Here is a 139231-nt window from a genome sequence, read left to right as displayed (position 1 = left end):
GGCACGACCTCGGCTCACTGCAAGCTCCGCCTCCCGGGTTCAAACGATTCTCCTGCCTCAGCCTCCCTAGCAGCTGGGATTACAGGCGCGCGCCACTATGCCCGGCTAATTTTTGTATTTTTAGTAGAGACTGGGTTTCACCATGTTGGCCAGGCTGGTCTCCATCTCCTGACCTCGTGATCCGCCCGCCTCCGCCTCCCAAAGTGCTGGGATTACAGGCGTGAGCCACCGCGCCCAACCGGCAACATTTTTAAAGCACGGATTGCCCCACCCACCGGTGAAGAGTCTGATTTCCTGGGCCTGGAGGGTGGCCCCAGACTTGGGGTGTTTAAAGCTCAGGTGACTGGATAGTAAAGCAGCCAGGAAGCTCAAATTCCAGCCCCTCAGCCTGGCCTTCCTGCTGCCCCTGGGCAGCCATGCTGCCCTGGTCCCCACTCCACCCCAAGTGCCCTGGACTCCTTCAGGGGCCCCCAGCTTCTGCACCTCTGCTTCCTTGGCCTGCAATGTGGACTCACCTTTTCAAGTGGTTGAGTCTCATCCACTTGATTATAATTCTGGGTAGTCATCACCATCCATTCATTCATTCATCACCATCATCATTCATTCAGCTGTTCATTGAAAATTTATTTATTCAACACTTTTATATGCCAGCCTTTATGTACCAGAGTAATATACAAAGATAAAAACAAAAAGAGAGAGTCCTTGGCCTCCAGAAGCCCGTGGAACAGCTGGGCCACAGTCTCCCCTGGCCTCTGCTGTGCCCCACGCAGAGCAGGGGTCTCAAGCCCAAATGTCCCCTGGGGTCTGGCGAGGCGCTGGGTGACTGAAGAGGGCAGCCGGGCCTTCTAAACGGGGCTGCCCCCCAGGTTTGCCTTGTGGAAGCCCTCCCGGTGTCGACTGCCCGTTTTTCAGGAGAAGCCAGCAGTCCAAGTATTTCCACGAACCCTGGCTTTTTAATGTGACTGGTTTTCTTTAAATCCACCCTCCCTGGGGGCCACACGGAGCTTTTCTGCCTGGACCCTCTGCTGCCGGGTCCCCAGTCTCCAATCCTCGCGGATCCCAAAGGCGGAGCTCAGGCCCCGTGGCGCCGGAGCCACCCGGGTGGGCGAGGCCCTGACCGGATGCCTTCCCCCGGGACCCGGCTCGCTCCCCTCGCCCTGCAGCTCGGCTGAGACGCCTCCCTGAGACACCGCCCCGCGCCCGGGAGCCGGCCCAGGGTGGGTGCCTTTCTCCGACAGCGGCGGCTCCCGGGAGGCGCACTCCACGCCGCTGGTTCTGCGGCCTCCAGTAATAAATTGCAGCGGAGGCGAGAGTTGAGCTGCAGGGCGGGAGGTGCGGGGTGAGGCTGGAGGCTGCGACTCGAACCCCGAGAGGGGACAGCGAAGTGAAGCGGGGCGGATGGACGGACAGGCTGCGGGGTGCGGGGTACGGGGTGCGGGGCGGGCAGGGAGCTGGACCCCAGTCCCATCCTCTGAGCTGCGGGGAGGCGGTAAGGCCGGAGCAGAGCCGCACTGCAGCCTGCAGGGGTCTAAACAGGGATCCCCTAGGTCCTCCAGGGATTAAACAAGATGAAGCCTGAGCCTGGCCTCTCTCTTCCTCCGCACACCCAGTCATGTCCCCAGACCCTTAGCAGGACGAGCCTTGCTCACTCACGCCTGCCGTCCGAGATGCCTCGGATATGTCCTCCTCCCGGTGTTGACAGCCTCCTGCCTGGTAGCTGGCAGAGCCCCAGGGTGACAGGGAGAGGAGCTAGCCTGGCCCTGTAAGGAGTCTGGGGATCCCAGGCAGGGGGATGTTCGGAGGGGAGCAGTGGGGCCCACGGAGACACCCACTCATCAGGTCACCAGCCACCAAGACAGCCCCTCCTAACTCCTGTGAGAGGGGCCTGGACAGAATGGATGGGGGCAGCTTAGAGTCCCCATGTGCCCCACTGAGGCAGAATGTATGTTTTGAAGCAGAGGGGTCACCAGATTGGTCCTGGGACGTGACGGGGGACCCTGGTGGCCTAAGAGGGGCATGCGGCAGGGATGGATCCTGTACCAGGCAGGACGGAGGACTATGTGGAGCCAGTGTGGAAGGCAGAGACCCCTGGGTTGTGGGTGCAGCGTGGAGGTCACACAGATGTCTGGGGAGTTTGGCCCCACTCGAGGCCTTGACCCTTCCTGGGTCCCTCCTCCACCTGAGTGCAACCACAAATGGACCAAGAACACCCCAAAATGGGCCAAATTTATCCTGAATTTACTCTAATGGGGACTCAAGACAGAAATTAAGTTTTGTTTTAGAAAACCTTAGCAGGGATTTTGCACCCCCGAGATGCGTTTGTGACCTTGGAGACTCTGCCCCACACCAGGCACAGAGTTCTCAGTAGCATTCAGTGTCCAGGCAGGGACTGCTGAGCCTCTGCTCTGTGCTGGGCCCTGGCTTGGGAAGGAGAGCAGCAAGGTCCCTGCTCTTGGCGGCTGATATCAGAGGAGGAGATGGTCAGTTAAAGTAGCTCAGGAGCTCATCTCGGACGGTGGTGAGTGCTGGGAAAAAACGCAGACATAGGGAAGGCCCTGGGACAGGACTGGGGACTGCTTTAAAGGGAGCCAAGTTGGCCTCTCTGAGTAGGGCCACTGGGCTGAGCCTCAGATGAGAGGAGCTGAAGGTGAAGGTCAGAGGAGAAGGCACCCCAGGGAAGTGAGCAGCAGGTACAAAGGGCCTGGCAGGGGCCTGGGCCCAGCTTGGGGAGATCAGCAAGGAGGGGCCCACGGGCGCTCACTGCTCAGCCCAGCCATCTTGGCAGACAGCCAGCTTCCCTCGGCCAACAGTTCCAACAAGGGTGCAAGAATATAGCCCCATTGGCCAGGCCTGAAGCCAGAGGCCAGGGTCAGCACTGCCTAAACTACTGGGAGATGAAGGTTTCCCAAGTGAGAACCAGGAAGGAGAAAGATGTGGGCCAGGCAGACATGTGGAGCCCACCATGTTTGGGGTGAGGACCGGAGGCTCCGATTGCTTAGGGAATATGCCCAGGAACCCGAAGTGGATTCTGGCTCCTAAGTCTGCTGACCACCGCCCAGTGCCTCCTCTGAGCCTTCCTCTGTCCCAGCCTCCTCCAGGCCTCTCCCTCTCCTCTGGCCACCAGGTCACCCAGGCACCTGGGACTGCCTCTTTCCTTCCTAGTCATCACTACCTGCCCTCCCAGCTCTTGCCTGCTCCTGGCAACATCCTCACCAAAGGGGGACTTGGGGAGCAGGAAGATAGATGGCTGTGTTCACCACTCACCCAGCCCTCTCTGTTCCCCTGACACCTACCCCCAGGAGGGAGAGCGAGGAGGAAATGCTCAGTACACACCAGTGCCCATCACATGACCAGGGACGGGGAGGAAGAGCCACCCCACCAAAGGCTGCATTCACTGTCTCGCATTCAGCCCTGGATTGTGGGTGTGAATGTTCAGGCCACTCACGCAGGTGTGCCAAAACCACCACCTTACTTTCCTACTATCTGCATTCTTCCTTTCCAACCTTCGTTTTCTACTGAGTAGCAGAAAAGTTTTGAGTTCAGTTCAGCTCTGTCAGCTTCAACTCAGAAGATTCAGGGCCCCCTCCCCCATCTCTTGGACCCCACAGATCCCAGCAAATATGGGTGACATCATAAACATCAGGGGAGGTGGCAGATGGGTCATCGGTCGATGTCATCCCTGCTGGCACCCCCAAGACATACACTGGGACATGTGGTTCTTGGCTGTCATCTCTGTTCCGAGTTGGCAGCCGATGAGCTGTCTGCATCCCCATCTGGTCTCTGCTTGTAAGGGCCAAGCAAGTTTTGGCTGTGGCCTCCTCTTGTCACAACTGGGACGCCCTTCCAGGCCCTCCTTGAGAACTTGGCCGCTCCCTACAGGGCTCTGGGGCTGGGGAGCTCGCTGGGCTGTCACAGGCCCTCTGTTGAGCCACCACTGCTCACTCCCTGTCTAGAGTCTCCTGGCCTTCTCAGGGCCCAGGGCACCTGGGGACCTTGCCCCTCCCAGGAAATGAGGTTCAGCCCCACCAATCCCGAGATCAGAGCTGCAGCTGCCCCTGGGGGCTTATCCTTCCCCAGGCGTACCCCCACCCAGCCCAGGAGAGCCCTCTCCCTTAGTTCCTTTTACTCTTCTGTCCTCCCCAGACAGACAATGTTTAACCTCAACTGTCCATGCCGAGGGGGAGACACGTGCTGTGCAGAGAGCATTCCAAATGTACTGCATGTGGTAGGACCTGGACTTTGGAAGCTCCACAGCTAAGGTTTCCCTTCTCTTGTTTCTCTGCTTCTCTGTGCAGCCTGCGTCCCTCAAGGATGGGGCCTAGTTGTTGTGGTAGTGGGGAGTGTGACAGGAACAAAACGGCCCTCACTAGGGGTGACATCACAGTGCTACCCCCTGGAAAACTGGAAGTGGGGGCAGCCCTGGGGGGATGGGTACTACAGAACTGGGTGCCCCTCTCTGGGGCAGGTCCATGAAATCAGTGAGATGCCTGGTTGGGGACCCCCTGGCAGGGGCCAGGGAAAGCTGCCCTGTCGCCCAGCAGCAAGTAGACATGGAAATCAGGACCTCTGACCCAGCAGTTGGTGAACAAGACCCCGGGGCTGAATTTGGGGTGGAGGAGCCGTGCGGGGCTGGGTCTGAGCCTCTGGAGTCCTCTGTTAGGTCCCTGCTGCTCTCCTGGGCATTCAGGAAGGCTTTGTTAAGCCCCAGCAGTAACAAAACTGTGTTCAGGGACCCAAGAAAAAGGCTGTTCATATCAGAGGCAGGATGTATAAAGGGGTAGAGTTTGTCACAGGCCCCTCAGGGATGGTTGGCATCATCATCACACCCCGGGGGGGAGAGTGAAACTCAGAAAGCACTGGTATAGGTTTAATGCAAGCAGGAGTCCCTCGAAGGGCTCCCAGCTCAACGGAGGGGCTTGCAGATTCCAGGTGATGGGCTCATTGGTCTGGTCAGGCCAGGAAGTGTGACCTGGGCCCTGGCAGCCTCCCAGACTCTGAACCACTCAGGAGGACCAATGGGATCAGTCAAGTGTCTTTAGGTTCCAAGTGACCAAAGCTCCCGTGGGACCGTCTTAATCATGAGAGGAAATTGCTGACTCACAACTGACTGTCAAGAGGAGGCCACTCTGAGTCCCCCTGGGGCTTTGCAGGAACCACTGGGAGGGGGACTCCAAATTCCAAGATGAGACCAGGAAGTGGCTGAAGCTGCTCGTGTGGCCGGGGTCTGACTGAGATGAAGCCAACGCAGACTCCCGACAGTCCTGGAGCCCAGGGGTGCACCAAGCTAGCTCTGCCACCTGCTTTTTTTTTTCTTTTTCTTTTTTTTCCTTGAGACAGGGTCTGGCTCTATCGCCCAGGCTGGAGTGCTGTAGCGCGATCATGGCTTACTGCAACCTCAAAGTCCTGGGCTTAAGTGATCCTCCTGCCTCAGCCTCCCAAGCAGTTGGGACTACAGGCACATGTCACCATGCCCAACTAATTTTTTAATTTTTTGTAGCGACAGGGGTCTCGCTATGTTGCCCAGGCTGGCCTCGAACTCCAGGGCTCAAGCGATCCTCCGACTTTGGCCTTCCAAAGTGCTGGGATCACAGGTGTGAGGCACCTCACCTAGCCCCACCTGCTTTTGAAGTTTCCTCAAAAAGCAACTCCTCCCACTAGGATGACTAGAATTTAAAAGTCAGATAATGTGTGTTGGTGAGAAGTGTGAAGTCAGAACCCTCACGCCCTGCTGGTGGGAATGTGAAGTGGCTGCGGCCCTGTGGAAAACAGTCTGGCAGTTCCTGAAACAGAGCCACCAAATGGCCCAGCAATTCCACCCGTAGGTACACACACCCAAAAGAAATGAAAACATATGTCCACGTTGAAACGTGTACACGAATGTTTATAGCAACGTTATTCATAGTACAAATGCTCCTCCACTTACAATAAACCCATTCTAAGTTGGAAATAATCATAAGTTGAAGATGCATTTAAGACATCGAACGTTCTGAATATCATAGCTCACCCTAGCCTATCTTAAACGTGCTCAGAGCATTGACATGAGTTGGGCAAGATCATCTAACACAAAGCCTTTTTTATTTTTATTATTTTTTATTGTGTTTTTATTTTTGTTATATATTTTTTCGATTATTATTATTATTATTATTTTTTGAGATGGAGTCTCACTCTGTTGCTCAGGCTGGAGCACAATGGTGCGATCTGGGCTCACTGCAAACTCCGCCTCCTGGGTTCAAGTCATTCTCCTGCCTCAGCCTCCCGAGTAGCTGGGACTACAGGCACGTGCCACCACATCCGGCTGTTTTTTGTATTTTTAATAGAGACAGGGTTTCGCCATGTTGGCCAGACTGGTCTCGAACTCCTTACCTCAGGTGATCCGCCCACCTTGGCCTCCCAGAGTGCTGGGATTACAGGCATGAGCCACCGCGCCCGGCCCCACAAAACCTTTTTTATAATAAAGCGTTGAACATCTCATGGCAGAATGCTCGCATGGGTGCTCGGAGTACAGTTTCTCCTGAATGGATGTGGCTTTCACACCACTGTAAGGTCAAAAACCATGAAGTCAAACCATCGTAAGTCAGGGGCCATCCAAAGTCAAAAAAAGGTGAGAATAACCTAAGTGTTCATCGACTGATGAATGAATGAACAAAATGTGGTGCATCGTTCGGCCTCAGAAGGAAGGAAGTGCTGGTTATAGGCCCCAGCGTGCACGATCCCTGCAAACGTGGTGCTGAATGGAGGGAGCCCGGTGCAGAAGACCACACACCCTGCGCGTGCTCTCCTGTGAGATGCCCAGACCAGGAAAACCTATAGCAACAGCGCGGAGATTTGTGATCGTGGAGATAGGGTGATAGCTAAAGGGTTTCTTTTGGAGGTGATGAAAATGTTCTAAATTGACCGTGATCAAGGTGGCACATATCTGTGAATATACTAAAAACCACTGAATTGTATACTTTAAGGGGGCAAATTGTATGGTATGTGGATTACATCTCAATAACACTGTTTTTTTTGTTTTGTTTGGTTTGGTTTGGTTTTTTTGTTTGTTTGTTTGTTTAAGAAACTCCTTCTAAGTCTTGCAACTGGACTCTTGAGAGGGTTCCGGAACCTAAGAGTCTCCCAGGATAGAGAGCCCAGTTCCCACCAGGCCACCCGCCTCCTTCTCCCACCTGCTCCCATCACATCTCTGAGGGCTGGGACCAAGTGCCATCCCATGGTGGGGGATGGGGGGCCTGAGCAGGGAGCCTCAGCCCCATACCTGGTAGGCCTTGAGTTGTCTCCCACGCTCGGAGGGAACCCCCTCCCTGTCTCTGTGCTGCTGTCAGGGAGCCAGGGCCCCTGGAGGACTCTCTATGCCCATGCTCTGCACACCCCTGCCCTGTGCTGGCACCACCCAGAGACCTGAGTTTTGCCTTTACCCTGCCCCCTTGGCTGTGCTGGCGGGCTACCCTGCCAGCCACACCAAGTGCTGCTGGTTCTCACCCAGCCCGAGCCTGCAGCCAGCCTTCACATCCCGGGTCTTGCCCGTTTTCCCTTTGCGTGCCTCCCAGGAACCTCACCCACCCCCACCCAGTGGGGTTGCACCTGGAGCTCCAGGGGTCCCCTGGAGCTCTGTGGGTCCCGCCTTCCCACTTCTGCTCTGACACCCTGTCCAGCCAGGGCTTTGCTGTTCCCCTCTCTGCCACCAACTTGCTGCCCAAGACGACCTCACGGGGAACCTTCGTGCAAGAACAGCTGCGCACTTCCCCTCGCGGTGGCCAGCTGGCTGCAGCCCCACCACAGACGCTTCGGACAGCAATGGGACAGTGTCTCCTCCAGCTGAAAATGCACCCCTCCCCACCGGAGAGTTCACTGCTCACCTGCCCTCAAGAAAGCCTTGCCCAGACCCCTCAAAGCATTCTTTGTCATTGTGAAAAGCTGGAAGCCACCCAAGGGTTCATCGGGGGGCACCAGGGGGCTACAGCACAGGACAATCACAGACAGGAGCACCCCGGACAGCTCCAGGAGTGACCCAGACCCACACAAGGCTCAAAAATATGTCCAATGAGAAAAGCCAAGGAGCTGATGAGACAGCATGACACCTTTTAAGAAAGGGGTAAAGGGCCAGGTGGGGTGGCTCATGCTTGTAATCCCAGCACTTTGGGAAGATGGCTTGAATGCAGGAATTCAAGACCAGCCTGGGTTGTGAATACAGGGAGACCCCGCCTCTACTAAAAATGAAATTAGCCGGTGTGGTGGTGCACACCTGTAGTCCCAGCTACTCTGGAGGCTGAAGCAGGAGGATCACTTCAGCCCAGGAGGTCAAGGCTGCAGTGAACTGAGAGCACACCACCGCACTCCAGCCTGGGCCACAGAGTGAGACCTTGTCCCCCCCAAAAAAAAAAAAAAAAAAAAAGGGAGGGGGATGGTGGGGTGGGAATTCACAAAAGAGTATTACCTCTTTTAAGACATCTTTATATATTTGTAAAATCAAGAGGAAAAAATCTTAACAGTTGTTACTTCTGGGAAGGGTGGAGGGCGCTGGGATTGGGGCTGATGGTCACAGGGTCTTTACCTGTGATGTTCTAGTGTTTTCAAAAGGAGAACGGATCCTTGTATGACATGTGTAATTTATCATAACCCAAGAAAGACAAAGAATTCCAACAGCTGGACCACATGCCCCTTGTGCCAGCCTCATTGCTGTTTCCCTCAAGGACCCTCCTGGCTCCCTGAAGCCCCCCCGCCCCATGCCCCGCCACACTCCCTGTCTCGCCGCCCACCCCTCACGCCTCCCTCAGTCCTCTGCCTCTCAATGGACCTAGAGCTGGAGGCTGTTAGATCTTCCATTTAAAACTCCTCTCTGTGCCCGCACTGGGGAGTTTCTTATTCCCTTTCAGATGTAACTGTCTGTCACCAATAATAGTCTTTTTCGATTTCATTTCCTTCAGCTCCTGCCAGCCACTCTGAGAGCCTCCTTCCCATCCCTGCTGCTCCCCCAGCCCCAAGTCAAGGGAAAAAAATACATTTTTGCCTTTACTATGATGTATGCGATCCCATAAAATAGTGAAACAGATATGAAAGGTTGAGAGAAGGTAGATAAATGGCTCCTATTATTCTACCAATCAAATGAAATACCTCTCCACGTCCTCATTTGAATGATAATAAAACTCGGAGAGGCTGCTGGTTCGCTGTTGTCGTTGCTGCCAGCAGCCTTGAGCGGTGGAGCCACAGGCCAAGGTAACCTTGGGGTGTCCTCTGCAGGACCTGCAGGGGCCTGCATACCCCCCACCCCATCTCCTCGCCTCCCCACTGCCTGCCCCGCACAACAGCTCTTCCCCAACCCCACCCTCCCCTTCCTGCCGCACCCCCAGGTCACCTCTGTTTGCCCAGGCCCCTGCTCCCTCCAAGGTCCACAGGGTAGAGCCAGGGCCCAAGAATCAAAACCCAGGGTCTCTCCCCCCAGGAATGCCCTCCTTTCTGCCACAGCCTTGGCCCTACACTGCTCAGCCTTCCTGGCCTCCTTTGAAAGCCCCTGCCTGCCGTCCAGGTGGGTCGCCTCTTCGGGCATTCCCCAGCCCTTGCCACACACCTCAGTGACTGGACGGTAGCCTTGTGTGTGCCAGGTCTCTGCAGCTCTCTTCTAAATTCCTAGCAGGTGGGGCCAGGTGGGACTGCCAAGGCCCGTGTGCTGGGCTTCATTCGTCCCACGTAAACTTCACAAGTGTCTCCCGTGTGGAGACGCTGGATCAGAGAACAGGTGGGAAGTCCTTCCCTGGGCTGGCCACTGGGTAGGTGCCGGCCACTTCTGAGGCTCACAGTGCCGAAGCCTTCTGCTGTTTCTGCCCCTTGGAGTTCACAGTTCTGTTTCGCATGCATTTGAGTGCTTCCGGCAAGCCTCACCTGACACCACTCTCCCACTCCACCCAACCAGGGGACACTTAGGACTTTTTCCTTCCCTGCATTTCCCCCACATTTTGGGGAGCCCACTGCAGGCCAGCTTGGCAGCCTGCCAGTCATGAGACCCACCCTCCACCCTGGTGGGTACTCACCCTTCTGTGCAATTTTGAATCTCAGCAGAATTTCTTATCTGAGTGGCCACACCCTAAAGAGACTTTCCTTCAGTTCTCACCACCCAGCTCCCCAGCGTGGCCCTGACTTCTGCCCTTTCCTTCCAATTAACTCCCCCTTGCATTAAGGCAGTCAAAGTCAGGCCAGGCACCGTGGCTCACACCTGTAATCCCAACACTTTGGGAGGCTGAAGCAGGTGGATTATTTGAGGTTAGGAGTTCAAGACCAACCTGGTCAACATAGTGAAACTCCGTCTCTACTAAAAATACAAAAAAAAAAAAAAAAAAAAAAAAAAATTAACCAGGTGTGGTGGCAGGTGCCTGTAATCCCAGCTGCTTGGGAGGCTGAAGCAGGAGAATCACCTGAACCTGGGAGGCAGTTGCAGTGAGCCAAGATTGCACCAGTGCACTGCAGCTTGGGCAACAGAGAGAGACTCTGTCAAAAAAAAAAAAAAAATAGTAGTCAAAGTCAGTTTTTGGTACCAGGACTGGCCAAAACATGGACAATGCCCCAAGTTGGTCCCCAGAGCATTGGGACTTCCTCTGTCATCTCCAAGATCTGCAACAATGCATCTGCCTTGTTGCATTGTTACAATGCAGGGGCCTGTCTGGGCCCCTCTCCTCCCCTGATTTCCAGCCTCAGGGACAGTGCCGGGACCCACAGGAGATGGGGTCAATGACAATGAATGAAACTGTGGAAATGGTACCCATTTTAGAGATGAGGAAGATGAGCCCCAGAGGACAAGCAACAACTCAGCACCCAGATCTTTGTCCTCGTTCCCCGGACCTGGGGCTCTTCCCTCTGCATCAGTTGCTGTCAAGTACCAGGCTGTCCCCAATCCAGGGCTTCCTTGAGCCAACAGATGGGCAGGAGGTGGAGTCCAGGGGAAGAGCCTGCTAAGAGACAAGCTGGTGCTGAGGCCTCAGGGGCTCGAGGGAGGGGAGTATCCACTGTGGCATGCAGGGATCGCTGAGCGCAAGCAACGGAAAGCTTCCGCGAGGCTTTGGGAGGTTGTCAGGCAGCTCGCTGGATGTCTGGGACACAGAAACCTGGAAAGGGTGCAGAGCAAAGGCTGCCTAGAGCCTGCTCTGGCCATTTCTCAGTCCCTGTGTCAGTTCTCTGCACAGGGATCAAAGCCCCACCATAGAGAAGGGCCAGACAAACCAGGCCCTCAGCATGTGGAGCTCCTCCAGAGAGTGTAAGGCCTTGGTGGCAGCTCATCCCCTGCAAATGCTAGAGGAGGATGAGCCCCCAAAGCAAAAGCCGGTGGTGTCACCTCCAGCAGGGGAATGTATTCAGGGCAGCTGAAGCCCTAGAAGCCAGCCAGCCAGCCCACCCAGCCTGTCAGTCTTGGCTGTAGCCCTGCTCAGCCTGTGAAGGGCTGCAGTGGGGCTGGGGTGCAGCCCGCTGCTGTGGCTCAGGCCCCATAATCACAGGCTTGGAGCTCAGGGATCTCAGGGGGGACTGAATCTGCACTTTGCAGCTGAGGACCTCTAGGCCCCTGGAGAGGCAATGACAGAGCCAAGGCCTTCCCACCCACCATGGGGCCACTCTGAATAGGGACCCCCAGGCCTCCCCCAGGGAAGAGACTGTGCGCCAGTGGCAGTTGCTGTGAGCCATGTGATATTCAGCAGGCCACCATAGCTCTGCTCCGAGCCCAGCTCCTTATGCATAAAATGAGGCTGCTTTGCAGGGCTACTGCAAGCATTAAGCAAGTAATAAATGTATGTGCTCCTAAGCTGACACTTAGAATGGAAATGAAAACATATGTCCACACATGGATTTGTACACGAAAGTTCACAGCAGCTTTGTTCATAATCACCAAAAACTGGAAAGAACCCAAATGCTCCATCAACTGCTGAGTGAATGGAGAAGCTGGCGTAGCCCCACAATGGAATACTCCTCAGCAACAAAAAGAACAACAGGGATGAATCTCAGCAGCGTCATGCTAAGTGACAGAAACCGGACTCAAAAGGTGGCATCTGTATGACTGCATATATGACCGGCCGGCTGTCATGCCTGGCAGTAATGTTCTGTGACATTCCCGGGAACACTGAATTCACCGGTATGGAAGCATTGCTCCCAGGGAAATGCAGAGTTAGGTTCCTGCGATCCTCTGCTCACAAGATTTTGGTCACCTGACCAATGCATACATTTGTGGCATGTGTTCTTATGTTTAAAGACACCTTATTTAATATAGAGGCTGTTGATCTGTGAGCATGAACTCATGGCCACAGAACTATAACTCATGACTGAGCAAAGCTCATCCAACACATGCATTTTCTCTGTAAGACACATCGCAGCCTTCTAGCATCAAGGAGCACCAGCCAGGGCCTCACTCCGATGCTTGAGGGCCATTTTCAACAGCGAAACCCCCAACAAAAAGTACAAAAATGCGGGAAAGGTGGCCCTGAGTAGACGGGGGAAAGTCGCTCGTTGAGTTTGACCTCCGCAGGAAATGTGTGCATCCACAAACGAAACTTCTCAGTGCTCTGCTGATGTCCAGGAATGATCACAAAAGTGCCACGAGGATTGATCTGGGGGTTACAAATAAATTTTTGCAAGTCATCAACTTCACAAATATGGAATCCGTGAATACTGAGGATTGACTATATGCAAAACTTTAGAGAAAAAAATAGAAATCTAACCCGCAGTGACAGAAAGCAGCTCAATGTTTGTTTGGCAGCAGGGTAGGAGCAGAGATTGACATAGAAGGACCACAGGGCACCTTCTGGGTGATGGAAATGTTCTCTATCTTGGTGGTTACACAGGGGAATAAATTTGTAAAACTCACTGAAATATGCACCTAAAGTGTGGAGACTTCGATGTGTGTAAATTAGACTCAATAAATTGACTTTACAAAAACTCCTTAGCATGATGCCTGATCATTCCTCCACTCCTCTAGGGATCTCGGGATCAGCTCCCTTGGGAGGGGCGCTATGGGACAGAGGAAGAAGCTTGTGCTCCATCTGGAAGTGGTTTGCATCTCGCCCCCACCCCCGAGACAGGGCATGTCTGACCCAGGCCTTCAGCTTCTCCCTTCTTTCCCACTATGTCCATCAGGACTTTCAGTTGAAGATGACAGAAACCCAGCTCGGACCCCCTTAGACAAAACAATGGCTCTGCCATAAGATATGGCTACACCTACAGCTCAAGTGCCATCACCAAGCCAAGGTTGCTCACCTTCTCTGGACTCTATGTTTCTCTGTCAGCCTCACTCTGGGACCACAGGCAGGAAGGTGGTCACCAACAGCTTTTAGAACTCCAAGGGAGGGAGCAGAGCCTCTCTGTCCCAGTGAGGACCCAGGAGCAGGCATCCTTTGTGCCTCTCCACAGCCAAGGCCATGGAATGTGCTGATGTCAGGCTTGGGCCCTATGCCACTCCCTTTGGAGAACAGGAATCAAGGAGGGAGGGATTCTCCCCAAAGGAAAATCTAGGTGCCGCCACCAGAAGCTGGGGGAGAGATGGGGACCAGGCAGATGCAGTAGGTGCCCGACACACAGCTTGCCCTGAGCCGGGGCTACCTTTCCTGAGTGTGTCATAGACACATCAAGAACCCAAACCTGGCAGGGAATAAACGAGAAGTGGGAATTAAACTCAATACTCTAGAACCCCATGGAAAACAGCAGCATATTCTGACGTTCAGTATCCCAGGGCAAAGAGTGAAAAGACTTCCTCTTCTCCCTGCAGCTCCCCCTGGCTGGAAGACACTGCCTGGCTTGTTCCCCCAGCCCCGTGCTCCCACTTCAGAATCCAGGGGCCATTGAGTCCTCTGCCACAGAGACCCCACCGACCCAAACATCATGCCCCTGATTTTGGATCGACACCAATTATTTTGAAAACAATTTTCCTGGCATCCCAAGGGCTCTCTCATTCTTTTCTGGTCTTATCGTGCTTCTATCTTTTTGGCAGGTCCATGACCAATGGAACTTCTTGACGACCGCTGAATATTTCAGACTCTAGCTACTAAAGGATCCATTCTGCTCTGTTACCTTCAAGAACCTTCTTTAAGGATACAATGAATTTTCCTCCAATTTAATAAAATTTATTAGGTATCTGCTTAATTGGAAACAAGAGGACAGAGATGGTTCCTGCCCTTGTCTCCTCCCTGCTAATTTTTATCCTTCTTATTTATTTTCTTGTGTTACTGCATTGGCTAGGACTCTATGACGGTGCTGAATTGTAGCACTGAGTCAGCATCCTTGTCTTGTTCCTGCTGCTAATGTTTCAACATGAAGTATAAAGTTTCTTCCATATGTCTGATATGTGCCCTTTATCAGGTGAAAGAAATTCCCTTTTATTTCTAGTTGCTAAGAAATTGTGATTTTTCTTTTTTTTTAGACAGAGTTTCGCTCTAGTCTCCCAGGCTGGAGTGCAATAGTGTGATCTCGGCTCACTGCAACCTCCGCCTCCCAGGTTCAAGCGATTCTCCTGCCTCAGCCTCCTGAGTAGCTGGGGATTACAGGCATGCGCAATCACGCCCAGCTAATTTTTTTTTTTAAATAGAGGCAGGGTTTCATCATGTTGGCCAGGCTGGTCTTGAACTCCTGACCTCAGGTGATCTACCTGCCTCAGCCTTCCAAAGTGCTGGGATTACAGGCATGAGCCACCACACCTGGCGATTTTTTTTAAATTATAAATTCCTGCTGTAATTTATCAAATGTTTTTTCAAGATCATATTTTACTAGTATCTGTAATCCAAACACCATTCTATTTCTTTCCTCTGTCGAAGGGATGAGTCTGCTGTGGTCCTTTCATGTGAGACCCTCCCCTGGTTTGCCAGCGCCTGTCCCGTGAGAGTCCAGGGCACGCCTCAGCCCACAGGATCTGTGGCAGCAACATCCAACTTGGGTATTTGATAGTGAGGTCAGCACCTATGACAAAAATCAAAAGAACAGTCAAGATCACCCTTGAAAATTGCTTAAATTGCCCATAAAAAACATACGTGGGTTTTAGGTCTCAAGCCCTGAAAGAATTCTAGAGCGTCCCTGCCTGCTGGGCTGGCTGCCTCCTGCTTCAGTACTGAGCTTTATTGTATAACTTTAAGCTCAGGCCGGGCGCCGTGGCTCACGCCTGTAATCCCAGCACTTTGGAAGGCCAAGGTGGGAGGATCGCTGGAGTCCAGCAGTTCGAAATAAGCCTGGGCAACATAGTGAGACCCCATCTCTACTAAAAAAAAAATGAGTCAGGCGTGGTGGCACCTGCTTGTGGTCCCAGCTACTCGAGAGCCTGAGGTGGGAGGATCACTTGAGCCCAGGAGTTTGAGGTTGCAGCGAGCCATGCTCTCACCACTGCACTCAAGCCTGGGCAACAGAGCAAGATCCTGTTGCAAAAAACCAAAAACAAAAACTTTAACACTCATGAATAGGTTTCTTATTTGCTGGGAGCTGGGTTCTCAAGTCAGCCAGAAGTGGGACGAGACAGGTCACTGAGCCATGCATGCAGCAGGGGCCGGATAGCCTCTCCTAGAGTGGCCAGGAAGGCCTCTTTGTGTCCTCTGCATCTGGCCAAGGATGGCCCAGACTCCCAGGGCCTCCCCACTCCCATTTGCAGGCACAGTGATCAGGCAGTGATGGAGTCTTCCCAAGCCTGGCTTCCCTTGGGTCCTCAGGCCGAGTTGAGCCAGACAGGACCTCACTCTCAGCTTTTGTGTATGGTCCACACCACTTAGGAAGGGGGTCCTGCCCACTGACCCCTTAGACCTGGCTCTGGCCTTGACTGTGACTTTCCTTGCTTTAATGCCACCCATTTCTCAGCTCATCTCTTCCTCACAGGCCACACTGCAGCCGCAATGGCCCCTTCTTTTTCCTGAAATGCCCGAGCCCATTCCTACCTCAGGACCTTTGCACTGCCTGTTCCCTTTGCCTGGAATGATTTTTTTCCTCACCACACAGGTTTTAGCCCACATGCTGCCTCCTCAGACAGACGTCCCTGGAAATCTTCTTCAACTAGCACCTCTGTTCCATCACCCTGTCACATAACCGTGTTTACTTTCTTCTGAGCATGTATCATCATCTATGCCCCCCATCCATGGAAGAAGATCTTGACTGTCTTGGCCACTTCATATGGGTACCAGTCCTTGGCACAGTGCCTGGTGCATAGTAAGCACTTGGTGTTTGTTGACTGACTAAACAATGGCATCCTGCCTGCCCCATGCTGCCAGGTTCAGCTCTGGAGTGTCTCCCTCCCTCCCCGACACTGACTCCCCTCCAACACTGCCTGCTTAACCTTGGGGTCCCAATGCTCATAGCCTTCCTGGATGCCACCCCAGAACTCCAGTTCCACTTCCTAGACTGGGCCCTATCCCCACAGCCTACTCCCACCCCCATGAGCAGCTGAATTCCAGAGCTCCCCGCCTCCGCGCCGCATCCCCCTGTCTGATCATCCTGCCCCAGGACCCAGGTTGGCCAGCGGTCGAGGCAGCTGCAGGCGTCCCAGCTGCATGCGGGGCCTGGCTCTGCACATCTCCATCTGCCCACCTCTCCGCCCTGTGTGGGCCACCGGACGACCGTCCCTCGGCGGCACCTCCCGCCCCATTCATCCCCATTAGCCGCTGTCCACACTGGGCCTGAGGGAGATCAATTCCCAGCGCCAGCCACTGAGCCGTGTTAATGAGGATGTAAGCGCCCCTGCAGCTGGGGTGGGTGGGAGGGGCAGGAGGAGCCCAGGACATGGAGCGGGCCATGGGGGATTCCTCATTGAATGCTGGGGGTCAGGCTTCCTCTGGGGATGCTGGAAGATGCCCCCTGTAGGGCGGAGACCTTCTCCCAGCCCTCCCCCAGGAACTGCAGTTTAGCTCAAGCAGAGAAAGAGAGCAGAGGAAGAAACCTGGCTGGGGCTTAGGGACCAAAGGAGCAGGAGCCATGTGGCTTACTGTTGAGCAGAGGGGCCAGGCCAGGTCCTCCTGCCTCCCACCCCTCTGAGCATTTCCTCAGGCCGGTCCCTCCACCAGGAGCACCCTCCTTGCCTCTACCCAACACACCACCGACCTGCAAGACTCCCAGACCACCAGCTCCCTTACCTCACACAGAACCACTCCAGCCCGGGGGCTCCCCCACCCCTTGGAGCTCACTCTGGTAATTCTGACTATGCCAAATCGTACTGATCTGCATGAACACATGCTCAACCTCTCTCATAAGAGCCGTGCAAAGGAGAACCACAAAGAGAAACCATTTTCTTCCAACAGATTGACAAAGATGAACCGGGTGGGTGAATGCAGGGTGGGCTCCGGCTGCTGCCAGCGGGAGGGCAAGGGTTCTGCCCAACGGTATCTGTGGCACCGTAAATCAGTATGACCTCTTCCGAGGGCAATTTGGCAACAGCTATGTGAATTAGAAATGCACCTGCCCTTTAACCTCGCAATTCACTTCCAAACATTTATCCCACAGAGATACAAGTGCCCAGAGATAGAATCCAAGGGTGTTCGCTGCCTAGAAACCTCCTGCATGCCCAAGACGGTGGGCTGAGTCAGTCGGGCAGTGTCCACCCAATGGGGCACTCCTGGCTTCCTCGCCTGTGCAACAAGACCAGCAGGTGCCTGTCCCTTGAATTCTTAGGAGTAGATCAGTTAATATAAATAAAGTGCTCCAAGAAGCATCCAGAACATCGCAAGTATAAATTCTTGCTAACATCGCAAGTATAAATTCTTGCTATTATTATCACTTTGCTGTTGTTGAAAATAACTGAGTAGATCTATACGTACTGACACATCATTATCTCCCAGAAATGCTGGTCAGTGAGAAACACAGACAGGGTGTACGGAGGCCTCCGGTGGGCCATGCGGGTCTGCGGATGTGGCTCTGGCCTGCTTTGTTTCTTAAGGAGCTCGGCTTTCTAAGGCATAGCCCATGTCCAGGGTGGCACAGACAGCACTGGCCACAGTCACTGTCCCTGGGAGGGGAAGGGGACCACAGGACAGGGGAGAGAGGGGATTTGCACTTATCTTTCCATGCAGTGTGTGGTTTTTAGCCACCTGCCTATACTACCTATTTGAACAAATCAATAACTTCTTTTGTTTGTTTGTTTGTTTGTTTTTGAGACAGAGTCTCACTCTGTCGCCCAGGCTGGAGTGCATGATCTCGGCTCACTGCAAGCTCCGCCTCCCAGGTTCACGCCATTCTCCTGCCTCAGCCTCCTGGGTAGCTGGGACTACAGGCACCCGCCACCACGCCTGGCTAATTTTTTCGTATTTTTAGTAGAGATGGGGTTTCACCGTGTTAGCCAGGATGGTCTCGATCTCCTGACCTCATGATCCACCCGCCTCAGCCTCCCAAAGTGCTCGGATTACAGGTGTGAGCCACCGCACCCAGCAAATCAATCACTTTTAAAGCCTGGTGATGTACCTATCTGTGTCTCCCCCGGAAGGTGAGGCCCTGGGGCGCAGGGACTGTGTTGGAGTCACTAATGAATTCCAGGTGCCCAGCACTACCCGGGGCACAATGTTACTTGGTGAACACTGGCTGATGGCAAGCTGGCTGGATTCCACATGGTCCTGCTGGAGGGGACTGCACCCACCCTAAGCATGATTCCAGGGAGGTTCCCACAGATTGAGAGTGGGACAGACTGGAGCAGCCTGGGAAGGGGCTGGTGGAGGAAAGCAGCTCTCTGGCGAGAAGGCAGACCTAGAGAGCTAATTCCCAGACAGGATGATCCCAGGAAGCAGGACCCAGGTGTGCAGGTGCAGCCAGGCCTCCAGCACCCAAGGCAGCCTCTAGTCAAAGGCTGGATGCTTGGGCCAGAGCAGAGGCCCCTCTCTTTGCAGGGTACTGACGTCCCTATCTCTCCACATAGCTGCCAAGGGGGCCAGGGAGGCATTACTGTGGCAACAGCCTAGGCAGGGCTGGGGGTTCCTTTGTGACTTTCCCACCTCTGATGGGCTAACGCCCAGACCCACCAGACCTGTGGTAATGCTGCCCATCAAGCCAACGCCTGGGCTGAGGAGCAAAAATCAGGCCCCTAGGCCTGAGCAGGGACCTGCCAGGGCTACCTCCATCATCAGCCCTGATTTGAGGCTACCCTCCCATGTCCCTCGTCCTCCTGCCCAGTGAAGCAGGAGGTCTTGGCCATGCCTTGTACCAATATGCCTTAGCGTGGGAAGGGCCCCAAAGTGGGCACAGCCTGACAGTCCTCATGCATCGGGTAGAAAGGAAAAGCATGGCTCGCCCCTGCTGGGAGGTACCCCTGCAGTCATGACACGAACCGGCTGAATGCACAGGCTTTTTTTTTTTTTTTTTTGAGATGGAGTCTTGCTCTGTCGCCCAGGCTGGAGTGCCATGGTGTGATCTTGGCTCACTGCAACCTTCACCTCCCAGGCTCAAGCGATTCTCCTGCCTCAGCCTCCAGAATAGCTGCGGTTACAGCCGCCCATCACCACGCCTGGCTAATTTTTTTTTTTTTTTTTTTTTTTTTGTATTTTTAGTAGAGATAGGGTTTCACCATATCTCTATGGTGAGACCATGGTCTCGAACTCCTGACCTCAGGTGATCCACCTGCCTCAGCCTCCCAAAGTGCTGGGATTACAGGCGTGAGCCACTGTGCCCAGCCAATTTTCTAAGTAGAATGGGTTCCTATTTTACTTGTGCTGTCAAAAATGTGTTACAGTTAAAATGAAAGGTCTTTGCTCCATCTGGCATTCACAGCAAGGCCCGCTCTGACTGCCCCATTTAGTGCCAGGCCTGCCCCTGCCTCACCCCTGCTTGGTCCGCTGTGTCCCCACTCGCAGCAGGGCAGGCTCACGCGATGATGTTCACTGTGTACCGTCTCCTTCCTTCCTTCCTGGACCCAGGTCTGCAAACTCCAGCCGCGAGGTGGATCCCACCCGCTAGTTGTGTTTATAGAGCTCAAGAGCCAAAAATGCTTTTCTGTTGTTTAATAGCTGAAAATCAAAAGGAGGATGATATTCACGACCCATGAAAATCACACGAGGTTCGCCGTCAGCGTCCACAAGTACGATGTGATGGGGACACCCCACACGCGACTGCTTAGCCCCACCCGGAGCTGCTTTCCACCATGAAGGCAGAGTCAAGGGGAGCACGGCCCAACAGCCTAGCGGATTTAAGTAGGTTGATGCAAAAGTAGTTGAGGTTTTTGCCATTATATTTGACCTTTGGCAGACAAAGCCGACTGCTTCCTGGCCTGGGCTGTGAGTTCCACGAGGTGGGGCCTTTGTTTTGTCCCTCACGTAAGTGCCCGCGGCAGTGCCTGGCAGCGACGGGGTGCTCCGCTGCCCTGGCTGAATGAGTGAATGGAGGTGTAGGTTGTGGAGCACATTGCGTCATCCTCCTAGAGAGAGTGACGCTCACCCCTTTCTCCAGCTCTATCGGGCGGACACCACCACCCACCCAGCCCAGCAAGTGGGCTTGGGCCCTGTAAGCACTGAGAGAGGCACCCGTGGGCAGGCAGCATCATTTGCTCCACTCCCCAGAGAAGACAGGGCAGAGGGTGGTAAGGCCTGGATTTGGCACCAGCGGGGTGGGCCCAGGGTCTCGGAACGATGGCATGGGCTTGCTTGGCCCTAGGGGTCGCCCCAATGACTCTACACAGAGCTCCTTCCGCGAGCTGAGCCGGCTGAGCTGCGTGGGCGGCACTTTGGCGCCCTCTGGTGGTAACTGGGAGTGGCTACTACCAAGGCATCTGTGGCCTTAGCCTCCCCAGAAGGAGCTCCTGCCCGTCCTCTCCAGCCCATATGACCACCTCACCCAGAGATAAAGGAGCTCGCCAGCCTGGGTGCTCTCTGTCCCTCCAGCTCTCTCTGTAGGGTATCTTGGTGTCACAAGATGTCCTCCCACCAAGCTGACCAGGGAGCTGCTGGCAGCCTCTCCTGTGGTTAGACAGGGGACTCCCAGGCTGCCAGTGTGCACCTGTCTCTACCAGTATGCACCTGTCTCTACCAGTGTGCATCTCATCCTAACAGACGGTGGAAAGTGACCTTGGTCCCAAGGCCCAGGGACCCTCCTAGAGGGATGGACAGTCTTACAAGCTCCCTTGTGTTTTTGCATATCTGAAGAAGCTGCATCATCTGTGGGTAAGAGCCCCTTGGTGCAAAGAACTGCTCTAAGTTCTACTAGGGGGACAGGAAACGTGTCTGTAGCCAGCCCAAGACCCCACTTAGCAGTGATCATCACGTCCTTGTCACCACGTATACATTGCACATTAGCAACTCTTCCTTGTCTGCCTCCAACAAGATACTGGGCTCCGGGAAGGCAGGGGCAGGTCTGAGCTGCCTCAGTAACCCCAGCCTCTAGCTAGGGCCTACCTAAGTGAATGGCAGTGGATAGCTGAGTGACTCGATGGAGGATGAAGATGGATGGATGGATGGAGGGATGGGTGGGTGGATGAGTGAATGGATGGAGGAAGGGTGGGTGGGTGACTGGATGAATGGATGGGTGGGTGGGTGGATGAATGGATGGATGAAGAGTGGGTGGATGGATAGATAAGTGAATGTGTGGATGCATGGGTAGGTGGGAGGGTGGGTGAGTGGATGGATGAGTGAATAGATGGATAGATGAGTGAACATGTGAATGAATGGGCGAGTAGGTGGATACGTGGATGGATGGATGGATGGATGGATGGATGGATGGATGGATGGATGGATGGACATGTAAATGAATGGGCAGGTGGGTGGAGGGTGGGTGAGTGGATGATTGATGGATGGATGAGTGAACGTGTGGATGGATGGGTGGGTGGGTGAGCGGATGGATGGATAGATGGTGAATGTGGGTGGATGGATGAAAGAATGGATATCCAGTAGCAGAACTGAGCTTTGGAGAACTCCATGTTCCCAGCCAGGGCCTCAACCACTCCTACTCATCACTCCCATCCCATCTCTTCAATCTTGTTTCCAAACATATCTTGGTTACACCACTTCCTTGTGCTTATGCCGTTTGCCCCTCCCCACTCCCACCTCTCCAGCCACCCCAGGCTCCCTCACATGGAGCCCACGCTGGCTTCCAGGCCTCTACAGAAGCTGGTACCAAAACCTAGAACATCGTTCCCCCAGAGCAGCCCAGAGATGGTGCCCCTCCACTCGCCTTCTCCCAGGCCCCCCTGCAGTCACTCCTGCTTTCTTCATAGTATGTATTACTAACAAAAATGCTGGCCAGCTTGCTTTCCATGTCTTCCCCACAAGAATGCAGCACACAGGCAAGACCTTGCCCTTCTCTGTATCTCCACCCCTGAGTTGATGTTCAACTCACACTTGGGGGATGAATGTACCGCCCTTATTTTGAGTACAGAGGTTTTACCCAAATATATCAGACACACAGGACAGGTGTGGTGCAAAACTCCAGCAAGAGGGTCAGATTGGTGTGCCTCCTCCCAGCTGTGCGCTCCAGGCAACCTCCCTCCCCTCTCGGAGTCCATTTCCTCATCAGGAAAAGAAATTCCACCGCACAGGGTGTTCTGTGGTTTGAGGGATAAAATGAAAGCGAAAATGCAAGACACATGCACAATGCTGCCAGCTGCATTTATTGTAGCATGTACAAACCACTCACAGCCAGCGCCTGTCAGGGGCCCAGGACACTGGCCAGCGGGGCCAAGGAGCCACATTGCTGGGCACATGCCCCATACCCTGGCCACCCGGCAGCAGTGCCCAGCATCCCTCAATGACAGAGCAGCCAGGACTCCAGCGGTGACTGTCCCAGAGGGACCTACAGGGGCATGGGGCCAAAGCTGGGTCCTGCACCTTGTTTGGCCTGCAGACTTGATTTCTGAATTAATTTCTGCCAACAACTTAAAAAATCAGGACATCTCACATACAAATCTGTATTTCTTGCTTCTCCAGATTTCTGTCATTAGGCCTGCATTCCCACACCAGAGCAATTAGCTACACCTGAATATGGCAGCGGCCACTGTCAGACGGGGACCCGTGCTCTGCCCCCCATCCCCACCGCACTCTCTTGGTCTCAAGGAAAGTGGCTGTTACCGACTAGATTGTGCGAACTTTCTCTCATCACGATGTCTTTGTCTCCAGCAACAGTGGGAAAGTCAAAGTGAAGCAGGCTCCCAACTCAAGGGCCTGTTTCATCCATTTATACAACATACGTGGCCCCAGGGGCATCGGAGTTTGAGATCTCTGGACGAGCCCAGGGAGGGGGCGGCAGGATCACTCCACACACACCCCTTCACATAGCTGATGAGGCGGAGCCGAGGGCAGCAGCCAGCCTTCCCAAGCCTGAGCCAGTTGGCTCTGAGAAATTCCCAAACTCTCCGAACCCCAGAGCGCTAGTAGGCAGGCACAGGCTCTACTAGAGTGAGGTTGCGGGAGGAAGCCAGACCCAGGGAGTGTGGGGCTGGCGTGCCCTCTAGTGCCCATCAGGCAGCTCTGCAGCCACGGCGAAGATGACTCCTAGGAGTCAACCATCCAGATCCCCCAAACAGGCTCCCGCCAGTCCCATGGCTTCCAGCTACTTCTTTTGCAAAATTGTCCTGACCCCCATCCCACCCCTCAGACCCTCTCCTGGGCACTCTACTCCCACCGCAGTCCCCAGCAAGGCCGCCCTTCCCAGGCTGCACCCTCTTCAAAGCGGGGTCCAGCCTCCCCATCCTTCAGGTCCCCGTGTTTCACTCCAGATTGGCCCGCAGCGGCCTCGAGGTGCAGGGAATAACCCTGCAGAGGTGGGAGGCCAGCTCCTAGTGTACAAGGGTCAGGCGGCACTTAGGTGAGTAGAACGGGCCAGCTGGGGCCCTTGGTGACTGGGGAGGCAGTGTCCCAGGTAATGTTGCCACTGAAGAGCCGGCGTAGCCAGGTGGTCATTCTTCAAGAGAAGCTGTGGATCTGGACTTTTATGTGAAATCTACCAATTTTTAAAGGTTGGCTCAGGGTATAAACCACCCAGGCCAAAGAAAACATGTCGGCTGGGTGGGGCTGGGCCAGGGGCCCCAATCAGAGAGTTCTGCTGAGGCCCCGCCGTGGACAGGACCTCGGAAATGGTGGGCGTAAGCCAGTGGTTTTCAAAGTCATCATTCCATTTGCTCCTGAGAGGCAAGCAAGAGAAAGAAAATTCTTGGACCCATTTCAGAGTCTGGGACACTGAGGCTGAGGTGGGTTCCTGGCAGGCTCAAAGTTACAGCTCATAGAAAAGAGTGCTCTGAAGCTGTGTGAGGCAGTGGCTCAGGCAACGCGCCCCATACAGCTACGCACAGAAAAGTGCGTCCCAGCATTGGGGGGCAGGGAACGGGGGGGGACCCTCCACACAGCACCTCCCACCCCACTTGGCCTGGACCCTCTGAGCTGCGCCCTTCCTAGTCCCCTGGAGAGCCCACCACCCCAAATGTAGCCGAGACGGTGGCTCCCTGTGCACACGTGTGCCTGCATGTGTGTGTACACACGCATACGGGACAAGAGGCCCAGGCGGAGGCACAGCAACTTTCTCCGTGGGTGGACAGCACAGCGGTTCAGGCGAACCCCTCAAGGCTCAGTCCCAGCAGGAACGTCTCCTGCAGCCTTGCCCGTCACGAGTATAGTAGGAGGGTCCTGGGGGGCCCCCCAGAGGCCTGGGTAGGCCAGGCATGTGGCCATGGCCTCTGGCGGCCTCACCAGTTGGCTTTCACTGCCTTGATGTCACTCACGAGGTTCTGGGCCAGGCAGATGCCAAAGATCTGTAAGACAGAGGACAGGTGAGGGGAGAGTGAGGGCGGCCCCGGCAAGGGGAGGGGCACGTGGGGCCACAAGGGTACCTGGAGGAGGGCGATGCCCATGAAGACTCCCGCCACCACAATCAGGTTGTCCTGCAGCCACTTCTCAAACTGGCCCACGCAGCCTTTGGTGTGGATGAAGCCCTGCTGCTCCAGCTCCTGGGGACATGCAGGCACCAGGCTCAGCCTACCTGCCCTTCAGGCCGGCTCCCACCCTCCCAGCCTGCCAAGCTCACGCCCACCCCAGGGTCTAAACCTGCAGCACCTGCTCCCCACAGTCCCTCCACAAAGCCGGATCCTTCTCATGGGGTCTCAGCACAGATGCACGCCCCCTCCTGCCTGCCCAGCTTCTCTCCTATCACCTCCCTTATTTTCTTCCAAGCTCTCAGCTGAGACTGTCACATGGCTGTTCATATTGCTTTCTCTAAGGGCTTACCGTCTTTCTCCCTCCACTCCTCCAGAGCCGACTGTCTCATGAGCACCAAATCTCTGGCCTCTAGGGCAAAGCCGGGCACCCCAAGGGTGCTCCACAGAGCAGAACTGAGCAAACCCACATCTGCCCAGGCCCAGGGGTCTACTCCCCCTCCGCTGCCTGGGTGTCTGGCTGGTTCCTGGGACTCAGCACCCTCTCCCCAAAGAATCCCTGAGGCCTTCCAGAGGAGGTTATAGACACTCTCATTCCCACCCCAGTACCCCCACCTGCCCCAGCCCGGTTCCTACCCCTCTCACCAGTTTGAGCCGGACGTCGTAGCCACACTGGGTGTTGAGGACATCCTCCTGAGGGGAGACAGGCCAGTTAGTGACTTGGTGAGGACGCATCCCATGGGGTCCACGGTACCTGGGCAGTGCGGTGGCTTTTCCTTCTCAGAGGACGCAGACGGGCCCATGGATTCTGCCGTGTCCACCAGTCTTAAGTGAGCCTCTCTGAGGCCCATGTGCTTTTTTTTTTTTTTTTTTTTTTTGAGACAGGGTCTCACTCCATTGCCCAGGCTGGAGTGCAGTGGCACGATCATAGCTCACTGCAGCTTCGACCTCCTGGCCTCAAGTGATCCTCCCACCTCAGCCTCGCCAGTAGCTAGGACCACAGGAGTGTACCACCATGCCCGTCTAATTTTTTTTTTTTTTTTGTAGACACGAGGTCTCACTGTGCCGCCCCAGCTGGTCTCAAACTCTTGGACTCAAATGATCCTCCCATGAGCCACCACACCTGGCCCCACGTGCCTCTTTCCCAGACGCTGGAATGCGTGGCTGCAATCGCCAACCTGGACCTGCCTCCGTTCAGGAATCCTGCCTGCTGGTGTGTTATAAGAATGGGGAGAAACCTGGCCCTTGGCATCCCAGATGGACTATGACTGAAGAAACATCATCAGGAGAGGTTTCTGCCCTGAAGAAAGTCGTAAAGGGACAGAGGTCCCCACTCCCTGCTACCCTGCAACGGTGGCCCAGTGGGGTGCTGGCTGGCAATGACCCAGGCAACCCCCGTCACATACAACCATAACTGAGAGTGACAGCCTGGCCAACCTTCAAGCTGGCCAGGAGCAGACAATGGCTGCGGCTGTGTTTATGTAGATGTATAGGGTGCAGGGAGGCCTCCAGGCCAGTCCCCATCCCTGTGCCCCAGGGTCCTGCTGTTTCCATCTCACTACGATAAAAAAGACAGGTCTTGCCGCGCCCCAACAGGCCTCAGTGCCACCCATGTAAAATGACGTCCCCCAGCATCCACGCCCCCAGAGCGGGGCAGAGCGGAGCGGGGCCCTGTGGGAGGTTTCTCCAGAGTCTGTGCACTGGAAAGTCCCTTACCTCTCCTCCCCCAGCCCCACTCACCGCAGGGTCCCTGACGCAGCAGGAGAAGGGCACCCCGCAGCGCTCCCGGCTGGGGTTCAAGTCAGTGCAGTTGAAGTAGATATTGAGGTTCCAGTCATTGGGGCCTCGGGCTCCACAGCAAGACCACTGTGGGGGCAGGGGAGAGCCCCAGGTGAGCCAGACCCACCCCAGGAGCCTCACCCTGTTTGGGAACAAGCCCAGGCTGCAGGAATACAGGGCTGTCTGGGACAGGGCTGGGACAGCCAAGTGGGTGGCCACCTCCCCACCCCCACAGGCCTGGGCCCAACCTCCAGGCTGGTGGAGGCAGAGGGGTGCAAGGGAGGGGACACTGAGCTCCCCGTTCCCCGACCCAAGAGAGGCTAGAAAAAGGGAGGGAGTGGGACAAGGATACTGGTTCAACGACTGTGGCCTCCTCCAGACTACCTGAGAGGCAGGCGCTGGGCCAAGCCCTGTGGCAGCAGAGACCGCTGGGCCCCATGTCTGCAGCAGGCCTCCCACAGTTGCCCCAGAGGTTCTACAAAGCCCTCCTCTCTTCAGTGCAGGGACAGGAGGCGAATCCTGCCACCCCCATAGCCATCCCACCCCATTTCCTCCATGCCGGCTGGCATCATCCCACACCCCATCACCCCCACCCAGAACACCCTAAGCTGTCCCCTAGGCAGGAGCAATGGCGAGTTTGGGATCTGCCGTGAACCATGGTCTTGTGGGGCACACGGGTGCACACAGCCCTCACTGAGCAGCAGCACAGGGGCTGGAGAGTAGCCCATAGGGCTGGGGGAGCTCAAGCTCAGCAGCAGACACAGGCAGGCCCCATGGCCGAGCCAGAGAACTGGAGGAGTCAGGCCTGCCACATGCCCTGCATGTGCTGGTCCCAGGGCAGGGCTCAGCCTCCACCTGCCTCCTGGCACCTGCTCAGCGCCAGCTGCTCCTGCTACAGAACACTCTCCCTTCTCTTCCTTCTCCTCCTTTGGGAGGCTTCAAGCTCTCCACGCAGAGGCCTTCCCATTCTCCACCCTTCATTTTGACTCTTACCACAATGTACAATTTTGCATACACACGTATGTACATGCACACATTTGTTTGTTCTGCTTGTTCACCATCTGTCTCTTCCCGACTGCCAGCCCTGAGAGGACAGGTCCTCTCAGACAGCTTTCTTCCCCGCCGAATCCCCAGGGCCTGGCTCTGGGTCCGGCATATGGTAGGCCCTTAACAATCCTGTGCTGAATGAATGAATGAACGGCATCATAACTGCCTGGCTATGTCTGCCTCTGCCCTGGGTTGAGAGCTGCTTGAAGCAGGCACCAGCTCTGCTTCACCTCTGGATCCAGAGCTGACTCTTGGTGGTGAATGGTGCCAAGGGCCTGTCGCCGTGTGTGGGTGTGATCGGGTGTGACTCATGTGTGACTGTGGGACCATGTGTAGGTGTAGGTGTGATCAAGTGTGCCTGCGAGTGTGTGACTGGGTGTGGGTGTGACTGTGGGTGACAGTGTGTGACTGTGTGTTTGTGGTTAGGGGTGAGTGGGTGAGATGGTGCAGGTGGGAGGCAGATAGGGTTTCGGGAACTCTTCTCTGGCTGCTCTTCACTGGGGTTAAGTTTGCAAGTTTGAGGGCAGACCTTCCATCAGGGGTCTAAACTCTAATATGCACAGAGGCCAAACATAGTATAAATGAGAGATAAGGGCTGACAGATATAATAAAATACAGAGTGTTGGGAACAATGGCAAACAGAGAGCCTCTGTACCAGTGAAGGGGCGGCAGCAACATAGCTGCAGCCGATACCGTGGGCCCAAGGTTTAGCAGAAGTAGAAATCTATATTTTATGTCACATTTCCTCCGTTCTCCCGTGTGTCGTAGGCCCTGGCCTGGGAGCTGCTAGTGTGGAGCCCGTGCCCTCTGTTTCCCAAGGCCGTGGCCCTATGGCACTAGGCAAATGGGGACCCATAAGGATCAGCAGGGGCTGGCTCTCCTCGGACGAGGACACTCCTGGGTCTCTCTCCTGGGGCCCGCTAGCCCAGGTGGGTAAGGAGATGGTCCCATCACAGGGAACTTGTTCCCTCATTTGTCTGCCAGGAAGGCGCCTCCTACAGGTGTCCCAGGCTGGACACTGGACTCACGTATTCCTGAGCAAAGTCAATGAGGTTCTGGAGGTCAATGTCGTCCCGGTAGGCCTTGACGTTGTTGTTGATGAAGAGGTTGAGCTGGTCTCGAATCCAGTCCTTGAAGACAAAGGCCAGGATCCCTGTTGCCAGCTCCAGGAAGAAGATGAGACCGAGGAACACGGAGAACTGGGGTTGGGCATACAGACAGTAGGGGTTGGAAACGCAGGGCTCTGGTGACCTCCCAGAGCTTGGGTGTGCCACAGGGAAGGGCTCCATCCCTACCTCCACCAAGACCCAGAGGCGCCCAGAGCCCCCATCTTCTATTATTTTAGTATTGTTATATGATGGTAAAAGGCATCTGTTGTTACCTACCCATCCAATTCCCTTTGTCTGGTAATCACACCCTGCTGTCTCTGAAAAACCATCCTCCATGCAAACCTTTAGTTTCCAAGGTTCGGATGGAGACACCTCCCCAAACCCACCAGTCCCAGATACAGGACTGGCAAGTGCCTAAAGTCCACCAATCAGAGCACTGCCTCCCTCGGCCTCCAGGGATTGGTCCAGAGGCAGCCAATCAGAGCCAAGGAAATGCAATTAAAGCACTTTGGGAAAACGGTTGGGAAGAGAGCTCTCAGCCTCCAGCAGGAGTTCCTGGGAGGGCATGGGGAAGCCGGCTCTGTTCCTGAGCCTCCTGCCACCTGGGAATGGAGCCAAACGGGGGGAGCCCGAGAAACAGGGAGAAACCAGGCCAAGTGAAACTGTGGCAGCCCCTGGATCAAAATGCACCGGCAGCCAGCACACCCCTGGACTTTTCTTATTTGAGTCAATAAATATTTTATGCTTGGGCCACCACGTCTCGGTCACTTACCATACCACAGAAAGGATCCTAGTAAATATAGACAACATGAATCTAACGATGACGATTATAGCATAATAATAAAGCTACCCATCATTAAGCTCCAACTGTATTGCAAGAACTGGATGGGAGGAGATGGGGGTTCCCAGGGGATCTTGAGGGCAGCACTCACAAACTTGAGCAGGAAGGTGTTCTCCCGGAGGGCCCCGATGCAGCCAGCAAAGCCCAGCACCGACATGACGCCTCCAACTACCACAAACAGCCACACGGGGTCAAGGCCTCCCAGATCTGTCAGCGCTGAGATGTTGGAGAGAACACCCTGTGCCGGGCAGCAGAGGCAGGTGTGGGGAGCTGACCTTCCCACCACCTCGTCCCACACCAGCTCCACGCCCGCCCGCTGCCTTACCTTCTCACCCCAGGCCCAGAGGCCGATAGCCAGGAACAGGGCTCCCAGCACCTGCAAGGGCAGCAACAAAGAGCTCAGGGCTGGGAGCAGCCCCAGGACCCTCCCCCGTCATCCTTCCCCGGTAGCCAGGGCCTTTCCAGCAGAGAGAGGAAGAGGCACAAGGGCTATGAACGGGATCCGGGGTCCTTTCCATCTTCCCAAGAACACATCCCAGTGCTTCTTCCCCACAGGACACAGCCTGGAGGACTGAACCCTCTCCTAGCCTTGGGATGGACATCAGGGGCCCCTTCCTGGAACTCCAAACTGGAGCAGACGGTGGCCGAGACACTCCTGCCAAGCAGCAATAGCAGCTGTGTCAGCGGGGGTAGTGACGGTGCCAGTATACTGAGCCTCTACACCTGACCGAAGCTGGTGCTGGGGTTCCAGGCTCCTAGCCTCCTTTCTGCACCCTGCCAAGTCCAGCTCTCCTGCTGCCCTAAAGCCGTGTGACTGCGGCCCCACCCTCAACACTCCTCCCCAGCCCAGCCCCATCCTACCCCTTTAACCTCCGCCTGCCAGACTCAGTTTCCATGGTTCACGACCAGACACCCCTGAATGACAGGAATCTCAATCATCCCTAGCAGGATCCACCTAGGATCTGGCCTGTGCCAGTGGCTTTGCCCCATGGCCACAGCTCTGCCTGGGCCTTCAGAACACCAGCTAGACTCCCCACCGGGGCAGTCCAAGTGCCTCTCCTCCATCCTCAGCTTTCCCACCTTCCTGCCTCAATTCGCTACTGGGAAGAGCCCTGGATGTCCAGGCTGGTCACTCTCACACCTGACCCTGGGCAGGTCCCTGGGCGTGCAGTCTCAGAGGGGGAAAGGCTGTCATACCCAAGCCCAGGGCCATGACCCCACCTCCTGCGACCTCCCCACCCACCTGCTTTATCTGCAGGCTCCTTCCCCTCAGCACATAGCCACGGCCAAGGCCTTTATCACCTTCCCTTCCCTGACCGTGGGCTCCCCACACTGCTCTATTCTTTCTCTGGAAACATCTTCCCTTCCCTCCTGCCTGCTGGGTCTGCTGATGTGAAACCAAACATCACTTCTCCTGCCTCCTCCCACTTGGCCTGCCCTTGGCCTTCAGACAGGGGACTGAGTGCCACTTTCTCCTTCCTGAACCCCACCTCAGTTAACTCAACCCCATTCCTCCCGGAGCTCCTTCCCAAGATGCTCCGCCTTCACCTGCCCCGGGGATTGGTCCAGAGGCAGCCAATCAGAGCCAAGGAAATACAATTAAAGCACTTTGGGGAAACAGCTGGGAAGTGAGCTCTCAGCCTCCAGCAGGAGTTCCTGGAGGGCTGTGTTCCTGGAGGGACCACCTGTGGCTGGTCCCACGGCCTCCAGCCTCAGCCTTCTGCCGTTCTTCCTCCTCACGCTCGTCTTCCATCCCATCATGACGCTGGCATCTCCCGATCCCCACCCAGACCTCATGCTGGTCCCGCACCCCTACGTCCACCCGCCTGCAGCAAACACCTCCACGACCCACCGGCACTGATCCCCGCCATGCCGGGGTTTCGCTGGTGAATAGGACAGACTCGACCCTCACGGAGCTTACACTCCAGCAGGGGAGATGGACAGTGAGTGAGCAGACAAGGAAACTTCAGATGCAAACAGACCCCTTGACAAATATCGAGCGGGGCGACGAGATGGGGGATGCTGGGGTTGGAAGCCAGCTTTAGAGAGGGCAGAAGGGAGGGTGGGGGCATTTCAGCTGAGGTTTGAATGATGAAAAGAGCAAGAGGGAAAAGCCTATTCCAGGAGGAGGGTAGGGCACAGGCAGAGGCCCTGACACAAGACCACGTCTAGTTCTAGGAACAAACTGAAGGGCGGACAGCCCGGCCCCGCGGGGCCCTGAAGGCCGACAGTACTCTAGGAGCAGTAAGAAACCACGAGCAGGATGGCCGGGCGTGGTGGCTCACGCCTGTAATCCCAGCACTTTGGGAGGCCAAGGCAGGTGGATCACCTGAGGTCAGGAGTTTGAGACCAGCCTGACCAACATGAAGAAACCCCATCTCTACTAAAAATACAAAATTAGCCAGGCGTGGTGGCACACACCTATAGTCCCAGCTACTTGGGAGGCTGAGGCAGGAGAATCGCTTGAACCTGGGAGATGGAGGTTGCAGTGAACCGAGATCGTGCCATTGCACTCCAGCCTGGGCAATAAGAGCAAAACTCTGCCTCAAAAAAAAAAAAAAAAGAAAAAAGGAAACCACAAGCAGTTTCCAAGCAGAACAACACCAGGGTCTGCCTGACATTAAACATGAAAACCTCTGTGCCTGTTTCACAAGCAGCCTCCCTTAGGCCACCTTAACCCAAACCTGAAATCCTCCCTCCAGCTCCCAAGTGACCCAGCCCAGTCAATTCAGCCTCTTGACTTTCCCAGCAGCCTTCCTCACCTTTCCCACCTCACCATCCCAGCTTTGCCCCAGCCCTGCCCCCGTTCCAAACCTCCAGGCCCTGCCCCTCATCCACCCTCCACACAGCAGCCAGGCAAGTGGTCTCCAGAACAGAAGCCAGATCAGACCCATCACCGGAAGCCCTCGCTTCTCCATGCCACCTTAACATAACACCCCACGCTCCGCCCCAGCAACAAACCCGGGTCTCTCACGCCTGCTCCCCCTCGGTATTCGAGGTTACTTCTGCTCACAGCTCTGCCTCACCTCCACCCTCTGCCCACTAAGCCGTCACCTTGGCTCTGTACTTTCTGGCTGTGTGACCCTAGGTAAGTGACTTAATTTCTCTGTGTCTATTCCTTCAGTTTCCCCATCTGTAAAATGTAGATAATAAGGCAGTTGTGAGAATACAACAAATTGAACTCATTGTATCTGCCTAACAGCCCTCACAGGCAGATTCTTTATCGTCGTCTCCCAGGCAGGCAAGCTGAGGCCTGGAGAGGAGAGGTGACTTGCCCAAGGTGTCCCAGCCAGGCCCTCTGACTTCCTTGCCAGTGCTCCCACACACTGCCCACACCCTCAAGAGCCTAGTGCTGCAGTGCAAGGACACCCACCACACCAGTGAGCTCGGTGACACGTGGGTAGGGGGCAGTGCCACTGAGTCTTGCTGAACACAAGGGAAAGGGCCTGGCATCTTGACCCAAGGCCTCAGGAGCAGAGACTGCAGAGGGCCACGGCTTTGGAGAGATGGGAAAAATGACCTGGCAGGGCCCAGGGGGACAGATGCCACCCTGGGAGGGGCACTAGTAGCTCCCTTCCCCGGTAGGGGCAGCCCCACCCAGGAGCCTCAGCTTGTCAGCTGTGGAATGTTGAATTCTGTTCCCCAAGGCCAGCTCCCAGGCTCTCAACTGGGGAGATCCCCTCCCAGCCGCCAAGGACTCGCCATTGTCCCTCCCTGCCCCTCCTGGCAGGTCAGCCTCCTTGTGCGGGACTGGGGTGGGGAGAAGACTGTGACCCACCCCACTTTGCAGGAGCCTAAGGTGAGGCACCTGACCCAGGTACTACTGGAAGGGAAAGGAGGCCAGGGAAGGGGCCTGGCGGCTCCCTTCACGCCAGAATCTCCTTATCGGCTAAACCAGGGGTGGGGCTTGGCGTGCATCCCACATCCCAGGGTAGGAAGGAGGGCTGCGCGAGAGGGGCAACCTGCACCTAGCACGCCCCTGGGGTCTTCAAGGAAACACCTTCCCTTTCTCCACCAGGCCTCGGGATTACTCAGGGAGACTCCCTACCCCAACCCCGACCCCACGCTGTCGCTAGGACCCGCCCCCAGCAATCCGGGCCTCTGTAGCTACCTCGGGTGGTCCTGGAAGTGGGCGTGGGTGTGGCAGAAATGGGGGGATGGTCCCGAGCTCCAAACTCTTGGGGCAGGGAGTAGTCTCCCCATGCAAAAGACTGAATCTCCCTCTCCCACCACCCCCCAGCACAGGGCAAGGCGCAGACCCCGCGCTCACCCAGAAGACAATGTTGAAGCCAAACAGGAAGTATTTCCCGCAGCAGCCGACCTCGGGTTCCTGGAAATGCTGGTGCTTGCCGGGCATGGTGAGCGGCCACCCGCCGGCCCGGAAACCGGAGCCGGGAGCCAGGCCCAGCGCCCCGCGGGCCGCCCTGGGCTAGAGCCGCCCGGGGCCTAGCCGGGCGGCTGCGGCTTCATGGCCTCGGCCACACAGAGCGCCGGTCGGGCCCCGCCCGCCCCTCAGGGACCGCCCTCAGCATCCAGACCTCCTTGCCCGAAGCCCTGCTGTCCCCGCCTCTGGACCTGTCCCCGCCTCTGGACCGGGCCCCGCCTCTGGACCGGGCCCCGCCTCTGGACAGGGCCCCGCCTCTGGACCGGGCCCCGCCCCCACAGCCCTCAGTCCCTTTGGAGTCCCGCCTCCTGACCTGGCTCCGCCCCCATAGCCCAACTCAGTCCCGCCTGAGCCCCGCCTCTGGACCTGGCTCCGCTTCCCGAGCTCCGCCCCCACAGCCTGATTCGGACCTCCTCGCAGCCCCGCCTTCGGCCAGGCCCCGCCCCCGCGCAGGCCGCCGCCGCGTTTCCCAGCGTCCTGCAGACGCGCCTGGGACGCCGGCTGATGGCGCCGGAGGCCGCCGGGGTGTAGAAGCCTTGCTTCCCCTGCTGGGTACCAGCGCCATCCCAATCCCCAGCCTGCTGTTGGAGCCCATCCCAGGGGAAGGTTAACTGCTGCTCTGGCAGGCGAATGGGGAAGCTGGTCCGGATTGAGTTTTTAACACGTGCAGGACGTTTTGTCATTGTGGAGTCGCATCAGGCTCACCTTCACCCAGCGGAAATCCAGCTCTACTTATCCTGGCTCAAACTCAGGCCAAACGAGGGCCTGGGCCTTGGTACCACACCGGCTGCGCCCTGCCAGGGGCATATGCCCCGGAACCTGGCTCAAGCCCCCTTGGTGGCTGAGTTTCCCCAGCCACACCCCCTGTCCTCCATACTGGCCAGGGTCCCGGTCAGGCTCCTTGGTACCCAGTGATCTCACATGAGCCCCTGTAAGACAGGACAGAGGCAGATCAAAGTTTGGGGGAACCTGAATCTTACTCCAGTTTGAAGCCCTCTTAAAAATAATTCCAACTTTGTTCAGAAGTATTTATTTAAAACAGGAACAGAAAGATGCTTAAGCTTTTATTATCAAGTTTATCCACTTCCACCACTTCTACCAGAACCTTGGTGAGGCCTAGCCCAGCATCCCTCCACCTCCACTTCAGTCTGGCCCTGAGGCAGGCAAGGCCCAGACAGCCATGGTCACAGCTGGGGAGAAGGGGAGCGGCCTTGCAAGGCTCTCTCAGTCCTCAGCAACCCACGTATCCCTCTGTACAAATGATGGCGTTCACCCTCCAGCGTGTCTGTGCCCTTGAGCCCACCACCCATGGAAGAGTCTGTCTCTCAGGCCACCTCACCTCCTTCCTGGGTGGAAACAGTAAACACTGGACTATGGGCTTCTCCGCCTACCATAGAGCCCTCCTTCCCCGCCATGACTCACCCCACCCCCAGGAGTTTTTTCCACCCTGCTGCTGTCCTGTGGCCCCAGGACAAGCTAGGTCCTCAGACTGCCACCACTACCCCCATCTAGCCCCTAAGGCTCAGGCCCCAACTCATGTTAAAGAATGTTTGCATTCCTGTTCACTTGAGGACAGGTAAGAACTAGGCTGTCTGATCCCCAGTCCCGCCCCATCCCCCAAAGTAATGAGGCTCAGTGGTGGCTGTCCCATTACATAGGAGGGGTGCCAAGGCCCCCCTCACACCACAAACTTGTTCTTGGCTAGGGAGTTGCTCTTGGTGGCTGTGTCTGCATGGGCCTGGTACCCAATGATGGTCTTTGGGGAGAGGCCCAGGCGCTCTTTGTATACACGCCTGCAGGTGCGGGGGACACAGAGGAAAAGAGACACAGGTAGTCATCAGAGGGTCCTAGAGATAACTTAGGCCACCAGACTCCTACCCTCATTCTGGCCACGGCCACACCTGTTGTGTCTTACCCATGTGGAAACCCAAAATATGACCCCCTTAATGCAAAAGGAGAGCTGCACTGCCGTAAGAGAAAGTTAGAAATCTGAACGCCAGACCCTTCCATACAGGTGGGCAAGGCAGAAGGGAGGGAGGCTATGGAGACTTTCAGAGGTCTCCCATGCAGGCCAAGCCCCCTCCACCCACCTTCCCTCTAGAAGAGACCCAAGCCCCCACCCTGTGCCAGAGACCCTCCTCACCCAATGTGCAGCACGCCCGCCTGGTTTTCCGCCTCCCTCGTCCACACAGCGATCTTGTCCCCCTTGGTGCGGATGTTGACGACGGCCCCACATACCTCTCTGCTGTGTTCCTCAAAGCTCTCCCCGATCAGACACAGCAGCTGGACCCGAAGTAGGGGGTTGTGAGATCACCGGCTAGGACATAGGGACTGGCCTGCCATCCTTGAGACCAGTGCCACTATGAGACCCACACAGCCCGTCTCTTCCCCTGAGGACCCTCCTCCTCCAACTCACCGTCTCCAGCCACAGCCGGTCCAGCTCAATGTGGCGCTGCTGCTTGGCCAGGCTGACCAGCCAGCGGCCACCCCGCTTATTCCTGCTGTCCTCCCACATGGGCTCGATGCCATCCTGCAAGGCAGATGGCAAGTCAACTGCCTCCCTGTGTTCAAAGGGAAATGGGGACCCACCCACCATCCTGGCCTTATCCGCTCTCTGCTGAGGCCCTAAGTAGGCCAGATTCTCTTATCCTCCCTTCCCTCAGTGCAAGCAGGTTCCACCCCCAGCCACTCAGCTCCCCCCGACAGACAGCACTGGTCACCTTGTATAGCCTTGTATATGTGCATGTCTCATTTTACTGAGTTCCTTAAGACAAGCATTCAAATCGGGGTGGATTAAGGAAGCCTCAGGGGCAGACCCCAATGCAGGCAAGGGGGACATCCCAGGCTTGGCTGCCTGGTTCCCAGGCAGGGCAGAAGTCACTGGGGAGATCTCTAAACACAATGTCAGCCCTCCAGGGATGGGTGTGGCATCAATGAGTGTCCTCAAGCAATTCTGATGCCCTTCCCTAGTTAAGGAGCCAGGCCAGAAATCTCTCCCTCTCCCTCTTCCCGCCTCTTAAGGTCCTCCAAGGTGCGGCTTGGGCCTGACCTACTCTGTCCGGGCTCCTGTAGAGCATTTCCTCCAGTCAGAAACTCTGCTGAGAGGTGGCCCATAGCTCCCCACCCCCACCCCTCTGAGGGATTAACGCAGTGGAATCCGGGAGGGATCAACCCCTTGTCCCTTTGCGGGAGGGAAAGAGGAGAGCAGAGCTTACCTTGAAGAGGGCATAGTCACAGCCAGAGGAGAGCTTGCTGGCCAGCTGGATGTGACTGTATAGCCTGGACAGAGCCCCCCACCCCATGCCAAAAGTCAAGGCTTTTTAGGGCCTGGTTCCAACTGGGTTCAGCCCTCCCAGCTCCTCATCCAACCCCATGGCCTCCAAGCCTTTGCTTACACTGGCCTGCCACCTGGGATTCCACCCCCGTTTATCCAAACTCTCAAGACCCACCTTTTCCACAGAGCCTTCCCAGTGAAGGCTGAGCCAATCCCTGGGGAGGGTTTTGGACCCCCTGGTGCTCCCCCCTCCAGCTACAGCCGAGGCCTTCTCACCCTCCCTAGGGCTTGTGCAGCCCTTTTCAGACCCACTCCCGTGAGCACCCGGACACTGAGGCAGCCGAGTCCTCTCTTTGCAGCTGAGACAGGTTCAGAGAGGGGAAGGAACTTGCCCAGGTCACAAAGCCCTGGAGTGGCCGAGTCAGGGTCAGCTTCCTGCTTCTCCTGCTCCCCAGGCTCTCTCCCTGAGCCCGAAGAAGGTGGTGGGGTGGGGGGTGGTTGTGCCCTACACCCCCTGGGCAGAACCCACAAAGCCCCAGCCCTCACCAAGGCTGAAAGGCCCTAGGGAGGGCTGGCTCAACCCGGAGAGAGGGAGCCCAGAGCTCAGAGCCCCCCACCTCTAGCCCCACTGGGGACAGACACTCACGCCCAGAAGTCCTCCACAGTGTCCACCTTGGTGACCAGGTGCAGGTTGTCCTGCCAGGCCCGGCTGCGGTCATTCTTGAAGAACCACAGAGCCCACCTGGTAGGGGAAGGGGGAGGCAGCCAGGAGGAAGCAGAGAGCCAAGTCCACCCCCGGGACACCTGGACTGACAGGGAGGACCCTCCCCTTCAAGGGCGAATTGGGAGATGAGATTTGGGGCACAGCATTCCCCTCTCAGGTGAATGAAATCAGTTGTCCTGAACGGCAGGGGAGGAGTGGGGGTGTTTGACCCACAGTCTCTGCGGGGTTAGGTCTGGAAGGGCCAACAGGGCCCAAGGCTTAGGTCAGCCCTGGCCTCCCACGGATGAAGAGCTAGGGCCAAGAGAGGAGGGGTTGCCCAAGGCCACGCTGCCAGCGCAGAGGCTGGCCTGAAAGCAAGGGGCTGTGTTCCACTCTCAGGCTCCTGCCTACCTGTTCTGCAAGGGGTGCAGCTCCAGCTTGACTTCCATGCGGCCCCCCGTCCAGGCCTTCCCTCTCAGAGACAGCAAAGTCCCGGGAGAGTTTGGAGACTTTTCTCCCGTGGGTGTCCTCTCTGCTGCCTCCTCCTCCTTCTCCTCCTCCTCCCACTCTCGGATTCCACCCTCAGCTTCACTCACCTGAGCCAAAAAAAGGAGTCAGGATGGGTTGTGAGCTCTGGCCCTGGCTGTCCCTGTGCCCACCCTGCCCATCCCCTGCTCCAGGAGGGGAAGGCAAGGGACTCACAAGGCCTTCAGTAGCCATGCCCAGCTCAAACTCCATGGAGGACCCAGCATCTGAAAAGCCCCCAGCTACCAGCTTTTAACCAACCAGCACCTGCCCCGCCCACCTGGGGCTGGGGGGGGGGAGAGGGCGGGGCCATGGTGCACTGAGGGTAGAGAGGCCAGGCTGATTACCTCAACAGCAAGCATTTAGTGAGTGCCTTCTTCATGCAGGCCTGGGGCTGGGGAAGCAGCTGTGACCAAGCCCCACACCATGGGGGCCAAGACCTGAAGGTAAGCGTCAATATTTGGAACCTGCCCGAAGGGAAAGCAAGGTCTGCATCCCGTGGAGGGTGACCCCAGAATGTGAGGTGGACGGCCCTGCAGATGGCAGAAGCAGAGACACTGACATGGCCGTGGGGCCTTCTGGCACCATCCCCAACCTCACATCAGAGCAGGTATTCATCTGGTCTCTGGAAGCACCTGAGTTTTTTTGTTTGTTTGTTTTTAAATAAAATATTCTTTTGACTAGAGATGAAGGAATCTCACTATGTTGCCCAGGCAACTCCTGGGCTCAAGTGATCTCCCATTTCAGCCTCCCAAAGTGCTGGGATTACAGGCATGAGCCACCATACCCAGTGGCATCTGAGTTTTTTAAAAGTTTAATCATCTGCCAACGTTTAGACATAGGGGGGTTTTATGCTAAGATTCACACTTTTGGTTTCTCTTGAGGATTTGGAAAGTTCCTCCCGGACCCACTGCCTCACAGGCCCCCAGTCCCTTTGGAGACACATGAGGCTCCCCACAGCCCCCACCTTACCTCCTGCCCCACCTGAGTGTTCTCTGCCTGACATGGATGGTGAGGGTCAGGGCCGCAGCCATACAGCCTGGGTTCCAGTCCTGATTCTACCCTGACCGCGGCCAGGCCTGAGCTTCATGGAGTCAGTTTCCCCATCTGTAAAATGAAAATGTTAATCATACACAACTCAGAAGATTGTTGAGGGTATTAAATGATATAGAACACCTAGAACCCATAGAACAAGGCCTGGCTCGTGCTCATCAGAAGTCAGCTGAGGGTTCTCCCAGGTTGGGGAGGGTGGGGACTGGGATGGGGAAGGAAGGCAGGGAAGCTTTGGACACCCTTTATCAGCCTTCTGAACAACCCCTTTTCTGTGGAGGCTGAAGGCTCCCCAAGTCCTTTAAAGTTTTGCCTCCTCCCCTTGGGCACTTTTAGGGTCCCAGACGTATAAAAGGCCCTGCTCCTCCCCCACACTTGGGGGGCTCGTGACCATCTGGAGGCTGAGTATTTGCTCAACCCACATCCTTAAGCCCTGGTACGTGCTAGGCACAGGGTTAGGTGCTGCTACGGTGATGAGCGAAAAACAAGCGGGCCCTGTGCTCAGGTTTATGAGATTATGCATCCCTCAGACAATCTGTGTCATCACAAACACAACCCACTGAAGGAAAGGGATTCGGGGATGGGAGAACCTAAAAAGTCCACGATCCAAGCTGGGGCTTCAGAGCGGCAGTTCTTAGGTGCGTGTATCAGAATCACCTGCACGGCTTGCTCATCACACGCTGCTGGGCCCTGTCTCAGAACTTCTGACTCCTTAGTTCTGGGCTTGGGCTTGAGGATGTTTCCATTTTATTTATTTATTTATATTGTTTTGAGGCAAGGTCTCACTCCAGCTGCCCAGGCGGGAGTGCAGTGGTGCCATCTTGGCTCACTGCCGTCTTGACTTCTCAGCTCAGGTGATTCCCCCACCTCAGCCTCCCGAGTAGCTGGGACTACAGGCATGCACCACCACGCCCAGCTAGTTTTTTTTGTTTTGTTTTGTTTTGTTTTGTTTTGTTTTATTTTGTAGAGGTAGGGTTTTGCCATGTTGCCCAGGCTGGTCTTGAATGCCTAGACTCAAGCAATCTGCCCACCTTGGCCTCCCAAGTGCTGGGATTACAGGCGTGAGCCAAAGCGCCAGGCCCAGGATGTTTGTATTTCTAACAAGTTCCCAGATGCTGCTGGCCAGGGACCCCGTTTTAAGAACAACTGAGAAGAAGGTCGCTGAGAGGTGGTATTTGAGCGAAGACCTAAAGCATAAACAAGAAATAATAGGAAATAATTAACTGGGTCGGGGAGGGCATCTCTGGGAGTGGGAACAGTATGTGCAAATGCCCTGGGGCAAAGGGAATGTGGAATACCAGAGGACGAGAAGACAGGCCAGTGTGGGCGAAGCTAAAAGGGGAAAGAAATGGGTAAGCCTGATCCTAGGGGCAGTGGGGAGCCACTGAGCATTTTGAGCATGTACAGACTAGCTGGGGAGGCAATCAGATATGCTTTTCAGCAGGTTCTCTGGATTGCTGTGTAGGAAACAGAACCCTGTGGCTGCAAGAAGGTGTGGGGAAACACTGACTAGGATGCTAATGTAGTCGTCCAGGTGACAGATGGGGCGGCAGAGAAGATGGAGAGATGATAATAGACTCAAGGGGTATGTAGAAGGAAAACTCAGTGATATTTAGTGATAGATAGGCCCTGGAGGGGTGAAGCCCTGTGTCCCACTTATCTATTGCTGCACAACAAACCACCCCAAACTCAGTGGCTTAAAACAATCATCATCATTTATTATGCTCACAAGCGTGCAACGTGGGCAGTGCTCAGTAGGACAGCCCAGCTCTCCTTCAAAGGGAGGTCAGCTAGGGTGGCTTACAGGTTGGGGCTGGAGTCATCTGCTCACTCACACGTGGGGCAGCTGATGCCAGCTGTCAGCTGGAGCCTCAGCTGGGGGTGCTGGCCAGGATGGCACTGCGTGGCCTCTCCATGTGGCTGCTTGGCTTCCTCCCGGCGTGGTGGCTGGGTTCCCAGAGCAAGCATCCCAAGAGACAGGAAGCAGAAGCTGCCAGTTTCTTAAGGCCTGGGCCTGAAACCCGGCACCACATCAGACCCACTCTATTCTACTAGAGTCACAGGCCCAGATTCAAGGGAGGGGACATACTGCCACCTCTCAGTGGGAGGAGCATTGAAGAAATTTGGACAGAGGGAGCACTGGAAGAGGACCAGGCTGGGAAGAGCTCACGAATCTAGATTTTGTTGTTGTTGTTTTGAGACAGTGTCTTGCTCTGTTGCCCAAGCTGGAGTGTAGTGGCATGACCATAGCTCACTGCAGCCTCAAACTCCTTGGCTCATTCTCCCTCCTCAGCCTCCCGAGGAACTGGGACTACAGGTGCACACCACCATGTCTGGCTAATTTTCAATTAAAAAAAATAGAGATGAGGTCTCAATATGTGGCTTAGACTGGTCTCAAATCAGCCTGGGAGGGTTCAAGTGATTCTCCTGCCTTTGCTTCCCAAAGTGTTGGGATTACGAGTGTGAGCCACTGTGCCGGCCAGGAATCTAGATCTGATGAAGAAAAAGGAAGGAAGGGCTCCCCCCAGTACCGGGCATGGTCTTAGCTACCTTACAGCTGTGGCCCAGAGCCCAGCTCGGAATGACCCTCCCAGCCACAGCACCCCTTCCCACCACCTCCCACAGCTTCCAGCCTGGGGAAGCTCCTGGAGTCTTCGATTGAGGTGACTAAGGAGAGACCTTAAGAGCAACCCCCCTGGCGCTACAGGCATCCTGGCCCCTCCCTGAGGCCCTTCCAAGTCTGTCTATGGGGGACATCTTCATGCTGGGATTGAACCAGCAGGGGCTCTTAAATCCCAGCCCTACCATCCTGTTCCTAAAATATCTTGAATCTGCCCATTCCTCTCCCTCCCAACTCCCCTGACTCCAGGGAAGCTGGTTCTGACCTTGGCTGCTGCGTGAGTATTTCCTGACACTCCACTTGCTTCCACTCCTGCTTTCCTACAGAAAGTTCTCCAGGTTCCTCGGGGGGATCATTTAGAATATTAATCTGGTCACGTAACTTCTTTGTTTAAAACCCAGGCCAGCTGTGGTGGCTCACGCCTGTAATCCCAGCACTTTGGGAGGCCGAGGCCAGTGGATCACCTGAGGTCAGGAGTTCGAGAGTAGCCTGGCCAACATGGTAAAACCCTTTCTCTACTAAAAATAAAACAAACAAACAACAACAACAACAAAACTAGTTGGGCATGGTGGCAGGCACCTGTAATCCCAGCTACTCGGGAGGCTGAGGCAGGAGAATCGCTTGAATTGGGGAGGTAGAGGTTGCAGTGAGCCGAGATCGCACCATTGCACTCCAGCCTGGGTAACAAGAGTGAAACTGCGTTTAAAAAAACAAACAAACAAAAAAACCTCCAGGACACCCAGGATGTGATCCAAAGTCCAGGTCCTGGGCTTGCAAGGTTCTTAGGCGATCCAGCCTCCCATGCCCTGAGCACATGGAGCCTCCAAAAGGCTAGATTTTTTCCTGCCTCAGGGCCTTTGCACTTGCAGTTTCCTCTGCAACTTTTTACAGAACTTCTCCTTGTCCTTCTGGGCTTGGTTCAAATGTCACCTTCTCAAAGAGGCCTTCCCTGACTGCTACCCTATCTAGAGAAGAACACTCTCCCCCATGCCCTCTAACTCATCACTCTGTTCTATTTCCTTCTTAGCGCTTAACACTACTTATTCGTTTATTCATTCAACAAATAATGACCTACCAATTACTTTGTGCCAGACACCATTTTAGGCTCTGGGGAGCACAGCTGTGAACAAAATGGATGGTTTCTCCTCTTTGCATCAGAAGGCCCTAGGACTAAGCCCTGGGACCTCTTGTCTGTTCTGTCAGTACTTGCTGTTTCATGCCCTTATCCAGTAATGGGCATTAAATGTCATTTAGAGAGTGACATGCTTAGCCGCCACCAGAAATCCAGAAGAGTATATCCAACTGCCCGCCTGACAGCTCCATCTGGGTATCTACTGTGCATCTCAGAGCTACCATGTCCAAAGATGAATTCCTGACACCTCCTCTGCCCCGCTCCAGACTTGTTCTTCCAACCATCTTCTCCACCCTTCCAACTGCTCAGCCGAAAACGTTGGAATGGTCCTGGGGCTCTGTCTTTCTCACCTGTTAGCACATGCCATGACCAGTTCTCTCTTCAAAACATCCAGGACCCAACCACTTCTCTTGGTCTCCATTGCCACCGTCCCAGCCCAAGTGACAGTCATCCTGCCTGTGTGATAGTGATGGCCTCTGAACTGGTCCTCAGCTTTCACCCTTGCCCAAGAATAGTCCCCTCCCTACTCCCTACACAGCAGCCGTTAAAATGAAATCTGGATCACTCCCTCCTCTGCTCACAGTGCAGGAGCCCACAAGGCCCTCCTCCCTCCAGCCCTCCTTTCCCTCCCTCTGCTGCAGCCACAGTGGCCTTCAGTCATGCAGATCTTCAGATGTGCCAGCCACCTCCTGCCTTAGGACTTCCAGAGGCTGTCCCCTCACTTCCTAACCTCTCTCAGGGTAGGCGATCCCTGCCCATCGTATGTGACTGTCCAACCCCCCTCAGCCCAGTGCAGCAATTCCTCTGCTTCTCCTCCCTCACTGCCCCCAGCATTTGTCACCTCCTGACACACCATACATTTTACTGATTTATTTTACTCATCACTTGCCTTCCTCAAGGTCCCCAAGGCCTTTTTATTTTTGAGACGGAGTCTTGCTCTGTTGTCCAGGCTGGAGTACAGTGGCGCGATCTCAGCCCACTGTAACCTCTGCCTCCTGGGTTCAAAGGATTCTCCTGCCTCAGCCTCCCAAGTAGCTGGAATTACAGGAGCACATCACCACACCTGGATAATTTTTGTGTTTTTAATAGAGACAGAGTTTCACCATGTTGGCCAGTCTGGTCTCGAACTCCTGACCACAGGTGATCTGCCCACCTCGGCCTCCCAAAGTGCTGGGCTTACAGGGGTGAGCCACCGCGCCCAGCCCCCAAGGCCTCTCTTGTTCACAGCTGTGTCCCCAGGGCCTACAACAGCGTCTGGCTTATGGGAAGTACTCAGAAGTCAGAGGGAGCAGGGAGGATTGGTCAATAGATTTAGCAAAGTGAGTGTCGCTGACGACTTTTACAAGAGCGGCACAGTGGAAGCGTCTTTTGTGGTTTCTAGTTGTGAATTGTCTGCCCCATCCCACTCGAATGCTGAGTTCCAGAGGGGCAAGGGCTTCATTGGTCTTATTTCCTGCTGCATCTCCTGTACCTGGAATGATATCGGCACCCAGTAGGCACTCAGGGAAAACTGATTGAAAAGAACAAAGGCCAGTGACTTTCCCTCTCTGGGTATCAATTCCCTTATCTGTAAAATGGGAATGAAAATGCCTGCTTTGAAGGATTGCCATGAGGACGTCGTGACGTAATGGACGGAGTACTTGGCGCATTGCAGATGTTCAGTAAATGTCCCCGGTTCCCCTCCCTGTTCTCAGCTTCCCGTCCTGCCTGCCCTGCAGGACTCTGAGGCCTCTGGACAGCAGGAATGCTGCTAAATGTTTAATCTGCCAGGCGCCACACACAGAGTTACAAAGGCACATCTGGATTTTTGCAGAACCCAGGCGGGGCTGGAATCTCCAGGATCCGCTTAAGAGAACTCTCTGTTCCAGCTGCTCCGACCAGGATCTTCTCTAAAACCCTTTCCCACCTTTTGCCATGTTCCCTTCCCAGAAGCTTCCAGAGTCATCGTCCTTAGTACATTCCTAGGAAGGGGAGAGGAAGAAAAGAATGGAAAGGCCCATTTCCTGGGGAAAGAGAGAACAGAAACAGTGAGAGTTCCTGAGGCTCGCAGGTTTAGGGACTGGCCACTGGAGGCCCACGAGCCCGAGCTTTGCCACCCCATGCTCTAAAGGGTGGTAGGGGTATGTGGCGGGGGAAAGGAGCCATCCTGCTAGAGAGTGGTGACCCAGTATCCGTGCCCCCTTCTGAGGGAAGCACATACGGAGCAAGAGAGAAAAATGTAGCAAATGCTAATAATTGGTGAATCTAGCTGGGAACAGTGGCTCATGCCTGTAATCCTAGCACTTTGGGAGGCTGAGGCGGGCAGATCATCTGAGGTCAGGAGTTCGAGACCAGCCTAGCCAACATGGTGAAACCCCGTCTCTACTAAAAATACAAAAATTATCCGGGCATGGTGGCATGTGCCTGTGGTTCCAGCTACTCAGGAGGCTGAGGCAAGAGAATAGCTTGAACCCGGGAGGCAGAGGTTGCAGTGAGCCGAGATTACACCATTGTACTCAGGCCTGGGCAACAGAGCTAGACTCCATCTCAAAAAAAAAAAAAAAAAAGAAAGAAAGAAAAAGACAGACAACTGGCAGATATTCTTTTTACCCTACCTCCCCTCTTCCTGCTGTCTGCATCAACATGATGGCAGGAGCTGCAGCAGCCATCTTGGGCCATGAGGATGAAATTCATGTACTAAGAATGGTACACCAGAAAGGTAGGAGTCTGGGATCCTGATGACTGTGAAGTCATCACACCACCTGTGGACTGCCCACCACTGGACTTGTTTAAGTGAAAGAATAAATGCCTGCTTTGCATAAGTTTCTGTGCTAGCAGCCAAACGAACTTCCTGCCTGACTCAGAATTTAACCTATTTTCTGTTACCTCGACTCTCTGGACTGTCCCACCTGCTAGATCCCTTGCTGGGAATGCTCACCACCACTTGTAAGGTCCTTCTCATCTTTCAAAACCCAGCTCGAATGTCACTTTCTCCTGGAGGCTGTCCCCTGCTGCCCCTTCCCTCTTTGCGCTCACTGCTATTCAGCTCCCCAACCACCCACTTGCTGCCCATCCGTCGCAGACTCTCCACTGCTGGTCTCCTTTGGCCTCCCTGTAGCATTTGTCTAGTCGACCTCTATCCCCAAGGTGTCTGTGCGCTCTCTTCAGCTTGTCCTTCTTTCTCACTGCCAGAGACTTCTGTCTTTCTCCAGGTTCCTCTGCTTCTGGCCACCCCAAAGTTTGCGGCACCTCAGGAGTCTGTTCTGGGCACTCTCTTCTTTTCACTTTCCATGCACCCCCGGTGGATCACACTCAGCCCTATGGCTCCAGCCACCACCTCTATGCTAATGACTCCAATCCCAGTGGGGCACTGATCTCACCTGGCTCACAAGAACAATTGTTAAAACTTCAGGAATCTGGCTGGGCGTGGTGGCTCATGCCTGTAATCCCAGCACTTTGGGAGGCTGAGGTGGGCGGATCACGAGGTCAGGAGATCGAGACCAGCCTGGCCAACATGGTGAAACCCCGTCTCTACTAAAAATACAAAAATTAGCCAGGTGTGGTGGCGGGCGCCTGTAATCCCAGCTACTCAGGAGGCTGAGGCAGGAGAATCCTTTGAACCCAGGAGGCAGAGGTTGCAGTGAGCCGACATCACGCCACTGCAGTCTAGCCTGGGTATCACAGCAAGACTCCGTCTCAAAAAAAAAAAAAAGAAAAAAAAAAACTTCAGGAATTGTGTGAGCCAGTTGTTAAAGCCATTACATTGTTAAAAATTAAATTATATAAAGTTATAGTTACATTATGTTTAAAAAACATAGCTAATACTCAAAACACATAACTTCCTAGTTATTTTACTATTATCTGTGCTCTTAAGGTTATTTTTATCTACGTTATCTGTCTCATGAAAATTCTAGATAACTGAACCAATTTTCTGTTCAATGACATCACACTGACAGCTTGGAATCAACTGTGGTGGGAGTATTTTACCCCAAGGACATTGGCAAACTACAAATCTAGGTGTTCCTTCCCGCCTACCCTTTTCCCGCCCCAACCTTGGAGAGCCATTTGTGCCATTTGTTAAAGAATTCTGAGTACACCGTGGCTCAAATCTGCATCTGAAGCCAGCCTGGAGTGCTTTCCTGAGCTCTGGGCTCAGATACCCTAGTGTCTGCTGGACACCTCCTCCAGCTTGTCTGTCATTCCCCCAGACAAGCTCATCATCATCCCCCCACCAAGCTGCTCCACCCCCTCAATGCCTATTTCATTTTGCAGCAACATCACTCACCCCATTGTCCAAACCAGAAACCTGGGAATCTTCCTCGACTTGTCCTTCTCCCTCTCCCATAACACCTAATAAGTTACTCCCAAGTGATGTTCACGTCTCTCCTTCCAGCCCTGCTCCAGCGTCACCCTGGCTTCTGTAGTTCAGGCGTCCTTGTCCCTCCTCTGGAGTCTGCCCCAGCCTCCTACTGATCTTTCTACAGCCAGCCTTATCCTCCTCCAACCCACCTCCGTTTGGCCCCATAAAATGCAAATCTCATTAGGTCTCTTGTGCTTAAAATCCTTCAGTGACTTCTTGTTTCCTGTGATCTGAAGTTCAGACACGCTTCATTTCATCTTCTTTCTCTCTTCCTCCTTCTCCCCGCTCCTCCATCCTCCTTCATCTTTCTTTATCTTGTACTCTGGCATCAGGAGTTCTTAATCCCAAGCCACAGAAATCACTTCTGGGTGATTTAAGCAAATAAGGAGTTTATTAAATACTGGGCAGCTCATGGGCCAGGTACAATAGCTCATACCTGTAATCCCAGCACTTTGGTAGGCTGAGGTGGGAGGATCATTTGAGGCCAGGAGTTCAAGACCAGCCTGGGCCACCTAGTGAGACCCCCGTCTCAACAAAAAATAAATAAGTAAATCACAAACAAATACCCCGTCTCTACGAAAAATAAATAAGTAAATCACAAACAAATAATAAATATTTTTTAAATTAGCCTGGCATGGTGGCACGCACCTGTAGTCTCATCTACTGAAAGGGCTGAGATGGGAGAATCGCTTGAGACCAGGAGTTCGAGGCTGCAGTAAGCTATGATTGACTGTGCCACTGCACTCCAGCCTGGGTGATGCAGTGAAACCTTATCTCTTAAAAAAACAAAAAACAAAAAAAAAACTGGACAGCTCAAATAATCTCCAGGATAGCTAGAAAATCCACACTGGAGACCACACAGCCTGAAATGATGCCCCAAATCCCACTACCAGGCAGACCTATGAAGAATCCCGATGCCATGGCTGGGCATGGACAGTGCAGCTTGTCCTGTTGGTGTTGGACACTCCCACAGTGAGTGTCACTGCTGCCAATGGTCCTTGGCAGGAGCTGCCACCACCACTTTTCCACACCAGAACACAGCCCTCCCCCCACCCCACCCTCCGCTTCCCTGCTGCTTCCTGGGACTAGCTTCAGGTCCCAAGTCTGGAGCTGCACCTGTCAGTCACATGTCCTGGCTGCAAGGAAGACTGAGAAAGCAATTATCTGGCATAGTCATCTCTCAGAGGGGAAGGTGGGTTCTGCCTCAGAAGGTGGGGGACCCCTCTAAACATGGGAAGGGGGCAATTTTAATGCTGAGAGACCAAAAATAATTGCAGGTACCCTCCATGCTAGTTCTTAAAATAACACAAGTAAAATACTATCCAAGGGAAAATAATCAAACAGCACCAGTAAGGAAGGCAATGGAATGTGAAACTTCCTTCCCTGAACCCTCTCAGTCCCATTTCCTAGGTGCAACTCCCTTTAACAGTTTTCTCAGAAATTATTACAGAGGTGTGGCCAGGTGAGGTGGCTCATGCCTATAACACCAGCACTTTGGGAGGCCTAGGTGGGCGGATCACTTGTGGTCAGGAGTTCGAGACCAGCCTGGCCAACATGGTAAAAACCTGTCTCTACTAAAAATACAAAAATTAGCTGGGTGTGGTGGCACATGCCTGTACTCCCAGCTACTTGGGAGGCTGAGGCAGGAGAATTGCTTGAACCCTGGAGGTGGAGGTTGCAGTAACCCAAGATTGCACCACTGCACTCCAGCCTGGGCGACAGAGGGAGACTCCATCTCAAAAAAACAAGAAAGAAAAAAGAATTGTATATCTAGCCATAAATATGTGTATGTTTGTATATAAGGTGTCTGTGTATAACGTATATAGTATGTGATAAGTATGTATATGTTAGTATAAAATATATATTTGACACATAGAAAATTATAAATACTTATACATAAAATATAATTCCCTTTGTATCAAAATTGGCTCATTCCACACATTCCAGTTTGGCACCTTGCTTCTCACACTTACCACCACATCTTGGCACACTCCCATGTCAGCACACATGGGTCTAGCTCATCTTTGCCAACCACAGTGTGGCATTGCACTGGGTGGGCGTGCCACAGTTAGCTAGCCAGTCCTGTATAGATGATCATTTTCAGTTTTTCGCTACAAAAAAACATGCTACAGTGAACATCCTTGCACAGATATCTTTGTGTGCATGTATGACTAGAGTCGCATGAGATCAATTCCTGGAAGGGGAGCTGTTGGCTCCAAAGGCGCATGCATTTATGCTTTTGGTAAACACTGCCAGATTGCCTTCCAAAATGTCTGCGCCAATTTGCAGTTCTACCAGCGGCCTGTGAATGTTTTTTGTTTGGTTGGTTGGTTGGTTGGGTTTTTTCTTTTTTTTTTTTTTTTTGCAGTCTGGCTGCTGGTGGCCCCCTCACCTAATTACCTGTCACTTACACACCCTGCATTTCTGGCCACAGTGCCTTTGCCCATGCTGTACCCACAGCCTACAATTCTCTTTCTCCCTAGCCTGCTCGATGAAATATTCCCCTTCCTGTCAGGCCACAGTTCAGGTGTCACCTCTTTTTTATGTCCTTTCCTGACTCCCCTAAGTTGTCAGAGTCCCTTTCCTCTGGGATACTACAGCTTCTTGGGCATAATTCTATCATAGAACCAACTGAGGGCCTACTGTGTGCCTGGCATTCTGTGATCATTTTGACAGTCCCCACCGTAAGCACACAAAAAAGTGGTTTTGTTCTCCACCTGCGCTGTCTTTTGTCAGCACAGCCCTGCCTTGGAGCCTTTGCACTTGCACTCTCTATGGATCTTGTCCTCACCCATCGTGGTGTCATGGTGCCTCTCTGGAGTCTCTGCTACAATTCACCTGCTGGTAGAGGCCTTCCCTGAGCACGCTGTCTCAAGCACGCCTCCTCTAGTCCCCGTGTTACATCACCGTTACCTTCACAACTTACAAGCTGTAATGACCTTGTTGCTTTGGATGTTGATCCGTTTATTTTCTGTCCTGTCTTCCACCACTGAGCGCACGAACACACACGCGTACAGACACCCCCATGGTAAGCTTCCCGAGACCAGGAACCTTGTTTTCCTTTTCCGCTGCCTCCAGCCTTAAACCTGCACCACTGGTCTAAGCGCTCAGTAAACATTCGTTGAATTAACCATTCCTGTTTTACAGAGGAGGAAACTGTCATTCAGAAAGGAGAGCCGAGTAGCTCAAGGTCCCACGGTTAATAAAAAGCACAGCTGAGATTCGAGCCCAGCAGAACTCCAAATCCAGTCGCGTGATTTCTTCCCCACTCTTCACACGCCGCATTGTCCCCCTCCCCCAACTCCCAACAGACTACGCGAGTCTTACGGCCGGGGCTCCCAGGGGCGCGTCCCGGGCCCGCCCCGGGAGGCTCATCGGCTACGCGCTGTCACCCTCCCCGCCCACTGTCAGTCAGGCCGAAGGGGCGGCGCGGCCGCCAGGGGGGGCGCTGAGCTCAGAGCTGCCGCAGCGCCGGAGCCGGAGCCGGAGCGCGCGAGCTCGCAGGGCGCGAGGAACGAGCGGTGGCTGGCTACAAACCCGAGACCCGGGCACTGCTGCGCTCCTGCTCAGGACCCGCGACCCGAGCGCCTGACCCCGGCCCTATCCCCCCTCCGGCCCCTAGTCCACCCCGGCCTGGCCTAGCGGAGCCCCCGCGTCCGCCCGCCGCAGCCGCCGCTCCATCCCCAGCCCCGGCCCCGCATCCAGGTGAGGCGGCCGCGCGCCGGGGATGGGGAACGGGATGAGGATGGAGAGGGGACTGGGGCGGCAGGAGGGAGCTGGGGAAGGGGATGGAAAATGGAGGGGGATCCGGGGGATGCGCGGCAATGTGCACCGCGGAGTATGTGAGTATGCTCCGGTGTTTGCAGCTGCCCGGGCGGCTGTGGGGACGTGTGTCCGCGCCCGTGTGGGTCGGGGTATTCGTGCGCGTTGGAGCGTCTGCGTGTCCTGTGTGTGCACGTGAGCTTGTCCGTGGTGTATGTTTGTGTGCATGACCGTGTGACTGTGCCGTGCGTGTACAGGCGGGTCCTGGATCTTCGCGCCGAACCCAGCACTCCGGTTCGACGGGGCTGCAGGTTGCAGGGCCCGGATAACCGAGGCAGTGGCCCCTCCCGCGTCCCCGGGTTTCAAGGACGCTAGGACTCTCCGCGGCCCTGAGGCTTCGCACTGGGGAGTGGGGTGGGATGAGGGGAAAGCGGGAGGGGGCTCAGGGTCCAGAAGGGCGCCGCGGTCTCGGGAGTAGGGGGTCACCTGCGTCTCGCTTGAGGGGCTGGGGTGAGAGTGCGGGGTCAGTGCACCGGTGCCCGTGTATCGCCCTCCCCAGGCCGCCAGGATGGACGTGTTCATGAAGGGCCTGTCCATGGCCAAGGAGGGCGTTGTGGCAGCCGCGGAGAAAACCAAGCAGGGGGTCACCGAGGCGGCGGAGAAGACCAAGGAGGGCGTCCTCTACGTCGGTGGGCGAGGGGCGGGGTTTCTGGGGCTGCAGGGCTGGGGGTCCCCCAAGAGTGTGGAGCTGGGGCCGGGTCCCGGGGAGAGGGGTTCTGGGCAGGAGAATATGAGTCAGCAGATGGGGCGAGGTCAGCAGGGGTCACAGGGGACATAGCCAGCCCATAGAAGCCTGGGTCTGTATCCGGAAATGGGGACACGGGGCGGGCTGATGAGGTGGGGGGCTCCAGCTGAAAGGCCGGGGACCGGTGCAGTGATGAAAGCAGACAGCCTCCATTTCTTATAATGGTTATTAATAATAACCATTATTAATAGTTATCTGGTGTTGAACACTTTCTGTATGCCAAGTACTGGGTAAAATGTCATAATATCCATTTCCTCATGTAATGCTCCGGCCCATTCTACAGATAAGGGAAACTGGGCTTCCCAGAGATCTAAGTACCTTGCCCAAGGTCAGCAGCTGGTAAATGCTGAAGCTGGAGTTTGAACGGAGCTTTATAGATTCTGAAGCCCCACCCCTCCCCTTGTGGCGCCTCCCTCCAGCACCTCCAAGGCCGAGTTGAGTTTCGTTCCAGGTCCACCTGCATCACGACTCTTGTGGTTTTACATTTGCCAGCTCTCTTCCCCATCCACTTTCCTTGCAACCACCGGCTGGTATCAGAAGAAAGGCCAGGGTTGGATAACTTGCCCAGGGTCGTGGCATATTTGGATTGTGGCCATTTGAAAAATATTTTGTGTCCACTTACTATGTGCCAGGCATCCTGCGGATGCTGGGGTTTCACAGTGAACAGGAAAGAATGGTTCCTGATCTCCTGATGGTGATACAGAGCATTTCAGCAGTGCGAGTTGACATCCAGTGGCTCTCCGAAGAGAATGCCTCATCCCTGAGTAATAAGAGGGGGGCAGGGCTGCAGAAAAGCCAGGTGCAAAGGCCCTGGGGTGAGCTGGGGGCAGGGCAGGAAGTAGTGGTAGGAGGTGAGGTCAGAGCGATGGGCAGGAGACAGTTCACGAGGGCCCTTTGCAGGCCAGGGCAAAACGTTGTTATGATGGCCACGAGAGATTGTAAGCAAAGGACTGCCATGATGTGATTAGTTTAGAATGGTCACTTGGGCCTCTGGGGACAGAACAACTGCAGGGAGGCCTGATGAGGCCACAGGATGAGGGTGGCAGGGGCGAGGGCGGTGGCAATGGAGACCGGGAGAAGGCTAAAGTGCACGGCTGCTTGATCCCAGCTCTGGCCTCCCTCCTGCCTCCTCCCCAAGGTCTTTCATTCCTGCTGGCCTCTGGCTCTCTGACACTCTCTCTCTGATAACAGACTTGGCCCCTCCAAGCCATGCTGCTCTTACCCTTAGATTGGCACTTCCTGCTCCTGCCTCTGCCTGGGAGCCCCTGATGGACCCCAGTTCCTACAAGTTAAAGCCTCGGCTCCCTGTACCCTGGCATTCAGTGCCTTTCATGGTCCTGCCTCAGTCTACGTTTCCCACCACACCCATGGCTCCTGGCACATGGACTGTCCTGAAAGCACATTGCTCTGCCTTGTCTGTGTGGGTCCCTGGGCCTGGGATACCCTCTGCAATCTCCTTTCTGATGTCCATCTGTTCCCCATTTCTCAAGGCCCAGGCAGTGTCCCTTCCCTCCTCACATAGTCAGTCCTTGGAGGCTGGAAGTCCTCTCCCCACTACTTGAGGTCCAGGAACTGAATCTGTTCTTCTCTTACCCACTTCAGACAGTGAGCGATTGGCCCAGGGCCTGGCACAGAGTAGGTGGAAACTGATGTTTTGTGGGAGGAGTGAAAGGGGAGCATGCAGCCTGCCCCTCCTGTCTCTGGGTGCTGGTTGGCCTTCGCCCTGAGAACCCTGTCTTCCCACACCAGCCTCTCCCCCACCCCCCTGCTGGGCTCAGTCTGCCTAGACACCCAGTTCTGGCTCCATCACTGTTGTCTGTGTTGCCAAATTGTCAGACGGGATACTCCCCACCCCGTTTCCGGCTCTCATCCTCCAGCCCAGATCAGGCCCTCTGGCCTTCCCAGCGGCCCCCAGCCATTTTGAAGTTATCAAGTTGCTACCCTCCGAGGAAGGCCCAGCCCATGCCACGGGTGCCAGTTACAATCTGCACATCACCTTTAGACCCACCCTGAGCCTGACACCTCCTACTTTGGCCAGAAGAAGGGGTTTGCACCCTCGTTAGGAGAAGAGAATCTTTAGAGGAAATGGAGTGGGGCAGTGGGCTATGGGCAGTGGTGCATGGGGCACGAGGGGAACCTTTCAAAATACATGGCTTTGTGGCCTCCCAGCTCCACCCCTACTCCCACCCCCACCTGCCTCCTATCCTGGGCTACATGCTGTTAGAGTGGTTGGTAGCTGAAGTTTTAGGGTCAGAAAGGCCTGAACTTGAATGTCAGTTCAGCCACTTCCTAGTGGTGGAACCCACACTGAGCTTCCATCCTTGAAACGGGGACAATAACAGCACCCGCCTCCCAGGGCTGGGGAAAAGTGAAGTGCAGCGGGGCAGGCAGAGGACTTGACACAGCACTGGCCCTCAGCCAACATCCACTAGAGGGGTGGGGTATCGCATCAGGTGGGAGAGAACTGCAACCCTTGCAGACAGAGGTGTGGGGCCCAGTGCAGTGATAAGACGGGGGTTAACATGGGGGTGCAGGTTGTAGGATGTGGGGACCCAAGGAGGCAGTGATGGGGCCGGGATGCCCACTCTGTAATCACCATGCTGTGCTGGAGTTTCTGTTCCCTCAGCACAGAGTCCTTAAATGTGCCGCTTTTTCTCCCTGCAGGAAGCAAGACCCGAGAAGGTGTGGTACAAGGTGTGGCTTCAGGTACCAGCCCAGCCCTGGCACCAGCCCCTTCTCTCACTTAGGCGGATGATCTGGCCGGGAACCAGAGGGCGGGGGCGGGGGAGACTCCCAAGGCTTCCGCGGGAATGCGCCGTGGGGAGGGCAGGCCCTGGGATACTACAAGGCGGGGCATCAGTGGTTCCCCCTGGCTCCCAAACCCCTTCCTCAACCCCCTCCCTGCTCCAGTGGCTGAAAAAACCAAGGAACAGGCCTCACATCTGGGAGGAGCTGTGTTCTCTGGGGCAGGGAACATCGCAGCAGCCACAGGACTGGTGAAGAGGGAGGAATTCCCTACTGATCTGAAGGTAAGCGATCCTCCTGACCCGCACATGCACGCAAACATACACACACACACACACACACACACCAGGCACACAAATAAACCTGTCACCATCCCCGCCCCCCTAATCCTGCCACCAGCTTGGAACACAAGCCACTTTGCCTCCCATCCTGCAGGCCCGTGCTAGACTCAGCTCAGAATGTAACTGAATAAAGGCGTGCATGGGTGTAATGCTCCCGGTGATGGGGACCCAGACCTGGCTGTCTGCGTGTATCCTGCTTGCCAGCGTGACCCAGATGACTTCTGGCCACGTCTGCATGTGTCAATGATTGTTCATTCATTTCTTTTCATTCAACAAATATCCATGCCAGAGAGGAACTGTTGTAGAGGCTGCCGCAGTGAATAGGTTCCTACGTTCCTGCAGCTGACATTGTAGTGGGAGAAGATAGTAAAACGCAAGCCAGCAGGCAGGATGCTTTCCGCGGGGATAAGTGCTACAGAGAAAAGACAGAGAGGGCGATGGGACAGACAGGCAAGGGGTGAGAGGGCTACTTTGGCTGGGAAGACTTCTCTGAGGAAGAACCATTTGAGCTGACACCCAAGGGATGAGAGAGGCAGCCTTGAGATGTGTGGGAAGCGAATTTCAGGCTGTAGGAACAGCGAGTACCAAGGCCCTGAGGCAGGTTGGAGCAGGTGGGAGCTGTGCTGGGGTGGGTGTGATCTGTGCAGTTGTGTTTCCCCAGGGGAGCCCTGGGAACCACTCATGTGTGCATGGAGACAGATCCCCCTACTAGGACCCCCTGATAAGAGGGGGTTAAGAGTTGTGAGCTCTGAACCCACCTACCCCCAACCTCAGCTGGGTTTGAATCCTAACTCCACTACTTCCTGGCTGTGTGACCCTGGGCAGTTCCCACCATGTCTCTGAACTTGATAGTTGACTTGTAAAATGCGAGTGAACACAATAGGAATCTCATGCAGATTGGAGATAATATAGATTAGATATTCTCAAAGCTTGAGTGTGTATCAATCACCAAGAGGCCAGGTTAAAATACAGATTGTTGGCCCCATCGTTAGAATTTCTGATTCAGTAGGTCTGAGGTGGGGCTGGAGGATTTGCATTTCTAACAAGTACCCGGGTGAGGTTGATGCCGCAGTTCCAGGGAGCATACTATGAGAACCATGGATATAAAGAGCTGGGTTTGCATACAGTGAATGCCCCGCAAGAGATTGTGGCCACATGATCACGCAAGCAGTCTGGGTCTGCCTGCAGGGGATCCTGTGACCACAGGTGTGCCTGGAAGTGGACCCCCCATGACATGTGTGTGCAGGCATTCGCTGTGAATGCTCTGTGTCTGTCCATGGACACGTGCAGACCCTGCCTCCATGGGGATGGGGGCTCCTTCTGCAGCGTCTGGTTTGGGTGATCAGTGTACGTTCAGCATGAGTGCATCCACCAGGCTGTGGGAGACCCCACGCTGCCCTCCACTCCTGTCATTTTGCACAGTTGGTTCCTTCCACTGTTGGAAGTCAGGATCTTGACTCAGAAGTTCTAGTTCAAGCCCTGTCTCTGCATTTTACTATCTGTATGACTTCCCATTTGTTTTTGTTGTTTTTTTTTTTTTTTGAGATGGAGTTTTGCTCTTGTTGCCCAGGCTGGAGTGCAATGGCACGATCTTGGCTCACTGCAACCTCTGCCTCCTGGATTCTAGCAATTCTCCTGCCTCAGTCTCCCAAGTTGCTGGGATTACAGGCACCCGCTACCACACCCGGCTAATTTTTTGTATTTTTAGTAGAGACGGGGTTTCACCATGTTGGCCAGGCTGGTCTCGATCTCCTGACCTCAGGTGATCCACCTGCCTCAGTCTCCCAGAGTGCTGGGATTACAGGCATGAGCCACTGCACCTGGCCATGACTTCCCATTTCTTATAATCATGTTACCAATAATCACTTCCATTCACTGATCTCTTTCATGAGCAGGCACTGTCCTAGATGTTTGACTCTAGATGAACTAACTCATTGACTCTTCCCAATGTGGCACCATAACCAGCCCGTTTTACAGATGAAGAGACTGAGGTTTAGAGAAGTGAAGTCACTTGCCCAAGACCCCAGTTCCTGCCTGCCTCCCTTATAAGGTGGTCAGGAGGATAAGCTCAGGCCATGTCACTGGGGTCGCTTGGTGATGGCACAGGGCCAGTCCTAGTGCTGCGAGCTGGGGTGCAAAAGAGAGGCAGGTTCAGCCTGTTAGCCCCAGGCTGTGATGGGTGTTTGCACAGAATCATTTCTCTCTGGTCACCTTTCTCCTACTGGTGCTTGTTGACGCCTCAAGGCTACCCTCCCAAGGGAGCCCAAGATCATAGAGTTATAACACAGACAACAGTCCCTTGGGCCACCAGCGGCATGGGGGACTCATGCAGGCCCATGGTCTGCATTTCTGAGACTCTCTGCTTCGAGCATGCTTTCCATCCATCATCATGGAATCCTCACCAGCCTCGTTTCCCATGCAAGGCTGCTGAGATTAGAAGCAAAATGACTTGCCTGATGCCAGGTAGCTACCAGGTGGCCAGGCTGGGATTGTTTGTTTGTTTTCTGAGATGGGGTCCTGCTATGTTGCCCAGGCTGATCTTGAACTCCTGGGCTCAAGCAATCCTCCTGCCTCAGCCCTCCAAGTATCTGGGATTACAGGCTATGGGTTTTTTTTTAAGTGAACTTTTTATTGAAGTACAATGTACATGCGGAAAACTGGCAGCTCCATGAAATGTTCACAAAGGGAACTCCCCTTGTAACCAGTAGCCAGCTCGAGACAGAACACTACCCCCCAGGACCCCACCTTGTGACCCCTTCCAGTTCCTATCCCCAGGGCCAGGACTAGGGGGAGACAAAAGAGGTGTCTGGGGCACTCACTCATGGAGTCTCACTTGCATGGCCAGGAGACGGAGGCCAGGCCTCCCTAACATCTACACTCCAGGAGCCTCACCCACCTCCCCTCAGTCCTGGCCCTGCCTATCACCCTCCAAGGGGAACTGCTTTCTGACTTTTTTTTTAGACGGAGTCTCGCTCTGTTGCCCAGGCTGGAGTGCAGTGCCACAATCTCAGCTCACTGAAACCTTCACCTCCTGGGTTCAAGCAGTGCTCTTGCCTCAGCCTCCTGAGTAACTGAGACTACAGGCATGCACCACCACGCCCAGCTAATTTTTGTATATTTAGTAGAGATGGGTTTCACCATGTTGGCCAGGCTAGTCTCAAACTCCTGACCTCAAGTGATCTGCCCACCTTGACCTCCCAAAATGCTGGGAGTGGTAACGGGCGTGAGCCACTATGCCTGGCCTTGCTTCCTGGCTTCTATCAGCACAACACTAGTTGGGTGTTTTTTGACTTCTTGTAAATGTTATCATGAGGCTGGGCACAGTGGCTCATGCCTGTAATCCCAGGCATGAGGCCGAGGTGGGCAGATCACCTGAGGTCAGGAGTTTGAGAACAGCCTGACCAACATGGCGAAACCCTATCTCTACTAAAAATGCAAAAATTAGCCAGATGCAGTGGCACATGCCTGTAATCCCAGCTACTTGGGAGGCTGAGGCAGGAGAATCGCTGGAACCCAGGAGGCTGAGGTTGCGGTGAGCCGAGATCACACCACCGCGTGCCAGCCTGGGCCACAGAGTGAGACTGTCTCAAAAAAAAAAAAAAAAAAAAAAGTCATCATGAAGGCCATGCTCTTCTGTTCTGTATCTGGCTTCCTCCATTCATCAGGAAGCTTGTGAGACTCAGCCCTGCTCTTGTATGCATTGTTGTTCTTCATTCTTGTTGTGTAGTATTCCATTGTGTCGTTAGGTCACAAGGCACACATCCATTCTACTGATGTTGGACATTTGGGTTGTTTCCAAACAATGTGCTCAAGCTGGCTTGTTTTGTTTTGTTTTGTTTTGTTGAGATGGAGTCTCACTCTGTTACCTAGGCTGGAGTGCAGTGGCGCGATCTTGGCTCACTGCAACCTCCGCCTCCCGGGTTCAAGTGATTCTCCTGCCTCAGCCTCCCAAGTAGCTGGGACTACAGGCACGCACCACAGCGCCCAGCTATCAAGCTGGCATTTTTAGCACTACATTCCATCCCTGGGTTCTGGTCATAGCTGGGTGACTTGGGGGCAAACTAACATTTCCCCACCTCCTGGGCCTTGGCATACCCATCTGTGCAGTGGGGAAATGAGCCAGGTCAGGAGCTGGAAACTCATGTGCCCACAGGGCCCACTTAGACAGGTAATGTGAAGGAGCTGACGCTGCCTGGATGGAGCTGGGACACCCAGGGTGCAGATGTGGTCAGGGCAGGCTTTCCCCAGCACCAATGCTCCGGGATCCCAGGTGTGTGCCAGCCCCACATGAGGCACTGCACAGGCTGTGCATGGATCCTAAGCTATCGCGTGTGCTTGTGTGTGTAGCCAGCTCAGTCCCGTGTTTGTTCACATATATGTGGTCACCTGCAGGTGGCTGGCCATGTGTCTGGCAGCCCGCCCACATGCATGCCCGCTGGTCTGCGCCTGTCTGGGCAGCAGACGCAGCGGGGAGGGGAGAGTCTTAGCTCACACATCCAAGCAACACCACGAGCTGTGGCTTCCAGCTTATCTTAAAATAGCAACAGCTGAAGAAACGAGGCCACACAGGGCCCGGGGGAGGGATGAGTGGAAGGTGGCGGGGGAATGGCTCAGAGCCCCTGCCCAGCCCTGTCCCTGAGCCTCCAGCTCCCTTCAGCCCAGGGGAGCCTGAGGGTTATCTCTGGGGTCCCGATGCCCAGCACAGAGCCTGACACAAAGGATGAGGCATAAGCTGGTGACTGAGTACCCAAATGGTGGAAGTGCGGAGGCTGCCAGGCATTGGGGGAGCGGTGTGGAGAGCCAGCTCCCACTCCATGCTGCCACTTCAACTGTGATTCGGGGGAATTTCCCCCTTCACCTCCATCCCACTTCCAAGGCACTCCAAATAAATAACTGAATTAGAAATTATCCTTGCTCTGCCAACCCACCCTAGCCTTCCCCACTCCAACCCACCCAAAGCTTACCAGTGTGGGAATTTGGGGGGCATCCTGGCTGTCCTCACGAGTCCTGACCTTTTCTGCCCACAGCCAGAGGAAGTGGCCCAGGAAGCTGCTGAGGAGCCACTGATTGAGCCCCTGATGGAGCCAGAAGGGGAGAGTTATGAGGACCCACCCCAGGTGAGGGGGCAGCAGGGCTGGGCGGGACTTTGGGAATCCAGGATGATTGCTGCCGTCCCTAGCTGGGGTGGGACATCCCTGGCATGACATGGTTGGGCCAGGGAGCTTGACATCCCTCTTCTAGAACCCAGGCCCCAGGAGGTGGGAGCAGGGAGGAGAGGGCAGATAGGGTCTAGCGCTGGGCCCCAGGCACACCTGCCCAAGAATTCTCTGTTGTCCCCAACTTCCAGGCTCCTCCTCTGCCCAGGAAAAGGGGAATGTGCTATTCCTCCTTGAGGGAGAGGGTTCTTGGGCCAGGGCTTGGCCACTTGGTCTCAAACTCCTCCTCCTTTTTGCTCTTCTCTACTCCACCCCCATCCCGGTGATGCAGGAGGAATATCAGGAGTATGAGCCAGAGGCGTAGGGGCCCAGGAGAGCCCCCACCAGCAGCACAATTCTGTCCCTGTCCCTGCCCCGCCCCCCAGAGCCAGGGCTGTCCTTTGACTCCTTCTCCCCAATCACGAGATCTTCCTTCCGCTCTGAGGCAACTCCCTCGGAGCCTGTGTTAGTGTCTGTCCATCTGTCTGTCCTACCCGCCCGCGTCCAACCCCGGGGCGTGGACAGGGCCAGGGTTGCGGCCGCGGCTGGGAGCCTCGCCCCTCCAGTGTTGCCTCCTCCCATCCAGCGTCTGCGCGGATGTAGCATGTTCTATGTGTTTTTAAACGAAGATCCGAGCGACGGCTCCTCCCCGATCCCCGACAGTGGCTCTCCAAGCGGCCCCCGGGCAGCCCCAGAGCACCCCTCCCGACTCCCATTAACCTCGAGAACCTTTTTTTTTTAACCAAAACCAGGAGCCAGGCTGTGCCATGTCCCCCGCCCCCCATCCCAGCCGGCCCGGTCCGAACGCGGGCGTCGTGTGTTGTGATTGTGGCATGGAGAGTCCCCATCCCCCCCATGTGAGCGTGTCCCGGGCGGGTGGGCCCGGCCGCCCCCCGAGAGTCCATGAATAAAGCTAATCTGTCTGTAGCCAGAGCCGCACCGGCAGGGCTGGGCTGGGCGCCGGGTGGGGGCGACACGTGGCGGCGGGTCTTCCAGGTCCCAGCCTACCCCTCTGTGCTCTTTGGGGTCTGGCACACACAGCCCAGGTACAAGACTGGCCACCTCTGGCTTCGCGTCTCCATCTCCCACTCTGTCCCCCGGATGGCAGGTCGGGGAGGGTGCCCCCGGGGCTGGGACACGCAGTTGGCTGGGAGGCGGGAAGGTGGCCTCGGGCGCCTCCTGCTAGTCCCTAAAGTGCCAGCTGGGAGTGCAGGATCTAGGGAAGCCCCATGCCGTCGCAGCGTTGGGGCGGAAGGGCTCACAACTGGCCGCACAGGTAGCGCAGGCGCGCCGATGCCCACTCACGTGCGGACCCGCTGCCTGTCCGTGGGTCCATATGCGCGAACCCGAGTGTGCACACTCTGGCCGCGCGAGCGTGCAAACACGCGTGCATGCACGCTGGCCAACACGTGCAGACCAGCGCGCTCCCATTCGAGCGCTGAAAGACCTCTCCCACTCCAGAACGTGGACACGCACAAAGCCCCGCGCGCACCTGCCCAAAGCAGAAAAACTTGTCTAAAGGGAAGGGAAGTGGGCAACTGCCCCTGCAGCCAGCAGAGCCCTGGCCTCCGGTGCTCCACCCTCCCACCCCCACGAAGGCGCCGGAATGTTTGAGGCCGAAAGTTTGAGGTGGGCGAGGGCCCGCAGAGGTCTGGGATGCCGCCCGGGAGCCTTGAGCGGATCAGGATCAGCACTAGGGGGCCCCCAACACCGCCTCAGAGTGAGAAAGATGGGGGCGGAGATACTGCTGGCTCCGCGCAGAAGCACCGCCCCCCATGCGCTGCCTTTATTGGCATAGGCAGTCCCTGCGCGAGGCCCCGCCCCTGCCCTCTTGCCGCAGAGGCCCTCTCCCCGCGCTTGCACCGAGGCCCCGCCCCGTCCCGCAGAGGCCCCGCCCCCACCCGGACTGGATCTTGGCGTGGCTATGCCGCAGAGGCCCCCAAACTCGCCTGCGCAAGACCCTGCCCTATTCTAAACCTCGGTGCGACCTCAATTCGTGCCGCAAGACTGCCTCGCCGCCCTCCAGCCTCTAGCTGGAAGAAGGTTGCTCTATTCAGTTAGCCCCCGAGTGTTAGCGCCTCCTCTTTCCCTGAGTTGTTGGGGGTGCCAAGCTGGGAAGAAGGCCTTGAACGCTGCGGGAGACCGTTCTGCTCAGGTCACCTTGGCCCGCAGGGTAGGGACCTTTATTTCCGGAAGTAGGAGGCAGCTGGCAGACGTGAGGCGTGTGGGGTGGCGGGGGGGGGGCGGGGAACAAACCGGTGGGCTTGGATTCTCTGAGTCACTTACATGAGGATGCCAGGAACTCCAGATCCCTTTTGGTTGAATTAAGATGCTACTCACAACCCACAATCCGTGGGGATTGCAAACTCGTGGCCCTCAGGCTGAATTTGGCCTGTAGATATGTTTGATTTGCGAGCACAAGGTTTTAAAATTGTAAAATTTGAATGCCTTTAGGCTGGACACACTTCCAGTTGGTCACAGTCCCTTCCCCTCCTTTTGTATCACACCCATCCACTTCACTCATTTTCATGCACTGCGTGGCCCCTAAAGACTGAGTTTGCCGCCTCCAATCCAGCTACCAGCACCTGATCCCCATTTTTAAACGCCAAAACCAGGTTTGCCATCTGGCTTGTGGGGAGATTCATTCCTGCTTCCTGGGTGCCAACCCTCACACCTGGTCCCACTGAGAATGGTTCTGCTCAGAGACCAGTGTTCTCATCTGCCAGGGTCAATGCATTCCAGGCACAGGCCTAGAAGTGTTAGCCAAGATACCAGCCTCGTGTCAGAAGCCTTGACCGTGTGCATGTGAGAGCCCACGCATCTCATGGACTCTCTCTGGTGACAGGGACCAAGCCATTTCCCAAGTGCCCAGTATATCCATGAAACGCTTATCTCCAGTAATTTCACTGGAAACTGCTCTCAAGTCTTTCTTGTTTTTTACCCCCAATTTATGGATGAAGGAATGAAGGCTGGAGAGGCAGTTACCTGCCCACTGTCACCATTGCTAGGAAGTGGCAAAGGCCACATTTGGCCCCAAGCCTGTCTCCAAAGCCCAACTCCTTTGGAATTTCCAAAAGGGGCCTGCTTTGCCTCTGAGGGGAGATAAACAAAAGACACAGGAAAATGTGGAGGTAGCAGCATGGAGATTACGGACACTTGTGCAATTTCATGGAGCCAGGGAGCGAGGTTGTGTATGTGGGTGGGTTTGAGCTGTGTGTGCACACTTACAAAGGTGGTGTGGGCATGAAGTGTGCTGTGTCTGCATCAGTGTTCACGCATGTACCCGTGTTGCGGGTTCGTTTAGTCCGACAGTGTGCGTGGCACAGATGCTCTGTCCTTAGATGGAGGAGGGGCTGCAGGGAACAGCCCTCAGGTCACTGCTCCGACTAGAGCTCACCTAGTGATCACAAAATGGTCAACAAATACATGGAACAAGATAATCTTGAGTTTTACGAAGAACAAAGCAGAGTGGTGTGATAGAATGTGACGAAGAGGAGGTGGTGAGCAACCTTAAAATAAGGCGGCCAGGGGCCGGAGACGGTGGCTCACGCCTGTAATCCCAGCACTTTGGGAGGCCCAGGCGGGCGGATGAGGTCAGGAGATCGAGACCATCCTGGCTAACATGGTGAAACCCTGTCTCTACTAAAAATACAAAAAATTAGCCGGGCGTGGTGGCAGGTGCCTGTAGTCCCAGCTACTCGGGAGGCTGAGGCAGGAGAATGGCGTGAACTCGGGAGGCGGAGTTTGCAGTGAGCGGAGATGGAGCCACTGCGCTCCAGCCTGGGTGACAGAGCGAGACTCCGTCTAAAAAAAAAAAAGAAGAAGAAAGAAAGAAAAGAAGGCTGCCAGGTCAGTTGTCTGAGTTGTCTGAGGAGGGGAGGTTGGAGCTGAAACCTGATGGAGAAGAGGGTGGTAGGGGAAGACCTGGGGGGCGGCAAGTGTCGCAGATGGAGGAAAAGCCCACCTCGCTGTGTCTGTGTGTCCCCAGCAGTGTGGCCATCAGGCTGAGCCCAGCCAGGCCTCCTGAGATCCGTGGATCCAACCCCACCTTACCTGGCCCATGGTTTCCCTTTGTCTGCCTGCCTCCTCCTCCATCCAGACAGCGGCCGTCACCTCTGCCTGCCGCAACCCTCCCTCTTCTGAGCTTTTGTTAGTCCTCTGACTGGAAGTGATTTCTCCTCCTCACCCCCATCCTGCTTTGCTGTGCACACAGAGACTGCCTTCCCATCCATGTCAGCACCCTGAGGACCCTTGCTGGGTGGCTAACCTGAAAACTGCCCTCTCCCACTGATGGAGGGCTGGGGGACTGTCCCCCGTCCCCGCTGTTCGTCGGTCTCCCCACCCCCACCCCCAGCAATGCAGCTCCACAGCTTTCTCTGGAACTTTATTTTTGTTTTCTCCCTTCCCTATTTATAGCTCTCTCCCCTTCAAACCATCCCTGCATCCATCCTGTTGCCTGGAAACAGGCTCTGGGCTGAGGGTGGGGGAAGGCCAGGCCGAGCCCAGGCAGGGGAAGGAAGAGCTGTCACCCACTCCCCTCTTAGTACCACCCCCAGGCTCCTAGAAGCCCAGCCCTCCCTCTGCCCAGCACCCATCATGTTTTTTAAAAAGAGAAAACAAAATGTGACAAGCAGCAGCCTTTGGGAAGTCCTTCCTGGCTCCTCAAGGGCACCATGATTTCACTTGCACCTCTCAATAGCCTACCTGCCCGAAACTTGGACCGATTTTTTCAGATGAGGAAATAGAGGTTTCAAGAAGCAAAAGTCTTGCAGCCCAGTGGAAGCTCCATGCTGTGGGGTTGAGAGCCTTGGGATATCGGCCTGACACACTGAAAAGAAAGCTTGAAAGCATAAATCCTTCTGTAATTCTTTACTTACAGAAGGATAGAGAGAAAAAGTTTACAACAAACCTGCCACACAGCAAGCCACTGGCCATGCATCTGCCATGCCCTCTGCCATGCACCCTACCATGCCCCTGCAGTCCCCCCACCTACCTCCTACTGTGTGCCCACCACACCCAACTGCAGCTTGACTTCTGGCCCTAGTGCTTCCTCCACAGATTGGACCAGGCTTGCTTCCTGACTCTGTCACGCCACCAACTGTGGCAGTGGAAGTTCACATAACCTCTCTGAGCCTTGGTTTCCTGAGCCCCAAAATGAGGATGCTAATTTCCACCCCATAGGACTAGTAGGAGATTTAATGCAATACTGATGAGAAAGTGCTTCGTAAATTATAGGGTGCTGTAAATTGGGAGTGATCACTTAGAATAGTTAATATTGTTTATTGTTATTGTCATTGTTAGGACCAAGAGGTAGGGCAGGGGAGCCAAAATCGGCCCTGAGATTAGAGAGGGAGCCCCTGGCCAGGGTCCAGGCGGAAGGACTCCTTTCCCTGGCAGAATGAGGGACATGGGTGGGGGCTGCCTGGGCGCACCTGCAGGATATCAGGGAGTGGGGGAGGGCACAGAGGTCTTCTCGTGCCCAGTTTCTCCCTCTCAAGTGCTCCATCCCTTATTGTCTACCACCAACTCACTGTCCCCTGCCCTAAGATCCAACTTGGCTTTCCAAATAGGCTCTCTGGGATAACTTGAGCCCAGGAGTTCAAAATCAGCCTGGGCAACATAGCAAGACCCTGTCTACAAAAAATACTAAAAATTAGCTGGGTGCAGTTGCTCACACCTGTAGTCCCAGCTACTTGGGAAACTGAGGTGGGAGGATTGCTTGGGCTCAGGTATTGGAGGCTGCAGTGAGCTGTGATCATGACACTGCACTCCATCCTAGGCAAAGCAAGACCCTGTCTCAAAAAAGAAAAAGGAAAAAAAAAAAGGCTCTCGGGCAGAATGGGAGAGAGGGCTGCCAAGGAGCAGCTGGGCCATGATTCAGCCTGAGTCACCCATCCGAATCCTGGGGCCTCCCTCATCCAGGCCGGGCCGCAGCTGCTGGGGGTGAGGGGGGTGCAGCGAGGGGGGAGGGGGCCTGTGTGAGCAGCAGGCTGTGTGCCTGTGTGCCCAGGTTGGGGCTCTCATGACCATCAGTGCAGCACTGTGAGGGCCCGGGGGTAGTGCATGTGAGGAGATCAGGGTGGGGAAGGCGACCTGATGTGCATCAGTTATCTGGGCTGACTGAGGAGGTAGGGTTTCCTCATGTGTGTGCATATGTGTATGTGTGTAGCATGTGCACATGTATGAGGGCGTTGTGTGGGTGTCTGAGTAGGGCTGGAGTTTGACTCCCAACTTTATTACTTTCTAGTTGTGCAACCCTGGCAAGTTACTTAATGTCTCTGAACTTTTTAGTTTCCTCACCTATGAAATGGGAATAATTGTATTGTCTCAGATGGTTTTCTTTAGCATTAAATAGAATGAGGTGATGACTGTAAAACACTAATGTACAGTAAGTGGTATACTACCATCGTTATCATCATCTGGGGGGTGCTGAGTTATACACAGCACACAGGAGGATGGGTGTGGATCCGAGTATTCAGAGGGTGCAGGTGTGTGGGGTCTGGGTAAGTATTTTTTATTTTTATTTTTAAATAAAAAAAATTAAAAAAAATTCTTCAATCTTCATAGCCAACTACAACTACAGGTAAGTATTTCTTGAAGGAGTGTGTGCTTGTATGTGGTGTGTGCATCCCTGAAGCAAACACAAGAACTTTACAGAAAGTTGGGTTTATATGGCACTGCCTGCCCTCCCCCCTCCCCCCCCCCACACACAGAGCACACACCTTCTCTAGTGGCTTCAATTTGCTGAAATATGGCCTAGACCAGTGCCAGTATCCAGGCAACGAGTTCAGGAACTGTGGATGCTGTTGTGTTGGGAGTCTCAGACCTTCTCAAAAGTTTTAGCCTCAAACAAAGCTAGAATGGGAGTAGCTGCCTGGGTGTGAGAAGGGGATTGTGCTTTATGGAGGAGATATGAACATGATATGAACGTGAAAGAGGGGGGAAAGAGGGCAAGATACATATTTTGTGTGTGTGTGTGTGTGTGTGTGCGCGCGCAGGGGTGGCTTTGGGGGGTGGCTGCTGTCTCTGCTCTGGTACAGTCTGCTTGTCTCCATGGTGCCTGTTGCCACACACGCTTGCTTTTCAGAAAGTCACTGGGATTGTTTATTCCACCCCCGGCCTGGGCGCCAGCCAAGGAGCTGCAGGCACTTGTTTATCTTCTGGTGCGTACGAGTGTGTGTGGCTCCCCAGCGGCAGAGCAACCCAAGATACATACACACACTCACACGGGTGTGGGTGACCATGTCGTTTGTCACAGGGTGAGCCTGAACCCTAGGATGAATCACAACCTGGGACCAGATGGATTCTCTCCACACGGGGACAAAGATGACCCCCAGCAATTCCAGGTGTATGCAACACCGATTCAGCAAGGCCCAAAATTCCAGGAGAGTATGAGAAGCAGGTGGCTTTGGTTCCGTGCTCCATCCCTGACTCCCCCTCCCCCCAGAACAAATCAGTGACCTGGGTCACTGCCCACCCTAGAGCTGGCACTGGGATCCATCCCATCCCACCACATGGGCTGGGGTGGGGAGGTGGTCTCCCAAGGAAAATGGAGGTGCCGTGGTCAGAAAAGGGTGTGCGGTGCTGGGCTTGCCATAACACTGCTGTCCACAGCAAAGGCACTTGGTGTATTTTTCCTCCCTACATCTTCCTTAGGGCTCTGAGAGCTAAGCATTGTATATGATGATATCAAGGCTAAGAGAGACCTCAACCAAGGCCATACAGCTAGTAACTGGCAAAGCCAGGACTGAACCCACATCAACTGCCTCCGTACCTGTTTTGAGCTCCTCCTCTGCGTTAGCAAGTGCTTTGTTTTGTTGTCTGGAAATTTTCATTTTAAAAATGTTTTTATCAACAAGTCCCTATGGAACACGAGTGGTTGCAGAGCATGGCAGAGGACCCAGATTTTAAAGAGGCTCCAGTGTCCACATAGCAGGCACTGCCAGAACTCTGACCACATCCCTTTGGGTGCCCTTATCATTTTTGTGCCCACCAGCAGGACTCCCAGCAGTACCTGCATCTTTGTCAGAGAGATGCTCTCAGGCTGCTGGGACCCACTTTGCCCACATTCATTGTGGGCCAGGAATGCCTGGGAATTAACATACAGCCCATGCAACACATTCCAGGGATGGCCCTTAACCAACACATTCCAGGGATGGCCCTTAACCAACATCTGCTGGTGTTGGGATATAAATAACCCACCTCCCTTGCCTTCAGCCAGGAGAATTCCAAAATGTGTATTTACCCCATTTTCCAAGAGTTCCCTGCAGGATTAAGCTTCACTCACTGTGGTAGCCGACTGAATAATAACCTCATACTGGCTGCCTTCCCTTCCTGGGTCAGCTTCCCACTCCCCTGCTGGTGTCCTTGCACCTCACAAATAAACCACATGCTTTTGATCTTTATCTCCAGGTCTGGGAGCTGCCCTGGGGTTCTGGATCCCATCCCCGCCTTCCACCTGAGCATCCAGGCCCAGCCCTGGTCCTCTCTTTTGCTGACACCTTGCCCTTTCCCTCTGTACTGGGCCCCTCCCATCAGAATTTAAATGCCTTCAAGTGTCCTTCATCTCAACCTCCCATCCCTCTGGAGAGACTGTCATTCCTGTTTTCTCTCTCAAAGCCCAGACTTTCTGAGGAAGTTGTCTACTTGCCCACTCCATTTCCTTACTCCTATTTCCTCATCAACCTACCCCCCACCATGGCTGTCTTCCACCCCGCTTCTCCACTGACTGCATGTCATCAACTTTCAAAGTCCAGAGGACACCTTTCAGGCCATATCTTGTCTTCTTGATGTGGTGACTCTCCTGCCTTCTGGAACACTCTCTCCCTTGGCTTCTGAGACATAACACGCTCCTGGGCTGCTTCTGGCTTCTCAGATGACTGCTTCTCATTCTTTGCTGCAGCCTCCTTTTCCCAGCCAGTCCCTTCATGTTGGCGTGCCTCAGGGTTGGCCTAGGGCCCTTGTGTCTCCCTACCTGGTGTGTACCTGATGTGTACGTCCTCCCATGTGCCGACACCCCTCCCATGACCTCTGGCACCAGCTGGAGGTGGATGGGCTCCCTTGTCTGCCTTCAGCTTTGGCCACTACAGAACTCAGTTCTGGACTCAAATGTATCAGCACGGCCATCCTATAAACCCCCCTTTCCCCCCAGAGCTCATAAGTTATCTGTCCTTCATCCACCTGGCTCCCCAAGGCAGAATCTCAGAGAGACAGCAGAGTTCTCTCTCCCCTCCACCCACATCCACCTCATGGTCAAGGCCTATTGATTTTACCCCTAGATAGGTATCCAATCTGACCCTTCCTCTCCGTCCCTACAAATGCCGCCGTGGTTCAGGCATCATCATCGCTCACCTGAACACCTGCCATAGCCTCCTCACTCCTGCCTAGTCTCTGCTCCTGTCCACCCTTGTCCTGTGCCAGGGGGACCTTTTTCGATCACAGGTTGGTTCTTGCCACTTTTCACATCTGTGAACTTCTCCAAGCCTTAATTTCATCTGTGTCATGGAGCCAGTAATGTTTACTTTGAAGGGCTGTAGGGAGAAAAAAATGAAATGATGAATGTGGAATCAGGGTTTGTAAGCTCTGAAGCGAAATGGCCTTGTGGGCAGTGAATGAGCAATTTTCAGGACCGGAAATGTGAGGAAGCAGCTCTGGTGTGGTGCTGTCCGTGGTGCTGAAACCGGTCCGACACGCTGAGGTTTTCTCCTTGCCTGGCGTGCTGCCTGGAGACGTCAGTCCCACGGATTTTCTTCATTTATCACCTAGAATTTTAAATATATATATATATATTTTTAAAGGATCACGGTGACTTATGGTTCACCAAGTAAGAGAGGGGAGTAAAATGTAAGAATAAGACGTGAGGTTTCAGGAGTTAGACTGCATGGGTTTGTAATCCCAGCTCCACTACTAACTAGATGTGTGACCACAAACAAGTTACTTATCTGCTTCTGTTTTCTTATCTGAAAAATGGAGATATAATACATTAATATTAACTTGCTCCTAAGCGATTGGAAATTGAAATTAGATAAAACCTGTAAACAGAATCTTAGCGCCGTGTCTGGCCCTACATAAGCATCATTGCCAATAGTTGTTACCATTGATTAATAGATGGTGGTGGCTTCATAGGACCGGTGCGAGAGGGTTTTGTCACATCTAGGGCAATTACGGAATTATTTTTTCTCCTCTGGGAAGTCAAGGGGAAGGGAACTCCTTCTCTGCAGGGAAATGTGGAGGGGGTGGGCAGCGAGTCTCTGTGTCCTTGGTGATTCAGATACCACTGGAAGCCCCTGAACACCTACTTTGCCCTTCCAAGACCACCGTGAGGTGCATAATGTTAGTCCCGTTTTACAGATCGAGAAACTGAAGTGCAGAGAGGTGAAATGATTTGCTCGAGGGTATCCAGGGGGAGGGGGGCGGGCGGGCCCCCGGGGAGGCCGCAGCCAGGGACTGGAAGGCATCTCTCCCGCACCACTACCTCCGGCGTCCCCGCCACTCGCTGGAGCGTGGGCAGCGGCGAGACAAAGGGCCGGGGGCGGGGAAGAGGAGGCCGGAAGTGCGGCCGGGGGTGGCGGGGGGGCGGAGGCGGGAAATTTCCTCGCTGGCGGAGCCGGGAGATCGCGCCGACCTGGGTCCCCATCCAGGCGTCTCGAGTCCTCAGGCCGGCGACTGCCCCCTCTGAGCCCCAGTTCCCTCCTTCGTCAAGCCAGGCGAGGGCTTTCGAGGGGCTGGTCTAAGATCTGCTAGACGGCGCGCCCCGCCCTCAGCAAGCTCGCAGCAAAGGGGCAGCCTCTCCGGCCCTCAGTCTCCCTGTCTGTGAAGTGGGAACCCGCTCGAGGACGGCGCGGAACCCGGGAGCCCAGCGGCCGCAGTTAGGGTTGGCCAGCGAGGGGCGCCCCTCCCTCGCTCCCTCCGGCCGCGGTTTCCCCGCGGTCACCGCCCCCTCGCGGTTCCGAGGCGGCCGGGCGGCTACTGCGCATGCCCGGGGCGGGGCGCGGGGCGGGAGCGCGGAGCCGGCGCTGGGGACGGCGGCGCCGGGTCTGCGGGTCCTCCCGCCAGCCCGGCCGGAGGCAGCCGAGGCCGCTCGGGCGGCGGCGGCGGCGGGAGCCGGAGCGCATCTCGCCCAGGAGCCGGAGCAGCGGCACTGCCTGGTAAGCGCCGCGCCCACACCCGCTGTCTTTCCGGGCGGGCGGCGGCAGCCCCTTCATCCGCTCGCTGCCGCCCCGGAGCCGCTGTCCAGGGTCCTCGAAGCCCCCCGGCGGCGGGGCTCGGACACCTCGCGAGGCATGAGCCCGGGTGTGTGCGCGCGGCTGGGGGCGGTGGGTGTCTGTTTCCAGGCTCCTCGCCGGGGCGGGGCGGGGCGGGGGCGGGTCCCGCAGCCCCGGGCCGAACATCCGAGGGGCCCGGCGGGCCAGGCTGCCCTGGCTGTGGGGTCGGCCCCGCGCCCGGCCTTGCCGCCGCCCGCTGGCTTTGTTCGGCACGGCCGCGCGGGAGGGGGTGCTTCCCGCCACTGGGGGGAGGGCGCCCTCCCGCGTTGATTCATCTTCCCCGGAGCGAGCTGAACGCTCCACTGGCTCCACTCGCACTACTGAGCACACTCGCCGTCACACACCCAGTGTGGCACACACTCTGGGGCGCGATCACACAACACCGCGTTCACGCACGGGCGCCTCATTTCCTCGAGTGAGGCCACAGGTCTACCGCACACACACAATGGCTGTTGGTCATTCCGTTAGACTCATACACACGGCCACCTGTCACCCAGGGTACTGGGTGGGAGCCTTGCGTACACACCCAGGCACAGCTACGCACTCAAACCAGCCATCGCGGATCACAGCATGGACATCAACTCAACAATACTCCCTGATCACCACACACTCGGGGCCACCCTGCCCTGGCCTGCTCACCCCTGCTCATGGGGTCCCTTGTGTACCCAGATACCCTGGAGTAGACTGCCACCCTTGTGCACACACTCCCTCTTACACACACACTCTGTCTCTTAGCGTGCTGCCCACTCCCACCCACACTGGCCCACGTTTGCATGTCCATGAACGTCCATTCTTGCCCTCCTATGTATGTATGTATGCATGGTCTGAGGGCCGTTTCTGGAAGCAGGTCTGGCTAACACCTTTAGATTCCTTCTCCCCCCACATCCCCGAGCAGGAGACTTCACTGCTCTGAGGGCACTACGAGAGAAGGGGACGAGGGGCAGCAGACTGAGATTCTCAGACACACTCAGATGCCTGACGAAGTCCCTCAAGCCTTTGTTGGTCTTGTCAGCACAGAAGAGGTATCTGCAGGTGCTTGGCAGTTCTGGCCCTGTTTATGGGTGTAAGGATAGCTCCATGCTGGAAAGAAATCCTAGAGGGAAAGGAATGGCTGGCCAGGTCTCTGTGACCTGAATGGGCAGCCACAGGGGCTGCTGCTCTCCCTGGGAGCAGGACACAGGCACCTGTGCAACACCCAGATAAGCTCTCCTAGGAGTGAGATACCCACAGGGTCCAAGTAGCCCCCACGAGGCACAAACACACAGGCCATTCTGCGCATGCAGGGTGTACATACGCACAACAAGCTCTTCTTGAGCAGAACACAGGAGCCAGGTCCTGGCCCCAGAGTGGCCCAAGCTGGTACATACATCCACAAGCAGTCTGCTCACTCCTTTGCATGCCAGGTGAGCCCGCCTACATACCTAGCAGACATTTCTGCCTTCTGCCTCAGTCAGGCCACACTCAACCTGTTTGTGCCCAAGTGTACAGGCTCATCTGCTCATAGGGTGTGTGTGTTCCCACAGGTGGGGGAATGTATGCAGGGGCAGGGGAGCTCTTGCTTCTTCTACTGCATGCTCCTTGGCACTGTTGCTTGGGAGGAACCTTGGCCTGACCTCAAAAACCAGAAAGGGGGTTTTAAGAACCAAGTGTCAGGCCAGGTGCAGTGGCTCATACCTGTAATCCCAATACTTTGAGAAGCCCAGGCAGGAGGATTGCTTGAGGCCAGGAATTTGAGACAAGCTTGGGCAACATACCAAGACCCCCATCTCTACAAAAATTTAAAGATGAGCTGGGTGTGATGGCACATGCCTATAGCTACTTAGGAGGCTGATGAGGGAAGATTGCTTGAGCTGAGGAGTTGGAGGCTACAGGGAGGTATGATTGTGTCACTGCACTCCAGCCTGGGTAACAGAGTGAGTCCCTGTCTTCAGAAAAAAAAAAAAAAAAAAAAAAAAAAAGCCAAGTGTCAGTGTCCACGATCTTAGAAAGAGCTCAGGTTTTGTGCTTGGGCACCACTGGCTTTGAGCTACAGCCTTCCCTCCCGCCCCAGTTGTGTGCCTTTGGTCAAGTCTTCTCCCTCTGACTTCAGTGGCCTCATCTGTGAAATGGGATGATAATGCCCCCCTCATGAGATTGTTGTGGGATCCAGATGATAAAAAGAGACTGAGACCAGGTGCAGTGGCTCATGCCTGTAATCCCAACACTTTGAGAGGCCGAGGTGGGTGGATCACTTGAGGCCAGGAGTTCAAGACCAGCCTAAACAACATGGTGAAACCCTGTCTCTACAAAAAATACAAAAATTAGCCAGGTGTCGTGGCACATGCCTGTAATCCCAGCTACTCGGGAGGCTGAGGCAGGAGAATCACTTGAACCTGGAAGGTGGAGATTGCAGTGAGCCGAGATCATGCCACTGCACTCCGGCCTAGGCAACAAAGCAAGACTCGGTCTCAAAAAAAGAAAGACAGTGAGCGTGCTGGGCCCAGGTAATGGAGCTGGGTTCTAGTGGGATAGTTGCGGGGAGAGAATGTGGGGCCTCAGGCCTGGGCTGCCTCTCAGAGAAGCAGCTGGAGGATCCTCAGGCCTCCCCAAGATCCAGGAAGGGCCCAGCAGAACTGTGAGCAGTAGAGCCTCTGGGAGTGGTCTTGGGGCAGTTCTGAAACCCAGGACTGGCCTATCTCTTCCAGATGTAACTACATCCCCTCTCCCATTTCACAGATTGGAAAACTGAGACCCACAGAGTAGAAAAACTCACTCAGAGTCATAGAGGATGTCAATGACTAAGCTGGGGCTTGACCTCACATCTTTCTACCTCCCTGACCAGGCTCTTTGTCCCTACCCTGGACTTTATCCCATCTCAGAGGCTGGAAAATACAAGTTGGGGACGGGAAGCCTGGGGACTTTCAAAAGGGGCATGTTATCAGCTGAGCCAAGCTTGCCTCTTAGAACCTGTTTCTTCCTCTGGAAAACAGGACTACAACAGCTGCCTGGCAGGTGGGTGGGATTTGCACATAGTAAGGGCTTGATTTGTACAAGGTCACCTCTGCCTTTCATGGCATTGTGCTCCAGGGTCCACACTCAGGTGGCTACAGGCCAGGAGGGTAACATACATGAAGGGCCGGCTGTGAGAAAAACGACAGTGAGAATTCCATGATTGATGGCAGCAGACAGTCAGCCTCAGTGTCTAGGACACCATGGGGAAGAGAGAGGATTGTGGCTGATTGGAGAGTACACCCCCATCTAAGGAGGCTGTCCCTTTGGGGCTCCAGCTGAATGTTGTCAGGCAGGAAGCACGCTCAGATTGCCAAATTTTAGTTTTCCAAGAGAAGCTGGAAATCTTACTGTCACATGAAATCTTCTAATGTTTAGAAGTTGATCAGTTAATTCCTTTTTAAAACTGATTTTAAAATGTGTTTAGCTCTGTGGGTCAAACAAGCCTGTCTGAGGGTCAGGTTTTGCTGGTTTGTGTCTCTGCTGCAGGCCCTTTCCTCCCCTGCCCCCTCCTGGGAGCACAGCTGGGCTCTGACAGGCTGAGCAGATAAAAACAGGCCTTCCACAGACACAGTCCAGCCCTAAAGTGAGCAGAGTCAGGCACACCCCTCATTTTCTTTAATTCTCACTATAGCCCTGGGGGAGCAGGAGGTGGGTTCTTCAGGGTCCCCAAGGAGGAGAAGGGCGTTGCTTGAAGTCACAGAGCTGATAAGCGGTGGGCTGGCCTGACTTTCTGCCCGGGCTGCACCCAGGGAGAGGAGCTTATTGGCTGGGCTGGTGTGTGAGGACCCCAGGGCTGGGCTTCTAGGGCTGAAATGAGGGGTAGTGAGGGCCCAGAGCACCCTTCCTATATCCTTTGCTGACTCTTTCCAGCTCCAGCTAAACTCCCTGTACACCAGCCAGGCAGCTGTTGAATTCCTATTTTCCAGAGAAGGAAACAGGCAGGCATGGTAGGCAGATCCTGGCCCTCACTGGAACCTGGGCCCTTTCTCTCTCTCCCTGTCTCTGTTTTAAAGACAGTTTCTTGTTCTGTTACCCAGGCTGATCATAGCTCACTGCAGCCTCAAACTCCTGGACTCAAGAGATCCTCCTGCCTCGGCCTCTGGAGCAGGCAGGACTATAAGTACATGCCACCACACCTGGCTAATTTCTTTTTTTTTTTTTATTTTAATTTAAAGTTTTTGTAGAGACGGGATCTTGCTGTGTTGCCCATGCTGATCTGGAACTCCTGGCCTCAAGCAGTCATCCCACCTTGACTTCCCAAAGCACTGGGATTACAGCCGCGGAACTCCGCCCCAGGGCCCTTTCCCTTGACCATCTTCCCGGTCACCCTGGCTTATAACGTCCTTTTCCATAGCCCAAGGGCCAGATGGATCAGAGGTTGCAAGCTGGTGACCTAGGGGTCAAAGTTGGCTCATGAAAGTGTTTTGGCCGGGCATGGTGGACCATACCTGTAATCGCAGCACTTTGGGAGGCCAAGGCAGCCAGTCACTTGAGGCCAGAAGTTCGAGACCACCCTGGCCAACACGGTGAAACTCTGTCTCTAGTAAAAATTTAAAAAATTAGCTGGGCGTGGTGATGTGCGCCTGTAGCCCCAGCTACTTGGGTGGCTGGGGTATGAGAATTGCTTGAACCCGGGAGGCAGAGGTTGCAGTGAGCTGAGATTGTACCACTGCACTCCAGCCTGGGTGACAGAGTAAGACTCTGTCTCAAAAAAAAAAAAAAAAAAGTGTTTTGTTTAGCCTGTATGATATTTTTTAAATTAGCCAATATTTAAAATATGGATATCCAGACTAGGCGCGGTAGCTCATGCCTGTAATCCCAGCATTTTGGGAGGCCAAGGTAGGCAAATCACCTGAGGTCAGGAGTTCGAGACCAGCCTGACCAACATGGAGAAACCCTGTCTTTACTAAAAATACAAAATTAGCTGGGCATGGTGGCGCATGCCTGTAATCCCAGCTACTTGGGAGGCTGAGGCAGGAGAATCACTTGAACCTGGGAGGCAGAGGTTGCAATGAGCCGAGATAGCACCATTGCACTCCAGCCTGGACAACAAGAGTAAAACTCTGTCTCAATAAATAAATAAATAAAATACAGATATCCAGATTTATGACTTAGCTAAAAAAAAATTTAGGAAACCTGGAGGCACAGCGGCCACATTCACTTCCCTGCTTAAATACTTCCAAGGGGCGGGACACAGTGGCTCACTAGGTGCTAGGTATAATCCTGTTGTAGACACGAGATCCTGCTGTATTGCCCATGCTGGTCTGGAACTCTTGGCCTCAAGAGATCAAGGTATAATCCTATTACTTTGAGAGGCTGGGGTGGGAGGATCACTTGAGCCTAGGAGTTTGGCTCTTAGACCAGCCTGGGCAACATGGCGAAACCTCATCTCTACAAAAGAGACAAAAATTAACCCAGCATGGTGGCACACATCTGTAATCCCAGCTGCTTAGGAGGCTGAGGTGGAAGGATCATTTGAGCCCAGGAGGTCAAGGCTGCAGTGAGCCGAGATCGCGCCACTGCACTCCAGCCTGGGCAACAGAGTGAGACATTGTCTCAAATAAAAAGAAAATACTTCCAGGGTTTCCAGTGCCCTTAGGCTAAACCCCCCTCCTCCACCATGCCTCGTGTGATTTGCTGCCTCCTCTTCCGCTGCCACCCCCTTTCCGACTCCACTCCAGCTCTTCATGGCTGGCTCAGATGGTAACTGCCTCAGAGGGGCCTTTCTTGACCACATGTCTAAACCAGCTGCCCACTCCTTTGTCTTCACAGCATCCATTATTTGAAATACTATGATTTATTTGCCACTTGTTTATTTCTCTCCTCCCAATCTTTCTGCATCTATAAGGCAGGGACCCCACATTTCTTATTCACTGCTGTATCCCCAGTCCCAAGAATAATGCCTAGAACATTGCCTGTGTGCTCAGTAAATGCTGAGTTAATGGAATGATTCCTAATTGGCCACAGCTGGCAGGAATTGAGTGCAGTTGCCCCTTTAGAAGGGGCCAGTGCCCTCTAGTTTGCCACAGTCCCCACCACTCCCTCTTGTCTCCCTCAGTCTGGGGATGTCAGGAGTCTTTCATCATCTCCCTTGTAGGAGAAAACAAATATTTGTCTGTGCCCATATCACTATCAAAAGGCCAAAGATGAAGATGGACTCAATTCACGCCACTCAAATCTGATGCCTGCCTGACCCCTGCAGGCTGGTGACCATCCAGTGATCCCACGAATTCCAACCAGACCTCTCCCGTGCTTCTGGCCTGCTTCCTACTGCCTCCTGGATGTCACCCCCCCATAAGTCCCATGGGCACTCCAGTTCCACTTCCGAAACCCAGTGCCCCATGATCCTCTGCAAAACTGTTCCTCTTCCTTTGTTCCCCTCTTAGCGATGGTCCCCCTCCCCCACCTCATAAGCCAGAGCCTGAGAGACCCAGTAGTGAACAGTATCGACTGTGTCCCCATCCAGAGACCTGAGGTCTGGCCAGGGACCCAGAGGTGTAAATGGCCAGATGCAGAGTGACATGAGCCTTGTTAGAGGAGGAACGAGAGGCTACAGGAATCCCCAGGAAGCTGGTAGCCAAACAAGGCCCACTAGAGGAGGAGGGGTTTTAACGGAGATCTGAAGGTGTAATAAGAGACAGCCAGGCAAGAAGGGAGGGAGAGATTCCTCCAGAAGAGGGTGTGTAGAGGCTGAGATGGTGGGGGAGAGAGAGAGCGTGTATGTGTGTGTGTACATGTTTTGGGGGTGGGAGTGGGTAATGAAAGATAAATCCCAGCACTTAAGTAGAAACATAGGGGCTTAGGAGCCTATTAAAGAGCTGGACTTTACCCCAAAGGTAAGAGTGAGTCATTAAAGGTTTCTCTTTATTGTCCATTGGGGAAAAAAAGGACTATGTGCGCACATAACCACAATTTAAACATCACAAAGGGGCGCACAAAGAAAAGCTTCTCCCACCCTCAGATCCCCGCTCTTCCTTCTGAGAGGCAGTCACTGCTAAAAGTTTTATAGGATTCCATCCAGAAATTCTCTTTATAAATAAACCCATCCATGTGTGTCCTTTTCCTTGGCTACACGCGTGGGATCCCAGTAGCGATGCTGTCCCCTGGCCTTTTTCAATTAATTTATCTTGGGTGCTTTCCCTCATTACCCCACACCTTCTAGTAGCTGCCCGGTGCTCTGCGTGGTTGTCCCACGGTTCACGGAACCTGCCTCCCCGTCTTGTGCTCATCACTAGCCATGCCCTTGTGTACGCCAGGACCATCTTCAGGACCCCAGGTCTATCTTTAGGACCATGCTTAGAGTTGGGCTTGGTGGCTCAAATGCTATGCGCGTTGTAAACTTTGATAGAAATTGATAAATGTCCTTCCAAAAAGATGACAACTCATTTACATTTCCGGCAAGAATGGGGAGGGTTTTGAGCCAGGGAGGGCACAGGTGGCTCTGCATCTTAGGTCATTCAGTCATTCATGGAACAAATCCGTATGAGGATCTTCCTTGCTTACTGCATGGGTGCCAGGTCTCAACTCTGGGATATTATCAGATAGCACAGCAAAGTCCCCACCTCCTGGAGCTGGCATTTTAATGAGAGCAACACACCACAAGCAATAAACGAATATATGTGATATGTCAGATGGTGACAGGTACTATGGAGGAAAACTGATTAGAATAAGAGGGTGGAGAATGCCAGCCAGAGCTGGGGAGGAGGCTGTTTTACATTGCATGGGTCAGGGAAAGCCTTGGGGAGCCGACCATGCAGATATTTGGAGAGAAGTCTCTCCATGCAGAAGAAGCAGGCAGCGCCAAGGCATGGAGGCAGGCGTGTTCAAGGCACAGCAAGGCGCACAGCGAGGCACCCCGCGTGGCTGAAGCAGCGTGAGGGAGAGGGAGAGCAGCAGCGGAAAGGGCAGAGGAGGTGACGGGGCCTGAAGATGCAGGGGCTTCTGAGCCATTCTAAGGAGTTTACTTTTACTTTGCATGGGATGGGGAGACACTGCCTGGTTCCGAGCAGAGGGGTACATGATTTGTCTCGGGTTTTACTAAGATCCCTCTGGCTGCTGTGTTGAGAATAAGCTATGGGACAAAGGAAAAGGCAGGGATAATCCAGGTGAGAGATGGTGGGGGGTTCAGATGGCAGTGGCCAGATGCTGGATATATTCTGATGGTAACTCCATTATGTTTTGCTGATAGACGTGGGGTGTGAAAGTCAAGGGTGATTAGGGATTTGGGCCTGAGCATTAAAGCCATGGTTTTGGAGCAGGTTTGAGGGGATCAGGAGCTCTATTCGCTTTGGCTACTGAGTGTGTAACGGAACGGGGTTGCTTGTAGGTCCAGCTGCCTGCTGGACCCTCTTCTTGGATATCCCCCAGGCACTACAAACTCAGCCTGTCCAAAAACGGATCTCCCTCTTTCCTACATCTCCTGCTCAGCACCATCACCCAGCAGCCCTCACCCTAGCCAGTACCCTGCAGACCGCCCCTGCCATTACCAATACAGCCTGTTGGTACCTGTCAGTTTTCCTTTGGATTTCTCAATTCTGCCTTTAACTACCATCTCCAGGACCTCTGCTGTGCTGTCTCTCATCGAGATTCCTGCAACTGCTCAGGGCCTGTTGCAGAGAAGGGGCTAGGTGAATGAATGAAGGATTGAATGGATGAAAGATTAAATGAATGATTTACCAGCTTCCTCACAGGTCTTGGCCAACCCCTGTGCTCCTTCAGCCCAGCCTCCATACCATCCCAGAGGAATCTTTGAAAACACACACATCTGACTATGTCCCTTCCTTGACTATAAACCATTCACAGCTCTCCAGGGCCTACATAGACATAAACTGGTGGCCTACAGGCAAGTCTTGTTTGGCCCACATAATGTTTGGGTTTTTTTTTTTTTAAACCTTTAGTTAATTAGCATATTTTACATTAAAGTCTGGATTTCCCACTTAAGCAACTGGAAGAACTGGGACCACCAGGTTGCATTTCTCCAGGATAGCACTTGGCTGATGGGAGTAGTGGTTCTCCCTTTATTATTTTTATTAATTTTTGGTTTTATTTGTTTATTTTTGAGATGGAGTCTTGCTCTGTTGCCCAGGCTGGAGTGCAATGGCACGATCTTGGCTCACTGCAACCTCTGCCTCTCAGGTTCAAGCAATTCTCCTGCCTCGGCCTCCTGAGTAGCTGGGATTATAGGCGTGCACCACCACACCTGGCTAATTTTTTTGTATATTTAGTAGAGAGGGGGTTACACCATGTTGGCCAGGGGGGTCTTGAACTCCTGACCTCTAGTGATCTGTCAGCCTCAGCCTCCCAAAGTGCTGGGATTACAGGCGTGAGCCGCCACGCCCGGCCATCCCTTTAGACAGAGCATGTGCTCTCTAATTTGCCATAGTCCCCACCACTCCCTTTTGTCTTATACCTAACCCACTTCCCTCACTGAAATTACCTACTTGACCCCCGGACATCAGAGCTTGCAGCCCCTGGCCTAGAGGACAAAAGCATAACTTCTGGATAGTGTGTTGCATGGGGTGGGGTTGAACAGAGAGGGGCGATAGTAGGCAAAGTTGAAAAGTTAGGCTGTGGGTGGGGCGCAGTGGCTCACGCCTGTAATCTCAGCCTTTGGGAGGCTGAGGTGGGCGGATCACCTGAGGTCGGGAGTTCGAAACCAGCCTGACCAACAAAATACAAAATTAGCTGGGCGTGGTGGCGCATGCCTGTAGTCCCAGCTACTTGGGATGCTGAGGCAGGAGAATCGCTTGAACCCAGGAGGTGGAGGTTGCGGTTGCGGTGAGCTGAGATCGCGCCATTGCACTCCAGCCTGGGCAACAAGAGCGAAACTCTGTCTCAAAAAAGAAAAAGAAAAAGAAAGTTAGGCTGTGGCCAAGTTGTGAAGGGCGTTGAATGCCTTGTAAGACGTCTTTATACAGAGGGCCACTGGGAGCAGTGAAGCAGGGGAGTGACATGCTTGGGTTTGTGTTTTTAGTCCAGGTCCTCTGGACAGGTGGGGACCAGATGGGACACAGCACTCAGTGAGGAGGGGGAGAAGGCAGAGGCTCCTCCCCCACTGAGCTTTGGGAAGTCTGAGTCAGCTCTCTCTCTGTTTCAGAACCAGACAGCAGCCTTGGGTGCAGGCGTGGTCATGAGGGCAGATGGACACTGCTGAAGACCCGGCCTGGCTCCAGCTGCTTCAAAAGGATTCCAGCCCCCCAGGACCCCGACCCACAGCCTTCTTCTGCCCACAGGATGGGAGCCTGGGGGCTGGCAGCTCGGCTATGAGGGATTACTGCCCCTCCCAGCAAAAGGCAAGCTCTGCACCCCCCAGGCACACCCCTGACCAAAGCCCAGGCATGGAGTCTAGACACAGAAGCCCCAGTGGGGCTGGGGAAGGGGCCTCCTGCTCTGACGGCCCCAGAGGGAGCCTGGCCTGCCCCTCCCCAACCTGCTTCTCTCCCCAGGAGGCACCCTCCAAGGAGACATTGGAGGTACATGGAGCCTCCATCTCAGGGACACCAGAAACCACCACGTCTGGGAAGCCAGAGCCTGTGTCCTCCGTGAAAACTGAGCCCAAATCCTCAGATGACAGAAATCCCATGTTCTTAGAGAAGATGGATTTCAAGTCCTCAAAGCAGGCCGATTCCACTTCCATAGGAAAGGAGGATCCTGGGTCCTCGCAGAAGGCAGATCCCATGTTTACAGGAAAGGCAGAGCCTGAAATCTTGGGAAAGGGGGATCCTGTGGCTCCTGGAAGGATGGATCCCATGACTCTAAGAAAGGAAGATCTTGGATCCCTGGGAAAAGTAGATCCTTTGTGCTCCAGCAAGACGTATACAGTGTCACCGAGGAAGGAGGATCCTGGGTCTTTGAGAAAGGTGGATCCTGTGTCCTCAGACAAAGTGGACCCTGTATTCCCAAGAAAGGAGGAGCCCAGGTATTCAGGAAAAGAGCATCCTGTGTCCTCAGAAAAGGTCGCTCCTACATCTGCAGAAAAGGTAGATCTTGTATTGTCGGGAAAGAGAGATCCTGGGCCCTTGGGAAAGGCAGATCCCGTGCCCTTGGAAAGCATGGATTCTGTGTCCACAGGAAAGACAGAGCCGGGGCTCCTGGGCAAGCTGATTCCAGGCTCATCAGGCAAGAATGGGCCTGTATCCTCTGGGACCGGGGCTCCTGGGTCCTTGGGAAGGCTGGATCCCACATGCTTGGGGATGGCAGATCCCGCATCTGTGGGAAATGTAGAAACTGTGCCTGCCACAAAAGAGGACTCCCAGTTCCTGGGAAAGATGGACCCTGCCTCCTCAGGAGAGGGGCGTCCTGTGTCTGGCCACATGGATACCACGGCTTCAGCAAAGACAGATCTCACGTCTTTGAAAAATGTGGATCCCATGTCTTCAGGCAAGGTGGATCCAGTTTCTCTGGGAAAGACGGACCCCATGTGCTCAGGAAAGCCAGAGCTCTTGTCTCCTGGACAGGCAGAGCGTGTGTCTGTGGGAAAGGCAGGAACTGTATCCCCAGGAAAAGAGGACCCGGTGTCCTCCAGAAGGGAGGACCCCATATCTGCTGGAAGTAGAAAGACATCATCTGAAAAAGTGAATCCTGAGTCTTCAGGAAAGACAAACCCTGTGTCTTCAGGTCCAGGCGATCCCAGGTCCTTGGGGACAGCAGGTCCCCCATCTGCAGTAAAGGCTGAGCCAGCGACTGGGGGAAAAGGAGATCCCCTGTCCTCGGAGAAGGCAGGTCTGGTGGCCTCTGGAAAGGCGGCTCCCACAGCCTCAGGGAAGGCCGAGCCCCTCGCAGTGGGCAAGGAGGATCCTGTGAGCAGGGGAAAGGCAGACGCTGTCCCCTCTGGACAAGGGGACTCTGTGTTTACAGGTAAAGTGGTCTCAACTCCAGGAAAAACAGTCCCTGTGCCCTCGGGGAAGGATCCCGTGTCCCTGGGAAAAGCAGAAGCTATCCCAGAGGGAAAAGTGGGTTCTCTGCCTCTAGAGAAGGGGAATCCTGTTACCACCACAAAGGCGGATCCCAGGGCCTCGGGGAAAGCACAGCTGCAGTCTGGTGGCAAAGCAGAAACAAAGCTCCCTGGGCAAGAGGGCGCTGCAGCACCAGGAGAAGCAGGGGCTGTGTGTTTGAAAAAGGAGACACCACAGGCCTCAGAGAAGGTGGATCCTGGATCCTGCAGAAAAGCAGAGCCCCTTGCCTCAGGGAAGGGAGAGCCTGTGTCCCTGGGGAAGGCCGACTCTGCACCTTCCAGAAAAACGGAGTCCCCATCCTTGGGGAAGGTGGCCCCCCTGAGTCTGGAGAAGACCAAGCCGTCCTCCTCCTCCAGGCAGCTAGACCGCAAAGCCCTCGGCTCAGCCCGGTCTCCCGAGGGTGCCAGGGGCAGTGAAGGCCGCGTGGAGCCGAAGCCCGAGCCCGTGTCCAGCACCGAGGCCTCCAGTCTCGGCCAGAAAGACCTGGAAGCCGCTGGGGCCGAGAGAAGCCCCTGCCCAGAGGCCGCAGCGCCCCCGCCGGGGCCGCGGACTCGCGACAACTTCACCAAGGCGCCGTCGTGGGAGGCGAGCGCCCCGCCGCCGCCGCGCGAGGACGCGGGCACTCAAGCGGGCGCGCAGGCCTGCGTCTCAGTGGCCGTGAGCCCCATGTCTCCGCAGGACGGCGCTGGGGGCTCGGCCTTCAGCTTCCAGGCGGCGCCGCGCGCGCCCAGCCCGCCCTCGCGCCGAGATGCGGGCCTGCAGGTGTCGCTGGGCGCCGCCGAGACGCGCTCCGTGGCCACTGGGCCCATGACACCTCAAGCCGCCGCGCCGCCCGCCTTCCCCGAAGTGCGGGTGCGGCCCGGCTCAGCGCTGGCGGCCGCTGTAGCGCCCCCGGAGCCGGCTGAGCCCGTGCGAGACGTGAGCTGGGACGAGAAGGGCATGACGTGGGAGGTATACGGCGCCGCCATGGAGGTGGAGGTGCTGGGCATGGCCATCCAGAAGCATCTGGAGCGACAGATCGAGGAGCACGGCCGCCAAGGGGCGCCCGCGCCGCCGCCCGCCGCCCGTGCCGGCCCCGGCCGTTCGGGCTCGGTGCGCACCGCGCCCCCAGATGGCGCCGCCAAGCGTCCGCCCGGCCTGTTCCGCGCGCTGCTGCAGAGTGTGCGCCGGCCGCGGTGCTGCTCGCGGGCGGGACCCACGGCCGAGTGATCTGCCCCCATTTTGTACGCCCGAGTTTCCGACCTTCTCAGGCTCCCTTCTTGATCACAGGCCCCTAGAAGGGGTCCCCTCTGCGTGCCACAGGCCTCCGAGGGGTTGTGCAGCCTCTAGGGCTGTTGCGTCCCCGTCTTTCCAGCCCCTCCCATCACAAATACAGAAGAACCCCTTCTACCAAGCTCCCTCGTGGCCACGAGGCCACGAACCCGGCCAGCCCTGACGCCCCACTGTCCCCTCACAGCCCTCAGCTCTACTCCCGGTCACACTGGGCGACCACGGGGACCTGCTCAGCACCCTCACCTCCCACCCCCTGAGAGCTGGGGCAGGCTCCTGAGATGTCTAGACTGGTGCGTTGTGGTCTCCGGTGGGGCCAGATCCCCAGAACAGGGAGAGACTGCATACAAGTCTGAGTGGCAGAAGCTTCAAGTGGGTGAGGATCGGTGTGTGAGACCCGCGAGTGGGCACGTCTCTGAATGTGAGGCCTCGGGCAGCACGTGAGGTAGAACGAGTGTGAGCGTCTCCACGCAGTGGCTGGCCCCGTGGCCAGGGCGTCTCTTGCATGCTGTTGGTGGTCCTTCCCCAGTTCCTATCTCCCACCCGCCTGGTTCCAGCCCCATCCCCTCTCCCACTGAGTCACAGGTTTGAGATTCCCAGAGAGGCCAAAGACAGCTACAGGAAGTACCCTGGGGGCTCAGCTGAGAGAGAGTCACAGAAAGGCCAGAGGGTCTCAGGAAGGTCTGGAGGTCACAGCTGGGCTCACAGAAGCTCTTGGGCCCTGGCATCCTGGGTGACCGGTGTTCTTGGGTATTGGGGACAGGACAGAGAGCTCATTCTATAACCACAGTTGTCTTTTAAAGGCCACCCTCTCCAGCCCCTTGTCCCCCCTGTGCTGTGAGCCCCACAAGTCCCTTGTGACCACTCAGTGTCCCGTCCCCACCCCTCCAGCCGCAGTTTTTGGCTACAAACTGTCACAGTATACATTGGTAATAAAATATTTCCCCAACCCCTGTCTGCCGTGATTGGCCAAAAGCAGGAGGCAGGGCAGTGTCATATATTTTCATCTCCAGGGAGACAGTTGCAGTTAGGGTGTGGTGGGGCCCCTTCAAGGGGTCCAGAAGAGTGGGGGCCCCTGTCACAGGTCCGTGGTGTCCAGGCCAGCGTTGGCGTAGGATGGCCCCTCCAGCTGTCCACTTGCGCCTGCCTGCCGTCCTAACAGGACCACGCTCAGGGGCTCTGGATCTGGCTCTGGTGGTGTGTGCGGTGGCCCGTGCTCCTGCAGGGAGAGGGAGAGGAGGTGTGAAGGGCAAGGCAAGGTGGGGCGAGTGCCCCAGGCCCTAGGGGAGTGGATGGGCTTCAAGCTCAGGACCAGTGGTTCCTTGGCAGGGGTCCCACCCTGCCCCTCCTGGGGCCTCTGGTCCAGGCTGTGTCCCAGAGGTGGCCCTGGCTAATGGTGATGCAGATTAGGGGAGGGGGAGGGTGTGGCCTGGGGGATCCACTCTTGCCTTTGCCCTGCCCACCAACACTGCGGCACTCTGCTGTTCAGCCCAGTTCCAAATAATGCCAGGCCCTGTGTCCTGTGCCGAGGAGCCAGCCCAGCGCAGTTCCTGCCCCCTGTACCCCACGGCAGGCACCGTGTGGGTTGAGGTCCATCCATTACCTCAACTACCCACTGAAACCCTCTGAGGGAGGGAACATGTCCTCTCTTCACAGATGTGGAAACTGAGGCTTAGAGAGGTCTACTGAAGAGGGGGCAGACCACTGGTCTTGCTGGTTCAAAAGCGTGTCCATGATGTGATACTGCCCTGGTTGAATTTGACGTCTCCTTTTGCTGCCCTCAGAGGGACGCTGCCCACAGGCTGGTCCCACCTGCAGTTTATCATGGCACACACTCACTCATCTCTCCCGCCTTTCCTCTTCCACCTCGCCATGCGACATGCTGTGTGCGTGCACACACACACACCCTCCTGTGGAACAGCCAGGCCCCCAAGCTCAGCTGCTCTGCTACAGAGACACCCACAGGGCCAGAGCCCCAGCCACCACCGCCCTCCCCAGGGCACTCCAAGGGCTTTTTCCAGACTGGGGCTGTTCTGGTCCCTAGTAAACAGTGGAACATCCGAGGGGCCCCAGAGGGGCTAAACATTCTGCCTGTGTTCCTCAGAGCCCTCAAGACAGACCCCGAGTGGAGAGCTGCAGGCTCAGTGCCACCCACGATAACATGACCTGGTGCCAGAGACCAAAGACCTGGGTTCTGGTCTGCCCCTGCCCTGCACGCTGTCCCACTTTGAGCAAGTCAGCACCCCTCTCTGGATGTGAATTTCCTTGCTGGTTACTTGGGGAGGTTAGAGTGATAATCTCTCCAGCCACTCACACCTACCACACAGACGTGTGGAGCTTAGACAAGTCAGGGCACCAAGAGATTCCTGGGAAAAGGATCCACCCGCGCCACCCCAGCCATGGGAGAGCAGGGGGCAGACAGCTCCCAAGAAGGCCCCGTGCCTCGTGGACCTGCTCAGAGACCTACAAGACTCACTGCTGCAGGAGACGGGGTGGAGCCTTGGGCAGCTTCTCAGAAATATAGCAACCCCCTGCCCTCCCAGGACATAATCTGAGCAATTTTCTGGCTTTGAAGACTTTCCGTGACTTGTCCCCACACCCTCTCCAGACCCTTCTCCTACTTCCCTGCCCCTTCCCGGTCCACAGATCCAGCCACACCTCAGGGGGTCCTTAACTCCACTCCCTTGGGTTAGGAGCAGCATCAGCCTCTGCCACAGGCCATGCACTCCAGCAGACAAGACTGTTCCTTCGCCTCAGTTCCCCAGACATGTTCATGAGAGTTTTGGCCACTAACCATCTCCTAGCATCTACCCAGAGGCCTCCAGCGCTGCCTGGCTGCCTGCATTACCACCCACACAACCATACCTGGGGCCTGTCCGGAGGCCTCTGTGCCAGATTCCCTGCACCGTGTTATACCTGGGCCCCTGTGCGACATTCTACCATTTTAAAGACCAAGAGAGGCTTCAGTTGGCCAAATCTTTCCATGTAAGGAGTCCTCAGGGAAAACAAATTCTGAACCATGAAGTGAGGTTGGGAGCCCCTAGTGGCCAGGGACCCAGCCAAGCCCAGAACCCAGACTGGGGGAAAATGTGGGTGGATCCCCCGCAGCACCACACACAGCCTCAGCCTATCACAGCTCCAATGGGCCTTAAGCGTCTCCTCCAGAGGTGGCTTTCAAAGTGGGAAGGAGAGAGGGCAGTTCCTTCTGTTTCCAGAGAGCCACCCCTCCATGTCCAGGACCCACCCCACACTCAGCCTGCTGACCCGCTCCAGCGGTGTCCACCGTGCCTGCACCTTAGCACCCCCTGAACGGCCTTTACAACAGGTCCATGCCCAGGCTCCACGTGGGCCATCAGAATCAGAACTCTTGGTCTTTAAAATGCTAGAATGTTGCACCCATGGACCTGGGTGTGACCTGGGCATCAGTATTTTTCAAGAGTTCCTCAGGTGCTTTTATGCAGCAGGCCAGTCTATGAACACTTGATCTCATCCAACCAACTCACCTGTTTAACAGATGGCGGTACTGTTGTTTATTTGAACCCATCTTCTCTCCTTTGCTAGACTATGCTCGTTCACCTCTGGATCTCCTTTCCCACCCCCAGCTGACTTTCCTATAACGGCCATAAAGGGCTGGAAGCAGATGGGTGAGCACTTGTTTGTGCCGAGTGGTTCTTATGCCTGCCCTTACTTAATCCTCACAATGGCCCTGCATGGTTGATGTTCCCATCCCCATTTACAGGTGAAAAAACTGAGAAGCAGAGGCAAGAAGTCTCTCAGGGTCACACAGTGAACCAGTGGAGGAGCAGGAATTGGACCCCCATTCCAAAGCCACAGGGCTTTCTGGGGCCTGGTGCAGAGAAGCAGAACTGCCCATGTCAGTAGCAGGTCCCTTGAGCTCTGCCCTGAACCCTCCACAGAAGAACCCAAGTTGGAATCTCCAGGCACCAATTCATCCCCCATCTTGCCTTGATTTCCTGACTGTTCTTGTCCACATCCACAGAGTTGTCGTCCAGGGAGTTGATGCTGTAAGAGAGGTGATGGAGCTCAGGTGTTGGCAGGCCCAGTCCTCCCTTACTGTGCCCAAGAACCACCACCTCCATCACCACCATCACCATCACCACGACTACCACCATCATCACCATCACCACCACCACCATCATCACAACTACCATCATCATTACCATCAGCACCATCACCATCAGCACCATCACCATCACCTCAACACCACCACCACCACCACCACCACTATCATCATCATCACCATCACCACCACCATCACCATCACCACCATCACCATCACCTCAACACCAACACCACCACCACCACCATCATCATAACCATCACCACCACCATCACCATCACTACCATCACCATCACCACCACCATCATCATGCATCATCACCATCACCACCATCACCATCACCACCACCATCATAACTATCACCACCACCATCACCATCACTACCATCACCATCACCACCATCACCATCACCACCATCACCATCACCTCAACACCAACACCATCATCACCATCATCACCACCATCACCATCACCACCATCATCATCACCTCAACACCACCACCACCACCATCATCATTGTCATCATCACCATCATCACCACCATCACCATCACTACCATCACCATCACCACCACCATCACCACCACCACTACGATAACTGCCACCACTACCATGACCACCATGACCACCACCATCACCATCACTACCATCATCACCACCACCACCATCACCACCACCACCACGATAACTGCCACCACTACCATGACCACCATGACCACCACCATCACCATTGCCATCACCATCACCCACCACCACTACCATCACCATCACCTCAACACCACCACCGCCATCATTGTCATCATCACCATCATCACCATCACCATCACCACCACCATCACCATCACCTCAACACCAACACCATCATCACCACCATCATCATTGTCATCACCACCATCACCATTGCTACCATCACCATCACCACCACCACCATCACTACCACCACCACCACGATAACTGCCACCACTACCATGACCACCATGACCACCACCATCACCATTGCCATCACCATCACCACGACTACCACCATCATCACCATCACCACCACCACCATCATCACAACTACCATCATCACTACCATCAGCACCATCACCATCACCTCAACACCAACACCACCACCACCACCACTATCATCATCATCACTATCACCACCACCATCACCATCACCACCATCACCATCACCTCAACACCACCACCACCACCACCATCATCATCCATCATCACCATCACCACCATCACCATCACCTCAACACCAACACCACCACCACCACCATCATCATCCATCATCACCATCACCACCATCACCATCACCTCAACACCAACACCACCACCATCATCATCACCACCATCACCATCACCACCATCATCATCACCTCAACACCAACACCACCACCACCATCATCATTGTCATCATCACCATCATCACCACCATCACCATCACTACCATCACCATCACCACCATCATCACCACCACCACCACGATAACTGCCACCACTACCATGACCACCACCATCACCATTGCCATCACCATCATCCACCACCACTACCATCACCACCATCACCTCAACACCACCACCACCGCCATCATTGTCATCATCACCATCATCACCACCATCACCATCACAACCATCACCATCACCTCAACACCAACACCATCATCACCACCATCATCATTGTCATCATCACCACCGTCACCGTTGCTACCATCACCATCACCACCACCACCGCCGCCACCACGATAACTGCCACCACTACCATGACCACCATGACCACCACCATCACCATTGCCATCACCATCACCCACCACCACCATCACCACCATCACCTCAACACCAACACCACCACCACTACCACCACCATCATTGTCATCACCACCATCACCACCATCACCATCACAACCATCACCATCACCTCAACACCAACACCATCATCACCACCATCATTGTTGTCATCATCACCACCGTCACCATTGCTACCATCACCATCACCTCACCACCATCACCACCACCACCACCATAACTACCACTACTACCATGACCACACCATCACCATTGTCATCACCATCATCACCACCAACACCATCACCACCATCACCGTCACTACCTGTACCACCACCACCACCTAGCCTGGCTGTGAGGGGCACTTCTCACCTGACAGAGTCCAGGTCATTGGAGGGAGAGAGGTACTCCAAACCCAGGTCTTTGTTGGGGAGGTTCAGCATGGGGTTGGCTCTGGAGAGAAAGCCTGGTCAAGTTGCCTGGCCCTCAGCCACCACACCAGGCCTCTTACCTACCCTTTGACCCCTGCTCACCGCTCAGTGTTGTACATGTTAGTCCCTGGGATGGCAGGGGCTGAGGGCATCACCCCTGCTGCTGTCTTCCTGGCCTCCTTGGCAGCCTTCATAGCTCGAAGCTTCCGGTTGTAGCTGTGGGGAACCGGAAGAGGGGTCACACTGTTGCTGCACACCTGTTGTGTCCCCAGTGGAGGCCCTGAGCATGTGGCTTCACAAGATCCTGGGAGGTGAGTGTTAGCTCTATTTTACAGAGGGTAGAAGTAAGAGCCAGAGAAGGCAAGTGATTTGCCGAAGGTCAAATAGCCAGTGACAAGGCTTGAAGTCAAGCCCAGATACGGCTGCTGACTCTATACATGTTGGAAAAAGCAGCAGCATCTATTAAATGCATAGTGTGTGCCAGACGTCTCGCTGGGTGTGAGATGCATGTTACTTCCTTGAGTGCCCTGAGGAATCAAGTGTCATGCCCTTTCGCAGATAAGGAAACTGAGGCTCATGGAGGGGAGGTGACTCACCCAAGATCTCGCACTGGGTCACTGGGGAGTGAATGCATGTATACCTGTGCCTAAGCCCCAGCTCCTTCTACCCCCACCCCCCGATGTCTTGGGTGGTGGGAGAGGGTGAAGGTTGGAGACACGGGGGCAATGGGAGCCGCACCTCTTCCGCACACACACGAAGGCCATGGTCATGATCACAAGGACCAGCAGCAAAGCCACTCCCAATCCTATGATGACGCTGATGAGCTGTTTCGACAGGTCTGACTCCTGGCTCTCCTGGGAGCCCTGGAGAAAGATGAGTGTGAGGGAAGCACACTCGTCTTCAGCAGCCCCACCTGCTGCCCCGCCCTGCCCGCACTCACCAGCACCACCAGCCCCAGCTGCAGCAGCTGCGTCAGCGAGTCCTGATCATTCCGGATCATCCTGGCCACAGAACTCCACTTAGGCCCGAGGGACCTTGGCACACCCCAGGCTTCCTGCTCACCCTCACACCTGCCCCAAGGGCAGCCCCACTCACACGCTCAGCTCATCAAGGGTCAGGGCTGACCCATTGGGGAAGACAAAGTAGGCATCGAGGTAGGAGTGAGGTCGGGCCCTGGAGCAGGACAGAGTTGAAGAGTCAGGAGCCTGGATCACCCAGCAGGCCCCTCCTGCTACTGCTTCTCCCCCTCACTCCCACCCCCAGGCCTCTGGGCACTCACCGAGCTGCAGAATCTATGTCCTGAATGTCTACAATGTATACTGTAGTCCTGGTTGCCTGGGTAAGAGCCCTGCAAAGAAGGCAGATGTCACAGAGGCCTGGGGTCTTAGCCTGGGCCTGTGGCCAGGGCTGTGCCAGTGGGATTAAGAATTGTGTGAGTGAGAAAGGGCACCTCCTCTGGACAGCTCTGTTGGCTGAGTAGGTAGCATCTCTGTGAAAATTACAAAAGGAAATCCCTTCCTCTGGGGCTGGGTGAATAGCTTAGCAAGGAGAGTGCCCTTGTGCAACGCACAGCCTTCACAACTGTACATGGCAGCCTTGTTCCAAGGCTTCCCTCTGCCCTTGGCTGGGTATGGGCTTCTGGGGACATGCAAGAACGTCGTGCAGGTTAAAGTACAGGGTTGAAGACAGGGACAAGGTCAAATGTGGGTCAGGAACAGGATTGAGAGACATCCCATCCACGTTTTGTCGGGGACCAGGCTCCTACACCCTGTTCTTCCTACCCCTCCCTCCGGGGCTCCCCAGACCTACGCATTAATCGCCTGTCTGTTGGCGCCCACCTCCTCCTTTGGTGTGGAGAACTGCAGCCGCGAGCGGTAACTCTGGTCCACGGTGAAGAGCTGGGAAGGGGGTGTGCAGGAGATGAGGCACCAGGGACCCTGGGGGCTGGCAGAGGGCGTTGGGGGCTGGAGGTGGGACCAGCACTCACATTCAGGGTGGTGGTGGCTTCCAGGAAAGGACCCAAGGAAGGTCTGTCCCTGGCCTGGACTGTCACTTGGTAGGTGCCTTGGAGAGTGGAGTCAAGGCTGGTCACCGGCCTGCGGAAGGCAGGAGGTGCAGGTCAGTCTTGGAACCCAAGCTGAATCCTCAGGACCCTTGTAACCTCCAGGATGGGGGACTTGCTGCCTGAAAGCTCCTATCGGGCCCCTCCCCGCAACCTCCCTCCCGGGGCCGCCCGCAGTTACTGAATGCTCCCAGCGAACACGTCGGCCTCGGAGGAGGTGAAGATCGAGAAGACACCCTGGAAAGGGATGGTGGCCCCGTCCTTAGAGATGAAGTCTACTCGGAGGATGGAGAACAGGATGACGCCATTGTTCCCTGAATCATCGTCTCTGGCCTGGGAGCAAGAGTGGACAATATCTGGGGGCCCGGCCAGGCCAGGCATCCCTCCACCCCAGCAGGGATCAGAGGCAAGGGTGGCCTGGGAGGCTGGCCCTCAACGTCTCTATCCGCCATCCCCACGCTGCCCCGAATAAGCAAATGGTTTCAAAACACAGTGTGCCTGCTCTGCAAATCCAGATTTGGACAAGAACCTGCCCCTGTTCCCCAACTCTAAACAGATCACTGCCCTAAGTCCCTCACATGTGGAAATCCTGCCCTGCTCCCCCTACACCCCTCCACTGCCATACTCTCTCTCTCACACACACACACTCACACACACAGTCTCTCTCTCACACACACTCTCACCCTCTCACACACACACTCACACACACACACACAGTCCCACTCACTCACACAGTCTCACCCTAACACACTCACACTTACACACATATGCACACACACTCATACACACCATCACACACACTTATCCTCTCACTCTCACACTCACACACCCTCTCACACTCACGCACATCCTGACACACACATACGCTCACACCCTCATGCACTCACCACACACTCAATTCACACACTCACACACAAATACACTCAATCCACACACATTCACACACTTGCACAGTCACACACATACACACCCACAATCACATACATACCCACAGTCACACACATTCACATACACTCACTCACCCTTATACACACCCTCACGCACACACATTCACACTTAGACACACACACTGGCGTGCACACACAGAGCGATGCTCAGATTTCCTAAGCACCTCCCCTGGGATCCCTCATTTCCGTGCGGGGAGTACCAATTCCCCTAGTGGACCATGAAGCTGGTTGGGGAGGGGACACAAGCATTTTTATTCATTCTAGTGCCTTTTAGAGAAAAATTTAACCAGCACACAGAGCTTCGAGTTCACCAACGTTACTGTTAAGGATAGGCCAACACCAGTGCTTAGGTCTTAAAAAGGAGTCTATTTAAAGAAAATTGCCGTGGCTAAACTCATGACATTATAACCAAATTGGCAGAAGATTGGGAAGCTGTCTGAAGACTTGAAAGTCACACAGTCACTGTCTCTAGCATGAACGTCAACCTAGAGAGGGAGAATTACTATCCCCATTTTACAAGAGGAAGCTGAGGCTCCGAGAGACCCTGTCCTTACACTTGGCTCTAAGTGGGGAAGGCCAGCCCTGTCCATCTCTTGTACCCATGTCCTTTCCACAGCATAGGGAATGGCACCCACATGCCACCTTCTGGGAACTGCTAGCTTCTTGTTGAACAGGGAAACGGAGTCCCAGAGAGGGTAGGCAGCTCTCCAGGTCAGTAAGAAGCCCAGCCAGGCCCAGCCCTCGGTGGTGTGGGAGGCCTCATCCCCACACGGCATGGCCACCACCCCTAATAAACTTGCCACATCCAACACCATAAACAGCTGAAAGCCTTTTTATGACTTGGCTCCAATAATTTATTTATTTATTTATTTATTTTTGAGGCAGAGTTTCACTCTTGTCGCCCAGGCTGGAGTGCAATGGCGCGATCTCGACTCACCGCAACCTCCGCCTCTTGAGTTCAAGTGACTCTCCTGCCTCAGCCTCCCAAGTAGCTGGGATTACAGGCATGCACCACCACACCCAGCTAATTTTGTATTTTTTAGTAGAGACGGGGTTTCTGCATGTTGGTCAGGCTGGTCACAAACTCCCGACCTCAGGTGATCCACCTGCCTTGGCCTCCCAAAGTGCTGGGATTACAGGCTTGAGCCACCATGCCCAGCTGGCTCTGAGAATTATTTAATGACAAGGCACTGGCTTAATTTACAATTAGCTATGAGTTCTCTGTATTACTCAAGAATTCTGGTATAGTAAGAAATATCTAGACTGCAAGTGGTATTTACGGTCATGACATTTTTATGAATGCTACATTTATCACAGTGAAGTTTGATTACATTGATTAGACAGGTGTTGGTTTCCCTTCTGGGGTTTTCTTTTTCATGTGTTGGAGCCCATATATTTTCTTTCTACCATGGAAGGCCTGAAGGCCTCAGCCCTGTGTCCCCTGGGGCTCATGTGACCAACAAAGGCTGGAGCCAAGAACTTACCCGGACAGAAGCCACCTCCCGGTTGGGCAGCACGAGTTCAGGGATGATCACTGCAGGTGTGAACGGGAACAGGGTCAGCAGGGTCGGGACACTGCCCACCTGGACCAAGGCTGGTCACGAGCGCAGCTCAGGGCTCAACCCCCTAAACCTGCCCTCAACCTCTCTACCAAAAGAGACCCTCATTACAGCCACCACTGGGCCAGTAGTTAGCAAGTCATCCACCTCCCATTGTCACAGGTGAGGTCACAGGCCCACAGGACCATGGGGAAATGGAGGCCCAGAGAGGGAAGTCTTGGCCCAGGGCCAGACATTAGGTCGGACAGAGCTGGAATGAAAACTCCAGTGTTGGCTGGGCATGGTGGCTCATGCCTATAATCCCAGCACTTGGGAGGCCAAGGCAAGCAGATCACTTGAGGCCAGGAGTTCAAGACCAGTCTGGCCAACACGATGAAACCCTGTCTCTACTAAAAATACAAAAATTAGCCAGGTGTGGTGGTGCATGCCTGTAGTCCCAGCTACTCGGGAAGCTAAGGCATGAGAATTGCTTGAACCTGGGAGGTGGAGGTTGCAGTGAGCTGAGATCGTACCATTGCACTCCAGCCTGGGCGACAGAGCAAGACTCCATCTCAAAAAAAAAAGGAAAGAAAAAAGAAAAAAAAAACTCCAATGTCCTCTCCTATTGCAGCCCTAGGAAGATGCAGGATTAGAGGCCTTCCCCCCTTTCTAAAGGCTCCCCCTGGGGTCCAAGGAGGGTCTGTCGGGGTTGCTCAAAGGCAGCCTCATGGAGCAGGGGTATGGTGTGTGAATGGGGTTGCTGCTTACCAAAAGTCTTATTCTCAGGCAGAAAATAGGGTGCATTGTCATTCACGTCCTCAATGGTAATGAGGAGGCTTCCTAGGAGACAAGGTCAGCTGGCTTTGGCTCTGGGCAAAAGCTTGACCCAAAGAGCCTGGGCCTCAACTCTGTGCCCGACAGCCTCAACCCCATGCCCCGCAGCCTCAACCCCGTGCCCCGCAGCCTCAACCCCGTGCCCCGCAGCCTCAACCCCGTGCCCTGCAGCCTCAACCCTGTGCCCCGCAGCCTCAACCCCATGCCCTGCAGCCTCTCTCCCATGTGTTCCCCCATGCTCAGTCCCCTTCCCTGCTCCTGACCCAGAATGCCTGATCGGTCTTCTCTGGCCTGTGTGGGTGGGAGTATCATCCCAGACCTCAGAGCAGATAAGCAGCTTGTCAAAGTCACACAGCAATAGTGGTGGGCCAGGATTGGGCCCAGCCTAGGTAGATCTCACCTATGACATTATACTGGCACATTCTAACTATATAAGCTGGTTGTTTAAATACCCACTTTCTGCCTCAGTTTCCTCATCTATAAAATTGGATAGGGACCACCTACCCCATGGGTTGTGTGGAAGTGGAAAAATTCTTACAAGGTGCCTGGTGTAGTTCTTGGCTGTCATAAGGACTCAATATATGCTAGTTGTTAATGTGATTATTATTGCTATTTGGTGTCAGAAGTGGGATACAAGCACACATCTGGCTCTGCAGTGTTATCTTTCTTTCACAGCATCTTGTAAAATAATGGCATTAATTTGATGCTACTGCATGCCAGGCACTGCAATAAATGCCATACATCCATATTCTCATTGAATCTTCACAGCCCACCCCACTGCCCAACTCCACTGGACAGATGGGGAAACTGAAGCTTGGAGAGGGTTTGGGACTTTCCCAGTATTTGCAGCTGGAAAGGGCTGGAGCCAAGATCTGAGCCCAGACCTTGTGAGTTCCAGCCCAGGGCTCCTTCCCACGGCCCCTAAGCTATGGCCTGCCAAGCCCTGCAAGGACAGGCTGCCTTACCATTGTTGCTGTAGGCCTGGAAGCCGGGGTCCGTGGCTAGGTCACAGGCCCGCACAACCAGCGTGACCAGGTCACAGGCCTCGTAGTCAATGGCTTTGCTCTGGTTGATGTACACAGAGCCGTTGGCCGCCACTGAGAACCAGCCCCAGCATAGGCTGCCCACATCGACCCCGGCCTTGGTGCAGAGAATGTTCACAAGATGTATCTCCAGCTGGGCACTGGTGTCCACATCCGAGGCAACCACCACAGCCACCTGGCCGTGCTGTGAGCCATTCTCAGCCACACGGATGCCCCGGAGTGAGGCTACATCCAGGGTGGGGGGATTGTCGTTCACATCTTTCACATTCACGCGGACGTCTACTATGGTCTCACCCCCCTGGGGGTCTGGGTTCTCAGCACTCACTGTCAAGTTGAAGACGGGCTGTGTCTCGTAGTCCAGGCTCACGTCCGGGGGCAGCCGGAGGTAGCCCTCAGCCCACCCAGCCCCCAGCACCAAGCCTCGGATCATGAAGTAGTTGGCACCACTCCCTGACAGGCTGAAGCTGATGCGGTTGTTGGCTTCCGTCTGGTCCGCGTCCCAGGCCTTCACCACGCCCACTAGCACTCCTGTGGACAAGGGGCAGAGCTCAGAAGGACTCCTGACCCCGCCATCGGAAGCCTCCTCTGCCCTTGCCTCTCTTGGAACTCGAGGTCCACCCTGACAAAGCCACACTGGGTCCCAGCCGCAGTGTCTCTCCTGGCCCAGGGAGCACGTACCTGGATCCTCCTCCTTCACCGTAAAGTTGTAGCTGGACTGATTGAAGATGGGCAGGTTATCATTGATGTCCTGCAGTCAGAGACAGGTCTGAGTCCCCGGGATCCAATCTCACCCTCCCCAGAGCCAATCCGAGAAACCAATAATCCCTGTGCTCCGAGGCACGGACTCTACTAGTGCCTCAGACCTCACTGCCCACTTCCCAGATGAGGAGACAGGCTCTGAGAGGAGGGAACTTGCCCAGGTCACACACCCGGGGTTCAGGGACCTACAGTGGGACCTTGGCCTTACACATCCATCCTCAGGAAGCCCGGCTTGCTTCCTGTTTCTCTGACCACAGCTCAGAACTTGTCCTAGACCCTGCTTTCTGGAAGCACAGTTCTGGGTCCCCACCTGCGACCCTGCCTGGCCCAGCTTGACTCCCATCTCTTGGATTTATTGTGTTGGCACCAATACCATTATATGTCCACAAAGGCTCCAAGGCCCACACTTTCCCTTGTCCCCTCCTACCCCTGTCCCTCCTGCACACAACTGAGGCCACAACACCACCTCTGTGCTCAGTCAGAGCTGGGCTCCGGGGACCTGCAGAAGCTTAGACCTGCTCATGCCTCAGACACCAGCTGTTTTTGACTCTCACCTCTGTGGCCAGCCCTAGCCCACTGGGCACAGCTGGAGCCCTGCAACTATTGTCACAGCCTGGAGGTGACTCTGCCCTCCCCTATGTCTCCTAACACTGGCATGTGCTTGGGGGATGCCCTGAGCACTCCAGCCCTTCCCGGGTTTGTGGGTCACATAACAGGTGTTTGTTTTTCTGAATAACCCTAGAATGAACATTTGGAAGACAACATTCTTGCACCTTAGCTAGATGTCTTTTCTGCTGCTAATTTCCCAGCGATGACATCATTGGCTCCACGCACAAGAACAGCTGCATTCTCAAGGTCACCCTAACTCACAGGAGTGGCTAAGAGCACTGAGTCACATCTTGCTCCACCTCTGCCTCATGTGTGACCTTGACCTCTCTGGACCTCAGTGTCCTCATCTGCAAAATGGGGTAGTAGTCCCCGCTAATAGGGCAATTGTGAGGACGGCTCACAGGGGTGAAGAAACCTGTTCACTCAGGAAATGAAGTTCTCTCTTTGCAGCCCTCCCACCCTAAGGACAACCAGCAAGTCCTCATTCTGCTTCGTTTTCTTCATTTCTGAGGTCTCACTCTCTGACCCTTGTGTGAAAATGGCACATCCCAGTCCAGGGGACACAGGGCTGCTATGTGCAGTGGTGCAGGCTGTGCACTGCACAACCCTATGGGGTGCCATCCACATCACAGACACGGCAGAGGTGCACATTTGTCACAATACTGTTCCAGAGGAAGGTGCCTTGTGGGCTGGTGGCAGCCTTAGAACCAGACTGATTGAAGTCAAAACCCAATTTTGTGACTCCCAGGCAAGGTACTGAACCTCTCTGTGCCTCAGTTTCTTTTTTTGAGACAGGGTCTTGCTCTGTCTCACAGGCTGGATTGCAGTGGCATGATCATAGCTCACTGCAGCCTCAACCTCCTGGGCTGAAATGATCCACCTGCCTCAGCCTTCCAAGTAGCTGGGACTTCAGGTACATGCCACCATGCCTGGCTAATTTTTTATTTTAGTAGAGATGGGGTCTCGCTATGTTGCCCAGCCCAGTCTCAAACTCCTGGGCTCAAGCAATCCTCTCACCTTGGCCTCCCAAAGTACTGAGGTTTTTGGCATGAGCCACAGCAACCAGGCCCGCCTCAGTTGCTCAATCAATAAAATGGTAATAAACCGGGCTCAGTGACTTATGCCTGTAATCCCAGCATTTTGCGAGGCTGAGTTGAGAGGGTCGCTTGAGGCCAACAGTTCAAAATTGGCCTGGACAATAAGTGAGACTCTGTTTCTATGAAAAATAAATTTTAAAAATTAGCCAAATTAGCCAGGCATGGTGGCACGCATCTTTAGTCTTAGCTACTTAGGAGGCCAAGGCAGGTGGATCGCTTGAGCTCGGGAGTTCAAGACCAGCCTGGGCAACATGGAAAAACCCCATCTCTACAAAAATAAAAAAATTAACCAGGCATGGTGGCATATGCCTATAGTCCCAACTACTCAGGAGGCTGAGGCAGGAGGATCGCTTGAGCCTGGGAGGTTGAGTCTGCAGTGAGCCATGATGGCACTATTGCACTGCAGCCTGGGTGACAAAGGGAGACCCTGTCTCAAAAATAAATAAATCAATAGATAAATAAATAAAAACAAAATGGTAATAACCATCCCAACCTTGGCGGATGCCCTGATGTGCAATAGACACCAGCAATGCTGATTTTCACCCCTTCCCTTTGCTTTTCAATGGTGGCAGGGAGACAGGAGGGTTTCAGGTGGGACTTTATGAGTGACAATTAGAGCTGATATTCACTGATACTGTCTATAGGTCAGGCACTCTACCAAGCACTTTCCATTCATTAACTCACTTAATCTTTAACCTTTTTCACCCCGGTTTTATAGATGAGGAGCCTGAGTGCCTAGGGAGGTTGAGTAATTGCCTGGGGCCATACGAGTGAGCGGGATTGTAACCCAGGCAGGCTGGCTGCAGAGGGCAGAAGTGTGACTCAAGCTGGAGGGGCTGGCTATCGGCTTGGGAGGCCCCCGGGGCCCATCCTGGCTAAGCGAGGCCTTACCTCCACAGTGATGGTGACATTGACTTTGGTGCTGAGGACAGGCTCGCCGCAGTCAGACACAAGCACTGTCAGCACAATGCGGCCCTCCAGGGCGGGGTCGATGGCCTCTCTGTCCAGGGGCCCCAGGTTTCTGAGGAGCCCTGTGTCAGGGTCCAAGGAGAAGTTGTGGCTGTAGGGGCCAGGCAGCAGGTTGAAGAGCAGACGGCTGTTGTTGGTGCCCGGCTCATCATTGTCGTGGGCCTGTGCAGGTAAGCAGGGTTTGGTCATCGGCCATCGGCATTCCCAGCCCCCAGCCCCTCCGATGCAGCCGGACCCTCCTCTCCAGCGCTGGCCCACGCAGGCAGTAATCAGGCCTGGAGCCCCTGGGCCCATCTCCCAGCCCCAGTTTCCCATCTAAGAGGCTCAGGTCAGCAGTTTGCAAGAGCTTCTGAGATCTTCAGCACTGAGGCCATTCTTTCATCTCACAAACGGCCACTGTGGACCTACATGCCCAGCCCCGTTCCAGGTGCAAAGAAAGAATAGAGCCGTCATCAAGACAGGCCCTTTTGCTACTGATATTCTAGCAGGAAGGGGGATACGGGGGCAGGAAATTGTAGACATTCAAAGAAAGTTTTAAACTCATAAATGTGAAGTCCAGCAAGATCCTCCTTTTCCCATAATGACTACTTCAGTGCTATATACATATTTTTTCTTTTTTCTTTTTTCTTTCATACAGTTTCGCTCTTGTTGCCCAGGCTGGAGTGCAATGGTGCGATCTCTCTTGCTCACTGCAAACTCCTTCTCCTGGGTTCAAGCGATTCTCCTGCCTCAGCCTCCTAAGTAGCTGGGATTACAGGCGCCCACCACCACACCAGGCTAATTTTTTGTATTTTTTAGTAGAGATGGGGTTTCACCATGTTGGCCAGGCTGGTCTTGAACTCCTAACCTCAGGTGATCCACCTGCCTCAGCTTCCCAAAGTGCTGGGATTACATACAGGCGTGAGCCACCACGTCTGGCCCTTCTTTTGTTTTGTTTTGTTTTCTTTTTTTCTTTCTTTCTTTCTTTTTTTTTTTTTTTTGAGGTGGAGTCTCACTCTGTTGCCCAGAGTGGAGTGCAGTGGCATGATCTCAGCTCACTGCAGCTTCCAATTCCTGGATTCAAGTGATTCTCCTGCCTCAGCCTCCCAAGTAGCTGGGATTACAGGCATGCACCACCACACCCAGCTAATTTTTGTAATTTTAGTAGAGATGGGGTTTCACTATGTTGGCCAGGCTGGTTTCGAACTCCTGATCTCAAGTGATCCAGCCACCTCGGCCTCCCAAAGTGCTGGGATTACAGGCAGGAGCCACCATGCCCGGCCGTCAGCGCTATATGTTTTAAATAGCTGATTCTTCACCCACTTTGTATGTCTGTGAGTGCGTGTGTGTGTGTGTGTGAGTGCGTGTGTGTGTGTGAGTGCGTGTGTGAGTGCGTGTGTGAGTGTGTGTGTGTGTTCCTGCCCTGCCAGGGCCCTGAAGGCATGCTTGGTTTGTCTTTGGGGTGAACCAGTGTGGATAACACAGCGGGTTCCTCTGTGCCGCCAGGCCTTTGCAGGTTCCGTTCCCTCACCCCGATGCCCCCCACACCTTCCCTGTCTGACTCCAGGCCAGGTTGGCGCTTCCTCTGGGCCTCAACATAGCACAGGTGACACCGCTGGGTAACTGTCTGACGCCCTCTTCCTAACTGGGAGCTGCTTGGGGGCAGGAATGGTGGTGGACTCATCTCTGAGGACCCAGGGCCCAGCCAAAGACTGGGTAAGTGCTCAGCAAACGTGGCCTTGAATCCAGAGTGGGACCACTCTGACTCAACCAATTCTTTCCTTCCTCCCAGCCAGTCTCCACCTTCAGCTCCTCCATTTCATTCTTCTGGGACCTTGTTTATTACACGTATCCTTTGAAAGCAGCTGGAGATGTTTATTTTTTCCAAAAGCCTCGTCCTGTCTGCTTATCCCTTGGTGCCCTGAACTCAGGCCAGTTAATTCATCAAGTGCTTCCTGGGGCTCATGCTGGGCACCACGGTTACAGCGGCCGACCAGAAATGCTCCTGCCCCAAGGAGCTCACAGACCAGGGGAGAAGTGCCAAGCAGGAAGGGGGAAAGGCCAAGGCTTCAGGGCCAGAGAGGTCTGGGCTGCAGCCCCAGCACCGTCATTTACTGGCTGTGTAACCACAGAAAATCACTTAACCTTTCTGAGCCTGTTGTCTCCTGCGAAATGGGAACTATTAGACCGCCTGCTTCCAAAGCTGGTCAAGAGATCAGGGATAGGAACATGCTCTGGAAACTACACAGTCCTGGAAAGACGGGAGGGCTCTGTGGCCACCAGATTGTCACTCTGAGGACCTGGTTTCTCACTTCTTACAAGATGCCTCAGGGGCGAAGCTTCCGAACTCCTCAGGACGAGGGAGGAAGCTACTCCCCGGTGTTTCTCTGGAGTCACTAGTGGGTTTTTATCTCATGAACTCTGTGAACCTGGCCACTGATCTCATTTCCTTTTTTGCTTTGGCCACCACGAAGCTCAGATCAGAATTTGCAGCTCACTCCAAGCAATTCTATAGCACTGGGTTCTAATTTTACCTTTGTGCCCTTTAACAAATGCCACCTTTATTTTCTCTTTTTTCTTATTTCTTTCATATTTTTATCTTACTATTTATCTAAGCCACCTCAAGTCCTTTTTGGAGTGGGGCAGGTGGGTAAATAGAAAAGAAGTGTATGTTTTTGAGGGATTTCTCTGTGGCAGGCCCAGTGCTGAGCTCCTCACACAAGTCATTAAATTATTCCCCAATGACCCTGAGAGTAAGGCTATAATTTTCTTCATTTCCTGGGAGGAAACAGAGACTCTGAGTGACTGTCTCAGAGCCACACAGCGGAGCCCCGACTTTACCCAGGGCCAGCATGCCCACAGAGCAGGCTTGGTCCCCGCCCCCAGCCTCACCCACCAGGTCCAGGCAGGCTCACACCTGGATGGTCACGGAGACATTGCCCTCCGCCTCCTGGACGAAGATGTTGTAGGAGCCGCTAACCACAGGTGCGTTGTCGTTGATGTCCAGCAGGTGGATCTGCAGTGTGGTGGAGGAGGACAGGTTCCCGCCGTCTGTGGCCTGCAGCGTCAGGTAGTACACGGCCTGGCTCTCCCGGTCCAGCAGCTCACCGTTCCTCACCGTCACCGTCCCTGAGACGGGATCCACTTGGAAGAGGTCTGCCCTGCTCAGAGGGGCCAGGTTCAGCAAATAGAGACACAGGATGCCCATTTCAGTGTGAATTTCAGATATACAGCAACAAATATTTCAGCATATCCCATGCAGTATATGCAACATATTCATTATTTCAAAAAGTCATTCCTTGTTTATCTGAAATTGAAATGTAACTGAGTGCCTTCGGTCTTCCCCAGCTATTCTATCTCTGCAGAGAGGCAGAGAGGTGGGCCTGGGCCCTGCTCACCCACCTGCCTACGGCCCACCCTGAGCCCTTACCCATTTCCTGGGAGCAGGCTGTAGGTAATTTGGCCCCACGCGCCCGTGTCTGGGTCCGTGGCCTGTGAGGCAGAGACACGGCAGGGTGCTGTGTGGAGGCGATGCATGCACCGCCACCCATGCAGCTTGTGGGGACAGAGCTGTCGTGCTTCCTCACACAAAGGGAGAATCCCCAGCACACTCAGATTCACTCATGGCCACCCCCATCTCACACATACACACACTCACACACACTCTCACACTCACACATGCACGCCCGCTTGCTGGGACCCCACAGCCCCACTGTGTCCACATCACTCACGTGGATGCTGTCGGTGACCACAGAGCCGGTGGCGCTGTGCTCTGGCACCGTGAGGACGTACAAGCTCTGGGGAAACGTGGGCCTGTGGTCATTAATGTCTCTAAGGTGGATGGTCACCATGGCGACGGAGAAGTTCTGGCTGACGGAGTCTGTGGCCACAACCTGGGGGCAGGGGAGGAGGCAGCAGCTGTGGGGCCCAAGTGCCCCTCGGCTTCTGCCCCTGGCACCCCGGAGCAGCCCTCACCTGCACCGCCATCGCCGTCTGCCTCTCGTAGTCCACCAGCCCGGATACTCTCACCAGCACCTGAACGGAGGCTGAGCCCGCTGCCCGCTCCGGGGAGACGCTGAAGGCTTCTGCATCGGGGCCCCCCAGCGACAACAGGAAGGTGCCATTGCTGCCCTGTAAAGGTGGGCTGTCTAGCAGGGACCTGTCCCCCTGCTCTGCCCACTTGCATCTTCCCCCAGTCCCCAGGCTTCTATCTCTGGACGCCCCGCCCGATGAGGTCCCATGGAAGGGGGCTCTCAAAAGACTGCGAGAGAGGGTGCAGGAGGCTGCGCTGGTCACCAGTCCCTGCAAATGCGGGCTCGGTAGAAGACAGCTCCCTAGGCACTGTGGGTACCAGACCTGGGCTGGAGCCTGGACACACACCCCTCACTCCTGTCAACTGTCCCTCCCACCCACCCTTCACATCCCCCACCCCCAGCCCCCACAGCAACACCAAACACCACTCACACCCTACGTCACCCCACTGGCCAGTGCCACCCTTCTGGCCAACCTAACCCCACCCGACACTGTCCTCCACGCAACATTTCCAACCCCTCAGTATCACCTAACACCACACACCCTCCAGAGTTACTCATCCTCCAGCGCCACCGTATTACCCACCTCTCACTGCAGCCTCCACTTAAGAGTGCCTCCCATGGCTGGGCGCGGTGGCTCATGCCTGCAATCCCAGCACTTTGGGAGGCCAAGGTAGGTGGATCACTTGAGGTCAGGAGTTCAAGACCAACCTGGCCAACATGGTGAAACTCCATCTCTACTAAAAACACAAAAATTAGCTGGGCGAGGTGGTACACACCTGTAATCACAGCTACTTGGGAGGCTGAGGCAGGAGAATCCCTTCAACCTGGGAGGCAGAGGTTGCAGTGGGCCAAGATTGGGCCATTGCACTCCAGCCTGGGTGACAGAGCGAAATTCCATCTCAAAAAAAAAAGCACCCTCCCACCTCACAACCTCAGACCACTTGTCCCAACACTGCTCAGCCTCCCCCAGTTCCCAGGACTACCCAAATCATGGCCGCCCAATGCCAGGAGACCTCGCCAGCCACCCATCACCATGGACAATGATGTTCTACTCAGCATCATCTGACGTTCTACGTCAGCCTCCACTCAGCATGGCCTTCTATTCAGCCCCACACGGATCGCCCAGAGGATGATACTGCTTACCAACACAGGCTTCCAGAGAGCACCCAGCACCCCCATTCTCCGCCATCACACCCTGCACCACCAGCACCGCCACCCAGCACCACATGACACCGTCACTCGATCCAGGCTCCCACTGGCCTCCCCCAGCCACCCCCGCCCACACCCACGCCACCACGCCTGCCTTGTCCGGGTCGTAGACCACCATGGTGAGGTCATCGATGGGGATGCGGGGGGAGGCATGCTCGTCCACGTAGCCAGTGAAGTTCACTTGGGCCTCTTCGGGGGTGAAGGTGCAGGCTGGGAGGCTGCAGTTGTAAAACTCAGGTTTGTGGTCATTGACGTCCATCACTCTCACTGTCACCCAGATGCTCACCTTGGCCTCCTGCCCGTAGATGTTGAGGTGTGTCTCGGTGGCCTGAGGCACAGAGCAGAGGGCAGAGGTCAGAGAGCCAGTGCTCAGAGAGAGAGATCAAAGGCCAGAGGTTAGAGAGCAGGGTTCTGACAGGGGTGGTGGGGCCTTTGCTCACCGTGACCTGCAGCTGCACCTCCTCATCCTCCTCCAGCAGCTGCTCACGGTCCAGGGAGCCGTTGACCCTGATCACCCCATCTGCCCCGATGTCAAACCAGCCGGGCCGCGTGGAGTCTGGCAAGGAGAAAGGCAGAACAGCTGGAACAGCTGCTCCAGTGGCTCTGACGGAGCCCCAGGCCCATTGCCTCCAGGGACTAGGGAGACCCCACCCCGGCCCCGGCCCAGCCCTGGCCTGGGGACACCCCGTTCTCACAGGAGATGCTGTAGATCACAGGGTCATTGATGCCTTTGTCGCCATCCACAGCCTCCACCGTCAGCACCGAGGTTCCCTAGAATGGGGCCTGGTCAGTGCTCCTCAAATTTCCCGCCTCCCGCCTCCACCCACACCCCACAGGTCCCCCGTGCACCTTGGCTGCATCCTCAGCCACAGAGGCCGAGTAAAACTCCCTGACAAACTGGGGGTCAAGGTCAGGCTGGTCCACCACGGAGATGGACAGGAAGACAGGCAGGGAGCACTGGATGGTGAAGGTGTTGTGGTACATGCCGCCCAAGTCCTGCGGGGAGATGGCCACCCGTGAGCCAGTGCCGTGGGTCCCAGGCCCGCCTGCCGGCACCCCCACTCACACAGGCCTTCAGCTCCAGCTGGTAGAAAGCGCTCTTGTTGTTGTAGCTGAGGCTGCCATTGAGGACGATGGAGCCATTGGCCAGGATCCGGAAGAGATGCTCGCTGTCCCCAGTGCTAGGGATGACCTGGGGCAGAGCAGACTTGGGTCAGGCTCCCTAGGGACAGCCCTGCACCGAGGACCCCACTCTGAGCAACGCAGGGAAGGTCCCAGCTCTGCCACTGACCAGTCACTGGCACCAGGTCATATGACCTCTCTGAGCCTCAGTTTCCAGCTCCAGGAAATGGGGCTGGTGACAACCCTCAGTGGGTTGAAAGGAGGATCCAATAAGATGCAGTCGGCCCTCCATCTCTGTGGCTTCCACATCCACAGATTTGACCAGCCACAGATCAAAACTGTAGCTAGGCTCACTCACAATGGTTGCGTCTGTACTGAAGGTGTACAAACTTTTTCCCTTGCCATGATTCCCTAAACAATATAGCATAACATGCTATATTTACATAGTATTTGCATTGCATTGGTATTGGAGGTAACCTAGAGGTGATTTAAAGCACACAGGAGGATGTGTCTAGGTTACATGCAAATACTACCCCGTTGCATGTCAGGGACTTGAGCAGCCATGGATTTTGGTGTCCTCAGGGATCCTGGAGCCAAGTCCCCACGGATACCAAGGGGCGACTATACGGTATGTACCAGGCACGTGGTTGGTGCTCGGTAAAGGGCGCTATCAACAGCAAGTCTGTTTCCATGAGAAATGGGTTTACACACCCCTTATTGTCTGTGGAATTTGGACAAGACCTGGGAGCAGGCGGGCAGGAAGAAGGGTCTGGTCTGCAGCAGGCACCCTCTTTAGGTAAGCGGGCAAGGCGAGGTTTCCTGGGAGGGGGGCTGGTGGCCAGAGGACGGTTTGGGGACCAGGGCTGGGCCAAGGCAGGACCAATGTCCCCACCCCAACGTTCAGGCCCTGTGGGTTGTCTGTGGAGATGCTGCCCCCTGGCGGTCACAAAGGCGGTCAGGGCCCCCTTCACACTCACCTTCTCTATGGAGTACACGACCATGCCTGCAGACCCCATGTCTTTATCCACGGCCAGCACGGAGAACACCACACTGCCCACGGGCAGGGTCTGCAGGGAGGGACTCGTCACCTACGAGCTCAAATCCAGCTCCTCCTCTCCCTTGTCCGTCACTGCCCCCCTGAGCTTCAGTGTCCTCAGCTGTGCACTCATGGGGACAGGGTTCCCCTGTCCTTCCCACCAGGGCTGCGGGTGGAAGGCAGCTGGGGGTGCGGGGCGGCAGAGAGGATCTCCCTCCTCCCCTCCCCACACAGCCTCTCCACCACCTAAGCTGGCTTCTGATTGTCGGAGCCCCTCAGAACCAGGATGAGGGATCATTCTAGAGCCCAGCCTCACTGTGCCACTGCGCACTCAGACATCCCATGTGCTCTCTACAGCCTATAGCCATGGGTTTCAAACAGCGCCCTACAGAGCTGGAGGCTTCTTTGGGGAGTACTGTGCTCCTGGGCCCCTGTACACACCAACTCTACCTCCTTTTTTTTTTTCCTGAGATGGAGTTTCACTCTTTCGCCCAGGCTGGAGTGAAGGGGCACGATCTCGGCTCACTGTAACCTCTGCCCCCTGGGTTTAAGCGATTCTCCTGCCTCAGCCTCCCCAGTAGGTGGGATTATAGGCGCCCACCACCATGCCTAGCTAATTTTTTTTATATATTTTTAATAGAGACAGGGTTTCACCGTGTTGGCCAGGCTGGTGTCGAACTCCTGACCTCAGGTGATCCACCCGCCTCAGCCTCCCAAAGTGCTAGGATTATAGGTGTGAGCCACCGTGCCCAGCCACGACCTATACTTCCTAATGGTGGCCACAGAGAACTTTGAAAATCATGAATCAGACCACGTAACTATTGTCCTTCAAATCCCCCAAGAGTCCCCCCATTCTGCCCAGATCACAGTCCAGACTCCTTCGAGCCTGGGCTGCCACCCGCCTCTCTGACCTGACCTCCTCCTCACCCTCCCCCTCCAGCCACACTGGCTGAGCTTGTTCCTGCCTCAGGGCTTTGCACCTGTTGTTCCCCCTGCCTGGAGCACCCCTTCCTGGAGCATCCCCTGCCAGCTCCTTCTTGCCATTCAGGTCTCTCTGTTCAGATGCCCTCAACTCAGAGAGGCCTTTCCTGACCCTTCAACCTAAAGCAGCGCCCGCTGCAGTCACTTCCTTGACTTTGCCTTGTCTCGTGCTCATTGTGGGGCTCACCGCCATCTGAAATCCATTCTGCTTATTTTGTTTCATTGGTTCCTGTCTGTGGCCTTCCCTAGAAGGTGAGCTGCTGAGAGTAGCAACCAGGTCTGTCTTGCTCCCCAGGTAACCTTAGCACCTAGACAGTGCCGGGTGCTGAGGCATTGCATCAGAGCCTCTCACATGGCTGTCCAGACCACACGTGTCTGGCCTGGCATGGGGCCCCCCACCTGGAAGGTCTTTGCAGGCACATGGCAACGGAAGTTCAGGAGTGGTGGTATTTGCTGCCCAGTGACCATCAGGGAATCTCCTTTCCACCCATGTAGCTTAAGTGGAACTGTCCCCACTCCTCCCCCTTGCTGCGGGGAAGGCCCACGATGCAGACCCAACCCATGAGAGCCTTCCATACCCCTAAATTAGCTCAAGGATAGCACATGACCTAAAATGAGCCAATGAAAGTCAGCCCTGGGCTTTGGGCTGGAAAGATTGAGAAAGAGACGGTCTCCTCAATGTGAGCCTGTACTTTTTAATTTTTTTATTTTTTTATTATTTATTTATTTATGTATTTATTTTTGAGATGGAGTTTTGTTCTTGTTGCCCAGGCTGGAGTGCAATGGTGCAATCTCGGCTCACTGCAACCTCTGCCTCCCAGGTTCAAGCAATTCTCCTGCCTCAGCCTCCTGAGTAGCTGGGATTACAGGCATGCGCCACCATACCCGGCTAATTTTTTTTTTTTTTTTCAGTAGAGATGGGGTTTCTCCATGTTGGTCAGGCTGGTCTCGAACTCCCGACCTCAGGTGATCCGCCCGCCTCAGCCTCCCAAAGTGCTGGTATTACAGGAGTGAGCCACGGCACCCGGCGAGCCTGTACTTTTATCACCACATGAGAGACTTGCCTCTCTTCCCCCAGGATGGAGGCAATAAGAGAAGCAGAGCTGAGAGGAGGAGAGAAACTCAAATCATATCTTGATGTGATTTGAGTACCTGGATCCAGCCATGCCTGAAGATATGATTTCAAATCAAATTTCACAATATGATTTGGCTCAAATCAAATCAAGATATGATTTGAGTACCTGGATCTAGCCATGCCTGAAGTCTGAGGTACCTCTAAATTTTTTAGATACACGAGGCTGGGTGCAGTGGCTCACGCCTGTAATCCCAGCACTTTGCGAGGCCGAGGCGTGCGGATCACGAGGTCAGGAGATCGAGACCATCCTGGCTAACACAGTGAAACCCCGTCTCTACTAAAAATGCAAAAAATTAGGCGGGCGAGGTGGCGGGCGCCTGTAGTCCCAGCTACATGGGAGGCTGAGGCAGGAGAATGGCGTGAACCCAGGAGGCGGAGCTTGCAGTGAGCCGAGATCGTGCCACTGCACTCCAGCCTGGGCAACAGAGTGAGACTCCGTCTACACGAAAAAAATCAACTCCCTTTTTTTTTTTGCTTTCATCACTGAAAGAATTCCTAACCTGACTGATTGCAAAATATTGCTGTAACCATTGTTTGTGGGGTTACATCCCCCTGGCTTTGGTTCTTGAAGCTGCCCCTGCTAGGAGAGGTTTTTCCCAACCCTGAATGCCCCACTGACTGTCTCTGGCTCTTCCTACTCTGAGAAGCACTTTGGGATGCCCCCTGCCCCACAACCACATTAAGGCAGGTGTCACCTCGTTGATGCTGGTGGAGAAAGCGGTGTTCTGGAAAACAGGTGCGTTGTCGTTTCTGTCTTCCACAATCACCAGCATCTCCCTCTGCACCTGCAAGTGAGAAAGCCCAGGGGACCCCAGAAAATAGGATTTAAAACACCAGAAAAGTTGCAAGTATCGTACAAAGAGCTGGTGTCCTTCATCCAGGTCAACCTACTGTTTGGTCTCTCTTTCTCTCCATATGTTTTTGGGGGCTTTTTTTTTTTTTTTTTTTTTTTTAGAGACCAGGTTCTCTCCATGTGTTGTTTTCTGAACCACTTGAAAGTAAGTTGCAGGCATCATTAGTTAATTTTTTTTTTTTTTTTAGACAGAGTTTCATTCTTGTTACCCAGGCTGGAGTGCAATGGCGTGATCTCATCTCAATGCAACCTCCGCCTCCCAGGTTCAAGCGATTCTCCTGCCTCAGCCTCCTGAGTAGCTGGGATTACAGACATGCACCACCACACCCAGTTAGTTTTTGGTATTTAGTAAAGATGGGGTTTTACCATGTTGGTCAGGCTGCTCTTGAACTCCCGACCTCAGGTGATCTGCCCGCCTTGGCGTCCCAAAGTGCTGGGATTACAGGCGTGCACCACCACGCCAGCAGTTAATTTTTTAAATATAAAATGTGCCAGCCAGCCAGGCGCAGTGGCTCATGCCTGTGTACTTTGGGAGGCCAAGATGGGAGGATCGCTTGAGCCCAGGAGTTCAAGACCAGCCTGGGCAATATGGTGAGACTCTGTCTCTACAAAAAATTTTAAAATTAGCTGAGTATGGTTGGTGAGCGCCTGTAGTCCCAGCTACGCTGGAGGCTGAGTTAAGAGGATTGCTTGAGTCCAGGAGGTGGAGGCTGATGTGAGCTGTGATTGCACCACTGCACTCCAGCCTGGGCAAGAGTAAGATCCTAACTCAAAAAGATAAAATAAAAAGTTGGAAAAAAGTGCCTGTCCTATCACGGGAATGTGCACGTTCGCTTTGTTTGCCATAGTATAAAGCTGTGAACAACTATGTGGACACCAGAGGGGACCAGCTTAAGGGCGGTTCCCACCCTAGATATAGACGTTACAAAAATTGGGGATTTGTAAGACCCAGAGAGAGCTCTAAGCTCAATCGCTGAGTGGGCAAGGCAGCTTTCAAGACAATATAGACAGCTGGATTCCACTGGGTTTCAGAAAATGCACCAAGAAGTACATGGAGGCATGTACCTCAGCGCTGAGGAGTGTCAAAGCATACAGTAACAGTCAACACTTCAGTGGGAGTGAGCTGGAAAGGATTTTCCAAGGGGACTTTCGTTTTATCTGTAATTTTTTTTTTTTTTTTTTGAGACGGAGTCTCGTGCTGTCACTCAGGCTGGAGTGAGGTGGTGCAATCTCGGCTCAATACAACCTCCACCTCCCGGGTTCAAGCGATTCTTGTGCCTCAGCCTCCTGAGTAGTTGGAATTACAAGCGTGCACCACCATGCCCAGCTAATTTTTGTATTTTTAGTAGAGATGGGGGTTTCTCCATGTTGGCCAGGGTGGTCTTGAACCCCTGACCTCAGGTGATCTGCCCACCTCGGCCTCCCAAAATGGGAAATAAGAGTGTAGTTGCAACATATTCAGCCAAAGCAGTTGAGAGTGATTTTGCCTCTGGAGCCCTGGGGTGGAGAGGTATTTGGCACTTTTCTAATCAATATTTATATACATTAATAATACATTTAGGCCAGGCGAGGTGGCTCACGCCTGTAATCCCAGCACTCTGGGAGGCCGAGGCGGGCGGATCACAAGGTCAGGAGATCAAGACCATCCTGGCTAACACAGTGAAACCCCGTCTCTACTAAAAATACAAAAATTAGCCGGGCGTGGTGGCTGGCGCCTGTAGTCCCAGCTACTCGGGAGGCTGAGGCAGGAGAATGGCGTCAACCCAGGAGGCGGAGCTTGCAGTGAGCCGAGATCGCGCCACTGCACTCCAGCCTGGGCGACAGAGCGAGACTCCGTCTCAAAAAACAAACAAACAAAAAAAACATTTAATTTATAATTAAAATATAACCAATATATTTATATGTAAACAAAAAAGCCCTCATATGATATAAATAATATATTTATGTAATTTAAATAAATTTTAAAAATACTAAAATCTTGGTAATGTCATATGACAAAGAAATGAACTAGTATAATCTCGATATAAATAAACATTAAATTCACTGTTAACTGGGGCACTGTCCGCTTGCCGGAGGTGGGGACACAATCAGGAATGGACTCTCGCAATCCCTGTCTACCCCCCTGCACCTCCCAACTCACCTGGATGTAGGGGTCGCTCACGGAGATGGTGACTTTGAATGTGTAGAGTGTCTGCAGCAGCCAGAGAGAAGGGGCCGGTGGTGAGCCCCTGCTGGGTGGGAGCACAGGGGGTGCCGCCACCAGGACGCGGGCTCCCAGGGCCCTCCCAGCACCCCCTCCGCGTCCCGTGCCCTCTCCGGCTGATGCTCTTTACCTCGTAGTCCAGAGCGCTGGCCAGCTTCACTTCCCCAGTTTTCGGAGTGACAGCGAAGAAGTAGGCATTGGGGCCGCTCATCCCATAGGTCAGAGGGTCATTGTCCTGGTCTTCCGCTACCAACCAGAAGGCCTGGGCACCTGGGGATGGGACAGGGGCCACCCAGGGTCCACAGCCACCCTTTCAGTGCTGGTCTGGCCAAGCTGGCTGTGAGGCTGGGCTGGGCACCTGGCTGCCCTGTACACAGGCTTGACTTGCCATCTGGGACCTCCCCAACCATCAGCCAAGTCAGCAGCATCCTGATTTCCCTTGTGCCCACTGACTCGATGGGCACTGGACAAAGTGCAGGGGGCGGGGGCTGTACCCAGGCATCTACCCCTCCCCTTGCCAAGCCTGTGGCCCTGCCCTCTCCAGAATACCGAGTTTCCGTGACACAAGACTAGACGTGGCTGGTGTGAACCTTTCCAGCTGCAGCATCTGGGTGCAGACTAGAGCTTTGGAGAGCCTTCCAGGACACCCCCTTTCTGCTCAAGTGAGCCAAAGCTGTGTCCAGTCTGCTGCTGGCCTCCTGAGAGCCCTAACTCTTGTACTGCATGCCTGGGCACAGCAGCAGGCTGGTCACCCACTCCCTAGCCTGAAAGGAACTTTTTACAGATTCATCAAACCCATCCTATCCCTGAGCCCCCACCTCCTTTACCCATCCAGCCTCTGCTCCGACACCTCCACTGGCCCCGATATTCATTAGCAAGGACTTTCTTCTTTTCATGAAGATGCGTTTCCCTGGAGCTCCGCCACAGGGCTCTGAGGGCTTCAGCCACTGGCATGGGAGCCTACGTCCCCTGATACTTTCGTGGCCCACAAGAAAGTTGCATTTCTTTTAAAAGCAGAAGGCCAGGTATGGTGGTTTACATCTGTAATCCCCGCACTCCGGGAGGCTGAGATGGGGGATGGCTTGAGCCTAGGAATTTGAGAGCTGCCTAGGCACATAGCGAGACCCCCATCTATACAAAAAAATTTAAAAATTAGGCCAGGTGAGGTGGCTCATGCCTGTAATCCCAGCACTTTGAGAGGTGGAGGTGGGCGGATCACTTGAGATCAGGAGCTCGAAACCAGCTTGGCCGACATGGTGAAACCCCGTCTCTACTAAAAATACAAAAAATTAACCAGGCCTGGTGGCACGTGCCTATAATCCCAGCTACTGGGGAGGCTGAGGCAGGAGAATTGCTTGAACCCGGGAGGTGAAGGTTGCAGTGAGCTGAGATCGCACCACTGCACTCCAGCCTGGGTGACAGAGCGAGACTCCATCTCAAAAATAAATAAATATAAAAATAAAAAATTAGCCAGGTGTAGTGGTGCACAGGGGCTCATGCCTGTAATCCCAGCACTTTGGGAAGCCGAGATGGGAAAACTGCTTGAGCCCAGGAGTTTGAGACCAGCCTCAGCAATGTAGCAAAACCCTGTCTCTACTTTAAAAAATAAAATATTAGCTAGGCATGGTGGCACATGCCTGTAGTCCCAGCCACCTGGGAGGCTGAAGTGGGAGGATCAGTTGAGCCCAGGAGGTCGAGGCTGAAGTGAGCATGATCGCACCACTACACTCCAGCCTGGGGGACAGAGCCAGACCCTGTCTCAAAAAAAAAAAAAAAAAAAGTCCTGTGCACTCCTCCCTCTCCAGCCTCCATGGGATAGACATGAGAATAGCACTTGCCTTTAGGGAGCAGAGATTGACTAGAACTGGACACAGGGAACTTTCTGGGGTGATGGAAATACTTTCTCTTGATCAGGGGATTGCTTGCACAGGTTTTGTATTTGTCAATACCCCTTGGTGTCTCTTGTTTCATCTGGCAGCTTTCGACATTCCTGGATTCCATTTTGCACTGCAACAAAGGCTGTGGCTTGTCCCCCAATATCCACTTGTCCCCCTTTTCTGAAAACAATGGAGCCCCAGATTTTGAGCTAGGCACACGGCCAACCAGAATGAAGGCCACATTTGCCAGGTTCCCTTGCAGCTAGGCGTGGGTCTGTGGCTTAGTTTTGGCCAAAGAGACAAAAGCAGAAGCAATGTGTGTAAAATCCAGAAAGGAAGGAGCCCTCTTGTCCCCTTCCTCCTTCTGTGACTGGAATGGTTTCTTGTCTGAGCCATCCTGGCCCATGTGGGTGGGACCTGTGCCTTAGGGAAGTCGGGCCACTGAGCGGGAAGAAGGCTGCGTGACCCCCGCCCCCTCAAGCCCTGCAGGGAGGGCAGCCTGATGGGACACGCCCCCACAGCTCCATCCGGGCTCCTGGGCGGCCACGAGGGGCGGTAATTCACCTCTGCCTTGTTTGCATCTCTGTTATTTGGGGTCCCAACCAACCCGGCCACCTATGGTTTCTACTTCCCCGATCTATATCCTGCCTTCTGGGAATGTGGTATCTAGGCCCCCTGGCTCCTTCCAAAATAATGTTTCCCAAACTTCATTCGTTCCTGCACCGCTGCCATGACCTTTGCTGTGACTTTTGCCGTGACCATTGCTATGTCTGTGTTCTGTTCCTGGTGCTCATTCCTTAAATTGACTTTCCATCTCATGTAAAGACATTTACTTTAAAAGCAAACTTTACATCTCAAAACCCATCTCACCTGCCATAGATAGAAAGTAACTTTACAAATAAAAACAAAGCAAAGTGAGTCATTAGCTTCTGTGAAAGGGTCTGAGCCTGACACCTGCTCTCCCTTTAAAAAAAAAAAAAGGCCAGCGTGGGAGTGGGAGAGATTAGCCAGTGTGAGGAAGGAGGAGGAAGCGTGGCCCAAGGGGATCCTCCAGTCAGAGACTGAAAGTGATGGGCAATGGGGGAGGCCGGATGATTTGGCGCTGGTGTGAGGGCCCCTGGAGGTGCGTCTCACACCTTTGAGGACACTGCTCTTGACCCAGAAGCTGAAGAGAAGAAAACAAACTTCTGGAATCACAGGAGCTCCCTTCAGTCCCTCTTTGTCCCACAATAAGCCATGGAGTTGCAGGGATGGTGGGGGCTCCAGAGGGCACCCCAGGACTTTCTTGTGGGTCAGGACCTGACATGGGGCAGACACAGGGACCGGGACTCACCCACAGGCAGGTCCTCAGGCAGGATCACTGACGTCATGTTGGCTAGGAACTTCGGGGCCACGTTGGCTGCCACTGTAGGGACACGGAGTGCTGGAACATCGGGACACCCCTGCAAAACCCGATCCCTACCTGCTCCCCTGGGAGCACACACTAGTCCTTATGGCCACCCAGGCCAACCGTCCAGGCCTGGATTCCTCCCCAGGCCTCCCCCGCTTAGCCAAGCACAGGGCTGGCCCATAGGAGCTGGTGTTTGCTGATGAGGGATCCCCCTCCTTTCCGGAGGGTCCTGCCAAGGGTCTCTAGGTTAGGGCTGCGTGGCTGGGGAGGGGAGACACCTACCAGACACCACGAGGGCAGGAAGGAGGAAGCAGGACAGCCATAGCTGGGCCATCACATCCGCAGAGACCTAAGGGAAGAGGTCAGGGAGTGACTCCTGGACTCAGGCCTTCCTCCTTTTGGCAGACTCCCATCGGCCTGGGTCTGACCCGAGCCCACCCACCACTGCTGCTTAGTAGTTCTCCCCCAGGGCCTCTATCACCCTCTGTCCATTTCCCAGATGCTCTAGGGTCAGGGGAACCAAGGGGGAGGCCAGGTGGGGTGGGGGTGAGCGCGATGTCTGAACCTGAATCCAGGACCCGCCACGCACCAGGAACTGCTCCAAGGCACTAGACGTGCAGCTGTGTTATTCCCACAACTGTGAGGTAGCTGCTAAGGCACCAAGATACGAAGGGGCTTGCCTGAGGCCACGGGGAGTCAATGACAAGACCATGCTCGGAACACAGGTCTTTTGGAGTCCAGAGTTCATTCTCTCAACCACTGCACCATCTATACCTGCCTGTTAGAAGTGTTCAAACTAATAGCATCCTTCAAAATCAAGACCCTGGAGAGGGACCATAATTTGTCCAGGACCATCCAGAGACTATGGGTGGGCAGGGTCCTTCATTCACCTGCTGATACATCTAATGGCTGTCTTTGCAGCCTTTCCCAAACTGTGCTCCGTGGAACCCTGGCCCTCTGGGATGCGCCACAGCAGAAGGGTTCCCCAGTCAGGTGGGTCTAGGCAGGGCTGCATACTCTGGGATCCTCTTGTTGATTGATAGCTGGACAGAGACCTTAGAAAACCCTGCTGGGCCAGTCTTTTTGATCATCTTATGTTGCAAGCCGTCCCTTGTTAGGGAAAAGGAGAAAAGGGGGACTTTGATTCACTGTCACAGAGAGACCTGAAACATCAAGGCCCTTTCAATGCCCAAAGACAAGGCTGGGCATGGTGGCTCACGCCTGTAATCCCAGCACTTTGGGAGGCTGAGGCGGGCGGATCACCTGAGGTCAGGAGTTCGAGACCAGCCCGACTAACATGGTGAAACCCCGTCTCTAACAAAATACAAAAAATGTTAGCCGGGCGTGGTGGTGGGTGCCTGTAATCCCAGCTACTCGGGAGTCTGAGGCAGGAGAATTGCTTGAATCCGGGAGGCGGAGGTTGCAGTGAGATGAGATCACGCCATCGCATTCCAGCCTGGGAGACAGAGTGAGACTCCGTCTCAAAAAAAAAAAAGAATCCCCAAAGACAACTGATGTGTCACTCCACAGAAAGCAGGAGAGCAGGATGGGCCCCCACACGTTTTGTTTCTTGCTGTCTGTCTAGAAAGTTGTCTGTATGCTCTATGTTCACTGTGCTACTCTATAATCTTTCTGTAAGACAGGGCTTTTTACTCTATACTTTTTTCTTTTGAGACAGGGTTTCACTATGTTGCCCAGGCTGGCCTTGAACTTCTGGGCTTGAACTCCTGAGTAGCTGGGATCACAGACGTGTGCCACTGTGCCCAGTTTTTTACTGTATACTCTTTTGTGCTGATTGAATATGTTAACTTTTCCAAAAATGAATTAAACAAGCTTGAAAGCAAACAAAGGAACACATTTGCTACTGTAAACTAAAAATAAAATCCTATGCCTCCCACTGACTAAACGGCCCCACTTGTGGCCCAGGAGACCCCAGAAAAACTTTCAAAACTTAGTTTCCAGCCGTGGCGGGATGGGAGGTCAATCACGCCTCATTATACCCTTCTCTTTTACAGGCGACACACAATAACCGACCAGCGTTAATGTTAAAATAGAGATCGCAGGACTGAAAGAATAGACATTCCGTGGCAATAAGATGCCAAATTATAAACAGGACCTGAGGCCATGCCAGGCCAGGGTGAAGCCAGGCAGCCCTACAGAAGAAACTCTGTTCTAACTGCCATGAGGGTTTTTTTTTTCTTTTTCTCTAGCAGCTAAATAAGCACTGGCCTCGAGAAAAGCCAAATTAAAGCAATTACAGCTCATCCAGTTCAAGATGCTGACGAACTGAGCCCCTGTTCCACCAGCCATAACCGCAGCTTTTTTTGTTTGTTTGGTTTTGAGATAGAATCTCACTCTGTCACCCAGGCTGGAGTGCAGTGGTGCCATCTCGGCTCACTGCAACCTCTGCCTCCATTGTTCAAGCGATTCTCCTGCCTCAGCCTCCCGAGTAGCTGGGATTACAGGCACCCACCACCACACTGGGCTAATTTTTGTATTTTTAGTGGAGACAGGGTTTCACTGTGTTGGCCAGGCTGGTCTTGAACTCCTGACCTCAAGTGATCTGCCTGCCTCGGCCTCCCAAAGTGCTGGGATTACAGGTGTGAGCCACTGCGCCCAGCCCATAACCACAGCCTTGACCGGACAAGAGACTGATTTCAGTAACTTTCTCCTGATAAGAGCCCACCGACCACAGACTGGCTCCAGCTCATACAGAGATTGCTTACTCATGCACCTTCCATGTCACAAAAAGGCCTTTTGATGTATAGGGCGTAATTGTAATACGTTTACATGTTAAGTTGCCACCCCAAGTGAGCGTGGATCATATGTTACATGCATGTGTGTTCAACATGCATGTGTCAGGAGCTCCTTTATGAATATGCATAGCTCCTCCTGTAACCTGTTGAATATGTATGTGTAGCCACACTGTCCAGCACCAAGCTCCTGCCCCAAACCCCATTTCGAAGTGTCTGTCTCTGGTCTTGGCCGGAGGGATGGCCACCTGCACATGGTCCCCTCTCTTTTTCTAGATTTATATTTTGTGTTTTTAAAAAAGTTAACACTACCAAGCACCCTCACCTGGTCCTGGGCACCTCTTCATGTCCCTTTCCCTCCTGCCCCAGAGCATCTGAAGTAAGCAGGCAGCCCTGGGGAGGAGTGGGGGAAGAGGATGGCTTCCAGAGCCGAGCCCTGATGATGAAACAGCATCAAAAACCAGAACTCTCCCTCACACCACCCACCCCTCCTCCCGAGTTCCAGCCTCGGGGAGCCACCCACCTGCCCACGCCATTCTGACACCTCCTTCTCCTGAACGCCCACGTCCAGTCCGTGCGGCCTCCTCTGTTTCTCTCTAATCAGCCTGCATCTCTCCATCCCATACTGGCCGCCCTCCCTGGGGACACTGTCCTCAGCCTCCTCAAGGCCTCCCTTCCTCCAGCCTCTCTAATCCATCCCACTCAACCAAACTAGTCCTTCTGCACATAATCTAATCTTTTCCGCCCTCACTCAAAACCCTTCGATGGCTCCCCATTGCTAGAGTCCAGACTCCATAAAAGGGCTTCCCAAAGACTACCCTCGACCACTCCAGCTTCACCTCGAACCACTCCCTGCATCTCAGCCCACCCCTCATCTCCCGCACGCCCACAGACTCCCTCTGCCTGCCCTCACTACTGCCCGTCCCTCTTTTTGGAATGCTCTTCCCCGCCTTGCTGGCTGATGCGCTCTCTTCATTTTTAAAAGCCAGCTCCAAGGCTGGGCGCGGTGGCTCGTGCCTGTAATCCCAGCACTTTGGGAGGCCAAGGCAGGTGGATCACTTGATGTCGGGAGTTTGAGAGCAGCCTGGCCAACATGGTGAAACCCCATCTCTACTAAAAATACAAAAATTAGCCAGGCAAGGTGGCACACGCCTGTAGTCCCAGCTACTCAGGAGACTGAGGCAGGAGAATCGCTCGAACCCGGGAGGTGGAGGTTGCAATGAGCCGAGATCATGCCACTGTACTCCAGCCTGGGTGACAGAGGGAGACTCCACCTCAAAAAAAAAAAAAGAACCCAACTCCAGGATCCCCTTCTGTCCAGACACGCCCTCAACGCTCCCACAGGAGAAACTGCCTCCTCCGCCCATCCATGGTGACCTCACAGGATGCTGCATACACCTGAGAGTAACCTCTGTTATCTCTTTGCAGATGAGCCTCTCCCACCAGGCCAGAAGAGATGTGAGGGCAAGGTCCGCGTCTGATGCACCTTTGTGACCCCAGGACCAAGCACAGGGCTGAGCCCAGTGTAGGCTCAGTGAGTATTTCTGAAAGGAATGAATGGATGAGCCAGTGAGTCACTGCAACCCCAGGTGGCTTATCCAGAACACCCATGAGATAGAGCAGAGTGTAATGTGGTATGTGGACCTGAGAGCCTGGGTCCAAATCCAGCGTAACCTTGGGCAAGTAACATACCCTCTCTGGGCCTCAGCTTCCTCACCTGTAAGATGGGAATAATAACAGCACCTACACCAGGGGTTTGTGTTGAGGCTTAAACAGTGCCTAGCTCACAGTAAGTACATAATAAATGTGAGAAGTTATTATTGCAGGAAAAGGACGGTCTGTCTCTTGCCCTTCTCATTGTTGGAGTTCCCATTCCTGATACCTCTCTTCTGGAGAACTCTGCCCTGGCCAGCACTGGCTAGCTGCAGGCCCTCCTCCCGCAGTGTACCCTAGACAGTCAGAGATCCTGGTTCTGATCTGGCTGCATGCTTCCCGGGCATGGTTAGCACCCCGCCCTTGGTTAGCACCCCGCCCTGAAGCCCCAGCACAGCATTCCCTCTTTTAATTCAGATTCATCTCGCCATGCTCCCCACAGACCTGCTGGGGAAACATGGGACATCAGGAAGGCTGACAATCTTAAATAGCGGCTGGCGTTTCCTGAGCACCTACTATGTGCCGAGTACCCTGATTCACTCATTCATTCCCTCAGTAAATAGTTATTGGGTATCCATGAGCCGCTATCTGCCAGACCCTGCTCCCAGCAATGGGAAGGCAATGGTGAGCAAAACAGTGCAGGTTCTGAATGAGACAGACTACAGACGAGTACACAAAGTACCACCTAATAGTGCACTGCATCCCTGCTGTGGAGGAGGGGGATGTGGGCGTGATGAGAGTGAAAGAAGGGAACCGCTTTAAGTGGTATGGCAGACAAACATGACCACAGATCTTTTGACACTCCTCCCTGCAAGAGATGAGGACTATGTCTGCTCCCCTTGAATCTGGTGTATTAATCATTCTTTTTTGGCGTCTTTTTTTTTTTTAATTTATTTATTGAGACAGAGTTTTACTCCTGTCGCCCAGGCTGGAGTGCAGTAGTGCGATCTTGGCTCACTGCAACCTCCACCCCCTGGGTTCAAGTGATTCTCCTGCCTCAGCCTCCCGAGTAGCTGGGATTACAGGGTGTGCCACCACGCCTGACTAATTTTTGTATTTTTAGTAGAGACGGGGTTTCACCATGTTGGCCAGGCTGGTCTCGAACTCCTGACCTCAGGCAATCTGCCTGCCTCGGTCTCCCAAATTGCTGGGATTACAGGCGTGAGCCACTGCGCCCAGCCATTTGTTTTTATTTTCTGTGTTTTATGATGCTTTGACATCTTTGGGGCCTTGCTGGTTAGGGAGAGACTTCCCTCCCAGGGCTGGCTAATTCCCAGAGACAGCAAGCACCTTGCCTTCAGACCTGCCTCTCCTATGCAAACCAACCAATCCAAAGCCACGCCTCAACCACCCTTTATCTAATTCTCACATACGAAGCCGATATTTCCTCACTGTTAAACACCTCTGTCCTCTACCCACTAGACGCCAGTAGCAACCCCCAAGTTGCAACAGCCAAAAATGTCTCCAGACATTGCCAGGTGTCTCCCGATGGGGGAGGGGCCAGATGTCTCCCGATGGGGGAGGGGCCAGATGTCTCCTGATGGGGGAGGGAGAGTGGTGGTAAGATCACCCCTAGTTGACAGCCACTGTTATAGATTTTTTTTAAAATGCAGGAATTAAAAATGTAATGGAGGAATCAGAATATAAAGTTGAGAAATGGAAACTAGGAGAGAAAAATAAGAAATTAGAGGATTAATCCAGGAGGTCCAATGTCTGATTAATAGAAGTCCCAGAAAGAGAAACAGAGAAGGAAAACAGGGAAAGGAAACTATCAAATGAGTACAAACAATAGATTTTGTATAAGTGAATAACACATTTCCAGACTGAAAGAATTCCAAGAACAAATTTTAGAAAGAAAGGAAAAGAAAACCCAAGCCAAAGCATTTTGAAAGTACTAGGGATAAAGACAAGACCCTGAAATCTTCTGCAGAGAAAAACAAGTGACATACAAAGGACCCAGAATCAGAAGGTTATGGGGCTTTTCGGTAACAATCCTGGAGTTAATGGAGCTATGTGTGGGAGATTAATGGTGTCACAAATTATTTGATATTCCTTCTGTTGAGAAGGGAAGTCTAATTCCCTCCTCTTGAATCTGAGCTGGCCTTAGTGACTTGCTTGATCAACAGAATGCGGCAGAAATGCAGCATTCAGAAGCTTTGCAGCTTACACCTGGGCCTCTTGGGCCACTTTGCTCTAGATGCTTTGTTAGAAGTTCAACTACCCTGAGGCCACCATGTTATAAGGAAGCCCAAGCTAACCACATTAAGAGGCCTGTGCGTTGAGGGAGAGCAAGATGTCCAGCCAGTCCCCACTGTCCAACCGCTAATCTTTCACATAATCCCAGCTGAGGCCCCAGACACCATGGAACAGAGTTGAGCAATTCCTGCTATGCCCTATCCAAACTCTTATCCTATAGAATCAGGAAATGAGATTTACACCTCTGGCTAGGGTGAAGGGATGAACTTATGATACCATGTAGAAAACTAAGCAAGCAACCGGGCGCGGTGGCCCGCGCCCGTAATCCCAGCACTTTGGGAGACCGAGGTGGGCGGATCACAAGGTCAGGCGATCGAGACCATCCTGGCTAACACGGTGAAACCATATCTCCATTAAAAAAACACAAAAAATTAGCCAGGTGCGGTGGCTCACACCTGTAATCCCAGCACTTTGGGAGGCTGAGGCGGGTGGATCACCTGAGGTCAGGAGTTTGAGACCAGCCTGACCAACATGGAGAAACCCCGTCTCTACTAAAAATAGAAAAAATTAGCTGGGCGTGGTGGCACATTCCTGTAATCCCAGCTACCTGGGAGGCTGAGGCAGGAGAATTCCTTGAACCTGGCAGGCGGAGGTTGCAGTGGGCCGAGATCGCACCATTACACTCCAGCCTGGGCAACAAGAGGGAAACTCCATCTCAAAAAAAAAAAAAAAATTAGCCGGGCATGGTGGCGGGCACCTGTAGTCCCAGCTACTAGGGAGGCTGAGGCAGGAGAATGGTGTGAACCCGGGAGACGGAGCTTGCAGTGAGCCGAGATGGCGCCACTGCACTCCAGCCTGGGCGACACAGTGAGACTCCGTCTCAAAAAAAAAAAAAAGGAAAAGAAAACTAAGCAAGCAAAACGAGTGACCATGCAGGAAAGGAAAGCTGTACTAGAAGGAGCCCAGGAACATCATATGCCAGTGGCTCAGGGGGTCCCGTTCCCATGGTCGATGGACTACAACCTTACCGTGCGCGCTGGGGAAGCGTGATGGGCTGTAAGATAATAAAATCCTCATCTTTCACTTTAAGAAATTAACAGATAGGCCAGGCTCGGTGGCTCACACCTGCAATCCCAGCACTTTGGGAGGCCAAGGCGGGTGGATCACGAGGTCTGGAGTTTGAGACCAGCCTGGCTAACATGGCAAAACCCCGTGTCTACTAAAAATACAAATATTAGCCGGGCATGGTGGCGGGCTCCTGTAACCCCAGCTATTTCAGAGGCTGAGGCAGGAAAATCGCTTGAACCTGGAAGGCAGATGTTGCAGTGAGCCAAGATCGCACCACTGCACTCTAGCCTGGGCAACAGAGCAAGACTCCATTTCAAAATTTAAAAAAAAGAAAGAAAGAAAGAAAAAGAAATCAACAGATAATGACTTAGCCCAGGAGGTCGAGGTTGCAGTGAGCAGAGATTTCGTCACTGCACTCCAGCCCGGGCGACAGAGCAAGACCCTATCTCAAAAAAAAAAAAAAAAAAAAAAAAAAAAAAAAAATCTAAGAAGGTGATAATAAAAAAGAAATAAACAGATAATGTCTTAAAAATTATGAGGCCAGGCACAGTGGCTCACGCCTATAATCCCAGCACTTTGGGAGGCCAAGGCAGATGAATCACTTGAGCTCAGGAGTTTGAGACCAGCCTGACCTACATGGCAAAAACCCATCTCTGCAAAAAATACAAAAATTAGGCCAGCATAGTGGCACATGCCTGTAGTCCCAGCTACTTGGGAGGCTGAGGTGGGAGGATCACTCGAGCCCAGGAGCTTGAGGCTGCAGTGAGCCATGAGCACACCACTGCACTCCAGCCTGGGTGACAGAGTGAGATCCTGTCTCAAAAAAAAAAAAAAAAGCAAAACAACAAAATATTATTAAATAACAGGCCAGGCACAGTGGTGCATGCCTGTGGTCCTGTGGTCCTAGCTACTCGTGAGGCTGAGGTGGGATAACTGCTTGAGCCCGGGAGTTTGAGGCTGCAGGGAGCCAGGACCTTCCCACTGCACTCCAGCCTTGGGCAACAGAGCAAGAATCCATTGCTAAAAAAAAAAAGAGAGAGAGAGAGAAAGAAGGAAGGAAGGAGGAAGGAAGAGAGGAAGGGAGGAAGGGAGGGAGGGAGCGGGGAAGGGGAGGGAGGGGAGGGGGCCAAAGGAGGTGAAAGCAGTTGCTTCTAGAGAGTGGATACTGGGGATGTGGGGTGTGGGTCAGGAAAAGGCCGGCTTTTGTTATAAGCCTTGTAGTATCATTTGATATTTTTGTTTGTTTGTTTTAAGGCTAGTCAAGTGAAGCAGTTTGAGTGGAGAAGGAAGAAAGCAATCTGTAACCTGTTGTGATAAATTAGTTGTAAACACCACTGCACTTGGACCAGCCTGTTTAGGTGTTTTTTGTTTGTTTGTTTGTTTGTTTTTTGAGACGGAGTCTCGCTCTGTCACCCAGGCTGGAGTGCAGTGGCGGGATCTCGGCTCACTGCAAGCTCCACCTCCTGGGTTGATGCCATTTTCCTGCCTCAGCCTCCCGAGTAGCTGGGACTACAGGTGCCTGCCACCACACCCGGCTAATTTTTGTATTTTTAGTAGAGACGGGGTTTCACTGTGTTAGCCGGGATGGTCTCGATCTCCTGACCTTGTGATCCACCCGCCTCGGCCTCCCAAAGTGCTGGGATTACAGGCGTGAGCCACCACGCCCGGCCTGTTTAGGTGTTTCTTGAGACAAGGTCTTGCTCTGTCACCCATTCTGGAGTGCAATGGCGCTATCCTGGCTCAGGGCAGCCTCAGACTCCTGGGCTCAAGCGATCCTCCCATCTCGGCCTCCTAAAGTGATGAGATTACAGGTGCGAGCCACCGTGACTGGCCTATTTGATATTTTTAAAAATTAAATGCCCATATTGCTGTGATAAGGTGAGCACTGTTATGCAGGAGTCCCAAGTAGCACAAACAATATGAGAGATGGCCTGGGCCAGGGAAGAACCAGGTGTATTCCAGGAGTTCAAAGAAGGTCCCTGTGGCTGGGTTGCAGGGAGAGAGGTGGGGAATCATGGGAGGGAGGCAGGTTCAGAAATTTGGCAGGGCCAGAGCATGCTCCACCCTATGAGACACAGGAAGGATGTTTCATTTTATTCTAAGAAAAACAAAAAACAGGAGGTCATTTCAGAGGGGGTTTTTTTGAGATGGAGTCTCACTCTGTCTCCCAGGCTGGAGGGCAGTGGGGCGATCTCGGCTCACTGCAACCTCTGCCTCCCGGGTTCAACCGAGTCTGCTGCCTCAGCCTCCCAAAGATTACAGGCGTGAGCCACCACACCTAGCTAATTTTTGTATTTTTAGTAGAGACGGGGTTTTGCCATATTGGCCAGGCTGGTCTCGAACTCCTGACCTCAGGTGATCCACCCACCTCGGCCTCCCAAAGTGCTGGGATTACAGGCGTGAGCCACCCACTGCACTTGGCCCATTTCAGAGTTTTAAGCAGGGGAGTGGCAGGGAGTAATTTCCTCTTAAGACCTTTCTGGCTGCTGTGTGTCGCCAGGCTGAACTGGGGGCAGCAGGGCTGGAGAGGAGGCAAGAGCAGGGCTGTAGTTTGGAGGTAGAATATTTGGGATTCATAGAATTTCATCTTCACAGCAACTCATTTTGCAGATGAGCAAACGGGCTCTTGCTGAGAGTGTTCCCCTGAGGCCCTCACAGCTGAAAGTGAGTGGGATTCACAGCCACTCTCCGAGCCCAAGGCCCTCGCCTCTCCCTGAGGCAGGGAGAAGGAGGCAGCCCTCCCGTGGCCCCAGGGCCCTAGCAAGAGGAGAAAACCCCAGTTCAGATGTGGACCCCAAAGCTTCAAAATGTTTGCCCTGTTGACCTACTCATCCAACTAACATAGAATAAGAAGCTCTTTTTGCAGAAAGTTGTTGACCGTGAGTGATTATTTATAATCATGGGAAGCTGGAAGTGACCGTAACATGAAACACAGGCAATGATGAAGAAAGATGTGGACAAGCCCTGGGTGGGATGTTCGGCAACCGTTAAACATTACAGCAATGAATAGCAAGAGACCCGTGGAGGAAGCACCTCCTGCCTCTCAGAACTTGAGCCGGGCACTACGTAATGCTCACAAAATCCCTTCGAGGCTGGGTGTGGTGGCTCACACCTGTAATCTCAGCACTTTGGGAGGCCAAGGCGGGCAGATCACTTGAGGTCAGGAGTTCAAGACCAGATTGGCCAACATGGTGAAACCCAGTCTCTACTAAAAATACAATAATTAGCTGGGTGTGGTGGCACGTGCCTGTAATCCTCAGGAGGCTGAGGCAGGAGAATGGTGTGAACCTGGGAGGTGGAGGTTGCAGTGAGCCGAGATCGTGCCACTGCACTCCAGCCTGGGAGACAGAGGGAGACACTGTCTCCAAAAGAAAACAAAACAAAAACAAAAACAAAAAACCCTTCTAGATTGGTACCATTCTACCCAGTTTACAGATGGGGAAAACAAAGCTCAGAGAGGTGAAGAGCCTGGCTTGAGTTTACAGAGTCAAGGAGCAGCAGAGCTTCGCTGGGCAGTTCACTGCCCTTCTCTAAGCGTTCCCTCCCCTGTGAGAATAATAACCCCTGGGTGGGCAGCGGGGGATGAGTGGGAATAAGAATGTGCCACCTCAGCGCCTGGCACACAATAGGCGCTCAGCAAGTGCAAACCTTCTTCCTTCCGTGGGGTTGTCCTCACCTTATGGCTGCTCCTCCCACTGCAATCACCATGGAAACAGCTTCCTCCCTCCCTGGTGACCATCCACGCTCCCCAGGGTCTGAGACTGCTTGCAGAGGTCAGAGCTAAATGGGCAGGGCCAGGGCTGTGTGTGGAGGAGCCCTGGGGCTGTTTCTGATGCTACCTTCCATGTGACTCTAGCCAGGGGAACCTTGGGAAGTTGCTGTGGAAAATGCTGGCTTGCCAAGAACCCTGGAGATGACAGCTGGGGACAGCCCACATGCTGAACGGCAGGGCTGCACTCAGCCAGACTGATAAATACAGATGCGCCCCACTGCTTAGGGGAATTAGTAAGTTCTCAGTCCTCAGAACCCCCAGCAGTGCTGAGCCACAGTCCTCAGTGAGACAGGGACAGCGATGTGGGTACAGCTACGCCCTGGAGAGTGACATCATAGCGCTGGAGTCAAGGGCAGTGAGTGAGGTGGTCATGGAGGCAGGGTCCAATATTAGGACAGGGATCCCTTGGGGGTAGGGGTGGCACTGGTGGTGGTAAGTTGGGATGGACATGCTGATGATGTGTGTGCTGATGAAGGTGGAGACGCAGGTGGCGCTGGTGGAGGTGACAGTTGGGGGAGGGAGATGGTGGTGGTGGCGGGGCTGGCGGTGGAGACGCAGGTGAGCTGGGCATTAGCGGTACTGCTAGACTGCAGGTGTCCATTGTGTAAGGAACAGCCAGGGGCTGGATGTGTCCAGCCCAGGCATCCCTCTGAGGCTGTAACCTGGGACCTACCTCCCTCCTCACTTTTTTCTCTCATGTTCTGTCCTTCAGAAATGAGTCAACTGCCACGGGACAATTAGTCACTAGGTGTGCAGCCAGCAGGTATCAAGATGGATTCATCATCATTACAAAGTTCCCCTGGGTCCAGCCTGCAGGACAGGAGATTCCTGCCCTCAGGGTCCCTCCTCCCAGTCCCAGAGGAAAATGGGAACTGGCAAGGAAAGGCCGTGTGCCGAGGCTAGCACTTTGCCCCCATTACCATTTAGTCCTCAGCAAACTGACGTCCAAGAGGGGAAAGGGCGCGGCCCAGCCAGTAATGGGACCAGAACCCAAGCCAGGCCTGTGCCTTCTCTCTTTTCTAGGCTCCTGGGTTTTCCTTCTTGAGCTGCCCGATTTTCCCACAGGTCATGCTGAGCCCACAGACATGTGATGTTGAGAGAGAACAGCCCGAACCAGGACCTTCACCCAGTCCCCGAGGCGCCTCCCCCTACAGCCCCTTCCCCATACATGCCATGCTTCTCCCTCATGGAAGTGTCTCCCAACTCCCCCCTCCCCATCTCACAGGGCAGGATGGAGGGCCTCAAGAAGCCTGTGGACCCTCACTCAGAGCAACAGCGACACCCCTTTGCATTTGTGTGATGCACACACAGTCTCTCCCCTGCATGTGGGCCCAGCCATCCCCCTGGAAGGAAGAGCTGGATTCATCAATCCCCTTTATGCACACAGGCATGAGTGCAGGAGGCCAGGGTTCCTGCCCAGCAGCTCCAAGGCTGTCAGAGGCAGAGCGGGGGTGCCACCCTGTCTGCCTCCCAGGCCAGTGCTCTTTCTTGCCTCGTCCCTGCCTCGCCTGCCTCCTGCTCTGCTGGGGTTGGCCCCGGGTTTCTCGCAGTCCTGCCTCCTCATGATCATGATGAGGCTGGCGTTCTACAGTCCAGAGCATCTGCCTCTGGATTCAGTCACTTGGGGAAAAAGCACAGTGTCTGTGTGGGCTGGGGAAGGCGCAATAACGGCCTGCCCCAATGCTAAGCCTTCCCCATGACAGGTCACTCCCAAGCTCAAATCTCCTCCATGGCTCCCAGGGGCTGCAGGACACACTGCCTGCCCCTCAGCCTGACAGGCGAGGTCCTTGGAGGTCCTGGGTCTTGCTTTTTCCACACGAGCTGCTCTGTCCCACTCCTGAGGTCCAGTGGTGTTGAATGCTCCTGTTCTCGGTCCACACCCTGCATTTTCCTTCCTCCATTTGCCTAAACCATTCCCTCTGCCCAGAATGTCTTTCTTTGCCTTCTGCCTACGTGCAAATCCTCTCCATTCTGTAAGGCCCAGGTCAGCTGTGGAGCTGTGTTCAGGCAGTTGGTGGCCCCCACTCTGGGCTCCTCATTTCCTGGTACCCCAGCAAGGGGCAGGAGCAAGGCACAAATGGAAAACAAGTGAACGGAGTTGCCCCCGGGCTGGGACTTGCGGACAGGCACCCGCTTCTCCCTGCTGGGGCAGCCTCAGGCCAACGCGTGGGTGTGAAACAAGGTCCCAGTCACTGCACAACCGTACCCCCGGGCTCTTTTCTCTGTTTGCTCCTTTTAAAAATGGGAACTATTAACCGGGTGCGGTAACTCATGCCTGTAATCCCAGCACTTTGGCGGGCCGAGGCGGGCAGATTACAGGGTCAGGAGATCGAGACCATCCTGGCTAACATGGTGAAACCCCGTCTCTACTAAAAGTTCAAAAAAGAATATATATTAGCCAGGCGTGGTGGCGGGCGCCTGTAGTCCCAGCTACTTGGAAGGCTGAGGCAGGAGAATGGCGTGAACCCGGGAAGCGGAGCTTGCAGTGAGCCGAGATGCCGCCACTGCACTCCAGCTTGGGTGACAGAGCAAGACTCTGTCTCAAAAAAAAAATAAAAAAAAAAAATGAGAACTATTGGCTAGGTGTGGTGGCAGTCCAGGCCAATACCAATAGTTCTCATTTTTTAAAGGAGCAAACACAGTCCAGCACTTTGGGAGGCTAGAGTGGGAGGATCACTTGAGCCCAGAAGGTTGAGGCTGCAGTGAGCCGAGATCGTGCCACTGCATGCCAGCCTGGGCGACAGAGCAAGACCTTGTCTCAAAAAATAAAAATAAAGTAATTTAAAATGGAGACTATCTATATTCCAGAAATTACTGCTTCCTTGTTCTCAAGCCCTCCGGCCACTGCTGTTGTTTCCCTGCTCTCAAAAAAATGCCTGGACCAGCCTGACCAACATGGTGAAACCCTGTCTCTACTAAAAATACAAAAATTAGCCAGGCATGGTGGCGCACACCTGTAATCCCAGCTATTCGGGAGGCTGAGGCAGGAGAATCACTTGAACCAAGGAGGCGGAGATTGTGGTGAACTGAGATCGCACCACTGCACTGGAGCCTGGGCGACAAGCAAGACTCCATCTCACAAAAAAAAATTAGCCAGCCGTGGTGGCGTGCACCTGTAATCCTAGCTAGTCAGGAGGCTGAGGCAGAAGAATCGTTTGAACCAGGGAGGCACAGGTTGCAGTGAGCCGAGATAGCGCCTTGCACTCCAGCCTGGGCAACAGAGTGAGAATCCGTCTCAAAAAGAAAGTGCTTAGGGAAGGACCAAAAAGGACACAGAGGAGAATCAGGGAGACTCTGGCCCCCACGCCATGAGATGTGTAGTCTCCAGGAATCCTCACTGGTCCCACCTGGCCCAGGAGGTGCCAGCTCTTCAGCCTTGGCTGAGAGGAGGCTTCAGCCGCATCTCAGAGCAGTCCACGGCGCCAAGATTTTCTAGAATTTGGAACCACTGGGAGTGAGGATACCCGGACTGCCCAGGGCCTCCAGGAGGGTCAGGGTGGGGAGGTGGGTCCTCCTTCAGTGTGGGGAGCCCCCGGGGTGCACTCAGCCACGATGCTACAGAGCTCCCCCAGCACCGCCACCGCTACACGGCCAGCTCGCCATGCACTTTCACTTCTCCTTTTTCATTTACTTCACACAGCTGTTCCCAAACAGGAATTATCCTATCCTATTATTCCAAGGAAACCGAGGCTCATAGATGCCCAGAGATGGGTGAGCCAGGGGCAGCAGGTTAGACCCAGGCTGCCTCCAAATCCAGAGGTCCCTGGGCAAGCCTTGGTCTGGGCTCCGTTGATCCAGGAGTCCGTGCCTGCACCCACAGAGCGGACTCCAGCCGAGCCTGGGTGCCCGGAGCAAGGATGTGGGACCTGAGCACCCAGCTCCCCGCCACGGGCCCTCCCAGTGCCTGTGGCCCAGGCCACCTGGCCCAGCAGACACATACAGACTCAAACAGCCCTGGGTTCAGATGGCAGCATTTCACATATTTGTTGTGCAACCCCAGGTAAGCCCTCTCCCCTCTCCAGGCCTCAGTTTCCCCTGCTGAGAAGCAGAGTGAGGATAAAAATCAAGGGGTCTACACACAGGCCATGACCTGTTTCCATCAGCGGGACCTCGGTGCTCACTGGGACCCTGCCTTGTGCCTGGTGCCCAACCCAGCACAGGCCTGCCTGAGTGACGCAGCGTGGCCCCGACTCTCAGCTGGGTCCCCACCTCCTCTACTAGGGCAGAGAGATGTGCAGGGCCCAGACTGGGCAGAGCTGGGGCCAGCCTGGGTCAGTCCCTGCCTGACACTTCCTAGCACTGGCTGAGGTGGCACTGGGCTTGGTCATAGGCCACATGCCCACCTTTGCCTCAGGGCTTTTCAGGCCCTTTCTGGAACTCTTCTCATCCCCATTTGATAAATGAGGAAATGGAGGCCCAGAAGAGTTAAGTAGCCCACCAAGGTCAGGGTGGAGCTGGGATGTGAACCGAGCAGCTGGGGTAAGAGCCCAGGTCAGCTTCCCCATCCTCAACCCCTGAGCATCCTATGAAGGGGCCAGGCCAGTTACCTCGTTTCCCTGGGGTGCCTGCCTCCCTTCCATCCTCTGAAGAATCATCCCGTGAGGACTTGGATGGGAAGGGGGCCATCAGCCCCCAGGGAAGGAGGTATTATTATCCCATGTTTACCGAAGAAACAGGCCTCACAGCAGGCTGGGACTTGACCCAGCTCTGCCCCATCTAGCGTGCGACTTCCCCTGCCCAGCTTCAGGGGAGACTTTTAAAGACCCCCAAGCTTGCCTTGGCTCTAGGGATCCCCCCAACCCCCACATATCTCTGGCCCAGAGACCCCCGATGAGCTGGATAGTCCCTACCTGTGTCCCCTTCGCCACAGAGGCGGCAGGCAGGCGCCGGACAGGCGCTGGCGCACAGGTGGGCACCCTCTGCGGCCTGCAGCTATGTGGCCAGCAGACTTTGGCACCATCTCCACCTCCACTGAGCAATCATTAACCCTGCCAGAGACCACACCTCCCAGGAGGGGGCCGACTCCTAATGAGGCAGAGTACAGCTGGGGGCGCCGGACAGGAGGAAGGGACCAAGGCGCCAGAGCTCCTGGTGCTCCTGGGGCTGGAGGCCCACACCACAGGAGAAGGGGCCTGGCCGACCCTGAGCCCAGAGGACCTGGGAACAAGGCCCAACCCTGGGGCAGGCTGGAGGCGGGGACGGTGACAGTCAGAAGGTGATGCCAGAGCCCCCGTCCCCTCCCTGCTACGAGTCTTCAGTGACAGGGGATCTGTGGACAAGTGGGGGATTGAGTCAGGAGAGGGAAGTGGTAAAACAGTGTAACAATCAAACACTGCGTGGCCAGACCAGCCCCTGTGAGGTTCTCGTGGAGGACTGGGGGCTAGCTGAGCCTGGACAACCCACTTTCGAGCCTGTTGACACTGATCTCACCCCGCATTGAGACCCTCAAAAGGCATCTGCCCGTCCCCAGGGGCTTCATCCACTCCCAAGTTGCCTTTTTTTTTTAAATTATTTATTTATTTTTGAGTCAGAGTCTTGCTCTGTCACCCAGGCTGGAGTGCAGTGGCACAATCTCGGCTCACTGCAACCTCTGCTTCCTGGGTTCAAGCAATTCTCCTACCTCAGCCTCTCGAGTAACTGGGATTACAGGCGTGGGCCTCCACACCCGGCTAATTTTTTTTTGTATTTTTAGTAGAAACAGGGTTTCACCATGTTGGCCAGGCTGGTCTCGAACTCCTAACCTCAGGCGATCCGCCTGCCTCGGCCTTCCAAAATGCTGGGATTACAGGGATGAGCCACGGAGCTCGGCCCCCAGGCTGGCTTTAAGCGCTGCCCGATGTGGTGGCCTCCCGAAGGGGCTCAGCCACAAGTCCTCCTTATCCTCACTTTGGCCCAGCCATCACAGTTGACACAGAAAGGGGACCCTGGGCACAACTTTCTTAAGGCACACCACTGAGTCGTCACCATTGGGTGGCCCTCTTCTTGTGGGCAGAGGACATGTCTAATTCACAATAGATATATAGTCATGCACCATATATCTGTGTTTTGGTCAACAACGAACCACACATATAATAGCGGTCCCATAAGAGTATAATATCATCTTTCACGGCACCCTTTCTGTGTTTACATGCACAAATACTTACCCCTGTGTTACAGTTGCCTGCAGCGTGCGGTACAGTCCCGGGCTGCATAGGTTAGCAGCCCAGGAGCACAGGTGGTGGTATAGAGCCTGGGTGTGTAGTAGGTGGTACCGCCTAGGTTTGTGTAAGTCACTGTGTGATGTTCACACAATGACGAAATTGCCTGATGACACATTTCCCAGAAGGTGTCCCCGTTGTTAAGGGTTGTGTGACTGTATATCAGGCAGTTGCTATAGTCAGGCATTTTAATAGTTTGCTTCCCAACTCTCCAAATGTAAAACATATTAACAAAATTTATATGCCACCAGCATAAAAAGAAGAAACCCAGATGAAGGGAAGTCAAGTGAGAAAAATAAGGGTAATCTACGCCTGAATTGAGGCCATAAAATACTTGTCTTGAGCTGGGGGCACTGGTGTGCACCTGTAGTCCCAGCTACTTGGGAGGCTGCAGCAGTAGGATGGCTTGAGGCCAGGATTTCTGTGCTGTAGGGCACTATGCCGATGGGGTGTCCACACTAAATTCAGCACTAATATGGTGAACCCCAAGGAGCAGAGGACCACTAGGTTGCCTCAGAAAGGGTGAACCAGCCCAGGTCAGAAACAGAGCAGGTCAAAATTCAGGTGCTGATCAGTAGTGAGACTGTGCCTATGAATAGCTACTGCACTCCAGCCTAGACAACATAACAAGAGCTTCTCTCTCAAAAAATAAACAAATTATATATATATATATATATTTGCCTTCAAGTTCTGGGTAATTGTAGAGATGGGTCATGAATCAGGTTCTGAGCTTCCCCCCAGGCAAAGAAAAAAGGGAATTGAGATCCATTGAGTCCAGCATCCATCCATTTTAAAACATTTGCATAGGCTGGTGGCTCACGCCTGTAATCCCAGCACTTTGGGAGGCTGAGGCGGGTGGATCACCAGGTCAAGAATTCGAGACCAGCCTGGCCAAAATGGTAAAACCCTGTCTCTGCTAAAAATACAAAAAATAGCTGTGCACGGTGGCAGGTGCCTGTAATCTCAGCTACTCAGCAGGCTGAGGCAGGAGATTCACTTGAACCCGGGAGGCAGAGGTTGCAGTGAGCCAAGATTGTCCCACTGCACTCCAGCCTGTGTGACAGAGCAAGACTCCATCTCAAAAAAAAAAAAAAAAAAAAAAAAAAAAGACCAAAAAGACGACTTTGCATATAGCCAGGCTCTGGGAGCTATGATGCAGTTCGGAGTTTTGATACCCAAGAGGCTTTTCCTCTTTTTGAGAAGTGTTTCTGAGGAAAGGATGCTGCAGACACTGGGTAGCACTCGATGCAACTATTACAATGCAGGGGTTAAGAGACCAGAGACCAGGCTCCTCTGGGGTCAGACTGCTGGGTTCAATTTTTTTTTTTGAGCACCATGTTGGCCAGGCTGGTTTCAAACTCCTGACCTCAGGTGACCCACCCGTGTCGGCCTCCCAAAGTACTAGGATTACAGGTGTTAGCCGCCGTGCCCAGCCACAATTTTTAATTTCATTTTATTTTTATTATTTTTTTTATCTACTGTATATTCACAATGGGTTCAATTTTGGCAGGGCAAGTTGCATAACCTCTCTAAGATGGTTTCCTTATCTGTAAGTTGCAGGTAATACATGATGCCTACCTGGGCAGGTGATGGTGAGGATGTAATGAAGTCACCCATTTGAAGTCCTGAGCACAGTGCCCAACGCAATAAGGTCTCAATGAATGTTAGTTTTCGTGGGGGCATGGTGGTGACTATTGCATTACTATTACTAATATCACCTCATTTAATCCTGCCAATAACTCCAGGGATGATTTTTTTCCCCATTACAGATGGGAAAATAGACCTTAGACAGATTAGATCACCACCCGAGATTACAGAAAGTGGCAGAACTGAGATATTAGCATATCTGTGCAACAATTCTTGCCCCTGACTTTCCTGCCACAGCCGTCAGATTCCTCTCTGAAGGAAGTAGGCACTAGTCATCGCTGGTGGCTTAACCGGTAAGAAGAGAGGCAGGTGACCCCACCCAAGGCTCCAGGCTCCCCGCTCTGCCTCAGACCATGGGAGTCAGCCTGGTCGCTCTGCTGTGCCCCAAATAGGGCAGACCCCAACCCAAGCCCCTGCCCCCTCTCCCTGCCCTTATGGCTGAGGCCGACAGCTCTGAGTCACTGCTCTGGTTGACAGAGGTGTGTCCTGGCCTGCCCAGACCTTTGGACCCATCACGATGAGGCACGTGTGGCCAGATGGTGCCCTGCCCATCTCAAGGGGCACCATCCACCTGCCACAAGGCAGCCTGGGAAGCACACAGCGATCTGGGCTATGACGATCCAGGTCCAGGTCTAGGTCCAGGGTTGGCTTCATGGAGCAGCAGGCAGCCAGGCAGAGTGGGACTAAGAGCCCAGGATATGGACTCAGGTGACCTGGGTCCTAATCCCCACCACCACTTACCTGCTGGGGGCTTGGGCAAGGTACACCATCTCCCACACTATTGGTGTCCTTGTCCAAAATGGGCCTAATGCAGACTCCACCTCATAGGCCTGTTCTAAGGAGTAATGATGTAATGCATGACAGCACTTAGCACAGAGTAAGTAATGGGGTGATGTGCACGAGGCGACAGTTTAGATACACATCAGGGTTCCTTCACAGCCACTGTCTGAAGTGTGTGCCTTAAAATTTTTTTTAATCAGAAAAACTTCTCGGCCGAGTGCGGTGGCTCACGCCTGTAATCCCAACACTTTTGGGACACTGAGGCAGGCAGATCACTTCAGGCCAGGAGTCCAAGACCAGCCTGGCCAACATGGTGAAACGTAGAACATGGTGAAACCCCATCTCTACTAAAAATACAAAACTTAGCCCAGCGTGGTGGCGTGCACCTGTAGTGCCAGCTGCTCAGGAGGCTGAGGCACAAGAATCGCTTGAACCTGGAGGTGGGGTGGGGGGAGATTGCAGCGAGCCGAGATTGCACCACTACACTCCTGCCTGGGTGACAGAGTGAGACTCTGTCCCCACCCCACCCCCCAAAAAAAAGAAAAGGAAAAAAGAAAACTTCTCATTACCTGTCTTTGCTATGTGCACCCACTGCATACTCAGAAATTTATCAAGTTGAAATCAAGCGTTAACTTGCCCTGAAGTTAGGCAAGTCTCTCCTTCCCTCTGAGCCGCCATTTCTTTACCTGTAATACCTCTGACGCCCACCTAGTGCACAGCCTTAGAGGTGACCCGGAGAGTCTGGGCTGAGAGTGACTCTGGTGTGAATGCATTCAACCCCTCAACTTCCCAATGATCCCCGGAAGTTGCACTTTGCAGGGTACAAAGTCCCTTCGTTGCTCTTACAGACAAGGAACCAGCCCAAGAATATCCCCGTGATGTCACAGACTCACAGCCTCCCACCCTAGAAAGAACTCGGGGCTGGGCGCGGTAGCTCACGCCTGTAATCCCAGCACTTTGGGAGGCCGAGGCGGGCGGATCACGATGTCAGGAGTTCAAGACTAGCCTGGCCAACATGGTGAAACCCCATCTCCACTAAAACACAAAAAATTAGCCGGGCGTTGCGCCATACACCTGTAACCCCAGGTACTCCAGAGGCTGAGGAAGGAGAATCGCTTGAACCCGGATGGCGGAGGTTGCAGTGAACCGAGATCGCGCCACTGCACTCCAGCCTGGGCGACAAAGTAAGACTCCGTCAAAAAAAGAAAGGAAAGAGAGAAAGAAAGAAAATAAAGGAAAAGAAGAAAGGAAATAGAAGAAAGAAAAAAAGAGAAAGAAAGAAAAGAAAAGAAAAAAGAAAGGAAGGAAGGAAAAGAAAGAAAGAAAGAAATTGGGGACCCATGAGACCAACTTCTCCCCACCCCAGAGCCTCCTTCCAGGGCACTCATTCCCTCTAAAGCTCTCCTTTAGGTGGCTGTTCTGTCAACAAACGGCAGCTTTAAAAACTAAGCAGACCCGGAGGCAGCCGCTCCACCGTCTAATCAGCCCTCCGCAGAGGAGCTAAACCTGGGCTAAGCAGACGACCTGGCTGTGCAGCTTGTGGGAGGCGCGGTCTGCAGGGACTACCACCACCTGCATGCCAGCCAGAGCGCGGCCCGCGGCGGGGTGCAGCCCTCGCTGGCCTAATGCGCCCAGGAGGCGGGGACGGTGGGGCTACCCTCCGGGGCCGGGACCCGCGGCCTGAGCTGGTGCCGGCCATGCCCTGGTCCAGGTTGGCTCTAGCGATGGGGACACAGGGGTTGCGGGGAACGTAATCCCTCCCGATGTCTCGGCCGGCCGCCTCGTTTTGTTGTCACTGGAGTCTCCCATCCTCCTCCTGAAGAAGGTATCATCAATTCCATTCCGCAGACTTGAAAACTGAGGGTCAGAGAATGGCCCAAAGTGGGGAACCAAGATCTGCTGACCCCAGATAGCTATTAGCTACCTCCGCGCCCACCGGGGCTGGGGGAGGGGACACACTCTCCGGGAAGCGAAGATTCTCTGAACGACCATGGGGTCGTATTGTTTCCCGTTTCACAGGCGAGAAAACGAAGTCACTCCTCCAAGGTCACGGAGGCTGCCAGGCCCCAGGCGCCGCGCCCTTACGCACCCCTGGCCGACTGACGCTGGGCGGGCGCGGCCGAAAGAGGCTCCGCCCCGCCCGCGCCACCCGCGCTCCCGCACGCGTGGTGCGGTCCAGGCAGCTCCATTCGCGCGGGGCCGGGGCGGGGGTCCTGGAAGCTGCGCAGCCGGTGTGGGCCCCGCGCGCCCGGGTGGTGAGGTCCGCGGACGGTTCCCCTGCACCGGGCCGGAGAGGGGCCGCGGCAGGCGGCG

At 54.4% G+C, this 139231-nt stretch overlaps 6 protein-coding genes across 19 annotated transcripts in view; 3 read left to right on the top strand and 3 right to left on the bottom strand.

Annotated features, from left to right (window-relative positions):
• Positions 1–22486: 22486 nt before the first annotated feature.
• On the bottom strand, positions 22487–34176 carry TSPAN17 (tetraspanin 17). 5 transcript variants are annotated; one of them, XM_518122.8, is made up of 9 exons: positions 33807–34176; positions 29862–29912; positions 29628–29774; positions 28615–28785; positions 26501–26626; positions 25406–25453; positions 24719–24835; positions 24579–24640; positions 22487–24016 (listed from the first exon to the last, which is right to left on the bottom strand). In XM_518122.8, exons 1-9 carry the CDS (start codon positions 33891–33893, stop codon positions 23836–23838), a joined length of 990 nt encoding a protein of 329 aa, XP_518122.3. In that variant the 5' UTR covers positions 33894–34176; the 3' UTR covers positions 22487–23835. The 5 variants fall into 5 exon arrangements, with proteins under 5 accessions (XP_518122.3, XP_003311029.1, XP_009448490.1 ...); XM_003310981.6 differs by having other exon boundaries at positions 24611–24640; positions 33807–34119; XM_009450215.4 differs by having other exon boundaries at positions 25397–25453; positions 33807–34107.
• Positions 34177–34971: 795 nt separating this feature from the next.
• On the bottom strand, positions 34972–47720 carry EIF4E1B (eukaryotic translation initiation factor 4E family member 1B). Of its 8 annotated transcripts, none has more exons than XM_063811707.1 (9): positions 47489–47720; positions 39407–39529; positions 38770–38862; positions 38309–38493; positions 37841–37936; positions 37136–37199; positions 36337–36450; positions 36064–36203; positions 34972–35713 (listed from the first exon to the last, which is right to left on the bottom strand). In XM_063811707.1, the coding sequence occupies exons 3-9, from the start codon at positions 38782–38784 to the stop codon at positions 35599–35601; spliced, it is 729 nt and encodes a 242-aa protein (XP_063667777.1). In that variant the 5' UTR covers positions 38785–38862; positions 39407–39529; positions 47489–47720; the 3' UTR covers positions 34972–35598. The 8 variants fall into 8 exon arrangements, with proteins under 8 accessions (XP_063667777.1, XP_063667774.1, XP_063667773.1 ...); XM_063811704.1 differs by having other exon boundaries at positions 38770–38889; positions 39395–39529; positions 47489–47695; XM_063811703.1 differs by having other exon boundaries at positions 39395–39529; positions 47489–47683.
• A 3299-nt stretch (positions 47721–51019) lies between these two features.
• SNCB (synuclein beta) lies at positions 51020–61338 on the top strand. Of its 3 annotated transcripts, XM_001136728.8 has the most exons (6): positions 51020–51268; positions 51885–52014; positions 54795–54836; positions 55041–55159; positions 60244–60333; positions 60704–61338. In XM_001136728.8, exons 2-6 carry the CDS (start codon positions 51894–51896, stop codon positions 60734–60736), a joined length of 405 nt encoding a protein of 134 aa, XP_001136728.2. In that variant the 5' UTR covers positions 51020–51268; positions 51885–51893; the 3' UTR covers positions 60737–61338. The 3 variants fall into 3 exon arrangements, with proteins under 3 accessions (XP_001136728.2, XP_009448484.1, XP_009448486.1); XM_009450209.5 differs by lacking the exon at positions 60704–61338 and having other exon boundaries at positions 60244–60435; XM_009450211.5 differs by lacking the exon at positions 60704–61338 and having other exon boundaries at positions 51027–51268; positions 54795–54824; positions 60244–60435.
• A 10068-nt stretch (positions 61339–71406) lies between these two features.
• On the top strand, positions 71407–85838 carry GPRIN1 (G protein regulated inducer of neurite outgrowth 1). Its single transcript, XM_016954301.4, has 2 exons — positions 71407–71558; positions 81763–85838. Exon 2 carries the CDS (start codon positions 81806–81808, stop codon positions 84827–84829), a length of 3024 nt encoding a protein of 1007 aa, XP_016809790.4. The 5' UTR covers positions 71407–71558; positions 81763–81805; the 3' UTR covers positions 84830–85838.
• CDHR2 (cadherin related family member 2) lies at positions 85823–128516 on the bottom strand. Its single transcript, XM_016954302.4, has 32 exons — positions 128199–128516; positions 117135–117201; positions 116796–116867; positions 113716–113855; positions 113523–113573; positions 111225–111314; positions 108355–108444; positions 107322–107447; positions 107105–107251; positions 106951–107026; positions 106696–106811; positions 106350–106583; positions 104988–105143; positions 104744–104905; positions 104443–104504; positions 103930–104173; positions 100956–101195; positions 98278–98347; positions 97522–98127; positions 96491–96562; positions 95669–95718; positions 93419–93570; positions 93163–93271; positions 92985–93073; positions 92455–92523; positions 92271–92348; positions 92116–92176; positions 91914–92038; positions 91278–91391; positions 91117–91197; positions 88855–88912; positions 85823–86108 (listed from the first exon to the last, which is right to left on the bottom strand). Exons 1-32 carry the CDS (start codon positions 128259–128261, stop codon positions 85968–85970), a joined length of 4011 nt encoding a protein of 1336 aa, XP_016809791.1. The 5' UTR covers positions 128262–128516; the 3' UTR covers positions 85823–85967.
• A 10703-nt stretch (positions 128517–139219) lies between these two features.
• RNF44 (ring finger protein 44) overlaps positions 139220–139231 on the top strand; it is a 16413-nt gene continuing 16401 nt past the window's right edge. The window contains exon 1 of the mRNA XM_063811679.1: positions 139220–139231. This exon is cut by the window's right edge and continues 89 nt beyond it. The gene's annotated coding sequence lies outside the window, so the exon portion shown is untranslated.

Source organism: Pan troglodytes, chromosome 4 (genome assembly GCF_028858775.2).
Source record: "Pan troglodytes isolate AG18354 chromosome 4, NHGRI_mPanTro3-v2.0_pri, whole genome shotgun sequence".
In the NCBI taxonomy this organism is placed as follows: domain Eukaryota; kingdom Metazoa; phylum Chordata; class Mammalia; order Primates; family Hominidae; genus Pan; species Pan troglodytes.
Note: the sequence above shows the minus strand (reverse complement) of the source record. Positions and strands in the feature narration are given on the sequence as shown.

Coding starts and splice junctions, on each gene's coding strand:
- TSPAN17 (XM_054684809.2), bottom strand. CDS start 33,893: ATGCCCGGCAAGCACCAGCATTTCCAGGAACCCGAGGTCGGCTGCTGC. Junction 28,786..29,627: donor ACACCTTCCTGCTCAAGTTT/GTGAGTGCTGCC, acceptor GCCCAACCCCAG/TTCTCCGTGTTCCTCGGTCT. Junction 24,017..24,578: donor AAGGCAGTGAAAGCCAACTG/GTGAGGCCGCCA, acceptor CTTGCCTCTCAG/GAGCAAATGGAATGATGACT.
- EIF4E1B (XM_009450213.3), bottom strand. CDS start 38,635: ATGGAGTTTGAGCTGGGCATGGCTACTGAAGGCCTT. Junction 37,937..38,308: donor CTGCACCCCTTGCAGAACAG/GTAGGCAGGAGC, acceptor TTCCCCTACCAG/GTGGGCTCTGTGGTTCTTCA. Junction 36,204..36,336: donor ACCGGCTGTGGCTGGAGACG/GTGAGTTGGAGG, acceptor CTTCGGGTCCAG/CTGCTGTGTCTGATCGGGGA.
- SNCB (XM_009450209.5), top strand. CDS start 51,894: ATGGACGTGTTCATGAAGGGCCTGTCCATGGCCAAGGAGGGCGTTGTG. Junction 54,837..55,040: donor GGTACAAGGTGTGGCTTCAG/GTACCAGCCCAG, acceptor TCCCTGCTCCAG/TGGCTGAAAAAACCAAGGAA. Junction 55,160..60,243: donor AATTCCCTACTGATCTGAAG/GTAAGCGATCCT, acceptor TTCTGCCCACAG/CCAGAGGAAGTGGCCCAGGA.
- GPRIN1 (XM_016954301.4), top strand. CDS start 81,806: ATGGACACTGCTGAAGACCCGGCCTGGCTCCAGCTGCTTCAAAAGGAT.
- CDHR2 (XM_016954302.4), bottom strand. CDS start 128,261: ATGGTCACCAGGGAGGGAGGAAGCTGTTTCCATGGTGATTGCAGTGGG. Junction 96,563..97,521: donor CCAGGCCTACAGCAACAATG/GTAAGGCAGCCT, acceptor CTTGTCTCCTAG/GAAGCCTCCTCATTACCATT. Junction 93,272..93,418: donor GTGTTCGCTGGGAGCATTCA/GTAACTGCGGGC, acceptor TGCCTTCCGCAG/GCCGGTGACCAGCCTTGACT.